The sequence below is a fragment of the Anser anser genome (assembly GCF_964211835.1).
Source record: "Anser anser genome assembly, chromosome: 3".
In the NCBI taxonomy this organism is placed as follows: domain Eukaryota; kingdom Metazoa; phylum Chordata; class Aves; order Anseriformes; family Anatidae; genus Anser; species Anser anser.
In genome coordinates, this window is record NC_139722.1 from 95,218,943 (window position 1) to 95,328,388 (window position 109,446).

General features: G+C 41.1%; 1 protein-coding gene across 1 annotated transcript; it reads left to right on the forward strand.

Moving 5' to 3' along the window:
• Positions 1-493: 493 nt before the first annotated feature.
• LOC310896630 (uncharacterized protein) lies at positions 494-109,065 on the forward strand. Its single transcript, XM_083829117.1, has 22 exons — positions 494-627; positions 3,504-3,656; positions 17,258-17,921; positions 21,114-21,804; positions 30,768-31,655; positions 32,124-32,878; positions 33,026-33,159; positions 33,270-33,371; positions 33,932-39,917; positions 40,556-40,640; positions 55,436-55,620; positions 57,068-61,781; positions 66,135-66,266; positions 66,803-67,047; positions 68,477-68,572; positions 71,176-71,288; positions 82,904-83,065; positions 93,156-93,237; positions 94,043-94,206; positions 102,717-102,816; positions 103,107-103,309; positions 105,565-109,065. The coding sequence occupies exons 17-21, from the start codon at positions 82,992-82,994 to the stop codon at positions 103,215-103,217; spliced, it is 531 nt and encodes a 176-aa protein (XP_083685243.1). The 5' UTR covers positions 494-627; positions 3,504-3,656; positions 17,258-17,921; positions 21,114-21,804; positions 30,768-31,655; positions 32,124-32,878; positions 33,026-33,159; positions 33,270-33,371; positions 33,932-39,917; positions 40,556-40,640; positions 55,436-55,620; positions 57,068-61,781; positions 66,135-66,266; positions 66,803-67,047; positions 68,477-68,572; positions 71,176-71,288; positions 82,904-82,991; the 3' UTR covers positions 103,218-103,309; positions 105,565-109,065.
• The last annotated feature ends 381 nt before the right edge of the window (positions 109,066-109,446 follow it).

Below are 109,446 nucleotides of genomic sequence, written 5' to 3' on the forward strand. Positions count from 1 at the left end.
CTCCTTCCACCTTGTGAAAATTATACCAGTCCAACAAGCTTCTTCACCACTCACCCTTTATTTCCTGGAAAATAAAGACACCGAACTGGGAAGGAGCTCGTGGGTTCTAGGAGTCTAGGCACTCCTGCCTTGGCAAGCATGTTGCACGATCCTTTTCTTAAATTTATTATGTCCCTTGTAAGAGCCTATGGTTTTTTTTCTGGAGCCAGAACCCTACATCTGGTGCCTAGCACCTTCCATGTAACTTGTAGCCTAAAAAGCCTATCAAGCTGGCCTCAAACATCAGCATTGTCCTGTACTTTCTGCCTGGCAGAGGTAGCCCCGCTGCCTTTCAGCCTTCACCAGGAGCTCCTCGGCCATACCCATCTGAACCTGGTGCCCGAGCGCCCCTTGCACCCTGTGCCTGCCACCAGGCTGAGCTGGCTCCCTCCCTGACCTAATTAATTTACAGCTCGCTCTGCTACCTCTGCATTCGCCGGCTGTCTGCCCCGGCAGGCTGCCACTTGACTCAGAGCAGCTCAGTGCGCAGGGTAACGATAGGCACGTAGGAAGGTGTGGAAATGTTTTTGGTAAGGAGGTTGGCAGAAGGGAGCTTCACAAAAGGAGTGGTGTTCGCAGGAGACTGAGGTACTGGAACATGGGAGTGGGAGGCGGCTTTACCTATTAGACAGGGCCTGGACAGGATGTGCAGGGAGCGACAAAAAAATAAAAAAAAAAAAAAAAAGAAAGGAAAGGAATAGAAAACCAGAGTACAAATAGAGAGAACAATGATGGAGGCGTAGTTGGATGCGACACTAAGCCTCGAGGAAGAGAGGCTGGGCTGTCATTTATCAGGAAATGGCAAGGAACACCACAGAAGGGTGGTGGAGGCAAATCGGTAGGAAAGAGTGGGATTTTGACAGTTTAACCAGCGTGTTCTTGCACTGGCAGATACATCGCTGCTGTACAGCAAACTGTGTTTGTGTTATGAGGCAGGTATGAGATGACTGTGCGCCATGCAATGCCGAAGTGTAAACTTCTCTCTCTCTTTGTATAAAAGCTCCGAGGCTATCCCAAACACAAGGCCCTGGATTTCAGATTTCTCTGTTTAGTCTGTGCACTATAATTTAATCTAATATGACAAAATATTTGTAAGCACACATTTGTTTTGTCATGTGTGTGTTTTACGTCTGACTTGAAACAGAATTAGCGTTTCATATGTGATGCTCGCTTTTTGAAAGAAAAAAAGGCCTCCTATCCTGCACTGGCCTGGTCGTTTGCTAATCTGCTGCGATCAAGTTTTATGACCCAGGGTCAGGCTAATCCCCAGTGGTCATGTAGTTACTCTAGTTTCACTGATAGAACAAGGTCTGCACGCTGTGAAGCGATGCAGCCTCTGTTTCTAGCAGGAATAATTCTGGACGTCGGCACGGAGCCTGCCCTGACCTCAGCTGCCTTCATAAATGGATGCGGTCACTCTTTGAGCCGGGCCGTGCCCCTCTGCCACTCATTCGGCTTGTTCTTCTCCACTTGTGTGCTCCTCAGGGGGTGTTATTGTGGTTCTGGACTTTAAGTGAGTTTGGAGTTTGAAGTTGTACGTAAAAAAAAGAAAGCAAGGAGGAAATGTTTGCACGGATTTTGTCTCCTGCTTCATAAAAATTTGAGATTTGTGTTGTTATTGACTTGCAGATAACTAACGTTCCTAGGATAAAGGTTACAGTAAAACAGCAAAACCATGTAACTAGCAAAGTGTGGATTCAGTAAATAGACTGTGGGTGTGGGTATCAATAGCTCTGCGCTGTCTTAAAAACTCATTTTCTGGTTTTCTTTCTTCCCAGTTAACCTCCACATACCTCAGTTTCGCTGTGTGTCAGATAGGAATAATGACAATTCTTGCTTTATAAATCATCAGTGATTCTTAGAAGAGGGAGTGACACTATATTAATTTGTTTGGGGGCAAAAATCAGGGCAAGGTGAGATAAAGCGTCAGAGATTGTTATCTTTGGGTCTTATCTTCTAACTAACAAATACTCTGTGAGTCTGTTTGTTTGTTTTATGCTCACAAAAAGGAAAACTCCAACCAAAAGTGTGATATTGCTTACATACATGCTGCTACGACTTTACTGGTGATAGACTGTTGTTTATTAGAAACCCACACAACCTCTAAAGTTGGGTTTACGTTGCATTGATTTCTTGATCCATTGCTGTAATTGCATGTAAATTTAAATTCATTGATTCAAATTGCACTGAGAAGATAAGTGTTATCAATTGGTGTGCAATTTCCTCGAGCGCCTCCACTGCAGGAGGAAGGGCAGAGGAGCTTGGTGCAGAGCGAGGCAGGTGGGACGTGATGCAGGGCAGGAATTTGGAGAGTGCACGTTCCGACCCTTGGCCCCTTCCAGGGCTCCAGCCGTGCCTCTCTCTGCTTTGTCTGCTCTGCAACCAGAGGACGTCAGTCTCTAGAAATGTCAGCCCACGTCAAGCAGCTTTCAGCAGCTCTAAGTTAACTAATGGCGTTAATTTCCTTTAAATACTTTTTGCCTTTTCAGACTCTCAGCCCTTTTTCAATGGGACAGGACCTGCCTCCTTTTGAATTTGAAATGTGGAAACCTTCCTGCTCACTTGCCAGACGGGCTCTACCTTGGATGTAGCAAATGCAGTTTGATATCTCTAGCAGACTGTCTCCTCTCTGTTGTGTATCTTATCCCTTCTCAACCTGGAGGCAAAAGCTGAAATGTCACAAAGTAGGCAGCTGCTTCTTCCTAAAACACCTGTGAGTCAATTCCCAGTGGGCATGAAGATGAAGATAACTTGGAATGCTTGCAGGGACAGGCTCCATTCATCACCTAGAAGTTCCTTGCTAATCTGTTTCAACCCTCACGGACACTTTTTTCATCAGTTTTACAAAACATTTCCAAATTCTTGTCAGCCAGGCTGGCTGTGTTGCCCATTAGATATGGGAGGAAGCTGGGGTCCAGGAACATCTGATCCGTATCTTAAACTGGCATGCATTTAAGTTGTTTGCGAGCTTCAATTTCAGTGAATAATGACAGCAATTCTTATTTCTCTTGTTATGAAAGCAGCTCCTGACACTGCACGTCAGACATCTGACAGTTCACAGGCAGAAACTGTTGTATGTTGTCACCCCTGGTGATGCAGAGTTACCTGTTAGTAATAATTATACAACACTAACTGTGAAATACAGATAATTGCTGAAACGTTTTGAATATCTTGGGAAAAGCTCTATAATTGTCCAAGATTCAACAGACTTTTATCTAAAAAGTTTATCTGTTTATCTAAAACAAGAAAGGACCTTATACAAAGAGATCCCCCCAACCATTTATTTATTTATTTATTTATTTAAATTACGGCATCTTCTGTCCTCCATGTAAACGGAAGTGATGTACTGGTTGATGGAGAAGAAACTATTGCAGGTTGTAGTATGTCTTCAGTGTGAGGTCATGTGTAGCTTTAGAGGCTATTTGCTGAGGATTAATACCATAATCGGTGTTCTTTTGTTTTAGTGTCTTGTAGCTGGGCTGCCTGCTGGAGAGAGTGAAAAGAATTTAGGCAAAAGAATGAAAAAAGGCCGGATTGCTTAATCATGAAGCAGTGCCAGGCTGATGTAGGATGCCGCTGTCTGTTATATCTCCAGGCAGCATCAGGCTGAGGGTGAGGTAAGCTTCAGTTTGCTTCACTTCATGGGGCTTGAAGGATTCTGTTTTATAGCTGTGTTATACACACGGAAAATTCTCTCACATTACTCATATTTCTCATATTTCTTCTCCCTATGTCCTTGTATTGTCGAGCCCACACAAATAATTAAATAGGAGGGAAAAAAAAGTCCTTTTTTTTTATATTTAAGGTTCATGGGGGTGCACTTTTGCTCATGTTTTTCAGTTATTTGCTGAAACCTCAAAGGCTAGACATGTATTTGTTTCGAAACAATCTCCCACATCCCCCAAATGAAAGCTGGGTGGCTCACCCCATTGTCTGCATGAAAGGTTTTAAGAAACTCCTGCAATGACAAGAAAAATCACTAAAGCAGGGTAACCAAAATGAGATTTATGCTCAAGCTCATGACAGAACACCTCTTCTTTAGTGTGAAGGTCTTGACAAGCAATAATGTCAGTGGCTTGTAAAACCTGCAAGCTGTTTTGAAAGTGTTTTTACGTGAAATTAGGTAGAAGCAGGAATATTTTTCAAACTTTTTTTTATCTCACGTTGCATTATTACCGTCTCTGAATAGCTATTGTGCACAAAAACTGAACTAAAAGCTTTGTGGTTTGTTCCAATGTCTCACTTAACTCTTTGTTAAATAGTTTTTTGTTTTTTTTTAGGTGCTCTTATAATTTGGTGTCCTTCACTAATGCACTCAGGAGGACGTGTATAAACAGAGCAAGTGCATTGTATGCCTATTCATTGTTTATTTCTAAAGAGGCCTAATTTTTTCCTCATGTTTATTTTCTGAGTAAGAACTACCGTGCTCAACAGAGTAATTGTGCGTAAAAGAAAAAAAATACCCTCAAGAACATGTAAAAGTAAAAATTGTGATATTGTTCCTCTAACTCTTCTGCTGTAGTCATAAACCCAAAGATACATTTAAGTTCTAACTTTTCTTAATGGCTTGTGTGTTTGGGCAATGTGTATAGTAAATCAATTATTCAAATGAATAAATTAAATGTCAGTGGATTGGAGCTCTGCATTCCCTAAAGTTTTTCCATTTTATAGCTCTATTTCATCTTCTTCAGCACCAGTGTCTTTGGAATGTATTGCAATGTGATGTCAGATATTTTATGAAATAAGCCACTTTTTTTAAGCTCCTACCATATAAAAGCATTGCATTCCATAATAAAATCCACTTATTTACCACAGAAAGAAATGAGTTAGATATTCAAATATCAGTACATTGTGCTAAAGGAAATTATGAAGATGTACTATCAGTTTTAGATCTCTCTATTCTATTGCATTATTATTTAAGAAAGGAACATAGTAGGATTATGCCAAAGCCACACCTGTCTATACAGAAAAAGTCATTCTTTTTTTCCTTTTTTTTAAAATTGAAGACTTATCAACAAAATAGTAAGTATTGCTACCCACTACCAAATGTTGCATAAAGATTTTTTTATTATTATTTTTTTTTCTCCATGATCTAAGTGGTTTGTGGATTGAAAGACTGGGCAGATATATTGACTAAAAAAAAAAAAGATTCTTAAACCCAGGAATGATTGCTATAGATAGTTTACCCTTCTTCTTTACATGGGAACATGGGCTGCTTTTGTAGCTCCACTAACAAAGACCTTCATGTAGGTTGTGATTTCCTAGATCAGTACAATATCAGAGTAGTTTGCCCAGTTGACAAGGCTGCAGTCCTTTTCTAATTGGTGATGATGATTTTTCCCTGGAAAATGCTCTCATTTTTCAATGGTGGGGACTGCTAAAAGGAAGAAAGGGAGACAGATTTTTGAACTGTCTAATGTATTTCTTCAGACTAAACATAGGCTTGCAGAGAATAGTGAATCTGACAGATATTCATAAATATTACCCCTACTTTCCCTCACTCCCCTGCCCCTACTTAGAGAGGGTAAATTGTCTTGGGGAAGGGCAATGGGGAAGCATGGAATATGGGAAGAAGCAAGTGAACAATGCCTGCATGTAAGTGACTTTCTGACACTGCATGTGTTTGTCTTTTCTTTTTTGTATTTTTTTAAAGAAGTATTGCATAACACATCAACAAGACATCCGTCAAAATGAGTTATAACAAATTAAACAAATGTGATAAAAGGTAATCAAAATTTTAAAAGCACCTACTGTGTGAGAGGGTGAAGGAATGAGAAAAAAAAACTGTTGGAGTTGGCTTGCAATTTATTTTGCAAGAATTAATATGGAAGAGTCTTAACCAGTTATAAAACAATGAAATTCATTAAATAACAATTGACATGAATCTACTATAATTAATCACTTACTATTGCTTTTTATCTGTATTGCCTGTGAGAGTTTTTTTTTACCAGCATATAAACTGATCTATGAGATGCAGGGATCTTTGGCTAATTAATTACTCAAAGCCACTGCTTGTGGCTTCAAATGACACATGGACAACTTCTGGAGTGCTGTGCAGTAAACTATTACTATTGCTTGCCTCTGGCCAAGCCATGCCCTGGCATTATCAATTATTTGTTCATATGCTCTGCTATGGAAACCTTCCTTTACCGTATGAGTCATGATCCGCTATTAAGATTGTCCTGAAAATTCACTTTTGTCTGCTGAGAGTGTACTGTCTGGAAGTAGCACAAAAAATATTCAGCCACACTCATCACATTAGATCAAGACCTAGTTGCTTAATGGTAAAGTTTTCCACAAAAGAATAGCAGATATTGGCAGGACAGCAGCATACTGTGTTTTGCCAGCAACATCTCACTAATCTGCACATGTGAAGTGTGGCATTGTGTACCGAAGAGCATGGTGGGACTTGAGGCAAGTTGGAGAATGGCTAAATGCTCTTTACTGTCTTGCCCTTTGCTTGGCTGCCCACAGGGCTTGGAAATGATGTTATTCACCAATTGCAATCAGATGAGGGTGGCCCCAAGGGGGTATAATGTGCTACGCATGGCTGCGTCAGCCTGCACATTTGGCAACCTACTCCCAATAAAAGGGAGTAGGTCCAGAATGTGGTACAATGGAAGTAATAAATTTAAAAGGCAGTGGTGGACCTTCACTTTAAAGTTGCAGGGTCAAAACCAACTCTGCTGGAGCCAGGATATCACCTGTCAGTTGCAGAGATCTTCTACTGCCAAGGAATTGCGTACCCAAGCAGGGAAGGAAGAGAACTTGGGAGTGGTAGGTGGTGTCTTGTGGTAAATGGTCCATCCCCAGATTTCCAGGGTACTCCTTCCATTTCATTCCAAACTTTCCTACTCTGCAGCCTCCTGCTGATTTCCCGTAATGCCATCAATCACGGTAGGTTTTCTTGTAAACAATGGTGCTTTCATGTTTCAACTCACTGGTTCTTATTAAAGTATGCAAAAGGTAAGGGAACGTATGAAGGAATTATGCAAGCTCATGAGGAAAGAGGAGAACTTCCCTCTGAAACTGCACAGCTGTGAGAAGCTCTGAGGCATGGCAGTTGTATGGCAGCCTGGGTTAGGTCATAAGTTTCTCAACCGTTCTTCTATAGTTAGACTCTGACAGTTACCATGTGAAGAAGATCAGGCCTCAGTACCTTCTTGGTTACAGATGGTCCTAAATGCATGCTTCTCTCTGTCATTCTGCCACGACTCTTGCAGAAACATAGTCAATATGTGGATACAAGCGTGGGGTGTGCTGTACTTGGCATTGCTGCATGAGCCAGACTCTGCATCTGCAGTCTGTTTGTCCTGCAGCACAATTCAAGTCTGTGATGCTTTCTGCCGAGCCCCTTGGCTCATTCCTCTTGTTTGTGTTTGCTGAAAAACTATGCAAGGAACTCCTGTGAGATGAGGTTCGTGGTGTGGATTTTGCTATCCTCCACTCCCGCTGGCTGCTCCAGAGGTTCTGATCAAATTCCAAGTTTGCTGCAGCTCAGAGTCTTTATCAAGGGAAAGCATGCTGAATGCAAAGCATGTTGAAGTGCCCCCTTATGAAGTGAGGTTTGACTTTCTGTGATATCAAAAAGAGCATTAAACCAGAATTTAATCTATCCTGGGAAATCATATTTCACAATCTAATGCCTGGAGCCCTTTTCTTTTTGATATGAGGATCAGAATTCTGATCTCTCTCATGGTTTGCCTAAACATTTTCTGTAAAATGACAGCAAGTTAATAAGTACAAAATAGTGGGTGGTTAACTACCATTTAGCAGGCCAACACTTTGTCTAAATGGGAAAGCTCTTGGTATAAGATAAGGAGTGAATTTAAAACAGTAAAATTAAATCAGTGTAGCCGCATCTTGTAGACACTCCTGTTTTGGTATTAAGCTGGGGTTATTTTAGCTTACTATTTATGAAGGCTTTTAAACTAAACAGTGAGCCTTATCCTTGAACTAAGGTATGCCCACATGAGGGAGTCGCGTTAATACGTCTCTCACTGCCCAGCCATCTTGGTAGGATTGTTCAAAGCCTTTGAGGCAAGGAGAGCGGCTGGAACCATTGCCAAGTGACTTAGTGAAAAGAAAAAAAGTCCGCGTGTGCTAAATGTGAAGTGACTCCTCTGATAACCCATGATAGCGTGGAACAATGAAGTGGGCAAGCTCGATAAGAATTTCCAGGAGCTTGGCACTGGGGAAAAGGAGCTACGATAGCTGTGTGGAAGGCGGTTTGTCACAGCCAGATGAAATAGCAACTTTTGTGAAGTGAAGGGAGGAGAGCAGACACCTTCTGCCTGAGCCAGTAACGGGCTGCTAAAGCCAAGGTGGAATTATCTCGCTGGGACACTGCTATGAAAGCTATTGCAGGCATCGTGCACTCCTCCTGCGAGAGTAGTGGTAACGATGGTAGTAAGGTAATGTCAGAAAGGGATGATGTCAGGATGAATGCTAGTATGGCTGTTCCTAAGGGCCTTTTGAAATGCCTGTAAAAGTACCCTTGTAATAGTGTTAAGGAGTTTCTACTACACTGACCCTTATGAGGAGGGTGTAGCATCTCCTGTGGTCATACAGCTTTGACTCTCCATCACCTTTTCCCCATTGTCAGATGATACAGATATACTGTAACAGAATGATCATAATTGCACATATTTATTAGGGATACAAACCATGCAACCCTGCTTGACCTAGCACTTTGAGAGAGTTAAAAGCCTTTTGAGTGGTTTCTTTAAGGAGAAATGATGGAGGATGTAGTTGGATATATCTCGGGTTCAGGCAGTTTACAAACAGCACCTACAAATCCCTGAATATATTGCATATCCATCAGCAGGAGAAAGCTTCCTGGCTCGCCGTTCTTTCTAGCTGAGCCTGTTCTGCAGAGGTCTCTGTCAGATGTTTCCCGAAGTGTTGCCACAAATCCTTCCCGCTCTGTTGTCTATTGATTACCATGCTTTGCTGGTCTTCCCTCACATGTGCAAGGCTCCAGCAGACAGCATGCAGCCTCCAGCTTTGCTCTTTTCTTCCTCCACCTGACGCACATATGTTTGCATATAAATCCCATGGAAAACTGCTCAGACTGCTTGGCTTTGTTCCTATTTGTGACTTCTTCATGGAATATTTTGCTGATAGTTCCTATTGTCTGAGTACCCCGTTTCATTAAAAGTTAACCTGCTCTGTGTATCTGTATAGCATTGTAATCGGCAGCTTCAGTGGACATACCAGCCATGCCCTAGCATAACTTAACTGTTGAAGGCAAAAAGACATGAAAAATTCAGAACATGGAAACACTTACAGGCCTTTGCCACACTATGCAGAGAAGCGTAGTGTCCTTGATTGGGGCCGGGGCAATCATGCAGGAGCTGATCTTTTACTGAGGAAAGAGGATTGCATTGCTACAGCTTGCAATCTTAAATTTTACCAGGGTGTTCTGCACTTCTTCAGCACTTACTCATCAGTGTTGTTCACTGGTAAGGAAAAGAAAGGGGCGTTTAGGATGTTTCCATGTTGTTCTGCACTGCGTTGTGAGATGGAATTAAAAGGTCTAGTGCAGCTCCATGCCTACTCCTAGGAGCTATTTCATTAGCTCGGTGGGACTCCGCTCAGAAAGTGATACCTGGATATGATGCTGCATATGTGCAGATGAATTACAGGGATTTTAATACCAGTGTGCTGCAAGGATGAATGCCTATGCTATGGTGCTGTGTCTAGGCTGACTCTGCAACTTACATCTGCAGATTAAAAAAAAAAAAGCATTATAAAAAGCAAACTAAAACATTTTCCATATTTTTTTTTTCTTTTCAAACCGCCCCAAGAAGGTCTAAATTAAATAAAGTTGGCAGGTTCAAGTGTGACTCAACTCATTGTTTTCATTCTCTCTTTTTGGCAGCCTTCAGTAATTCCAGATGTTATTTCTCTAACCACATGGAAAAAATTCTTATTAAAAAGAGGGGGGTGGGAAGGGAAAGGGGGGGAGAGAGCGAGAGAGAGAGAGAGAAATTGTTTTCCTGCATTTGGTACGTTTTTAAAGCAATGATGATATTGCGTAGACAGTGCTAATGTGCAGCAGGCACTAAAGCTAGCTGGAGGCGTGCCCAGGAGGAGACAGCCCCAAGATAAAAGCCTCAGTGTTATAGGGGAGAAATAAGAAGAAAGCCAAAAGCAGCTAGTTAGTTCAATAAAATGGTGTTCTGTCATTCTAGGACTCATTTGCTGGGAATTGTAAAGGCAGGACAAATGGGGAATTTAGGCCGAACCCCCTATATTGAGGAAGCTTGGAGAACTATAGTATCATGTCAAGGAGTGAATGACTGTTTTTCTTGCACTGTGATCACAGGGGAATATATGGTTAACTCATAAATAATGCCTTATTCTGAGTGGAAAAAGGATTCATATCTGCTTAGACAGTGTGCTTTCAGAGCACATGAATCCACTTACTTTGCTTGGCTCGCCTAGCATTGCTCAGCTTAGGGAGAAATGGAGCACTTCCTAATTTAATATAGCATATAAGGTCATGTGCATGGTGGTAGAGCTACTTTGCAAGGTGAGTCCAGCCTCCCCTTCTGCATTTTTGAAATCTCCTTCAGGATCCAAGGACTCCAGGGGTCTGAACCTATCCCTGTGCTGCTGGAGCTAAAGGGCAGCCCCTTTCTACAGTTCACAGCACAAGGTGAAAATAAAAAGTGATGGACTGAAGCATGTAGTGGTAGAGCCTCTTGGCAACATGGAATAATCCCCGACAGACATAGCTCAGTTCCCAAGCTCACATCCCACCAGAAGAAAGCGTTCGTGGTGAATTCGCAGCCCCCAGCTCTGGAGCCAAGCTGCACCTCGTACCACCATCAGTGGTTTGCCTTTCCAACTGAGCAGGACACTTGAGAGCATAAGCATGTGAGCTTAGGGCCCTTCAGATTTAGTAAAATAATAAACACTGCATAGAAGATCACCCACTGACTCAGAGCTACCATGCAGAGTACCACAAGTCTTATTAATAAAAGCTGGTCTAGTGAATACACATTTAGCAGCAGGCTCAGAACAAAGCATGCAGGAGGAAAAAGCAATGTGCTTTTGAGAACCATGAGTTTTCCCTCTTAAATGCAACTTTTACATAAAGGACCTCATTGACACCTCCATATAAGACCAAGTTTTGGAGTCTCTTACTCTTAGGGGGGAAAAAAAAAATACCCTTTCACTGTAAAAAGAAAGGCCAGCCTGCATCTAATTGATTGGCTTGCTATGGTTTGCTTTTTTTTGCTGATGCTGTTCTTTTTTCCTTCCTTTTTTTTTTTCTTTTTTTCCACAGTGCACAAAATGCAGCATGGTGTAGTGCTAGCGAAAAAATGGTGTAGTGCTAGCGAAAAAGAAGAGGGATTTTCTGTCTGTAGGTGGTTCAGTACTGAGAGCCCAGAGAGAAAAAAAAAGCTCTGTTATGTCGTTTGTTGGTAAAAGTGAGAACTGTTACTGGAAAATGTTGTTTTGAGATTAGTTGGTGGTAAGCCATGACTAATGCTCATTGTGCCACTATGTGCTTGCTTTTGGGTTACCAGGTCCCCTTCCAGCCCCCCTTGCTTGTTTTATGTAGTTGATGGAGCCTGCTGAAACTTGTACCGTAAGGTCTTTGGTGCAGGGACTGCTTTTTCAAAATTGTCTGCATATTGCTTAATTCAGTGGGGGCCCTGGCTCAGGACTGAAGGCTTTGGGCATTATGATAGCAAAAATAGTAAATTCAGTGGTGGTGCTCGGTTGCACTGACCTTTGCAGCCTCTGGGTCACTTCAGTTTTGGGACTCAGGGGACCCAAAGCTGATGTTGGTTTTCATTCAGGGAGTGGAAGCCAAGTCTCCAGCCATGTTCATTGTGAAGTTTTCAAAATGGAAAACAATTGTTGATTCATATCCAAGACATTTTCTGGCTCTGGTAATCTTGTGTTCAGCATGATCACAATTAAATACATTCAGTATTGGTTTTAGGGGCGTAGTGGGATGTATTGTGTTAGAAGCAAGGGAAAACAATACATTTGTTACTGGTTTTCGTTTTATTTTAGGCATTTACTTACTTGGGGTTCTCTGGTTTTGTGGATAACCCTGAGGATCTTCTTGCAAAGCTAGCACTGATTGCTTTACTTTTCAGTAAAAATAAAAATGAGAAGGAAGGCCACACAGCTTTTCTCTCCTGCACGTATTTCAGATGGAACTTGCCCTACGAGGCTCCTTTTGGCAAATTAACAAAAAACTCTGTCCCGCTTCCCCAGATGATCAGTGATAAGATACTATGCTGGGAAATGATGTGATGATACAATAGCTAACAGCTAAGGCGTGCTTGCTGTAACACTGACTCTTGGTGAACTACACTGGACCAGATTCAGGCAGGACTGCTGCAGACAACAGTAGCTGCAAAGTTATAACAGCATATATTTTCCAGAGCATATAAAAGCCTGCCAGAAGGATTCACCCAAAGCTAGAGGAAACATGCTTGGCAACATTGCCTCTGGTTTGGGTTGTTTCCTTCTGTGTCTTGTAGGAGCAGATACCAGAACTACACTGCTTGAAAGGAAGGTCTAAAGAATCAAGTGTCCCAAAGGAACGGATTAATTTTGTTCTGTTCCCAGGGCACTGTTTAAAAGAGGTATTTGTGTACCTTGGTGATATAAGATAAAAGAAACCATTTAACCATTTGGGTTTTCATGCTCCCATTGCAAGAGGCAAGGTAGGGAATGCACTCTGGAAGTCTATTGAAATATTGGACCAACCATCGTGGTAAAATCTGACAGAATTATTGCTGATGGTATTTTTTTTTCCTGTGCAGGTCCAAATACTTGTGATTTTTAAAAACTCTGTAGGTGTCTTGCACCATGAGATGTTAGAGAAATGTACAAGCCTTACTGAGTTCCCACCATTTTATAAGATCTTCCTTTGAGGGTAGTTTAAGGGGGAAAAAAAAATAATTTCAGAGTCCTGTTGGCTGGCTGACCAAGGATAACTGATTGTTTTACTGTGAATCATCCAGGTTCTCCATATTTGGTCTGTAGATAACTGCTTTCTTCAGTAGCAATGCAGAAGAAGAAGAAACACTCACTGATTAACCAGTGTTGCTTTTCTAAAGTAGTTGGTCTTCTTTTTTTCTGCTGCTTTTCCAAGTACTAGCAAGGTCTGATATCTCTGTCTTATATACAAAGCAAAGCAGCTGTAGGAAGCAGCTCCTCAACTAGATAAATGGTTTGAGTGCAGAACAAAGTTTCATAATTTACAGGATATTGAAAACTTTGTGTCTTTGGTTCATGGTGTAGTGATAATGAAAATGCCAACATGTCACTCATGTGACATGAGTGAAATAAGGGTAAATAAGGAATGTGCTACCTTTAGACTGTGATTTAACTTGTTATGAAACAAAAAGAAAGAAAAAATACTGTTGTTTTTTTTTTTTCAGCCATTAACTGTTTTCTAAGATTTATCTTAAGAAGCAAAAGCTGAGCACATTTGATTGTTCATCTGCAAGGAAAGTTGTCATAATTTTTAGGTGCAGAGGTAGGAGGATCAATAGTGCTAAGCACAGAAAACATATTAAATTGGGTAGAGTGGAGCCTGAAGGTCTCTGAGGCCTGTGGTGAATCCATTCGACTAACAGAACAGGACTTTCGTTTCATCCTTTCATGTGGCTCTTCTTATTTCTTGCATATATGGAATGTCAAAGTGGAAGGAACATAAGGGGTTCTGGTTTTCGTTTTTCACATGAACTTAATAAACACATACCCATAATATCTGTAATTCCACCCGTAGCTGTTGATCAAAAAGTATATGGATAATAACTGTCAAATGTTTTCTGCCATGCTTAACAGATTCAGGGTTTTTGATTTGGTGGGGTTTGCTTTTCTGTCTTGTCAGTGCAGGGTGAACTGGATGGGTTGAAGAGTCTCAGATTCTAGCCCAATAGATCTCCCAGCTTGCTAAAACTGGAAACTTTTTTTTTTTTTTCATTTGAACTGTGGTGTAGTATCGCTTTGGTCCTTCCAAACAACATTGTTTTCTGTCCATGAGTGGTTGCATTTCTGTCATGACTGAAGTGCTATCTGTGCATGAGATTGTACCCACAGAGTTATAGAGGCTCGGACCTGTTAGTGTATCTGTCTGTCATTCCCCACAAGCCCCCAAAAAACTTCACAGAATCACAGAATGGACCTCCGGAGGGTCCAACTCTCTGCTCAAGCAGGGGCAAGCTCCTCCTTGATGATGAGATTTTTTCCTGGTTTGTAAGGCCAGTGTGGGAACCTCTTAGACAAATGCATGGGTTAGTATGCATAATGTAAGCGTGCAAGAAAGAGTCATTGAGAAAGTAAATGCCGAGTACATTTTTGCAAGGGATAAGGCAGATTGTAGTATATACACAAATGCCATAGGGAGAGAGGGCTGGCCGTTTATGAGCCTCTGAAAAGTATAACTGCAACTGATTATGGAGTTAATGCTGAAACCAGTGTTATCAAATACTAAGGAGCAGGCAAGATAGATGGAGATTTCAAACATGCTTTACTTTCTGCATTCAAGAGGTGCCTGCCAGAGGTAAGATTGTCTGAAAGTAGTGTGACTATTTCTGGCAGTAGTTTTGAAATACTTGTCATTTTCAGTAGTTTTTGGTTGACTCAGGCACAGAAGTCTTTAATTATGAAAGTGTGTAATGGCAGTATGGGAAGCTCCATACAGCAGTGAATAACACTCCAGCTAACAATGGACATAATGCAGGATGTTTTTAAACATAAGGAAAAAAAAAAGAAAAAAGAGAACAACACTGAAAAGTGCTGAAGACTGCTGTAAGGCTGAAGTGTTACTTTTGTCACCCTGGGGAGCAGATGAGTCTGGTCAAAGGCAAGACTGTGACATGAGAGAGAGAATGAGAGAGAAACAGTGCATAAAGTGGAAGGTGCAGAATAATTCTCAGTAGTCAGACTGTGTGGGGCCAACAGAGATGTTGAGCAGGAGCTGAATGTGGAGACTTGCAAACTCTAGTGCATTCAGTGGCCATCATTTTGCTGCTGCTTGTTGGCAATCCTTCTCAGGGACAGCACATCTGAATTGGGGTTGTCACAGCTGTATCTGCCCCAACAGAGACAGGAGGCATATGAAGAAAGGTGGAAAGCTGAGCTTTGCATGGAAAGCTGTGCCTAATAATACCAATACAAAAACAGGTCCTGTTGTCCTGCCTCTGACAGTGGATAGTAATGAGCTAAAAGATTGGGACAGACTTAGAGTGATGCTGTTTTAGTGTCTTTGCCCAGTTGTCAGTAGTCTGTTGCACTCCTGAGCCAGAGGTGGTATCCTCAAGGTTAGTAGCCCTTTACATGGCTTTGTGCAATTGCTTTTGGATTGTTTCAGTCCTGATGTTTGCAGGATCATTTGACAATGTGTTCCATGCTCAATAATAAATAGTGCAAGAAATGGTCCTTTTCTCTCTCTTTCAGACCAATCTTCTGATAATTTTCTATAGCGTGCACTCATTTTTGTATTATTTCTCTCTGCAATAAAAACCAGTTTGTTTTCAGATAAATAACATAATGTGGGGTTGCCATGTGGCCTCCCAAAGAGATTCTAGAAAGAGATTTCCATCAGTTCTGTTGGTTTTGTTGTGAGATGTAGCATAGCATGGAGGATGGGACTTACCACTGCTGACATCTGCAGGTCCTCATGATAGAAAATTTACTTACTAGGCTCTTCAGGTCCGTCTTTAAAGCGGTTAGGCTGACCACTTAAGTATTTTTAGGTTAGGTATCATTATGTGTACCTGAGGGAGGAAGACGTGGACTTCCAAGAGGCTGTGGTGGTATGACTCAGTTGTTGTATGTGCAGTTAGGATCCGTGGACTAGATAAAACCAGCACCTCTTAGAAATCTTGGATCTGAGTAGTAAATGACCAACACAGTTTATCTAAAATCTGCAACTGGGGCTCATCTGAGTATTTGTAAGAGGAAACAACTCAACATGAGTAAGAACTTTCAAGATCAGACCCATAATACTGGTGCTACTAGTAGATGATTAAATCTATGTATGAGACTTTCTCATTTCTAGAGAACTACACTGGAATAACTGCCTCAATGATCTCCGACCGCCTAATACTATTGCTTTTTATGACAGACAATGTAGGTCTTCCTGTTTATTTTCCCAACTAACAAGTCAGTCAAGTAACCTTTTAGGAAATACTACAGGTCACTTCTGTAGCATACCTCACTGCATGGAAACCTTTATTGCCAGGATGAATGATATTCTTAGATATTCATGGGAAATAAACAGCAATAATCCTGACAGGAGGTGTTGGCGGAATGAAGTGTGAACAGGAAGTGATTAAAGATAAAAGACAATCTCAGGAGTTACCTTTAGCTCACTGTATGATTATAGGTGTGGTTAAAACAGGTCACAACAGAGCGTAACACCTGCTGACAACAAAGCTAATCGGAGATCCAAAGTTCGCTCGTCACTCAGGCTAGATTGAGATTATATAACCAGACCGATCACACTGAATAAAATTCTTGGTGCTTAACATATGCTTTTCAGCTTTAACTGTGTTTCAGTGTGGGCAGAAACATATGCTACATGTCTCATAAGCAAAGCTGCAGTGACACCTACATTAAGCTTCCAAGACATTTAGCATTAAAACATTTACCTTCATTTTCATTACAATTATGCACTGAATGAGGCAGGAGCCCAGGCAAAAACAATGTGTGATCATGTAATAAGGACGGCCTCATAATGACAAGGGAGGCAAATGATGGTTGCACCATCCACCTTCATTAGTGTATTTCCCAACCTCTGTGAGTTTTATGTTGTGTTTTTTGTTTTTTTTTTTTAAACTTGTAGTCCCATTGGCCATCTTTCCTCACATCTTTCATGTAAGTTTTCAGCTAATACTTTACTTACTCACTAAAACAGAAAACCATGCATATTATCTATATGATTATCAAGGTATTGTTGGCTAGTATCAATCTTGTATCTGTCTTAATTCGTGACGGGTTCTTGTTTATGAATAACAGGATGTGTGTGACAAATGTGGGCCATGTAGTTTGTGCATGTTATCTTGGTATCTTCTTCCATTTCTGTGCATACAAAGCCTGAATCCTTGGGCTTTGGGAAAAGAGGCAGAAAAGATGATATCATGAGCAATACTCGGTGTTTCAACAGATTTCTTTGAAGTTACTCTTCTGGTTTACAGCCTGGCATTGATACCCCTCCATACTGATTCTGTAGCTCACCTACCTTGGCCTCCAGCACCCTGACCTGTCTTCAGAGAAATCTTCTGTGACAACCTAGAAGGGAGATGTTTTCCTGTGGGGAGTGGGATGTGCAGGTCTTGCATGGAACGTACTCTACCCACAGAGGTAGACTTGTCATTTACATTTCAAATGATCAAAAGGTGAGTGGACTACCCAGTGTAATTACATCATGCATATGTAGCAGCACGGTTCACAGGTCTGAATCTGAGCATCCCTAAACTGGTGGTGGTGGTGGGAAAGGGAAATGGAGAGGGGTGATTTTAGTGCTTCATATTGTCACCTTTCCACGCTGAAGGCCCTCTCTGGTCCCTGCTCTGCTCTTCTCTATTTTTCCTACCCTTTTCTTTCCCCTTTGTGATTCCTTTGTGCTAGTGTTTGGCTTTGTTGCCAGGTCTCAGCTTGCTCAGGCTTTTCAATTGCTTGCCTAGGTTTAATCTTCTTTGAAAGGTCAGCTTTGTGCAAAAGAAGGATGAGCCCTATGTCGAGAAGTGCAGTTTGAGGCATTCTCCAGTATGGGAAGCTCACCATGTGGTGCTCCTTGTTAGCTAGAGCAACCAAACTCACCAGAAGCAGAATGCATTACTTATGCACGTCTTGTGTAAGATACTCAGCAGAACAATTTGGACACAATCATTGAGGTAAGAGGGTGGTTCCAGGATGTACCTACATAACCACTGTTCTTAAAATATTAGCTCAACAAATCAGCAGTAGGCAAGCAAAAGGAGCAGACTAGTTAGCTAAGCATTTTTTTGTTGTTGTTGATGAGTCTTTCTAAGGCACTGCCCTACCTGTGATGAAAAAAGACCAATCTCCCATCTTTCCAACTGCTGCAGAGAAATTTGCTTAGACACCAGAAATGTTGCTGCGTTCCCTCACCTGGAGAGGGAGTAATTGTTTGGGACATAAATGATTTGCTGTTCAAATTCCAGCTCCTCCCTGGGTAGGTCTGTTTACTCTAAACTCTTGGCTGGGCTTGGGTCTAAGGGCACTCACACACACAAATGGCAAACAGGTTTGACTTGACTGAGGACTTCACAGTGGGGAGGTTGGAGGCAAATTGCAAAGCCCCAGCAAATGAAAGACATGAAAAATGAAGCAGACTAGTTATGTTTAAAAAGTCTTAAGTATCTAGCCTTTTGTTTCTTTTACTCACAGCTTTGAGGGGAAACTGGCTTAAGAGGAAAAAAATAGCTAGACTGCTCCTGGTAGATGTGTATCTTCACCCAGGCTATCTCATGCAGTACTTCCCTGTGTTGTTTCACTCCTGCATTGCACAATGCTAAATGACTTTATCCTTAGAGCTGTCAACTCTGGATTGGGACCATCAGAGCAATGATTAAATTGTTCTTCAATATTTCTAGAATTAAATACAAGTTCTCAGTCATGTCTTCCAATTGCTTTATTATATAGATAATGCACATTTGTTCCTTGGAAACACAGAACAGAGTAACCACATAAGTTGTTAACTGCTCATGAACTTAAAATTTCCTTTGCTAGCACCATTCAAAAGAACCTTTCTGCACTGTTTTTAATGCTAGGGCAGGATAGTCCTTCAAGATGTAACCCAAGTGTCTGAATGTATATTGCTTAAGAAGACATCTTTCACCAGCAGGCAGATGGAAATAATTCTGATATGAAGGGAGGGGAAAGAGTTTGCAGAAAGAGGTGAGCTCTGACTCACATCTCCAGAGCTCGTAAAGGCTGTGTTTGCATTAGCCCTGCCAAGCGTGTACTGTCGAAGGCTTTGCCATGCTTCTGGTTCTGCTGGGGGCTCAGTGGCAGTGGTGCCTGTGAAGGGCTCCCACGTAGGCATCATGTTATGGAAGCTGGTCAAAACACAGCTGCGAGTTCTAACTGCTTTCGAAAAAACAGTGAACTGTTGACTCCAAGCCTCATCCTGCACCTGCTCTAACCCAGCTCAGCGCTGCTGCAGCACCTCCTGGTGCTGCCCCCAACAGCACTTACACCTGTGCCCCTCATACTAGGGTTAGGGGTCAGAGTTTTGCTAGGGAAACAATGGTTTCGCCAATTTTCTGCTCACAGATGTGAAGCAAAATGGAGATGACTTCTTCAGTTAAAGACATGAGCTGTGAAATAGAATGAGGTGTGAGACAGCAAGGGAGACAACAGCTGTGTTATTTGATGTAAATCATACAAAACAACAAAAATTTTGAAGTCCAGAAAAAAATTGGGCAATTGGAGTTGACTGAGTAGAGGCTATGTGGGGAGAAGGTATTTGGGGAAAAGCTGTGTCCCCCTGTAAGATTTCAGATTAATTTGCCTCAGGTGTGTTCAGGGTTCTGTACCAGCTTTCAGTGGATGTTCCTGAATTGAAGATATGTTGCATGCAAACTCATGACTTATGAATCCATAAATAAACTTTGGAAAAGAAATTCGAATTTTCATGCTGCAAGAATTAATTTTCAGTAAAAAGAGCTGTGCTGGGTGCAACACTTGCTATAGTTTGTTGTTGGTATTTGAAAAAAAAAAAAGAAAAAAAAGAGAGAAGGTGCGTGGGTGGTAGGACAGGAAAGTCAACAGCCAAAGTGCTTTCTAGAGATGCTGCTTTGAAGAAAGAGTGATCTTGGACTAGGGACTTGAAGTGCGAAGGTAAAGATATGTCCTGGGGCATGGTGTCATAAGGCAGAATCAGCCAGAGCAGAATAATGGTGCTATGAAAAGGGGAAGATCCTGCCCCCACGCCTGTGTTCATTCCCAGTTGTTGTGGTGCTGGCAGTCACCTTGTACTGGTTTCTGCACGTGTTGGATTGCTCTGTGCCAAGGTTCAGCTCACTAAAGTGACATAAACCTGGTGCAATATTGCTACTGCAATAAATGAAATTGGCTCTGTGAAAGGAGGAGTGAATGCTGGAGACGGTGCCCTGGGGAAGGGGCCATGGCCCACGGCTGGGACGGGATGGAGGTTGGCGCGTGCTTTCTGCAGCACTGAGCTCTTACACTGATGCTGCCCCAAGCTAGAAACCACCAGAAGGGGTGACAGCAGCTGAGGGTGCACTTCTCCCACATCCAGCTCCAGAAATGGATCTGGAAAACAAGCACTGGGAACTGGTGGTCACAGGTCATCCAGGCCTTTGCCATGTACCTCTGCTTCTCTCTGCAGTGTATGTGCTGGCCGGTCTTGTCCTCATGCTCGTTTGTGAGGCATCTGCCAGAATTTAGTGACTTCTAATGCTTTTACTTTAACCTCCGGAAGGCTCAGTGTTACAGTGAGTCCATCGTGCCGGCTAATGGCTGGTGTTTTGAGATTTGGAAACTAGCGGTAGAACTAATGTCTGAGACATTTGTAATTTTCTCTAGGGCGGGAAAAAATGAAAATATCATTTATAACTTAGGTGAGTCACTGATGATATTCTAAACAATGTCCTGTAAGTGTTTCTATTTAAGAAAAGTTTATATCTGTTCCCCAGGCGCACTGCAGGCCATCTAAAAGCAAAACCAGAATTTCCGCCGTGGAGACGGAGGCTCTCCTCCCCGAGAAGCCTTTCTTTCTCCTCCCACAGTATGCATAAAGGATATACAAAGCCAGCTGGTCAGATGGATTAGAAAGCACTGCATCACGTCAATGGGCACCCTTGTTTGTGTTCTTGAGGAGAGATTCTTAGTTCAGAAAGAAAGAAATGCCTCCTCTGTAATCGCCACTAACGAGGAGACCCCAGTGAAGTTTTTGTGTTTTAAAAGGCTTTGGCAAAAGACATTTTGGACTCTCGGATTAGTTTATGTTCCCTCCCCCTCTCCACTTGATCCTTAAGGATTTGCCTGAGTCATGGATTTTTACTGGGCTTGTTAACTCTGTTGTTATTTTTTTTCAGCCAGAGGAATAAAGAAATCCTTTAGCGAGAGGCACTCACCGGGGATTAGCTGTGAGTGGACTGAACAACTCGGTGGCTCCCCGGCGGGGTGACCTCTGACTGCCGGGTCGGATGGCGACTCATCTCGTGCCTCCTGGCTGAAGCAAGCCGAGGGCTCCCAACAAGTGTTTTCTCCGTCCTCACCGGTTTCCCTCCGCACAGCGATGGGCAGTGCCGAAGATGAGCTCTGTGTTATCACAGCTGCTATTCCAAAAAAGCGGGGGAAAATGATAAAGTATATAGAATATCAAAGGCTACAGTAACTGTTATTGGAAGGAAACCATAACCTCTTTTACCACCTAAAGGGACCTGTCTGCTTTCCTCCTCTGTAACTTCAGAGCTGCTTTTCCAGCAGGGGTTTTCCCCGCCTAGCAGCAGTGCTTCAATTCATTGCCGAGTTGAAAGGTGGCAAGAGCGGCTTTTGGAAACCTTTCTGCTATGGATGGTAACTTTACCCAGGCCTGATGGTATCACGGATGCTGTAGTGGTGGCAGAGGAAGGTTTCAAGGGAGCCGCTTGCACAAGCGCTAACTGCTATATCTGAATTGAACCCATTTACTTTAGCTAGGAAGTTACAAGCAATACGTTTGGGAGGCAAAACACAGTAAGAAGAGAAGCCAGAAATTCAACTGAAACCGTACATGTAACGGAGGTCGGATTTTGTGTGTAAGGCTAATATGTAGATGAGTATCACTGAAAAAATGAGTTATGCAGATTAACTCTGCCTTTGAGAAAATTGGTTAAATACTATGCTATGCACTGTTTTACACAGTCTTTGAAATCCTGGCTGTTTTACAAAGCAGTCAACTGCATCTTTTATCAGGTTATCAAGGGCTTGGATCAATTCATGATGAATAAGCGTCCAACCTACTCTATTGAAAGCTCTGTCAGTCATTGTAGTATACCGGTAGGTTTTCAAGAAACAGCTGTGGAAAAGGAACCTTTCCCTCTTAGCTATTGTTGGAGAAAAAGTAACGAATCGCTTTCATTGTTGGAAAGGAGTGTTGGCTCACACGAAGTCAGGTTAAGTGATGTGTGTTATTTTTTATGTGAATAAACTGGATGAAGTTAGGCAAACCTCCAGTGTATTAAAGCATTGCACCTTAAAATGAGATTTCCAAACAATTCAAAGGAATTAAGCTCCAGTGCAGTTTAGATTGATGCCCTGGCATGCAATGAATGGGGAAGGAAGAAAACAGTGATATTAAATATACTATACGTATTAAAGTAAGTATGCATTTGATACATGTTCATGTGCAAATACAAACATAATTATATAAGTGTTAGCTTTTTGCTTTTCTGACATTAATTAGTAGTTGATTTCTTTCTTGTAAACACACATGGCAGAAAAATGCTCTTGGAGGCTTAATAAAAGGAATAGGCTGGCGCAGCTGTAGAGATATTTAGGGAGGTCTCTGTGCATGAGGAGGTAGGCAAATAGGAGGAAGTTGTGTAGAAGGCTGGGAAGGAGCAGGAGTAGTCAAGGAGGGGCAGGTGATCTGCAATAGGCATAAAAAGAGGAAGACCTTTGGGATTAAGAATATGGCAAACTTTGTGCTCTTCTGTTATCTCCTTTGTCCATTGCTCTGCACAGACTTGTCTTTTTTGTTTGTTTGTTTGTTTTTTTTCAAGTTGGTTGCAGGTGATGAAATGGCTTAAACTGTTAGCCATTAGGAAACAGTCAGAAAGCTGTGATGTGCATTTCATGATCAACAGTGTCTGTTGTAGGTGCATCAACACTCACAGGAAAGCCTTGCCCTGGCTTTCCGTAGGGTATTAAATTAGGTCAAAGTCTCCCTGTTGGTTGTCAGGGTCCATAATGGCCTGGAGTAAGGGTTTGTGGACGGCTGCTGAGAGCTCGAGGAGGAGAGCTGCAACTGGTGGTTTCGCTCCTCAGCTGCCTTGAAACCTTCTTCAGTCAGGGTCAGATTGCTGAAGGTAAAGCAACGTGTAACAGCCAGTCATATCTCTGCACTGGGGACATCCTGCACCCCATCCTCATTGCTCCTCTTTTCCTCCTGGCTGCCAGCTCCCCCTGGCCTGCAGCAAGTCTAGTGCCCGTCAGGTCCTGAGCAAGACGGATTCAATTCGCTGGCCTGGAAGAAAACTAATGTGACAAAAAAAAGTGAATTGTTTGCTTCTGAGTTAATGAACTGAATCAGCTCAGTGAAGGCTCTGATGAACACTAGAGTCTGATGTAAGAGAAAGGGTGCGTTAGCATGAGTGGGACGGAGAGGAGAGGGCAGGGCTGGAGTGTAGGACACGCTACTTTTGGCGGTGATGAACTGCGAGAGTGATTCAGCCCTGACATGCAACTTCCCCAGGAGGGTCTTAATACAGGACCATGAAACAGGAACTGCTTTTAGCACAAGCTGCACCATTGCCTGTCATTATCATAAATAACCAGTCATATGTAAAACAAGAGCTTACAGTGCACACACAGGACTCCAAATTCATTCACAGGAAGAGCAAAGCACACATGATAGAGGTTGGCCACACCGCAATGCACAGCTGCAAGTCACTCTGGCACTGTAGTGGTGAAGGGCACTTCGGAACTTACTGGGGGAGGGGGCAATAAGTAATCAAGACAAAGGAGATTTATTCCTAGTCTCCCAAAAAGCATTATGAAGGCACCATCTAAGAAGACACATTGTGCCTGTAGAGTATGATGAAGAAGTGTTAATGATAGATTAATTTCCTTAGGCTGGACATTCAGGGTACTCCAGGATTCTCATTTATTTCAATTCTGAGAAGCATTTATTGTGGCTTTCTTAAAGCTCATGTGACAAGCATTTTGGAAACTCTGTTTCGCGTCAGCTAGCCAGGTGTTGTGCTGGAGGTCAGGACTGAGACCTTTGCCTCGGTGTGTCCCAGGAATCTGGGCAGAGAATTCAGTTCTAATTTCTTTAAAGTGTGAAGGGGGAAGTTTGCATTTCATGGTGTGTTCACAGCTTCAGTGAGTATGAACAATCTCTGATTAATATCAGTAGTAAAGAAAAGAAAAAAAGGTCAGAGTTTTTCACCATTAATTTTTCTGACCTTTCTGCATCTTTTTCTCTTGTCTTTTCATCCCCATCATGCATGCTTTTTTCTTGATGTCCTCTTTTGTTCAAAAGATATAGGTAAAATTAACAGAGAATGAATGTTAGAAGGTTTTCTTTGATTGCAACGTAAAGTAGTAAACTATTTTCCAAGTAGTAAACTCTGTAGATTGTGAATTGTGGAAATTCAGATGCTTCATTTACAACTCTGGTCTTTGGCAGACCAGATACAAGTGCTTTAATGCTGGGCTTGCTGCACAGAGAAGTGCAGTACTCATGCTACCCTGCCTTGAAAAGGTTCTGGTACCACACAACATGAATATGATGGGATAGTCTGTGGGCTGGGGAACGCTTTAGCTGGATAAACTGCGCCTGTTTGCACGAACTTGCCATCTAAGACTCTGAAATGGCAGTTGAAGACAATACAAGTTGCAGTGTCACACTTCAAGCAGCTGAAAGGGACATCACACAAAGGTCTCTCAGCCTGGGATGGATCAGGGAAGGTATGAACCCCACATCTTTGCATTGGTCACATGTCAAGGGATAGCCCTTACACTTCAAAAATTAAACGTGCACTTTTGTTCATTGTAATAACCCAGCCCATCTTTGTTACTCTTTCAATTTGGTTGTAACTTTTATCGTTAGACTGAATAACTGGAGCAATTAGGGTAAAGACATCAGAAAGAGCCAGATACCATACAGTTGTCCTGATATAGTAATTTGTGGCAACTTCAGGATTTAAGTGTCTCATCAGATACTGCTGTGGCTTTAGGAAACCTTTGGCTTTGCCGAAGTTGAAAGGCTTTGCCAAGCATTTGAAAAGTTCATCAAGCCTTAGAAAGTATTCTGCTCTGACCTGAGCTGGAAGTTAGTTTTCACATGTTGTTGGTATTAGCATTTTGATCTCTCCTGTCTTCAAAAGAAGCAATAGCTTTTCCTCACAGAAAGGAGCACTCTATGGAAATTATAAGACTCTGATTTCAGTTTTTTCCTCTTTTAGTTATAAATGCCCTTTGAAATAAATCTGCAAATGTAGGATATAATTCAGATCAGCTGGAGCAATACATTTAGTGGGTCATGCACAGAAAATTGTAGGTGTTCCTCATATGTCATCCAGATTTTTTTTTAAATGTTCTTGGCGAAAACATGATGTTTGTGTGTGGACAGCACTACTGATGTCCTGTTGACCGCCCCCAACCCACCGCCAACCACCTGGAATGAAGTTATTTTTATAACTGGCAGACTTTCTATAAGCAAAATGTTTCAGATTTAGCAGCTGAATGGAAATGCCTGGCATGCTTTTTGTGGTCATCCTTGTTTGCTAACATTACAAGGTAAGGCAAACGTGCTGCAGAATTGTGGTATGTTTGCATCTTTGCAAAGGGATTGATGACTAGCCTAGCTAAAATACACAGGCATAGGCCACTTGGTCTCCGCAATTAAACCCTCCCAAAAGATGGGTGTGCTCTAAAGCTGGAAATCGGGTAAATCTGTATGAAATTGGAAGTATCCACAAAATCTGAACTTAGAGCCCAATGGGACTAAGTCTAGCTGATCAGTTTTAACCAAGAATTGCTATAAAATATATGATGTAGGCTGATAATCTTTTCCAAATCCCCTGATGATGTTTTTCCTCAGCTTTGCTAGAGTGGACTTCAGAGTGACAGTCTAAATGGGGACCCTTTAGCATTTCCCTCTTTGCAGATGCCAAAATGATCTGTTCTCCTTTTCTGTTTTACACATTTCTTCCCATTTTTTTGTTTCACTTGAGCTAAGGCAAACTAAATAGAGAGCATTGTAGTTACTTAGAGTCACCTTCCCCTGGTCCTGCATGCTTTCAGTGACACTATCTAGGCTGTCACCCTTGGGTTTCTATAGGAGAGCTAATTGTGACTGACTGAAGTACAAGAAAGAAAACCTTACACATATATATATGTGTGTGTGTATGTATGTTAACAGTCCACAAAGAATAAGAGAACTTTCACTGTTTTTCCTGATACAAGAAATAAATTCTTGAAAAGAGCTAAGTGTCAACAGTATCATCAGTTGTCAGCCTTTTGCAGAGTCCTACAAGGGCTTTGAACGAGGTACAGGCCCTTGCAGACCTAACTGTCTGAGCCTCATGGCATTTTACTGGGTATTATTTATGTTAGTCTGGGCCAGGCTGAAATAGTTTTCCCTGCTTCTCTGCATACAGCCAAAATTGTGTGCACGGTCCTGTTTTTGTGAAAAGCCCTGGCAGGCCTTTGAGCATGGGTGCTGTTAATGTGACAGGGCCGGGATTTCACCCCGGGCACTTTTGCATCTGCATACGTAATCTGCTCGGAGCAGCTTCAGACAGCGCTGTGATTAAAAATGCCTGGGCAGGTCTCCACAAGCGCTGTCCCTGTGCCGTATTTCGCAGTGCTTTACTGGTGTTATACACAGGAGGCAGGGTGGGGAGAAGGGTGACTTTCAGAGCAGGTATCGAGCAGGGCCTTGGGGCCACAGGAGCAGGAGCTCCCTTCAGATCATCATTTTAAGTGGTTAAAGAGGGTGTTGCTTACTGGCCGATGCAGTAGCCACCTGCCGAAGGCTCCCAACACCTCTTTGATGCATTGCAATCCACATACAGGCAGTTTTCCCTCCAGCTATCTGCCCTCGCTGGTTCTCTAGGCTGCTTCTTTCTTTGCCTTCCCGGTTTCCCCAAGTCCTGCTGGTTGTTGTTCTGTATCAGTGCTGTGCTGCTGTATCATCCTGCTACGCTAGGAAACACCTAAGCCCTTACCTTCAAGAAATGCACATGGTAGGAATGACGTTGGTATCCAAAAAAACACAGCACAGAGATCCAGACTTGTTCATTCCTTGGGTTTGGGGCTCCGCTTTGATCCAGCCCCACAAATGTGAGGTCTGAACTTGTGCCAGTGTCTGATCTGACAATGTTTTGATTTGAAGAAACATGTCAGTGTTTCTTTGATTCTATTTTTTTTTTTCTATGGGAGAAATTAAACTTGAGGGGTTAGAGGGGGATTTTTTTAACTATTTGGAATGGGTCTCTGTAATACAAAAATTGTGTGATCGATAGCTGTTGAAATATGACTGGCGGCCAAACTCTGGGCCTCATGTCCCTGTGATCAGAAAAGGATCTGAGCCAAAGCCAGCTGGGGAATCCTCCCAGGGTTTATAAACAGCTTTGGCTAAGTTCATTATCAAGTAGAACAAATGTAAATCAGTTTAAATAGAAAGCTAGGTTAAGGTTTAAGGTAGTTCCAGAGGCACCTGGGAGAAAGCCATCACAGTCCTTTGGCACTGATCTGAGTTGGTTCCCTGTCTCCAGAGCATTCCTGCTGAACCTTGGGCTTTCTGCCTTGCATTGATGGAAAGTGCTCAGGCTACCTGGAGCAAGGAGACAAGCCACTTGTCTGTAGAGACTTATTTATTCCCTCTTGTTCTGGTTGTGGGACTTTGGAAATGTTTTGGGCAGATTTTCTAACCTCTTGAAGTGTTGGTTAGGGCCAGCTCTGTGTAGAGAAGGAATTACTTGTACTTGAGCTTTTCCTTAAATAGCTCCATGTGTTTTGGTGAATATAAATTGTAGCCCGGTATTACTTACAGCTTTTCATTACCATCTACTCTTGATGGCCATTTCTGTTGAGAGGTACATTTTGAGAATGAAAGAGTTTTATGTATATCTGAAAAATGAAAAGCTTCTCTGAGCAGAGGAGCCTATCAGTAAAATTATAAGCAATTTTCTTTTTGGGCAGCTGGTATGCTTGGGCCATGTGAAGGCTTTGCAGACAAGAGAGTTGTACTTGGAGCCTGGAGTAGCAGCAAACTGAGTTGCTGAAGATGTCTGAGATCAATCTATTTCCCTTGGTTTCTTGCTGATCAGTTTTGTATGCAACGGGAACCTCTGAAGATGGGGGGGTTGTCTGAGACCTCTCAACTATAATTTGTTTTTAGGGGCCAAACATAGGTGTTTGGAAGGACTCCTCTTGTGCATAGCAGTTAATTTCTGGCAGTTTTGTTGCTTTGTAATTGCCTGGGATTGTCACAGTCTGCCAAGTATATGCCCACTGGAGGTCTCTGATCTGCTTGTCTCTCCACAGCCTGGTTCTGCAATTTTTTTCTATGATTTTTTTTTGCAGAGGAATTCAGTATGAGCGTCTCTGAGGCTGGGGCTGTGCAATTCTGTGGTTTAGAAAACCCCCTTTGGTTCACAATGACCACAGCCTTCTCTTTTGATCAAGCTTTAGGACACGCTCCGTGTCAGGTCTCATCCTTTCTTTACTTCCCCTCTGCAGTAATTCACGATTATCACTTCTTTTGCACCAGCACCAATGCTCGTGTGACTATTGCACTGTTTCAGGGAGATGATCCAGCCAAAAAGTAACCTGAAAAAGAAGTGCTGAGCTCTGTGAACCTGCTCCCTAGGATCATGTAAGTGATTGTGGGAGAGGGTGAGAACACACGTGCCAGGGTGAGGAAGAGTGCTATAGTTTTTTGTCAAAACAGTTTATACTACCACGCAACCTCAGTGATTTGGATGGGGAATTTATATCTGTGAGAGCCTTATCTGAGTCACTGACTAATTGTTAATATTACCATGTTTGCCCTGCAGTAATATCAGGAGGCTGCAATCATGATAGGAGCACTGCTGTGCCTAGCTCTGTGTACACACCAGAGGAAAATTGCCCAGTGTTTGCAGTCTCCATAGATGTGACAGCCAAACACAACCAATGACAATACAAATGCACTTCAGTCAGAAAAGCCATGTTATTCCTGACCAAAAGTCCATCTCACCCCTCTTAACCTTTATTTTGTCTTATGGGGGCAACAGCTTTGATGAGGGTGCAGAAGTGGTGTGCACAGTGCTGCTCTTATGCGGTACACCCTCACAGCTGCAGGAAAACAGGACTTCGGTCCTGTGGGTTGCATCCAGATGGTAGTGGTTACCAGGGGACTTATCCTACAAGGGGATTGACAAAGTCCCATCTTGAACGTCTCTGCAACAACCCATTGCAGAGGGTTTCGGTCTTATCCGGTGTTATTTTAAATGTGCTCTTTTAAAAATTAATTAGGTGTACCTTATTTCTTGTATGCAAGATAAAGCGAATGGTTGCTTCTCATTCATCTTCTCTGTAGCCTTTATAAGTTTGTGAACCAGTGCTGAGCCATATTAAATTTTTCAAGTGAGAGAGGACCCAGCCTGGGCTGTTAGTAGGGGAAGACTGCAGCTGTAGGGGTGGAAACTGTGTACACTCCTTTATAAAAGGGCTGAGTCCTCTTCACTCCAGTGGTATGAGCTGCTTTTGGCACCTCTGAAAGTTGAGATATGTTTGCAGTTGTACGCTGCAAGCTGAAGGAAGCATTCCTCTGCACAGTGCTGCGGGTTTAGCTCTATGACTGGAGGAATGCAGCATCACGTGGGAAAAAAACAGGAAGTGTTTCAGGAACTGGCAAGTTTGAGAAGGTTTAATCAGTTATGATCAGTTGGCTCCCAGGAATCATTTAAGGAACAATTCCTTTATTTCTGTACAGAGCAGAATTTGAAAGTTTATGTATGTCCAAGTCATGTTTCCTGAGTAAGTATGAGCAATATAGAATAATTTACCTTAGATCTTTTCTTGAAGACTAATTATTATTTCCTTCCCTCATTCTTTGGTAACTTTGAGGATGTAACGAGACATTAAATAAACTGGATTTGACGTGAGACAAATTCTAAGAAGTTCCCACTTTCCACTCCTGATGCTTGTTGCTGTTCCTGCACTACTCTGGTTGTGCTGATGCAGCCATTTGCGGGGCTGTGCTGAAATGATCCAGGTTAAACATCAAGCACAGAAAATCCAGCAGCAAAAACTTTGTTTTCTTATCAGCTGAAATCTGCAAATCCAATCTGTTTCATTGATACACATGAAGACGCACTGATAAAAGTGAGGCAGCACTGACTGTGGCATGGAGTAGGGGTGGGTGGCCTTGCACCTGGGGAAACGGAGTGACAGAACAGCAGACTGAAGAGAAGCGTGTTAACCAGTGATACTGGTAATTCCTGATGCGCTCTGTGGCCTGAGCCAGCTTCTGCTTTCAGTTCACATACACCCACAGTGACTCCAGATGGAAGTGGCCTTAGCTGTTGGACGACTACCTGTTGGTATGGTAACGCTCACCAAACATGACACTTAGGAGATCAACCTCCTTTTGAGATGTTTTTATACCTGCTTTATATTTAGCAAGAAAGCATTTGTGGTCTCTCACACACTTTTTAAATGGAAGCAACTGTATTATACATATAAAACCAAATGCAATGCAACTCTTTACAGTGACTGGAAGGGAAATGTGAAGTTGAAAACAGGCAGTAGCCTTCAGCTCCATTTCTTTGTATTTAGTTGACTGAATTCTCCATTTGTGCCACGGTAGTAATGCCAGCTTAGATTTTGGAAAGGACTATAGGCTCTGCAGGTAAAAGACACCACATAATATGGAATACTATTACAAGATAGGTAGAGGCAGATTCTTCTGAAGCTTTTTCCTGCCCTTTGCTTACTAGAATAGGAAAGATGGAATGATCTTAAAGCTGTAATGCTTTTTCTCCCAGGCTGTGTAGTTCCTGTCTCTAGTACAGTACGGTTTGGCTGAAGATGAGAAGCTGTAACACTGCACACTGGTCCCAGCCTCTGTTACTTTGAATTCTGTGCCGACATTTGACCACCAGACTGTCGAGGTGGGTTTGGGGTTTTAAATGCAAGTCCGTGAAAAGTTGCTAAGTGTCTGCACGTTGCTGGATTGCATCCTGGTACCTTGGGCCTGCTTGGGAGAGACTTTTACTTTTCCTCTAAACTCCACAGGATCACGTAACTCAGGATAACTCCAGATTTTGTCTCTTCTGAGCATGCCGGTTAGAATTGATATGTAAAACCTTAAACACTCTGGAGCTCAACCAATTAAGAGTGATAATTACGAACTGGGTTGTAGTGAACTCCTATTCACTTGCAGCATTCTCCAGTCTAAAGTTTCTTCAGAGGAGATTCAGGGATAACATACAGGGGTGGGAACACTTCCTTTTTAAATTACTAAGCAGCATTATTGTCTTAAATGTAAATTAGATAATTAGTGAGGTCAAGAGACCACACAAAAGATTTTATTGGTTTCAATAAAATGCAGCTTGGCATCAACTTGTATAGTAACAACCAGGTTTTCTGAGTTAGTATGAATCACCAGATTAGATGTAATTTCACCTTGAGTCTCACTCATGAATCTACTGTGTTTCCAATTTATTATAGGGCTGTAATTATTTAAATACATCTTTGCTTGCTATAGATACTGTATTACCTATCCCATTTCTACATAAGGGTTTGGTTTGGTTTTCATTTCTGCTCTGTCTTCATTCTATGCCTGATTTTTCTTTGACTTTTCTGTCCTTAGTGCTTTGTTTCTTCTTTTCTCATGGGGTTTTGCTTAGAAGTTATGCAGACTCTTAAACAATGTAAAGACATTAATTTAACAGATTGTAAATTACAAAGCTTGAGTTGCCTTTTTGGCTATCACCCATGTGTTTTGGCTTTTACTACCTGTTTGGCATGCACTACTTTTTCATTCAGATGTAAGCAGCACTACTGAAGTGAAAAGGCTGTGGCTGTGTGTTAATAGTAATGCTTCAGGTGTTCACTCACTAAATTCTTGCGGTAGCAAGCAAAAAGAAACTATTATTTTCCAGATTATATTCAGAGTAGATAAAACAAATGATGAGAGTAAAGATGATCTTGATTGTGTGCAAGGGAAGCATGGGTATTGGGAAGATGAGGTGATAATACGTGCAAAGTTTATAGTGAGTTGGAAATTGAACCCAAGTCACCTCGTTCCTGGTTCAGCACATTACAAGTCAGAATTACCTCCCATTGCCATGGCAGGTATATTCCTTCAGATTCCCCCACCCTCCATTTTGTATTGGCAGGGTTGCCGCAGACTACTTTAAATAATAGCATGTAAATTTTTACCTGAAGAGATCACGGAAAATTTTAAATAGATCCTTATTTTCTGGACAATGTGGTTAGAAAAGCATTGTCTGTCCTTTATTTACACATGGGAGACAGGGCTCCTGCCAGCCAGCCATGGGAGCAGCGCTTCTCGCAAGTGCAGTGCCCCGTGAGGTGTGTAAAGCAGCAGAGCTGGGAAAGAAGGCAGGGAGGACTGGCTCTGCCAGTCAGGGAGAGGCAGCTAAATAAACCGAGTGCTTTGCACTGTGGCGGGACTTGAATCATGTGCCAGGCAAAGCAGATAGCAGGCGCAGAGCACAGTTAGCACCCACCAGTTATTAAGAAATATCTGCCCGCAGATAGGAGGGTGGCAGAGTTGTTTTTTCTTTCATTCTTCCCAGGTCTGTGAGGTTGCAGCCGCCTGCTCTTACTTAGACCATGCCCCGCTCAGGCTAGATGTGTGGCATGAGGCTGATGTGAAGCCTCAGCTCTGTTTTCATGCCTCTCCAGAGCAGTACAGCACCTAGCTTTAGCAGGTGTGCGGGGTGTCCTTGTCACAGTGGGTGTTTGGTGCACTTGGTGAGATAGGCAAACGTTATTATCTTGCATTTTATAGACAGTTATTGCAGCACAGAGTAAACAAGCGCCAGAGCCTCCAAGGTACTTTGATGCCTGACTCTAAATGGTTTCAGGGTCATGCAGGCCCAGCATATTTCTGCGGCTTGAGGCCGAGGTGAGTCTGTGCATTGACACAGGCTGTGTAGACTGTCACAGGCAGTGCAGGGATTGCTGGTCCCTGGCTGGTGGCTTGACTGCTGGACCAGGCTGCCTTTCCTAATCTTTTGTTCAGATCTCTGCTTCCAACCTATCTGTTCTGCAGGATGAAAACCACTGTGGTTTTACGCTGAAGCAGTGCCTCCAAGCTTGAAAAGACTCAGTGCTCCTTGGGTACGGGAGGTCTGCCTTGTTGAACTTCTGCCTTGTGGGAACATGAAGCCCGAGTTACAGTGCTAGGTGAGCAATATTCAGCACACAGCCACCCCAAACCACTTCACTGCCTAAATACTGTGCTGTGGGATCACTGTGTAAATAGCACAAATAACCAGCAAACGTGGCATTTTCAGGTGGTGTTTAGCAGGAAGATCTTCAGGAAAGGACTGACACATTAAACAAACACTGAAGTAAAGAGAGAAGTGTTTCTACGAACTGTTTCATCATTAATACATGTATGTATTACATATGCATATATATATGTATGTGTGTGTATGTATGTGTGTAAAACCAGAGTTTAATAAGGGCAAAGATGAATTCTAGGTAATTAGCAGACCACATTTTGCCTGGGTTAGAGAATTCTTATGAAGACGTGTGCTAAATTTTCTGCTTGTTGCCACATGATTGACTTTAAAAAGTGAGCAAAGTTATCCTTCCCTCACTTTGAATCCGCCTGTGAATTAGAAAAGACAAATGGTAGATATTTTTGTTGGGGATTTAGGAAAAAAAAAAAAAAGCCAACAGGGCACAGAGTATCTCTGTTCCCTCCCACTGCAAGGTTTATTGATGCTGTCTGCAGATTTGTGTTTGCTTTACTGCTGGTAGTTAGAGCTGGTGATCAAAGGCTAGTATAGCCGAAACCATGAAGGGACATAATTGGTTGGACTCTTTGAGTCCTCTGTAACAATACTCAGTTTTGTTGTGTTAGGCAGGGCTCCACAAATTATAAAACATTGTATGATTGCTGGGGCAGTCGCTCAAATGTTTTCTTCTCGTCTCAATTCCTTTTATACAGGAAACCAATATAGCTGGGAGCCCAGGGATGAAAGCTTTAAACCTGGAGGGTGCCTGGTGCTTCCTGAGAATCTCACGGGGGAAACATCCAGTCCCAAAACAGCTTCGCTGACAGATATATTTTTATAGCCTATTATTTTCTCTCCTCATTCTTTGTTTCATTTGAATATAATAGGCTCTTTATTTTTAACTGCTCGTCTGTTCCTGCCGTTTATATCCTCACCCAAAAATCATAATTCTCTGTTTCATTTCTTTCTTTCTTTTTTTTTGTTTTGTTTTAGACATCACATTTGGTTACTGTTAAACATATGTGCTACAATGCCTGTATAGAAGGGACATTGTTTATTTTTCTGAGTAATAAATTTTCCATTTTCCTCTCTGTCTTTTCAAAAGAATCCCATATTTCAATTTGAACCAAAAGGATATAGCCCTATTTATAGGTTTTGAATTTTGGCAGTGATGTAAGTGTGTTATGTGGTTGTATGACTTCATGAGAGGGGAAAAAAAAGGAGTTGCAGATAAATATATCAAAGTGTCATTTTCCTTTTTACTTCTCTAATACACGAGATGGAGAAAATACTTCTGATGCTGCTTCTCCTGGGTGTAGTTGGTGTGTTCTCAGGGGACTGCTCCAGGGTCCCAGCAAAGAAGCTGCCCATGTCCTTGAGCTACTGATGCAATTTTACAGTGGATTCAAACATGAGCAGATTCAAATGCTAATTAAACAAAATGTACAGAGTGTTTTTGCTGTTTGGAAGTGGATAAATGCATAATATGAGGCCCATGCTCGTAAGGTTACTTTTTTCTTTTATACTTTCCAAAATCATGTTTTGTTTGGTCGTTTAAAAAGAATAGATGCACAACTTTCTGGCATGATAGATTTTAATTTGGACAAATAAGCATGATAAGGTACTTGCTTTCATCTTACACTTGCATTCATCTTATAAAATCCATGTTAGGGTGCTGTCTGTGAGAGCCAGTCTCCACGTCTCCCCCCTTCTTACTACCCCTGCACAAACCCACGTCCGCCAGCCACAGGGGACGAAGCAGCAGTGTTTGCTCAAACAGCCTGTGCACGCAGGCGGCTCTGCACAATGCCAGGTCAGCACGACATGAATGCACCACCTCTGACACTTCGCAGCAGACCTTGTTACGAGTTCCTGCCCTGTTGAAGCAAAGCAAGTTGGAGAGCCAGTCAGGCTTTGCTCTCTGTGCTGCCACTGACTCTCAGACAAGTTCTTAAATCTGGGTCTCAGTTTACCCGTCTGTAAGTTAACAACTGCAGTGCTTGTCTCTGGGAGTGTCTGAGAATAGAACTGGTGGTAAAAACGATTTTTGTCCCAGAAAACCTGTAGAGATTAGAATGTTATACATATGTTAATATAATTATTTAATAGAGAATGTAACTGTAGATGTATGTAAACATGTAATTTTAGCCTCCAATTTAATGATAATGAAAAATCAAATAATTAAAATTTTCATTACAGAATATTTCCTCTTCTACAGATCTTTTAAAGTTCAGTCATAACACATCTTATGTATTATGTAAAATGCTTCATTTGGGGTTTTGCTCTTCTGTGAAAAAAAAAAAAAAGTTTTGCTGAAATGGGATTTGCTGCTGAAAAGCTGTTTCAAGAATGCCTTTCAGTTGCACAACTTAATGTAGTACCTGGAAATGATTTTAAGCTCCTTGCAAAAGAACAGCCAGGGATCTATTACATTATAATTATTAATTATAATGCAATTAATAATTACTGTTATGATTACTTAACTCTTTTAAGTATGATGTTCTTTTTATGTGCTTTCCTTCTTGCAGATTGATCACCTTAATTACGGTATGTCTGTTTGCATGTACTTAGCACCTATTAAAATGAAGCCTAAAGTGCATTCTCAAACAAATTAGAAACTGCTTTATATGTTTCCAGGCCATCTCAGTGGGAATGAACTAGCATTTTTCATCTCCCTGAGTTAATGGGGCTTGGACTTTGCATCTATGTTATTTTCCCAGACCTTTGACAGAAAATACTGGCTCTCTTCTTGGTATTTTGACCATTACTGGTAATGGTCTAATGATTAACTCTTGGAGCAATGGGGAAGCGAGTGTATGCCATCAACCCAATATACTGAATTCTGCCAGCTCCTGAAAGAAAGACGCCTCTAGAAGTTTGCAGAATGACATGTTTTGTAACTGGATAACATGATTTGTTTTTCATGTTTCAGTCAATATTAAGGGTTGTAGACTCCTCTTTGCTGTTTGCAACCCCCTTGGCAGTTAGAGAATCCTAAAATCCTCAGTGGACAAAGGTCTGCACGCAAGTCCCCACAGGAAATGTCTGCAAGACTGAGTAAATTACAGATATGGTTTTAGAGATACCTAAAAATGATTATTCTCCAAATTAAGTAATAACTTAAAAGGATAAAACCATCTACGTGAGTGGTCTCCAAAATATGGTGAGATTAGGCCTGAGTATGAACCTCACTTTGCTGAAGCCCTGCATTACTTGCAAAGTCTTCTATATACAAGAAAGATGAGCTGAGTATTGTGTTTTTTGGTTTCTTTTCCTTCCCTGGCTGTAGCAGGGTCATCTGAGGCAGTCACTACCCACGCTCACACAGATGAGCTGTGCAGCAGTCGTGTCTCTCGCTCTGTCAGCGTTTTGGGCAGAGTGTGCATCTCTGCAGAAGTGGCTCAGGTCTGTTGAGCTGCCCAGCCGGTATGGCTCTGCCAGGAGAGTCGTGGGTCTGAACCGTCGTGCAGCTCTTCCTCTCCATCACGTAAGGCAGGGGCTTAGCCAGCTCTGTTTACGCTGGCATCTCCTGGGCAGTTTTCCCATTCTGCTTCAGCCGCTTCCCTCAGCACAGCCTATTATGGGTAGGTCTCAACACTTTTCCTCTCGGATTCAGATCTACATTACTGGGGAAGGACAGCAAAGGCTTTGGGATTCAGATGACCAGAGTGTTTTTTTTTTTCTAGGCTTACTTCTGCACTGAAGTAAAGTATAAAGAGGAATGATAACATTTGGCTCCCTCACTGGTTCATGTGTTGGTGTTCACAACAGCTTTTGAGGTACCTGGGGGAGAGTGTCTTTAGAAAGTAAAATGCTGTTGGTGGTGGTAGTGTGATATTATAATCATGTCTGAATCTTCAATCATCTAAACACAAGCTTTTTAAGTTTTCTGCACCTCAGAAGTGGAATCACTTCTAATATTATCATTGGGTCTCTCTGTAAACCAGTTACCTACCGGTTATTTGTGCCTCTCATAGGCTGAAGAACAACAAATAAAAGCAACAGATGAAGGTTTCTGTCCTGGATCAGGGCTGATATTGACCAGGAATTGCTTTCCTCCCTTCACTTTGATAAGCTTTTCCAGTTTCTTCAGTCTGGTTGCTTTTATGTGGCCATATCTATCATTATATGGTTGTTTTTTTATTGCTGATAATAGCTTATTGAGACTTAAGGAACTTTATTTGCTTAACCTTGGATCTCTGGGAGAGAAGCTCGTTACTTTGAACCTTTCAGCCTCCTGCTATTAAAAGTGTTGAAAGAAGCAACTCTAAATTAGGGCTTTTATTGCAATTTTAAACACACAAATAGATGCCTTCGTTCTTACAATCAACATCAAAAGGCCAGAGAGTCTGGAGTGTATCAACCATATTGGTCATTCACCATTGATCAACTTACACGTGCCTATCTCTCCATCAGGATCCCTTCTCCTTCAAATGTGTTCACTCAGTCATGCTGTTGGAGAATTATGAAGCTGGGAGCAATCTCAGTAGTCCCCAGTTGTTACATGCTGTAAAGATGGACAACTTGGCCTACTGGCATTCTTTGGTATGAACATTGTGTTTTGTGGCATGGATGAGTCTCTATGTTTATTATATGCATGTCATTATACTCCGACTGTGGAGTTTGAATTTTCTGTTCTGCACTTCTCATGAGGATTGCTTAAAATAACAGATGCTAACTGTTGCAGACAGATTAGTTAATTTTATAGCTGATAAAAACAATAAACTAATAAACATCAAAGTGCTTAGGTCCAAGGTCCAAGAATGTAAAGAAGGAACAAATATCTAAATGTCTGACAATTAATTTCTAGACCCTTTGTGTATTTGTATGCTATGACCCTTCCCTTTTGTGTAGTACAGTCTGTGCGTCATCACTGCTTAACTCCAATATGTGTGTTGTGCAATTTGTTTGGGCTTGCATCTTACAAGTCAATATATTGGTTTTTGTCAGTGCTGTGGTTCCGTGAAGTTAATTCTTTCTTTGGATGGGAAATACATCAAAAGAACAGATGTGTTGCTTTAGAGGGACAATGTTCTTATTTTATGCATAGGTATAATTTAACATAGGTGTATATTGGACTTTGTTTGCTTGCCTTTTTTGTGTTTGCTAAAATATGATTTGATTGCATGTGTAAAACATGTGAGAACTATTTTAAAAGTATGTCTCCACATAAAGCAATGGAGTTAAAACATACTTTCCTCTTCCCATTCTGATGTTTCCTCCCAGCCCAGCTATTTTTTGCATTATAGATGAGCCCACTACAGATGAACCCAACTACTTTTATGCACTACAGATGAGCCCCCTCCCCATATAAATCTACTGATAAGCAAACTCTGCCCTGAAAAGCTTATGTTAATGTACAAGAGATCGTATTCTCTCTAGACAAGCCAAATATGTATAAAAGAAAAAAATATTAGATCACATGTGATCTGCAGTCATACAGGATGCAAGAAAGAAACACAGAGAATAGCCCAGATCTCCCAAATACCAATCAGTACTTTAATCAAAGAGCATCTTCCGTCTGTTCTTCCAACTCTCTTGCTCTTCCTCATCTCAGATATACGCTTTGTTGTGATAGTCCCCCCAGAAATGCATGGCATCAAGTTAATATATGGAATATCTGGTGAGAAAATGTAAACTCTGTTGTTGTTGTTATTGTTCTGCCAGCAGTCTGTATGGTGGCAGAGGGGCAGAAGCTGCTGGGTGCTTTGGCTCAGGAGTGTAACTGAGTGCATCTAGTGGCTTAGCTTTGAGAAATTGGTCCTATCCCTCCCTTTCCCTGCTGCTGGCTGTGTTGTACACAGGACACTGTCTTACAGTCATTCAGTTGACTGGTATGGCAGAAGATGAGTCCTTTTTTGGCAGATTACTGAACCAAACCATTAAGGTGATGGGGTCTACAAGTGCCAAGACAAGCCTAGGGAATTTCCTTTCTGATCCACTTTTCTGATTTGCTGCCTTAATTTGTCTCTGGAAACAACCAGGAACAATTTGTGAGAAATCATTCCATGGTGATAAACGTGGAACAAATGTTCTGTAATTTTGCTGTTTTCCACTAGATACAGATCACTGTTTTTCTTGTCTCCTGAAGTCTCCTTTATGTTGTGGGATTGTCTAATGACAAGGTCTTCAAAGGAGAGAAACAATATTCTTACGCACATAGAAGACTTCCATTGTTTCCCCTGCTGCTCCTTTGGCTTGATGCTGTATTCAAGGAGTAATTGTAGGAAATCAGTGCTCCTCTTCCTAAACATAAACTAAGTTGAACTGCATTCTTCCTGTCTGCTATTGTTAGCAAGAACATTAGAAAATTGCTGTGCAGCAAGTCAGTCATGAAGGAGAAAAAGTGGGACAATTTGCATTTTTTTTCACAGATGGATGCAATATGTACCTTTTCACCTGCTGTAAATAGGATTGTTTGTGGTATGAATTATGTCATATAATCTTCACGAGAAGGGCCATTTCATTATCTTCAATGAAATTATATGGTGAAATAAAGCAAACAAGTTTAGATTCTTTTTTTTTTTTTTCTTTCAGCAGTGACATTCTCTTTCTTTTTACAGATCAGTGTAAGCCAATGAAGGGAGCAGTTGTATATTGGCTCAGTAAGCAGGGTAAGAACTTTTTCAAACCTTTATATTCCCATTGGCTAAGATGATTATTTATGTGTCAGTGAAATACAGTCAAATTTAGAACCAGGTAAGTATCTAGTTCCTCTTTGCCTCAGCATATTTTATGTTTCATATTGAGATTGTTAGGTGAAAGTCTGAGCAAGGAAAAAGGAAAATCTGAGTATTTCTGAGTATATTTATTTGCAACAGTTAGTACAGAATGTATGTCAGGGGAATGCATTACATGGTTGCATACTAGTAAGAAGAATCTTACTTAAATTTGTTCTCCTCAAGCCTGGATAGTTGTTATGAAGGTCTCTCTGCTGTAAAAGTTTCTCCGTTCATGTGTCCTGTGGATTTTGTTATTCACAATCTTTTTACCAATTCAAGGAATTTTCACTGAGGTCATAAAAAGTATTGTTTAGGGCAAGTGTGAAATATTGTATGGAAATCCCTAATATGGATGAAATAATTAATTCTGAGTTTGGAATTGAGTCTAAGCTTCTGTTTTAGTTTAAAAGATGCTTCAAGAGCAATAGTAATTTTCAGAGCAACATGCCTAGTTGCCAAATGTTTTGAAGACTGTCAACTTCTAAGGCATTTATCTTGTGACAGAGTAGTAACATTTTAAAGTCTTAGATAAGGCTGATTTGTGCCCAACAGACTAGTCAATCCAACTTAAAAGTTTTATTCTTTTTTTTTTTTTTTCTGCTTCTAATAAGGAAGAAGACTTTTAAGGCATCCTTATAAGGTGGAGGCATGTATCATGTAATAAAATGATTCAGAGGAGCATTTCATCACTTTGATTAGGGTAAGAAAACTTTCCTTTAAAGCACAAAGGCAGTGTATGATGATAAGTATGCTGGTAGGATTTTTAGGTTAATGAGGCATGAGTAAGTGTAAGCTTTCCATGATGAAATGAATAAGTGATTGTATTTACTGTGGCTAAACATTGTATTTATTAATATCTAGTACTGCTATTCAAAAGTGATCTTTTAATAAGCTTTTTGTGCAGGTGACCTGAGACCCATGTGAATATCACAGCCAAAAGTAAGGAGACCTTTTCTGCATAGAAATGCCCAGTGTTAGAACCAGGTTTGAAACTGCAAGTCTTCTGCAAAAGAAAGGGAAGACAAGGGTTCGTTTGGCAGAGAAGTGAAAAAGTGTAGTTCTTTAAATGTGAAATGTGAATTAAAGGCTTGTGCTACAATAAAATTTACTGACCTACATGCTCAGTTGATAAGTCTGAATGGATTTGGGATAGACGTCCATCTTAAGAATGTATACTTTCATGTCCTTGTATTCCAGAAAAGTCATTGTTCTGAGATGAAAAATGGTTTAAAAAGTGAAATAAAAATGTGAAATTAGATTGAATTTACTAAGGGCTAGTACTAGCAAAACCTGTTACAATTTTCTGTCAAGGCAGGTTTCGATCTAGAGAAATCAAGGCTTCATTCAAACTGAAGCATTTAAATTCAGTAAAAGTTTTTGAAGCAGAGTCACTCTAAAATACTCTGGCCACTGTGTATGAGGTCAGCAATGTGTTACAGTTATGCTTGAGAGTCCAGGTTTCATTTGAATCATTTGAAATATTCTAATAACAAAACACCAGTCTCTTTCTTATCACTTGTGCTCTGGGGATGCCATTTGGTTTTGCCTATCAGTATCACCAAAGGTATGATAGGACCTAAAATGAATATTCAGTGGTTCTGTAGGGGTAAGGAGCAAAATCCTAGCCAAGCTGAAGTCAAAAGTTATATGTCATATATACAATCCATATGTATTGGTGGCATAAAGAATTGCTACACTCTTTCCAAGGTGGTTAAAATGTCTATAAACTGAGCTGGAAAAGCATTTCTTGGCATGGGATGAAGTGCCATCTAGATTTCCTGGCCAAATTGCAAGAAACACGCCATGATAAGCTCTTTGTGGCAAATGTGGTGCTTCCTGTGGTGCTAAAGTAACACCACTTTTACAGCTATGGGACACATGGGATTACTTGTGAAATTTCCTGTCATTGGAAGATTTCAACATTATGTAGGTCAAATTTGCATGAGAGCATGGTTTATGTATGATGCCTGTTGTTTTAAAGCACAGGGTAATGAGTCGCCCATTGCCCAGCTGAGGGCTCTTTTTTAATGTTAAACACCCATGCAACTACGGTGGAAGCAGCCTCAGTTGGTCACATTTTTGTGAAAAGTGCATTACAATAGGACATTAGTCATCCTTGCTTGATAAAAACAAGAAGTATGAATGAAAAAACATAGCACAATGTAGTGCTCTCAAGAGCAGCTTATATTGGAAGACCTTTAAACCTTTTTTTTTTTTTTTTTTGAAGTGTGTTGAGGGGGAAAGACACTGCTGCTACTTGAAAGCCTCTTTGGGATTGCAGGTCTTGTGTAGCAGCGGTTGACTCAACCCTTTATTTTTTGGAAGAAGAGAAACAAAGTTCTGGGTTCTGCTGTGGCATGGGGCATTCTGATGAGTCCTTGAGAACAGGAAAAATAGAAAAGGTCTGCCTGCTCTCTCTGTAAACACTCAGGATCATATAGCATTTTCTGGATGAGCTGGTTTTTACACTGGGTCACTACATTTTTCCTTCTCCACAATTGTGCAGTTAGCTGCTGCCTTCCAGCACAGTACACAGCACAGTTGCACTGCATATGAACAGTGTTCGGAGCACATGAAAGACTCTTTAAGTAACAGTGACCATTGGCACTATATTGCACAAGTGCTGTTAGGCTTTCTCTGTTTCAGGGTTCAATAAAGGACACTTTGCACCATTTAATCAATTCCTGAAATGCCAGACTTTAGGATCTGTTTGGGTTGTAGGTAGATGTCAGGAAATAGCAGATTTTCTGATTTATGTGAATACTTTTGCTCATAAAAGAAAAACAGAAGTGGTTTTATAGTCTTATAGTTTTTGGCAGAACAAATAGAAGGAACCGTAGGATGATTTGAACACTGTGTATGTTAGCTGGGCCATCAGGTTGAAAATGTTATATTATTTTACAAGCAGAAACAGAAGTCGCTCAGATGTTAGCCAGCACTGCAGGATAGTGGCAAGAATGTGGTGGGGAAGACAAGAGACCCCAGTCTACCTACCAGGTGATGCTTAAAACATGAAAGGCACCATACTCACACCTGTAAATTCAAGGGCCTAACACTTGGTCCTTCTTTCCCACACTGTTCATACAGCCTCTTTGGTTCAGTGGGCAAAGTTTCGTGGTGGTAGTCACTTAAAACTGCCTCATGAATTCATTAGGATATCAGGAGTTTGTTAAGAATACGAAACATTTTTGCATGTAATATGATTTATAAATTTGCTTTTTTCTTTATGACAACTTCATTATAATTTCAAGCTGTGATGTTTCACAACAGAGAGAATCACCCTCTGCTGTTATAGTCCCTTTAATTCTCTGCCTCTCATTTGGTTTGCCGTTGAAACTTTGGGACAAATGCCCCAAGAAATGGTGCAATAGCCTCTCTATGGCTTTAGGCCTGGACAAAGCAATGGAGAGAAAATGCAACATGCAACTTATGCACTAGGGAATCATGAAGAAGACATTCAGTTATTGTTTTTTGTTTTCTGAGTAAAAATATGATTGTAATTAAGTTAAACTGCTGAACTGAGGCTTATGAGGTGTTCACCACCCTCTTCTCCTTCTGACAGCAGTAGGTCTGAAGAATGGCAGTTCAGATTTTTTTTCCCCCCCTCCCATGACTTTACACCACAGTGAAGTTTGTTCCAAGCCTGAGGTTGCATTTAGATTAAACTTTTGGGATCTAAGACTCTAACTCTTCTTAAAAGACTAACTCCAGTAAAGATAATAAGGGTATGAGGATAAGTTGCTGCTTGAAATGAGTGGAAATGTTGTTTTAAAGACCTTTGTGTGTGTCACAGGGAATCAGGACTAGATTTGGAGGTTTTTTAATCCTAGTTTTACTATTGCTGGATCTATTGGGCATGGTCTGTGTTTGTGTTACACTTATATATAATGGACTATAAATGAATTTTGACACATCATTCTTTTTAGGAGGTCACTCCTCTTTAAAGAAAAACATTATTCAGTAAGTTACAAATGATGTGTCCTAAAATATAAATTCCCAAGTATGGATTAGACTTTATGTTATAAAATAATTTGGTTTTTGCTCAAGCAAATAAGAAGTTCAGTTGCCTAATGTTAGGCATTAAAGTAGGATTAACTTAAGGTGTCTTTAAAAAAAGGAAAAAAAATAGAAAAAGGAGTTCTTGAATATAACTTCAGAGGGACAAGGTTTTATACTTTGTGTATGCTTTCTATAGATTGGACTTTAGATGAGTGACAGTGCAAGAGCAGATTTTGAGAATGTTCAGAGGAAAATGTCAAAATTCTGTTCACTTAATTTTGAGAATGCGCAAGTCTTAGTTACGTGTCTTCAGTATTTTAAAATTAGAATGCAATTGGCTCTGGAATGAAGTTGACTACAAAGAGAGCAATTAGGCAGTATCAGTGACCAATTCTTTATGCATCTCACCTTAAAAGTCTATAAGGAGCAAGATAGCCCCACCAAGAGTCTGGTCTGAGGCACCCTCTTACAAGAAATGTCATGAATGCAATTTCTTTTTCAGAGGAATTGAAGGTGAGCCTGGTGCTAACTGAACAATAGTATCACTGGAGGCACCTCTTTACTCCTTTTAATACCTCTAGCACTGAAAGTGAAAAAGAAAACCGGAAAAAAAACTTTTGTGTCTCACTGCTCTTTGTACTACATTACCTTTCAATCCTGATGCTCAGGAAGTTGCAGAAAGACACCAAAACACCATTGCTCAAACTGGTTTTGTTCTTGGATTCTTACCCTACTTGGAAACAGCTTTCAGATGTAGAAGAAAACAACTTCCACTAAAAGTTAGTAGGATGGAGTTAACTGATGATGCAGGCAAAACGACAGAAATCTACTTAATGGAATGTATCTGGGTTTCTATGTCCTGTTCAGAAATGAAAACCAACCAACCAAAAAACCAAAAACAAACAAACAAAAAAAAGTGGGTGTCAAAATATAGTGATTAGAATATAGGAAATTAGTTCCAAAGAATGACTGGCGTTTGGGGGAAGGAAGATGGGTTTTTATATTATTTTTTAACCTGAATTAAAATATGAGCACACTTGCAAAGTAATCTTAAATGTAATGAAACAAAATATGGGACCAAAATCTGGTGGTCAACAATAGAAAGAGCAACAATTTATGGCACAAGTACCCTCTGTTGAAAGACCTAAGCATGGTAGATGGATCTTCTCTTGTTTGAAAGGGTAGGCTTTTATATGCCTCTGCAAAATGCACAAAAATGGGCTCACAGAATTTCAGTACTTTGACAAAGCCTTAAAAAGGCTTAAAAAGAGGGAGTCCTCGCTCTAAACGTCAGTGACTTGGCAAGGCTGGGGACAGTTGGCTTTAACATCAATGCTAGTATTCAGCTGACATCCTTGTTCAATGTATCTTTCTCACTGCAACTGGCAAGGAACAAGAGCTATTGTGACTGAAACTTTGAAAGTAATATTTAATTAAGTAAATTGATGTGCCCATTGGGAAACTGCACATCATTTTTATGTGGCCTTTTTTCTTTATTAAGGCTTTTGAAGGGATGTTCTTTGCATTCAACAAAGTTGTATCTTTACAGTAAGTACTTAGTGATATGAATGCTTAAGCTTTCTGCTCAGTGGTATCAATGGTGGAGCTTTGCTCTTAATTCTCTGCATTCTCCATACTTTCAGGAAAAATACAGCATTAGGTGGTGTTTGGCTTGTGCTCTAGGTATAAATCATCCTTATTGAAGTCTGAAACATTGATCAGTTCTGCCTGAGGAAAAAATTAAGTTTCAGTGGATTGCTTCCCCCCTGTTTCTAAAAATACTTCTACTGTGCTTGTGGAAATGAAATGGAGAAAAATACTAACATTTTGGAGGGAAAGCAATTAGCTGCTTGTGCAGGGAGGGAAATGTAATTAATCATTATCCTCTGCTTGGGGCTCACAAAGAAGAGGGAGAAACCAAAATATGAACTCTGAAGGGTTAACCACAACACTGAGGGCAATTTGTCTATTGTTTCTCTATTAATATCATTCACCAACTTACCACTCATCACCTTTTCCAAGTAGTCTCCCTATAGCAACAAATGGCGCCATAGGCAAGCCAGATGCAATCTCGTCTCCGTTTTCTTTCATAAACATTTGAAAATTTGTTTAAAAGAAAAGAAAAGGAAAGTGGGAGGAAAATGTTTATTTTGTAGAAGCTGCATTTAGAACAGGGGACCCTGTTTTTTCTATAACTCTCACTGCTATCTGAAAGGCCTCCACATTTCTTCAATATGATTTCATTTCCTTAACAGAGCTGTTCTGTGCCATTGAAGCAATCCTAGATTCCCTTCACAGCAATCTTGATGATCCTGAGACTGTATTCTGAGATTTGAAAGCATGCTGTCAGAGCCCTACATACAAAATTGGCTTCAGTTCCTCCCCACCTTTAGTTGGTGGCTAATTTTCATTTCTCTATTTAATTCTATAACAGTTTTTCTCAGTGACATATCTGCACAGAACTGCTAAATGTATGATGTTTATCTGTCTGCAGTATAATGGAATGAATAGGTGAATAGTTTATTATCTGGAAATAATTGCTCAAAGTCCTTAAATTTTAATTATTCATTTACTAGGTAAAGCCATTATTTTTCCTTAAAAAGAAATCCATTGCTTTTCTCCTTTTTTGGTCTCTAAGCTCCTTTCAGTTCTAGCTGACTTTAAGAGATGGAAAGCATTGCTCTTTCTTTACATGGAAAACAATCGTGATTAATTTGTATGTAGCTTATTTCGGTAAAAACAAACAAACAAAAAACTTTCCCAAAACCCAAACTCAGGAAAACACAGTCTCCACAAGAGTATTTTGTATCTTTTTATACAGTTCAACCTAAGATGAGCATAAAATACCAACTGTCCTTATTATAATAGCAGACTTCTAGGTTTTTACAGGCTTGAACAATTGCTTTATTTATGAGTTACTTATTTTTCCTTTAATGCTTTTTTTTTTTTTTTTTTTGATTTGTGAAATATTTAATGAGCTGCTCAGACCAGCCTGTCATACTGTGGGTGAGTGCTCAGTGGCAGACCAGGTAGGAGTCTGGAGTCTGGTAACATGAAGAAGTCATCCTCCTCCATTCAGCCACTGAACTGTGGTAAAGGTTAGCCAAAATGGATGCAAAATGGTTTTTCTTTGCAGGAGCAATTGCTGAAGTTGTTACAAAGAAAGTTATATGGTCACAAATGGGGAAAAGATAAGTTCAGCGACTGAGAATCTTTGCTGTCAATCATTTCTCAGTGTGGAGCCTTGCGTGAATGGAATTAACTTGAATTTCTTTAGAAAAGAAATATGGGGCAATATTTTACATTTGCCACCAAGATGCAGCAAAACTTGTTAGTAAAAAAAAAATCAGCATTGGTTCCTTCCTATCAATTGCAAAACAATTATATTGAAGTTTTTGCCATCTCATTTGATGATTTGAATATATGCACAGGCATATAGTCTGCTTCACCTACGTAAGTAGTAATGGCGAGACCTGAAGAGCTGATGGCACAATGTGTCAGATTTTTGGAGAAATGCTGTTATCTCTTTGAGCAGTGGGGAGCTTTGCCATTGGTGCTAGTATACCGAGAGTTCGTCTTGTGTCGCGAGCCCCTAGCCCTGCAAATCTTCCAAAAACACAGCCTTGTTTCCTGGCTAAAGTTGTGTTTGAGGTATCTGTGGCTCTTGGTGTTGAACAGGAGGGAAAAGTTACGCTTGGATGGATTTTTCTGACTTTTGAAGAGCATCTTGTCTCCTTATCTGTGGCAGACTGCACTGTAAACACTTCTTTAACTACTTCCAGAGCTTGCTTCCACAGGCACAACATTTGGCCATGCCATCTGATTACCACCAAAACAGAGGAAAACAGCCTTCCACCGCCACTTTGTAGCTGGCGTTACACTCTGTTATCGTCCAGCCAGTGTTTACAGAATGCCACAGTTAACGTTGCCCAGATGCTCTATCTGTGGGAAACCCAGAGACCAGGCATCAGTGACCGCCCGTGTTTTCCAAATTCAACCGTCTTATCCGAGGCCTAGCCTGCTTGTGCAGGCTGGGGTCACCCCACAGCCCGGCTGTGCTGCCAGTTAGCCTGACGGCAGCTAGCGCTGCTGGAGATGGTGATGTTCCTCTTGTTTAGGCCACTTACAGCTTTTCAGCGAGCGTTTTAGAGCAAAGTGATGTGGTTTTGCTGGTGGCTTGTGTACCTAAGAGAATTTTTTAATGTTAGAATGTGATAGGACTACTGCCTCAAACTACAGCAATGTTTTATGCAGTTACCAGCAAACCGTATGGATATTGCAAGAGCTGCGTGGTTTCCAGGAGCTGGAATATCAACGGTATTTTGCCTGTATTTTACTTTGGTCATCACTTAGTGTGTTGGCATACATTTTTTTCCTTTTTAATGTTTGACACACAAGCTGACGATTATTAAAACCCCTCATGTCAGCTTTTTGAGGGTATGTCAATTTCTGAGAAATGTACATAGCTCTCCTAGGGTAGCTTGCTCTTGAGGAAAACACAAAGTAACATTTTCTTGTGACATCTTTTTTAGTGTCTATGGCATACTCCCATAGCCACTGATCTAAAGAACTGAAGAAGTAAAACCATTTTCGGCTGTGCTTAGGGAATATTTGAGATAACATATACAATCAAACTCTGTAGTGTCATTATAGAATCACGTCCAAGATATGTTAGTGAAAAGAAATACTATTTTTCATAAAATAAACACTTCAAAAGTGATCATGTTCCACCAAGCACACATCTGTAGCACCGCCATTCATTTCCCACAAACTGTGTAAAAGGTACGGAAATTTCTGGCCTAGACAACTTTTAAAAATTGTATAAGTGCTGCTTCTTTTTTTTTTTTCTTTAATATGCAATTAAACTTCATGATCTTTTTTTTTTTTTTTTTGAAACTTTATTATTATTTTTTTTTAAACCACAATTTTGGAGTTCTGTATTTATTTTTAAGACAGTTTTCGTTTTCTGAGGAATTCATATTTCAGTTCCTATGTATTTTGCCCTTCCCATACAAGGAACTTTTGTGTAAACCACACAAACGGCCCCACTACCTGAGGTACTACTATGCTGTTAAAAGCATGAATAGACATTTCTTCTTTAAGGGCTGGAGGTGAGGTTCTTTTAACTGCTTCATATCCACATTCCTAAGCCTATTTAAAACCTGAGCCCAAAGTCCAGCTGACAATGAACTCTATTTTCAGCTAAAATCCCCTCCTCCCCTGCTTCACCACACGTTGTTTCTGCTGCTGGTCCACTTGTGATAAAGACCAAAACTGTTGTTTGGCTGACATGCAGAAGGAGTTGTTTATCAAAAGGAGGCTATTCTAGGAGGATATGCTCTTTAAACAGAACAATGGGGATTTTGAAGATAACCAAATCAGTACTACATAGGTGTTAGATCTGTTTTAAATTGTTTCTGTGTTGGAAAGTAGGAGGGGGCCCGGGTTTTGTCTTTGAATCCCTGGCTTGCAAGTGTGAAATGGTTAAGTCCAAATTAGCTGCCAGCTGTGCTTTGTGCTGCAGCTCCAGAGGATCTGTAGGGCATGAGCTACAGATGCTACTGTGGGGCACAGCCCTGGGTGTAAGGGGAAAGGGGCCACACAAAATCCAATTTCACTTTATCCAGCCATCCAGCTATCTTTGTGCTTCACCCTGGTCTTTTTTTTTTTTTTTTTAATCCATCCGTCCTTGGTGCTGGCGAACTGAACTGCACTTCCTAAAAGCAGATCTACAGAGTCCTCTTTTACTAGTTAGACCAGGTTACAGACATGGACCCGCTCTACTGATACAAATCACTTGGCTTTTAGACATGTAGAAAAGTACCAATAGCTGTTTGATAGGTGGGAGGAAAACTGGGAAACCTTATGGAAGAGTTAGTTCCATACATGTGTTCAACAGATGTATGTGATGTGTTTTTCGTTGTTTGTGCCTTCTGCAGAGGGAGAACCTCACCAAGTAGAGAGGTGACCTTCCAAGGGAAGGGAGGAACATTATATTTTCTGTCTAACCCTTAGATGGCTGCTTCTCTTCTTTCTGGGCTATGACAATCACTTATATCCTGTAATGAATGCTTTTTCTTTTTACTTGTGTTATTTTGGTGTAACACCCTAATACCTGTCACTATAGGTCCAAGCGAAAGTTCCCCTTTCTCATTTACTTGTAGTGACCTTTTGTGATACAGTGATCTTATTTAAAACTCTTTCTTTCAAGACTAGGAAAATGAAGTTTCCCTATAAATAACCAACTTTTTTTTTCCTTCCTCCTGGCTAGCAGCCAATATTTCTGCCTGTTTTCATATAATGCCTCTATACATGAAAAGAAAAGGAACAGAAAACCCTTTTCCCCTCTAGTGCTGATCACATGTAAGTGATTTATTTAAGGCCACACAGTGAATTGCTTGCAGGGTGATTCTGCCAGCCATGTGGTTAAAGCTCAGCCTAAACATGCTTGGATATTTGCAGGTTGTTCAGGAGAACATCTGGAGGTGCCCACTTTTCCTGGAATGCCTGTTTTGATTGTTTAAGGAAGGGGGGGGAAAGAAGTCTTTCCTTTTCAGCTGGTAGATATCTCCTGGCCTCAAAATTCAGGAACAATCTGTTTTCATCTGTAATATTCCTACCTTCTGGGAGCCTTCTTCCTCCTCCAGTGCAAATACAAACTTAAATTCTTCTGAGCATGGAAGGAGCATCTCAGTGACCTACGCCTAACACCACTGACACAGTTCGGCATCTTGACATGAAGCCTGGATTTGTTTTCTTAAAGACTCCCACTAGGTAAACCCCACGGAAAAACCAACCCTTGACAGCTATTGCTGTTTGGCCATCACCTTTTACAGCAAAGTGTGATGGTGTGGAGACTAGGAGGGGCACTTCTTTTGTTTGTGCTGGAGCCAGCCTTGCTGCCTTTTTTTTTTGGTTTTAATTATTTTATTTATTTATTTATTTTTGTTTTGTTCTGTTTTGTTTTTTGTTCTTGTCCTGAAGTGATATATTTTCAGAAACTGTATCACACAAATGGGAAGAAAAAGTGACTCCATGGTTATTCAGACAGATGTAGAGATCCACTTTACACAGCAAAGTAGGCAGTGTAGGCTGATTATTGCAGTAAGATTCGCCAGAGGCAGCCCTGGCAAGAGTGGTAAAGAATGAACCCTTTTCACAGGGTGATTGTGTTGCAAAGGGACCCGGCTATAGCTCAGCCAACAGTGAGAGCCCTGTCACTTACTGCGGTGTGCAGTCCTGGTGGAACTATGTGCTGTGCTCTGCTCTCGGAGGGTAGCAGACTGCTTCATAGTTGTGTTCCTGGGATTTAAGCAAAATAGACCTTCTGAAACCAAAATGATCCTCTTTAACTGAAATAGATTCCTAATGAGGGACTGGTCTTCAATTAGCGTGTCCAAATACAGATTTAGGGGCCTATTGTTTGCCCTTTTGTTTGAAAATGATGCCCTTTACTTTTTTATCTTATCCAAGTCCAGAAACCATACTTACATTTGGCTGTGCGTTTTCCGTCTTTGTTCTAACAATGCTTGACCTGCCCACGTAATTTAACTGACTGGGTATAAGGGTTGTGCCTAGTCATCGCAATAACTCACATGCATTGACAAAGGTGACAGAAACAAGTTTTAATGACAATGTAAAGGGTAGAAACCCTATTCAAGAGGAAATATGTTTCCATATGTCAAATACCAAGCAATTTAACAAAGGAAGCAATTATACCTCGCAGTGCTGCTGGAGTCCGGAGCACTTCTCTGTTTTGTGGGTACCCACACACCGACGTTCGCCGGCGTATGAACTCGGCGCATTGATTGCTGCCGCTTGAACTCTGGACTTGCCTTTCTCATTGGTTGTTTGCTTTAACCGCAGCGCTGAATGGAGCCTTTGGAGACTATCACAATGTAAATAAATACATGTGTGTTTGTTTCTAGCCTGCTTAAAAAAAAAAAAAAAAAAAAGTGTGTGTCAAAGAAGGGGGAAAAGCTGGCAAGCGTGCATTTGCATGCCTTTGAGATGCAGGAGGTACAGGAAGCGATGGGTTTAAGGGAGGGCTAGGAAAATCATTCAGTAGGGGTATAACAATAGGGAAACAGAGAGTGGTTAGGTGTTGTTAGATTAGATTAGGGCAGATTTATTTAGAAAGTGCTATTCATTTTGCTATTAATCATGTAGAGGTACTTAAAGCTTACAAAAAAAAAAAGTCTTATTCTGCAAATGAGCATGGTTACTTTTTTTTTGTTGTTGTTGTTATCATCCATTGGAAGAGGTTACATTTATTTATTTAATTATTTTAATTTTCTTTTTGGAAAAAGGCTAGACTGGATAGAAAATGAAAGGTGGCAGTAAAGTAGTTCAGGCATACTAGATTGCTCTGCTGCCATGATTGTCCCTAGGCTGGATTTTTGTTCATCTTTTGCATTAGCAATATTTTTCTTTGTGCTTTTACCCTTGTTGTTATAATTTTAAATGTGATGAAATATGCTGACTCTACAAAGTTTTATGTTTCAGCAAAGGAGAGACTGCAAATAGAAAAGAACAAATGAATTCACAGTTGGCAGGGGCTAATTTTGTGTAGTTACTAGCTTACATCATGGGTTTCTCTGCCAGTTATCTGTTCGAAAGTAAAATAGGAGGCATGGCATGGCCTGAAACTGAGGGAAAGGTTGGAGTTTCAGAGAGACAGCCTCTTCACACCATTGCCAAATCACCTCTCATTTACATTACATTTGCAGGCATAAAATAGAACACAAGTCTGATGGCTGCAAACAATCCTTATTGATACTTGTGCATTCCCTTCAAAGATTTTACTTACTGTAAACTTCTTGAAATTTGCTGTGAGGGAGAAACCTGGCATAAGATGCGGCTGTGGAGCATCACAAAATCTGACGAAACGTTCTGTGATGAAAGCTCCCCACCTGTCTAATGCACCTACAGCTGCTCACAGTGCTCCCCGAGGGAGCCTGGCTCTGAAAAGCCACGCTGTAGGGTGGTGGTGCTGCCATAGCCAGCAGACACCCTTCCCCTACTTGCTTCTGGTACCTCTCTTTTATTCTAATTTTCTCCTGGGTTAGCTATTCCCTCCTGTCTGAGCACTAAACAGATGCATGATTGCATCTTGCTTACAATCTGTTAATCCAGCTGTGTGTGAGGACTTCTTTTTTCCTCCCTTGTACTGCAACTAAAGCCACCATCAGCATCATCTGAAGGAAGGAGGTGGCTCGTCATCAGAGCTTCTCCTAGTCTCTAGCCTGATCTGGCCCTGCACACTGTCAGTCACCTCTCTTTAACCTGCACCTTTAGTGGACAAACAGAAGAGCGGCTCCTGCATTTCTCAAAACAGGTCTTGCTGGAAATGGACCTATTATGATCTTTGGTAAATAGAAGTGTTTGTCACTATATTATTTTATTAACATAGCTTTTTCTTGAGTCCTAAATGCTGGCCTATTAATCCACATTAGACGACTGTTCTGCTTTCTGATGACTGTTTCTTTTTTCTGAGATGTTCTGCTTTCTGTCTATTGATTTCTAAACCAAATTTGAGCCATCTATTAAGTACTATAAAACTGTGTGAAGTCTAGTACTTACTGGCTTAAGTTAAACTTCAGGATGGATTCATGCTTCCCAGCATTTCCTTTGTCCCACTTCGCTGAATCAGTTGCCAGCTTCCCTGAAAAAGAATGTCTTGTCTCCCTTCTGGTTTTGCTATTTCCTTTTGTTGGCTGAAATATTTAATAAAAATGTTACAGCAAGTGAGAGCCATACACAAAAGTGTAAGTGGAGGGAGTTTCTCTGGCTGAACAATACAGAAGGTCAGATTTGGCAACTTTCATTTCTGAATGTATTTTCAGATCTGCCTCAGTTCTTAGCAGAATACAATCATCAAGATTTTTTTTTCCCCTTCATTTGATTGAATAACTTATTTTAGGCAAGATGAAGAAAAATCCTTTTTGTATTTTTTTTTCTTTCTTGATTCTTGTGGTGATGTCATCGTATTTGCTCTTTGGTCACCCACAGAGTATTTTGTGGTAGAAACATGGTCGCATGGTAACAAACCAGTGGACGCCCTGTCCCTGGATTGCTTTTCAAGAGCAGAAAAAGGCAGTTCTCCCATCATCATTGTGCACTCCGCCTCGCTTTAAAGACGGAAGAAGGGAAAATGAGACAAATGCTCTCCCTGCCCTTCACAGTCATCTCTAAGCATGCGGTGCTGGCCTGAGAAAGTTGCTGGCCCGAGAAAGTTGCTGGCCCAGCAGGGCTGCAGCATGCATGGAGCTGCTGCTCCTCCTCGCCTGTGCTTGCAGTAGTTCTGAGTCATTTCGGTGGGATAGTCCTGAAAATGTGGCATGGTCAGGTACCAGGTCCTGCTCTCCTGAAGGACTCGCCCGTGCTGGTGGGATGGGTGCATGAGAAGGGCGCAGGAGGTGGCTGTGTCAGGGTTTGTTCTCTTTGGGCTTGCTGGAGCCGTGTCAGCGCAAGCTGTGTGTAGGAGGCTAGGACAAGTGTGGTGAAAGCCACAACAGAGGGTTCCTCTCATCTCAGCACGAGGCACCTCTACCAGGGCTTTGTGGTATTGCAGCTACGTAAGTGTGGTTCAAGCACCATGAAGCAAAACCCTTTCAGATATCACAGATCATCCTCCTTTTGAAAGTTCCTCATCGTTTCAGTCCTCCCCCACCTCCCAGCCTCAAACTCCTCAGCATCATGCTCAAGACTAAGCACGACAAATCTTGCCCTCATTTTTACTCTTATTGCACGCACGTCCCACGCTATGGAGGCTGTGGCACTCCTGTTGTACCATTTTCCTGCTTTCAAGGTATGGCCACTGTTTAGTGCTCCCCTCATTCACATAGTTACTCGAAAACTGCATCTTTCTCTATTTCGCATGAATTTGACCAAGTGTGAAATGTGTGCCTCAGAAACCTAACTGTAACCACCTGCCGTTTTCTCCATAGTTACGTGTAAGCAAACCCATTACAAGTATTTGTGTCTCTGCTTTGGGTGCCAAGGAGACATTGAGCCTTTCTGAGCCAATCCTCTGTTATTCTAGCACTAAAAAAGCCGCATTGATGTAGGAACCCTGCCCTCTTGTCTTTCTACTGTATCAAGAATTCATATTGTAGCTGTGACAGTTTGTAAATCGCACCGTTGTTGGTAGAGATAGATACCCAAATTTGTCCTAGTTCTAGGTCTGGAAGGGGCTTAATTTCATAGACTTAGCAGCTGTAGCTATTTTTGAAAATGTTTAAAGTCTGCATGTACCTGGATAAACTTTAAAGGACCTTTTTTAGCCCTTATTTGAGCTGTGTGTTTCAATGGTTATGCTAGTGACCTTTTCCATTACAAGAATTCATGTTAATTCATGGCAAGCCAGAACATTATTATAAACCTCTTGACTGTTCCGTTTTTTAGGGCTTTGAAATGTAATCAGAGGTGGATTTATCTGATACTAGGAGATGAAACAGTTACCAGCCTTAGGTTTCCTCCCTTTTATTTTTCTAGGAGGTTACTGCCAGAGTAAACTGAAATTGGAGGTGGTTTATGTTAATGCTGCAGCCTGCAGACTGCACTTGCTCAGGAGTTTATCCAGCAGGATCAGCTGATCCCGCTACAGGATGGTGACCTCTGGCAGAGACACAGGACAGAGACAGCTGCTTCAGCTCTCCCAGCTAAACCTGCTTAAGGCGGTGAGTGGGAGTTGTTAATACCACTATTTGTTTAATTGTAGGGCTGATAGAATTTTTGTGTGTTTTATTACAATAAAATGCATGAAGTAAAAACAGAGGTAAAATTGAGTGTGCTACTTGGGAGCTGGTTCTCAATTGTTATTCCTCTTTGTTAACCAGGCCCTAAAATGAAAAGTAACCAGAAGCATGTCTGGCTTCAAATTTTGCAGTTGTGTAACAAGGCAGCCCACCCTGAAAGGTCTGGTGCCACTGGGGTGCACAGTGCTTTTAGTAATACAGGGCAAGGGTGAGTTTTTTATGAGCTTAGTCTTCTTATTTTCCTCCAGATAGGCACTTCTCAGCTTTAGTACTTGAGAAGAGGCAGCCAAGTGTGCCCTGGAAGCTATTTGCTGGGGAAGTCTGTTAGAAAAATGGGAATCCAGAAGACACTTCTACTTTAATAAAGAGAGGATAAAGTTTTTAATGATGATAGCTTTATGGAATTGGAGACCCTTCCCTTCCTCCCTCTTCCTCGATAGGTCCCTTTATAAACAAAACAGAGATAAACCAAATACTCGCTTCAAAAGCTACTGCAGGGATCCCATTGGTGTCATGTGTGGACATGTGAAGTGCTGTATCCTTGTTTCAATGCGCCCAAGCCCTGAAACTCCTAGGGACAAACACGTGCTGTGGGAGCTCCATCCTGTGCTCAGGCTCACTGCAAATCTGCAAGTAATGGTCCTCCTGATAGAGAAGCTGGGGGCACTTGGCAGTGGAAAGTACCTTGCCCATACTGGAGATGGTGATAGAATTGGCAATGAAGAGGTGACTAGTCATTCTGTGAGCCCTGGTCTGGGGCCAGTTTTCATTTTCGTCTTGTCCTCTTTCTGTTTTTCTTTCTCTCTCACTTTTGTTATTTATACCAATGAGCAAATGTTGCTTATTTTTAGCAGCCTTTCCATTTTGCTCAGGCACTGATCCTCGGTAATGGAATGCCTGTGGCCCTCCCCAGGGCACCATCCCATGTCTAATAAGAGCAGACAAATGCAAGCTTTGGTGTAGGGAGTTATTGATTTGCTTCCAGGCAAGTGGGTGTGTGTGATACATGTAAAAGGTGCCCATGAATACTTTATATTAGCAGTCTAACATCTTAGTAAATAGCCTCGCATGATCTGCCTTGGGCTGTTGATGAGAAATTATTTCTTTATGTTATATATTTCCATAAAGCAAGCAGACTTGCAACTTGCTTATTTTAGAGTGTGTAAAACCAATAATAAAAAAACAAACACCCAAATACCCACACCTATTTCCACAACCAGAGCAAAAGCAAAGTCTCCCTCAAATGTGGACAGTTTCAGTTCTGGGAGGAGAAGAGGAGATGGAGCAATTCATCAAAGCAGATGTAAGTTATTTAGACAGGGGTATGTGATGTAAGTCCTCCCTTTATTTTTCTGCTTTTCTCTTCTAGATCTTGTGTCACAGAGTTATTGCAGAGATGCTGACACGAAGGGCTAAAGAGGAAGCAGTTACGGGAGGACTTCCTCTGAGGTGTGGATGCCCAAGGAACCCTTGCCTCACAGATCAGCAGCTGACCAGCAGCATCTTTCAGTTTCCACTGAATGGCCTAGCAGCTTATGTCTACTTTTCTACTGTGCTCTGGCTCCCGCCTATTGCAGTTCCGGCTGGAAAGAAACCACGTGGAGAGGTTGTCCCATGCCCTCATGTCACTGGGATCCCACCCAGCCTGCAGGCATGGCTGCACAAGTGCTTGAATCTCTCAGTAGGGCTTAGACTAAATACTTTCCATAGGTTTTTTTATTCCTCATTTTCAGGCCTGACTCATTTTCATAGGCTTAGAGTCCTACTTCATGTGTGCTTATGCTGGCAGAAGAAACTAATTTGCTGCTGACAGAGGAAGATGAGGATAGAGGGACATTGCTCAGGTACAGCCGGATCAGCGGATGGCCCAGTGCTTAAATTGCTAACGCTGTGTCTACACGACTGCTCTCACTTTTGCCACTGCTAGGGAATTACCATAGAGTGCAACTGAAATATATTGCAGACAGCCGGAGGAGACCAAAGCTTGTTCAGGGAAAAAGATATGCTGCCTTTGAGAGGGACCTGAATACCTTTTCTGCTGTAGGTCTTTGTGGTCTTTCCTCCTTTTGCCTTGCTCCAGTTGCTGCTGGTTTTAGCCTCACTCTGGTGGATCTTTGTGGCCTAGCAGCTCTGCTCTCTGCCTACCCCCTGTCTTGTTGCTGTCATTCAGGATCCAGCTCTTATTAATTGTGCTGAACCTGGTGGAAGGGGGAAGGTATCTATTCTGAAGTTAATCTTTTTAAAATTCAGCCCTATTTGTATGCTATGATGTGCACGTCTCTCTGCCCCCAAATTACTAAAATTGCAGCAGAGTTGTCCAAGGTTTATTTTTCAGTAAATGACTCTTATAACTGGCATTCAGATTAACTACCATCTTAATCTGAAATGCAGCAAGACATTTAACATGTGTGGGATATGATACCCATCTCAAATACATTCAATACTGCGTCAGGAGATGTTTTCATATTTTCAGGTAAGCTGGCTGGTGTTGGGGAAGAAGGTTAGTCTATTAACACCTCTGCTCAAAGCAAGCCAACTTCCTTTCTACATGGAATAATTATTTTTTCACATAAGCCCTGTAGTGCCTCTGCTGTGTTTGCACTTGTAAGTCTCAAACATTGCAATACAGATTGCCCTTTGTGAGCAGAGTCTGAGGTCATGTGTCTGCATTTTAAATTCACTTTGCGTGGGATATCAAGCACTGGCCTGTGGATTTTGTAGGTGCAGGGGCTACAGGAGCCTGTATTTCAGGTGTGAAGAAAGCAGAGCCCTTTTTAGTATTTAAAGCACCCATGTGCGCAACTCACAGCTATGCATACCTTTGGCAAAGCGTTACAAATTCTGTTGATTCATAGCTGCCATCTCGCTGCCTCTAAGGGAAGGATTATATGTAAGTATAGATGACCTGTACATAACAGGACCATTTAGAGCATCACTAGAGCATAAAGGGAAAGTGAACTTGGGCACAAAAGTCATTATGCCTCTGTGGAAGAGAGGAAGGCTTGTTGGCAAGAATATTGAAAGGCTTTTTGTGTGCTGTAGCCTAGGGCTCACAAGTGATTTTAGGTGTCTGGTGATCCATGCTGCTGTTTATTCTGTTCCAGCAAGGATTATGAACCCTAAGGTGGTTCAGAAATAGGCGATGGTGGGAGAAGTGGTTGTAACCAGCATGCCAAAGAAATATCAGAGATAGGAAGGCTTCTATCCTGGATTATGAATCCTGGGGCTTTCATGGATAAAAAGTTGCAGCTGGAGCTGGAGAGGGTATAGTGATACACAGATCTTTGGTCTAATAATTTTCTAAAGATTTAGCCAGGTTGGCTTGCAGAAAGATGAAAAAAAGCTAATGAACCCTGAGGAGGACTGGTCTGCAGCCATCCTCGGTAGCCTTCCTGAGGGAGGTATATTTTTTTCATTGCATATGTAACTGCTGCATGTCACTGGTTTGAGCAGCTGTGTCGTGGCTACTCCAATACGTTCATTGCTGGAACTATCTCTTAAAACACCGTGCAGCACCTGAAGAAGTATTATTTAAGATGCCATTAGCAGCTAGGCTCCAGCCACAGTTTTGTGCAGGGCACACTACAGTGGAGATGTGAGAGCCCATATCCTAGAAAGCTTTTTTTCTGTCTGCAGACACTTAACTTTGAAAGAGGAAATGGGTAAAGGTAATCTAGCATTTTTCATCCCATATGACCTGGCTAGACCAGTGATATTCTTAACAGGTGTGAGATTGCAATAAGATTGGAGCAGCCCAGCAGAGCTACAGGAAAATGTCATTAAACAGGAAAATTTGATTAAAAAAAAAAAGTGTTGTCAATCTACACTCAGTAGCTGGGCTAAGAGAAGGACCTCAGGAACAAAGGGTAAGACTGAATTTCAGTTTTTCTTACTATCTTTGCCTCCAAATTCTTGTGTACTGATATACAAAACCTTTCACTGCGGTGTTAGAGCCAGAATTTACACGTCGTGCTGCTGCGTGCCAGAATCCGTTAATCTTGCACTGGTAGCACAATTGACAAGGGACAAGCCCAAGGGTAATAGAGTGACTGTACGGTGCTGGTGCAAGAAGTTCCCGTATAAGATGAGTTCTGAGTCATGCAGAGTATGGATCTGTAGGAGCAGATTGTTATCACAACCTCCTGAAGAGAAGGAAAAAAAAAGAATAACTTAAGGTAATACATCCAGTGGTACAGCAAGGCAAAAAGCAAATGGCTGTTCTGCAGTAAGGAAGGCAATCCACTAGCTTCTGAAATATAACAAGGTCTGAAAGGTGCCTGTCTTTGCTCAGAGTATTTTTTTTTTTTGGTTCCCCAACATTTTTCCAGCATTTTAAAATCAGGAATGTTTACTATGGGAAACTATTAATGAAGCCCAGTGGAATGGTGACAGGAGAGGTAAGTGCATATAAATTCAGGAATTGAACAGGCATATTCACTAGGAAGAAATGTGCATTACCAACATCTGTTAACTAAAATATGGTAACGAGTTGGAGGTAAGAGTTTAAGGCTGTCCTCTGTGCTAACAGGCCCATGTGGGGAAACTGGGAGAGCCCTGGGGTGAAATTGCAAGCTGTTTGAATGCGGTGCTTAATACTATGGCTGTGTTTTTAAAGTACTATAAGAAAGATGCCTTTTTGTCCTAGCAAGGATAAAGCATTAAATGAGATGCTTTGCAAATGTTTAAATGTGGGCTTTTTTTAATGTATTATTGGCCAGTTAATATTTTGAATAAAATTAATCATTGTGAAAGCTGTAAAACTTAACTCTTTGCAACCGATAATTTAATTGTAATTAAAAGGCAGCAAAGGAAACCTGAAACGTTTGGTAGTTTCACCTGAAAAGCTGAAGAAGCTATCTACCGAAACTCTCTTTCTGATGCAAGAAGAGAGGCAAGGACTTTTATTTTAAGAAATTACTTTTGGAAAAAACATCTTTGCTACTCATTTCCTCTTTCATTCAAGGGACACCCAAAAGAGGAGAAACTCTGTGTGCTTGTGTGGAAACAAACAACAGAACTGTGTCTCCCTGTAAAGGCGTAAACACGATGCTACTGAGCTGTGGCCTTTCTAAGGAGTAGCTGGCAGCGCTAGCACCCATCTGTGCCGAGTGGGATGTGCAGGCAGAAGCCAGGGCTGAAAAGCCCTCCACCTGTTTTTGGAAAGTGCGTGCGCGCAGCCTGAAGTTACTCAGCGTATTCGTTTCGTCTTCGGCGGTCGGGGTGATGTTGTTACTACGACTTTTCTGCTGTCTCATATCTCCCGCGACATGTGCCAGCTGATATGGGAGCTGTGACATACCACACCCCCACGGCCGCGCCGGGGCTCACGTGGTCGGGGCTCATCCAGAGCACTTTAAAGAAACTGATAAGCTCTATCTCGTTTAACTTGGCCTTTGGAAGATGTTTGTGGAAATTTCTGCAAAGGAGGTGACATCAGTTGTTGTCACAGCTGCTGTGCAAGTCTGCAGGTCTGCGTCTGCTCAGTATCTGGCCAGGGTGTGTATGTGTGTGCAAGCAGATATTGTTAATAGATTGTGTTCAAATCAAAAGCCAATTCATGTTGAGTAGGTGAGGAGGTTCGATTGCTCAGAATAGGTGCATTATCATCCAAACTTGATGGAGAACGTAAATTTAACGAAGCTGAAAGAGGACCAGATTTGGAGGGCCGACATTGCATTTGAAACAAACCTTCTCCCGGGGGAATTCCAAGTGTTAGCATGTGGGACATGCTCCAGCTGCTAGCTGCTCAGACTTAAAATAAACCGGGCAAAATCCCACATTCAGCCTCTACCAACTGAGGCAAGCTGCTGTTGCAAACTTTTCATCTCCCTTTTTCCTCCGGTTGGGTCAGAATGACAATAAATATTTTCTGAAGGAGCATTTGAACATTAGTGTTTTGCACAGCTTTATTTGTGCTTCCCTGAAGTGACGTGTTTCTGAATGCAGTTATGAATTTAGCAAAAAATCTGCTTTATATAGGTTGAAACACTGTCCCAGGAAGTCTGGGCTTAAAAAATGTTTAGAAATACTATTTCTACCTTCTGTAACAACGACATTGCTACCAATACTACTGCTTTCTCAAGGTAGGTAGTTTTGAAATTGCAGCATGACTTTGTAAACGAAGGGATATTCTCCTTATTTATTTGAACCGTTTCTTAAAGGGAAACACATTTGCCTTTTTTCTGAACATATTGAAGAGAAAATAATCTGTCTGTGGAACACACCATAGCAATATTTCAAGGTAGAAGATGGCTGGGAGGTATATGGTAGTTTGTCTGACAACTGGAGTGTGAATACCTTTGGGGAGCTCTGAAAAAATGACTACAACAATGTTTGCTTTGTTCTGTGGTTTGAGATTGAATTTTTTTTTTATTTTTTTTTTTTTAGATTTTAATAACCCTCTGACTATAATTTATTTCTGAGGTACTCAGATGCTTGGGAGGGGTGGGAAACAAGCAACTCAGTGCAATCTATGCAAATACTGTCTAAGTTTTTTTTAACATTTTCCTATGTGAAACTTCATTCATCAAGACTACTCAGTTTTTCTGTGATAAAACCTGTTGAGCAACGTAGTACACAGCATTTAGGAATTTAATGCTCTTACTAGTGTCAAAGCATAGATATCAAACTATAACAGTCAGCTTGAAAAGTGTGCAAGTGGCTGCCAGAACCTACCTGCCTGCTTCAGACAAACACACACAAAAATTTGTGTTCAAATCAGCAAGCTTATCTAGAATTTATTTATAAGAGTGAACTCTGCCATGCTATGGTTAATCACATACAGTGCTAGGGATATCTTCTGAAGGTATCCTGAGTACTGTGACAGAAATATTTGTCACTCAAACTATTTATAATTCTATGAGTTTGGAAGGCAGACATATGTTTATTTTTTTATATGAAATACCAGCTCTTTCTGTGTACAAAAAAAAAAAAAAAAAAAAAAAGCTATATCTGTATGGACGTGCCAGGCAGATTTTAAGGACTCTGTTTTCAAAAATGCCATATTTTCACCTTAGCTGCACTGCTGCTTGCCCCGTTAGCCTCCTTGTCTCACAAATGACTTTGTAGCTTCATGGTACTCAGCCTGTTGCATGCTGAACTGCTATTTTCTGTGGGCTCTTGGAAGAGGTCCGTCCAGGGTGACTCAAGAAATGTAAAGCTGTTGTCCATAGACTTCAGTTTTCCATGTAGCATCTCCACAGAAATATTTTAAGGGCTTCCAAATTGAAACATGCTGTAAGCCTCTGTTCTACTGTTAACCACATTTTTTCCCCAGAAGGTGTGCAAAACTATACTAAGCCCAATCGGTCTTTGAGAATTGGGAAAAATATTGCCATGGTTGTCAGTCTTATCTTCCTAGCCACCTCAAGCACTTGGTTCTGAGGACTTTTTACTGGGGTTGACATCCAGCTCATCTTTCCCTCCTGTTCCTTGTTCCATATCTTGAATTATTCTTAACTCCGTTTCTGGGAATCGTGGGCAATGTATAGACACTGCGCCTTCAGCACGCACGCAAGGAATGTTATGAGGGTAGCAAGCTTCCCGTTTCCCTGGTCACTCAGAAGATTTGTGTGCCAGTATAATGAGAATAAATGATGAGCTGCTGTTCACTGACAGGGACCTTATGGGCCGGCCTGTGCTGAAGAGGTTCTGGAAGTTGATAACCTTTGTGCGTCAGGTTTCGTTCTGTATAGATAGAAGAGGGGAAAAGAGTTGTTGGTAGATGTGAAAGTAGATGGACAAAGTAAAGAGTGTTAGCCAAGCTCGGGCAGTAAAGCTGAAAATCTGAGCTATTTATACAGTTGGAAAGAGAGTTGGGGTATTTTCGTTATTTTGGCACACATTATTGACATTTATAGAGCCAGGAGATGCTCCTGCTTAGAATTTGTCTCCTATTTTTTAGGTCTCTGTGAGACGATGTGATGTATTACAGATTTGGTCTGAGCACCGGCTAAGTATAACTGAAGGGGCAGATGTCAAACAGAAACTGAAAAGTCTCTAGGTCACTCTAAACTTGCTTGAAGACAAGGCATGTTAAAGGTTTTTTTTTAATTATTATTTTTTTTATTTTTTATTTTTCCAGTTCAAGAGCAAGATAAAATGTCCATAGGCAGAACCACTACTACTACTATATAAGTTATTCACTTCAACACCTTTCTCATATCATATCAGGTTAATGACTATTTTGTGCATCTGGTATACATCCAGAACCCCTGTTGTAAAGTCAAAGTTGTGTGAGATATCCCAGTTTGCATTAGTAAATGCTATAGCACAGTATTTTATTTTGGCAAGTATCATAAAGCTACATAAACAGAAACCATACTTTTAAGATTTTTTTTCCTAAAAGATATGAAGTAAAGATTAAATACTGTGCTTAAATTTTTCAGATATATTACCTCTTTCCCCTTCCCCAACCTCCATATTCTACATAGTAAATTCTTGGGTACCTAAAAGATAACGGAGCCTGATTTTATTTTTACTTTTATACACCTAAAATGTAGACATCTTGAACAGAAGTCTAAGTGTTATATCTACTGGAACTACATTAATTCCAGAAGAAATCTCTGTCTCCTCTAATATTTATAATTTCATATATCCCCTCTAAAAATGTTGATCGTCTCAAATGTTCCAGCAGTTCCACGTTATAAGCTCTTAAGGCTGATTTAAAATTTCGCTGTGTATTTTTGCAGAGAACTGAAGCCAGGACTTAAGGGCTTAGTTCCTATTCAGAGGTTACCCATGTGCAAAAACATTTTTCTGAAACATATGGGAAAGAACTGGGTGCTCTTCGGCACATGCCTGGAAGATAATTGGAAATCACTGTGATCCATTTTTCATAAGCAAGTGCCGTAAAAACAAAAACAAAAAACTCCTGGAATGATACGAAGCATGCACATTTTCCCTTTGAAAGTCATTAGCGCAATGTTTCTACGTGTGTCTATGCTGTGGTGGTTGGGATGGAATTTGGACACGCTGCTCAGCAGCTGGCCCATCGCTGTCCTCGTGCTTGTGCCTGCTGCGGTGGAGGCAGGCTGCTATTTGCCCATGCGTTGTCCTGAAGCAACCAGGGAAGTTAGAGGCACAACTGCCTACATTGCTTCGCATTAGCAGCTTCTCCAGGCCAGATAATGGCAGCGGTGGGGAGAGCCTCCTGTATTCTGTGCAAAGGTATGGGCAGGGACCTTTGTGGGGGCAGAAGGATTGTTCAGAGTGGCCCCGCTCTCCTTCGTGGAACAACTAGGGGAGAAGGAATGGGACAACGCTGCTGTCTCAGGAGCTCCATCCTTCCTAGGTGCCAGCCTGTGCTTAAGTGATTTCATTCAGCCCTGAGCTCGTAATGGAAAATCTTGCAAGATTACAACTTAATATACCACGGTCTGTATTTATGGCTGAGTTGGCTTGAGTTAACAGTACCTGTAGAGATACACTGCTTGCAAAATGCTCCCCACTAGCCAAAGCATGCCTTTTATCAAGATGGGTTAGGAATATCCAGTGCTTCCCTACAGGCGTGTTGCTACCTGTAGCTGTATTTAATAATACGTATATTACGAGATTATTGCAGTGTGGTTTACGCTGGCTTTTTTCTTCATTCTTTTGAATCTATTTATTTACCCATTTTTCCTACCATGAAGAATATGAATACTCACAATAGCAGGGTCAGATTGTGAGACTGGACTGAAAGGAGATATTTAAGTTCTGAGGACAACTTTCAGAAAAGACCTGTGGGTTCAGCTATGCTACACAGCCATGCATGCTATAGAGCTAACACTGCGATCCAATCGGAAGCTCTGTAAATGTATTTGTGTTCTCCCTGGGCTAATTAACAGGGGTGCCTCTCAGCATACCTAATTAGCCCCATTTCTGCAGCATCCTCAGGGGCCGGGCTAATTAGCGTGGGTGCTTTGCTATACAGACACAGCTATATTGCCTCTGGGATCTAAGCTAGCATCAGTGCATGGCATTGCAATGTGCCGTGTAGACAAGCCAGTTTCCTCAAAGCTACCTCAGGATCTCTAACAGCCCTTTGCTGTGCAGACTTGCCCGGTGTGCTAATGAGACCCCAAAAGTTTATGCAGGGAGAAGGATAACAACTTGGGATATGGGCCAGAGGGTAACATTTTGAGAGACAGATGTTTTAGGGTGAGTCCAGAATTCGTTTGCATTTACTTTACCTCTGCATCTACTTGTTACCTTTGGATTAAAGATGGTATTAAAAGTAAGCAGCAGCTACAGTGAGACAAAAAAAAATAGGCCTGTATTGAGGTGTATGAAGTCTGAACCTGCTTCCTTGCATCTTGCTGGTTTTTACTTTAAGGTTCTCAGCTAAATTTGTAGCTGCTAAAAGGTAGTCATGAACTGAAGCATTTTAAAAGGATATTTTCCCATTGCTGTGGTCAAATAATAATGGTAACGAATCATCCTTTATGATTTTACAGACCCTGCTGTCTCTGATCTTGAAGCGCTTTGCAAGCATGAGTAAGCACAGCTCCACATGAGCCCTGTGATGAGGCAATACAGCGGTTCCCATAGTACGAGCGGTAAATCTGAGATGCAAAGACCTGCCAAAAGTCAGTTGCATTTATTAGAAGGAACATGTCCTCTCTGGTTTAACTTATTCTTGCACTGTGCTCCTTAGAATTTTCTTGTACTGACATTTTCTTATCAGCACTGTTTTAACTTACTGATATCAGGTGATTGCAGGTTCGGTTTAGCTGAGCTGAGCTGAAAACGTTGCACTGCACTATACAAGAGCTGCAGAAAGGTGGCTTATTATTCACAAAGGGGCTGTACACTGCGGGGAGCTGATAAACAAAAGATCCACTGTTTCTGTCTTCTTTTACGGTATCAGTAGCAACAGGCTGCACCGATACCTTCCCTGATAGCTCAGCCTTGCACAAAAACACAGCACCATTTGTGGCAGCAAATACCAGCCTCAGCATGGAGTCCCCAGCAGCTCAGTGGGAAAGTCTTCCCGCTGAGTGGAAAAGATCCATCCAAAATGTCCTGATACACCTCTTAATCTTGCTTCACTTTATTCTCATCGTGCTAACAACCCCACAGATACATAACATGCAGCTATCCAATTTTCTCTCCTTCCCACAAGGAAAGCCTGTGGCTACACCTGCATCATATCTGAACTGATCTTGGGAGCGGTCTGAAGCCTGCAGTGCTCATCGTGGCTTTGCTGCACTGAGTTCAGGTTGCCCGTGAGTTCTACCTCCTCCTGCAAGCAATGGTGATAACAGTTTATGAAAGACCCTTCCTTTGCTGTGAGGACAGACGGGATACGTGGAAAAGAACACACCAGGCGATGGGAGGCCATGGCTGCTAGAGGGAGTCCCTCTGCAGGTATGTATGCTTTGCAGTGCCCTGACATGCACAGGTCAGCCCAGAGCCAGTCCAGAATGCTTACCAGCAGGTAAAATAAAATCTAGGCAGTCCCTGAATACATCCTTAATTGCAGGCTCAAGTATGAATGCTACCTAAAACAGAGAGCAGAGGTAGCTTCTGCTGCTTTTCCCTGTTGGAAGTAAGGGTACTGTGAGCAATGCTGAGCCTTTGCAGCATTTCTCGAGTGGTGCAGGCAGGGTAGGGGCTCTTGTAACCAAGTCACCTTGTGGCTGGTTCCACATCCACCTGCTGAAAGTAGCAACCTACCAAACCATTCTGTGGCGTGAAAGGGGCCTGTCTTCCTACCTTCCTGCTTTGATTATTTATAATTAGGCATAGCAGGCGAGCTCTCAAACAAGAGGTAAGACCTCCTACTTAGAGGTCTTTACAATACCTGCCTCAAACAAAAGATTTCTGGTTTTGATACGTGATCACGTGCAGCACGAAAACAGCATTGTTTGCATGTGTGAATCCTCCTTCATTGAAATCCAAGAACCATTCCTGCTTGAACTACGTGCAAAAGAAATCGGGGATTAAAAAAGTCATCAAGAGCAAAGAGGAACAAGGGACAATGAGAGATGTACATCTCAGCAAGGCTTCCACAGAGAAGCCTCAACATGTGTGAAAGGTGAAAAAATAACAGGATGACTTCAGCATTGGCTTGTGATGGGCAAGGGAGGGCCCTTTTCATCATAGTCTGGCAGAGAAACCTGTAGCCTCAGAACAGAGAGGAACTATAGAGCTTACTTCAGAAATATAAGTCCTTTTCTAATAAATGACTGAAAATGTAGGAGTTCCTAAAGAAAGTCAGCATGCCCAATCCGTGTATCTTTAACTCTTTTCCTGACTGACAGAGTGCTGCTATTGCTTTCACTCTGCTGCTTTACTCAACCTCCTGTATATTTCGGGGAGGGGGAGAGTAAGCAGTGTTACCTTACACAGAAAGGTCAAAAACCAACTTCATGACCTGCACCAGCAATAGCTGGAAGCTAGGGAAGTTGCAGAGCTTTCTGTTGCTGGACCCCAGTCTGAGAGAAGAGCAGGGTAGGGCTACTGGTGTTAAAGGCACACGCATTCTGACTGAAGGAGTTTTTTTTACTGAGGCTTGGTTCCAGTAACAGATGTATCTTGCCTATCTTGAGCAATGCATCTAGTCACCTAAGCCCTGTTTATAGTCAGCGAGGATAAATAAGCGTGTCTGGAGGGCAGTTCATCCCACCTGTGCTAATTTGGGGGAGGTGGGGGTGGAGGTGGTGGAAATAAGTGCCCCTGAGAAGGGCCTGCCTGCTGCTGCTGACCACACAGGGAGTCCAGGCAACTTTCTGGGGCTGCTTTTTGTCCATGGGAGAAGTCTGAGTAATGTAGTGCTCTCTATGTTTTTGATTAGGTTGAAACAAGGAAGTACTGGAAAAAACATGAAAGAAGCTGATGCCTTGTTGTTCTCAGGCTGAAGCCCTGAACATTAACCAGGTATTGCAAAAGTGTAAGTACCCGTCCATACCTTTGAATGAAGGATGCATGTATAAAGAGAAACACTTAAAACTTACATGTGCTTTTACCGGAATGATTGCTAGCAGGGTCTGAACTCAGAAAATGAAGTCAGTAATTGCATGCTGATTTTGTTCTGGTGCAAGCTGTGATCAGGTTTTAGAAGCTGTAATAATTTACAGAGGCTGTGATACCCCTGAAAGTGATTTTGCAGCATAGATAAATATAATGAATCGCCTTGTACCGTAATACAAAATTTCCCCTCCCCTCCTTACGTTCTATTCAGATATCTGCAATCCACTAGTTTAAACAAAACAAATTGCTTTTGATTTACTTTGCAAAGTCAAGGCTAATTTTTGCAGAAACATTTAATTTTTTTATCAAGATAAGAGCAGCTAGCCCAGATTCTGACAGACAATTTTATCAGCCTAGCCTAACGTATAACTTTTGTTGCAGTGATGCTTACCCTGAATAAAAGCAGGTATGCTAGCAGGGATGAGAGCTTTCCCATTCTAATGTATCCCAGATGATTCTTGTCTGGGCGTATTGTGTATCTCTATAATCTGAGTGAGGCTGGCAGCTGCATCTTGCTCTCCACTGCAAGTTCTCTGCTTCTTTTGTCAGAGCTAGTGGCCAGCTGAGGTGCTCAGCACCCCCATGAGATAGAGTCTGCTGGGCTCTGGGGCGGTGCAGAATTTGGCTGAAAATTGAAAAACAAACAAACAAAAAACACACGAGAGTGACTTGGTTCTGTGCTTTTCCATCAGGGGATTGCTATGCTGATTTTAGCAAAACTGTCCTTAGCAGGTGTGTGTGGGAGGGCAGGCAGTTCCTCTTTAAATCCCTCTACTCTGTATAAAGCCACATCCAGAGCAGTGATTTCTCTATCCCTTCTCTCTTTTCTAAGGTCTGGTGCCCCATGGGGGAAAAAGTAATACTTAAAGAAATCTGGGGCTTATGTGAAGGAGCAAATTTAAATAGGAAACAAGTTAGCAGAAAGTTTCTTGCTGAAACTTGAAACTATACTGAAACATTAGGTCTAATGTCCCAGAGCTGTTGTCTTGCTGTCCTCTTTGTGACCCAATTTGTGAATTTACATGTGCCTAACAGGTATAGCCCAGGCCTGGGACATGTATTTTGATTCAGACACTAAATCCTTCCTGTCCCCTCTCCCACTGCTCCTGCTCCCCATGGCCCAGAAAAATTAGGACATGTTTGTAAAGGTGCTGTTTTCTTCCTTGGCCCATGTGCTGGCTGGATGATTCATAAACCAAACATTGATAGTATCAGTTGGCAGTTACTTATACCTGAGGTTTCAGGTTAAGGAGCAACAATGAATGCAAATATAGCTGGCGAGAGACTGTAATGCAAGTGCTAGAGCTTGAAACTTTTTAAGGATTGGTATCAGAAAGCCTTGTAAGACAAAATCTTAAGATGCTCTGCAGAGAGTCCATTCCAGGGTGTCTGTCTGTTTTGATGATGTGGAAGTGTACCTACTTCTCAGGTACCTCGCTCCTAAAACTGCAGCCTTTCCCTGGGCTCAGCAGAGAGGACTCCTATCGTTTTCCTTGTAGATATCACTTGCTAACAGCAGAGGACTGCTGGTCACTTGTGACTGCCTCATAAGGCTCCGCGTGTGGATGTAAAGTAGAATATGCCCCAGAGAGTAAAGTATTTGTATAGTAGTTTAAAAAGACAGTGCTGCACATGTACGATGAGTTAATTCCCATTGCCTGGGAATGTTCCCATGTGGTGGGATGTTGTCATCTCCGACCGTGGCCCATTAGAGCACTCCCTCGAGGTAGGGCATCCCGTAGACTATCTTCAGGAGACAGGTTGCACACAGCCACCCAGTTTCACAGGCTGAGAGGTTACTGACGTAGGCACGGACCATTTGGAGGACAGTTGGCCGCAGTTCTCAGAAATGTCCACTGACAGATTTCATTCACCGATACAGATGTAGTCTAACAGCTGGTCTCATAGTTAATATTGCTGTGTTGAAGCAATGATTTGGTCAGAAGTATATTAACTTAGACAATGCCCTACATATTCTGTTAGGGGGAAATGGCCACTGGCCCCTCACACTGATTTTTTTGCTGTGTATGGGTAGGTGTCTTGAGATTTTCTGGCACCCGTTCCTTTTCCTTTTCTCCCCTGCTGAAAGAACTGCCTTGCTGCTGGTGATTTATCTCTTTGTGGTGTTAACTGATAATAACCAATATGGAGTCCTGAGCAGGAAAGCTCTTACTGAGCCCTATGCTGAAGTAATGAAACATCAGTGAATGCACAAAGTAAGCCAGCAGCAGACAGGAGCTGTCTTACTTCTTGTCCTTTCCTAAAGTGGTGGCAGGAAATGGAAGAGCCTCTGGGATGCATCCATACCCTTCCTCTTCTTACGTTTATGGCAAAATCTCGTTTCTGTTTCCAAAAGTTGTTCATACCCCCTGGTCCCAGAAATTTAGAAATACTTTTTTTTTTTTTCCAGAGAAACCTGAAAGAATATAGCCTAGATAGTATTAAAACTGGTAGCAAGAGAGCTTAATTTAAATACTGAAATACTTTTCTTTGATGCTTTCTGGTGAGTGTTTTTATTTCTAGAAGATTCATCTGTAATATTGATGCTAATAATGCTACTGTGGACAAGAAAAAAATGAAAAACAAACAAAGAAACAGAGACCTAATATGAAGTGGGATTCTGCTTATGTAGTCTGGTAGGTGAATTAATGGTAGATGATTATATTCACGTTATACTTTTATAATGGTTTTTGACTTTTTTTGGCTTTTGGACAAACGAGGGGCTGGGGATTATTTTTTAGTTTGGGAAATTATGGTCAGAAGTGTGGGATGATATTGGGAAGAACAGCTGGGTCTTCTACCTGTGGACCTTCTCTTGGGTTTGTAATTTGTTGGCTTACACTGCTTGACAGAGCTGATTTCGTTGTGTTAGTTATATAGCACTGAGTTGTATATTCATTCAGGAAGAGAGCCTTTTTATCACATCAACATGTATTGCCTTTAGGCTCAGTCTTTACTGGGGATATTAAACTACTTAAAATCCTGGAAATGTTTGTGAACAAAGCACATAAACACATTAAAACATCCTAGAACAATTTACAAATAGTTTAATTAGTGTTTAGAATAGCTTACCTTTAGCAGATTTAATGGCCAGCTGAAACTTTAGTGTTTGATACTGAGCTAGTTAATTGCCAGACTGGACAAAGGAATTAATTTTGATCACCTATTCTCTCACTGTGTGCTCACAGTTCCTCAGAAGCCTCATGGAAGATTCATGATTCCCAGGAACTGGAATTTCTTAGAAAAAGATGCAGCTGAATATTGGAAGTTATATGACAAAACTTAAATTTCATCATGTCTTGTTTATACAAGGCCAGTTCAGCTGATTCAATTACAAACCATTCATTCCTGTTGTGTAAGCGTGACCCACCTCAGATATGAGAGTGGAGTTATTTTTCTGAAACCCCATCCCACTGTACATCACAGCTGCATCTTTTTATCTTTCTATGTGGTATTGGACAACCATAAATAGAAAGCATACAGACCTCCATCTCTGCTTGCTAGCTGCAACCTAGCAAAGGCTGTAAAGGGGTGCAAAACCTGTGTGCAGCTGAATCTGAGTTCCTCCATATTATCTACTTTACATTGTGTTTTCACAATGTTTTCAAGTTTTTTTTTCTTTTTTTTTTTTTTTTCCTGAAACTGATTCTGCTAGTGTCACCTTGCAGGAGAAAAAAGCCACAACACCTGAAACCGGGGGGGGGGGGGGGGGGGAGATGCAAAGTCTCTCATGAAAGGTCATTTAAAACTCGTGAGGAAAAGCTCTTCCCAAGGACTTAATAAAATTCTGCAGTTCTCAGTCTGCATAATGATCGATAGAAGGGGGGTAGCTTTATTGACCTGGAGGTCATCAAAGTTCTTTATCCAAATAAAGATCAGCTGGCTGAGTTGTTACATGGAATAAAAGATAAGAATAGTGTGTTCAGCCTAGGTGCTTTGAACAAGCGAAATTAAGCCTTCTGCCCCCTGCAGCATCAAACAGTTATGCTGTAATCCTTGCTTCCTCTTCCAAAGTGCTGTTTTTGTGTGCTGTGCAATTAATTGGTAGGGCATTCTGTCTCCGTGGTGGGAAGGAAATTTTTTGTATAACTCATGCTTTCTTCACAGGAGTTACGGATATGTGTAAAGTCTCAGTGTGTTCTATGAGACTGTGGCAGCAACACACAGTACTAGTAGAGTATTCATACTGGATTTCAGAGACTCTGTGTAAATGTGTCTAGATAGAGAAGGATTTACTCAATCTTCAAAAGATTTAAAAAAAAAAAAAAAATTTCCATTCATATACAGCCTAGCACTCAAATACAGAAAACGAGGTGGAGGAGTCTAGATAGGGTGAGAAAGTTCAGTGCTTATGTCTGGCTTGACAGATGCAATATGTTCTTGTAAGCCTAATTTCTAAGCCGAAGGAAACTGCAGATATTTGGATAAACAACTGATGATATCTGAAGCTTCATTAAGCCTGTTCATTAATATGTTTCTGTACCTCTGATGCAAATACCTCTGCATGCTCTTCTAAAATATGTCTACTGTCTCCTTTTCAAGAGCTACTTCTTCAGAAATGCCCTTAAGAAGTGAGTCAGTAAAGTATTTACCAAAACACCCCTAAACAGCTATCATTTCATGGTGTGTAAATACCATTGCTCAATGTCCATGCAATGTTACTGATGATAACTTGTTTTATTTCACTGTTTCAAACTTTTTCTTGTCTTTTTATTGCATTCTTTGGGAGTCAGATTATGAAGCCTTCCTAACAAGATCCATGTGTGAGTTCCCGGTGATATCAGAAAGTAACGGTCATGATACTTGAAGCAAAACTTTGAAATACTTTAGTATTTCATGATATTATTTATTACTAGATTTTTTAAGCTGCTTTTTCCTGCAAGTAAGACACTGTCATTTCTGCATTTACTGCCGTGTGTCACGAACTTGGTTCTGGATCCAATGATGTTGCTGCAAGGATTGCTCTTTTTCATTATTCCAGTTCTTGGATGGGGAGTCCTTCTGTGTGGCTTTGAGCCTCTTAAGTCCTTTTTGTTTTCTTCATTGAAGGCCATTCCTGGAAAGCTTTCTGTTTGTTCTGCCCTGGCTAGCAGGGATGCTAAAACCGGGGCGCAACTGCTCATATGTTTAAATGGGAAAAAAGAAAGTTTAATTTTTAATAATAATAAAAAAATCTCCTCAAAGACTGCTACTTCTCTGCCTAGCCAATGTGTTACCAAAGTGGTAGGCTTTCTCCAGAAATGGTAGCGCTTCCAAGGTAATGGTAGGGTTATTGTGATAATGTGAGGCTGGATTCAGAGTAGACTCTGGACAGAATCCTGCTGGTGCTAGCGAAACCAGCTCCTTTTTCTGCATGGGAGGCAAGGAGGAGAAGGAAAGGGCATGGGATCAAGGACAAAGCAGGAGGAGTCAAGTAGCATGTAACAGAACTGAACTTGGCCCAGAAACAGAAATGTGAACCAGGACTCTCCTAAACACTCTGTCAATATTGTTTACATGTGTAGGAGCTCAGGTACAGGAGCAGTGTCCTTTCTGTACGGGGGGCTAGAATACACCTCCTATAACAGTTGAAGTAGAAATGAAAGTGTAGTTTGCCCATACTAGTGCTAAAATAACTCTGCAATCAAAGAGTCAGGTGGGCAAGGAGGACCTGAATGAAAAATGAGCTGGTTGTTGATTAGGACATAAGTAGTGGGATGTGAATAAACCAGAATGCTGCATAAAACAGTGAACGCCACCAAGCGCACAAGAAAGACTGCAGCGTTGATGGCACAACACAACTGCATTGTGTTTAGCAGATGCCTGCTATAGTATTTATCCTACCACCTTCAAATTTGCCACCGATGTAAAATCTGAGAAGAGATGAAAGGATGGTATCAGTAAGTGATCTTTTCAGGAAAGTAAGACTAATTCTGAGTTATTTACATCTATTTAATGTAGTTTCCAAAATGTATTGTGTGTCTTGTAAGAAGATACGAGACAAAAGAATAAATGCAGCTTTTAAGCCTAAAAGATTAAAATGCTGCTTCTTCTGACCTTTTCTAGCTCTTCAACATGCATGTTACATCACTGAACACCAGGACTTGACCAAATCCTGTTCATGTCAGTGGGGGTGACTTCTGTAGACTTGATTTGAAGTTTCTATAGGAGTGTGCCTTGCACCTGATAGGAATCAGGACATTACCCACCAGCTTTTAAACATTCATGTATCAACCTGAAGTTTGATCATTGTTTCTATCCTTTCATGTCACCTAAAATAATGCTGAGTGACTACTGCATGTCCCATCTGCAAGTGCTGTAGTTTGTTCTTAATGGTTCTTCTAGTCTGTGGAATGATTTATTAAGATATGTTCCACACTGGAGAGGTTACAGATCAGAAGTAGTCTGATTAAAATATTTGGCAGGCCATGTTTGCTTGAAGATATATTAAGAGAATGATATAAAAAAACAAAAATCACAACTCACTGTAATGAGTAAAATAGTTTTTCTTCTGAAGTTTCTAAGAACTTTGTCTAAGTTATCCGTTTAACATCTTCAAAGATTTAAGGAATTACATAAACTCCTGGGTATTTTCCCTTACAGCAAATTCTACGGTAAATGAATTCCAAATAAATTCTTCCTGTTTTTCCATACTTCATCGTGTGTTAAGATAATAGCTAGCATACAGTGATGCATAGTTTACTCTCTGGCTCGTTTACCTCTAAGAGATAAGCTGGCATGAAGTTAAAACTGCATCAAAACCTGATAACCTAGATGCAAAATACCGCTCTTCAAAAAATTATAAAAGATGCTAATAACTCAGTCTGTATCTGTACGTGTGTCTGTACATGTATCCACACCCACCTGAATTTAGGTGGCATCAAGGCCACCTAAAATTATAAAGGGCTCTGAGTTGACTGAAGATATTTACCCAAGTGTCCTTAAACTTGCGTTGCCTAGATTCAGTGCAACAAACCTTGGAGCGTATGGTCATAGTTTAAAAGACTTCTGCAGTTCATCAAGAAGCCAAAGCTTTGGCCATGTGTCCTCAGATGACTGATTAGTTATATTTGTACACCTCTACAGAAAAAATGAGTTTGCACAGAGAAGTATGTAAATATTAAGTTTTATGGTTATTATCTTTTCCTGACCAAAGTAATCTGTTAAATTGTTAAATTTACTGTTGAATGTATTTAGCAGGCACTCTAGATCTATACTTGGCGGGTCTGCTCCCCTGCAGCATCTGAGGTCTTCATGTTGCTTTAGAGATCCTTCAAAGCTGGAACACGGTATGGTCCCTGTTTAAGGGGAAGAGCTGAGACTCAGTGTGCATGCTAACCCAGCATTAGTGCTGCTGTTTTATGCTTTGCATCAGGTGCCTGGAGCTGCCCCGGGGTCCCTGTGCTGCACCCTGGTCTCCTACAGGGCTGGCTGTAGGTGAATTGCACATGGTTGCACAGGGGCACTGGGTTTTCTAATGCTTGTGGAGAAGCTTTGATCTTCTCTCCTGAAGTACAGCATGGACTGACCCCACTGGGCATCCACCAAGCCTGGGGGAGAGTCTGCCAGGTTAAACAAGGCTTACAAAACTTGGTTTTGTTTGGGCTGGTAGCAAAGTTGGGATGTTGTGGGCTGCCTGCTCGCATGGGCTGAGAGGGCCTGGGGTGTCTGCTGGCCACGTGCCTCCTCCCTGACTGCTGGGGGCTTTTCAGGGAGTAATGCTCCCACCAGGGCCACTCTCACACCTGCCTTGCCCTGCAACCAGACATTTCTGTCCTGTCTCAATAGGCCTCAGTTTAATTTGTTTGGCGAGTGTTTACAGATTATACCCTCTACTTAATAAGGCTTTTGTGACAGCTGTTTTGTCCAGCTATCATCCTGATGTAAATGTTTTCATGCAATGATCCTTGGATACCTACTAATATACTACACTTTCTCTTGTGTTTGATGATTGCTGTTTATCTGCCTGAGAAACTTGCTGGATTCATAAACCATATTTTTTCCACTCTGCTTCTGTTTCAGGGTAATGTTTAATCCATTACCTGAAACAGCTTTTTCATTCTCTTCACTATAATAAATTACTAAATGGAAAGAAATGGATCTAAGCTCTGTTAGCTTAAACTCGGTGAGCTTTTGTTTCGAGGCTGAACAGTGAATCTTAGAAAGCTTGTTTTTCGCTTGTCCTGAAACCTTTCCCTCCTGCCTCCCCCCTTTCATGCCAATAAAAGGTAACCAGAGACAGCTGGGGGCTCGCGCTCTGCCTCCTTTGAATGGGAGCGTCTTCTCAGTGCCTCTTTCATGTACCTGCAGAGACCCCGCTCCGCTCCCTGCAGTGGCCGAGGTTCTCCGAGGTTGAATAGGTTTTCATTGCCTGCATTTCTGGTCTGAAGCAGACTGAGAGAAATGAGTGCTAAGTAAACGCGGTGGCAGCCGTGCCAGTGTCAGCATTCCTGCCCGCCGCCTGCTCGTGCCGGCAGCGTAGCTCTGGAGCGGGGCACCGCCGGCATGGGCTTCTGCAAAGCCAGCTGCGGGGTGTTTCATGTGCCAGCAGCTGAGGAGGGGTGTGAAGCAAAGCAAAGCGTGGAGAGTCTAATTTTTATGAGGCTGTTTATTCTTTCTGTAACAAGTGTGTGGTGCCTGACCGATGTTGAATGGGAATTTAATGCAGTGATAAAGTAAAACTGTAAACTTACCGAGTCTGTTTTCAGCCGCCTTTGTTCTGTACCTCTAAGCGTTTGCAAAAAATGTGTTCAACAGCACTCAGACACTTCTGTGAAAGTACATGCGATCATATTCAACACCTCTACAGAGAACTGATCATCCTGCTGCAGCTGATTGAAGTCAATGAAAATGAATGTCTCTCTCTCTTACCAGGCCTTTCTCATATGAAGTCAGCGTCTGCAGGCTTTTAGGTTTCTTTCATTTTTTCTATCATGAGTATTTTACAAATATTCTGTTGTGGTTTAAAGACTGAGATTCAGGAAATGTTAATGTTTGATAACAGAATTTTGCATTTGGTGTTTTTATTAGTCAGGACAAATTCCTAGCACCCTAAACGCCCAGCTTGCAGTGGAAGTTCCACGTGGAAGGATTGTGCATTCATAACTTGCTAATAACAGCATCAGAGCATTGTCTGTTGTAGCAGGCAAAATAACCTGAATGGCATGAATTAGGGCTTTGTTTTCACAAACACCTAGGCATTGTGTAGACAGGAAAGTTTCCCCTTTCTACCAGAATAACCCTATTCCGTACCACACGTAGGCACTCTTATACCAATTCAAGACCTTCCTCAGCAAAGACAGCTTTATTCAGGCATGAAAATTGTATGATCAAGGATTTATCTTCTGTGAATATAGCATGGGTATATGCTATATGTAAATATATGCTATATATGCAAATATAGCTGATCCTTCTAGTTTGCTTTCTTCTATTTGCCACTTCCTGAACTAGAGGTGTTACTCCCATCCCAGCTGCTTGTTTAAGGTCTTTTGCTGATGATACTATTCATTTAAACTATTGAGTGATACTATTCCCTTATCTCTGCCATGTAGCTAACTTGGGAGATATTCCCCTTCCCATTTAAGTCCCGGTGAGCTGGTGGCTATAACCATGTTTAGGGCTTCTTGTGACATCCCAGCATTATTTGGTTAAGGTACCTAGTGTGGGTGCACTCATGATGGCCAGAGTAGTGCTGCTGTGATGTTAGTGTTGACTTCTCAACCTTAACATGTGTGATGTCAGGAAGAAAATGACAAAAAGAGGCTTATGGCTGGATCATCAATGTAGAGTCATAGAATATTCTAGGTTGGAAAGGCCTTTGAGGTCATCAAGTCCAACCATCAGCCTGGCCTACCCAGTCCCATCACTAAACCATGTTCCTCAGTGCCCCATGTAGATGTAACTGAAGAAGGAGGAGTTGGGAAGAGTTGCTAAGCCTTTACAGGGACCATGTATTGCTTGTGCAGCAAGCTGCCAGGTTCTGTGCAGCCCACGAGCTCTGGCAGACACGTGGGTCGCTGTGAAAGGTCCTGTAGCAGAGGTGGGTGCGAGGGCTAGCTGAGCAGAGCTGGCATGCAGCTGCAGGGGACCTCACCAGGCTTGGCCAACTGCAGAGCCACTGCTTCTGGGACCTGGAGTCCAGCTTCATGCCGCTGGGCTTTTGGATGCTCAGAAACATGAGCTGGAGTAACTCGCCCTGATTATTTTCAACTATGAGATCCTATAAGCACCTGAAATCAAGTTTGCAGAAATGTGCCGTGAGAGCTGCTAGTCTTCAGTTGTTAGTCCCAGAGGAAAATTCACGTGCTGGCTTAAAAGTGACTATTGACACAGAATGCTTCAACTTCTTTCCTGGAAATTGGGTGTAAAACATCTTCAGAAGGGCAGTTTGTCTGTGTGCTCAGAATCAGGCCTGATGCACCTTAGATTTAAGGTAATGTCAGCTACAAGTTCTTAGAAATGAAGATCCTTGCCTTCTCTCTCCCTCCTCCCCCCCCCCCCCCCCTTCTGTTGTTACAAATACATGTTACCACTGTCATTAGTTTATTTTTAATCGTGATTGATAATGCTGTGTAACTTCAATAGTGATTATTCTCAGGAGTTTTGTAGGTAGCGGTTTGTCAATTTATTGAAATGAAGGGCCATCCATGCACCCTGTTCAAAGCAAAAAGCATGAAATCCCATGTGTTGCACTTTTGAGAGCATCAACAATGAAGCCAACCTTTCACCCTTGACTTTCTTTTAACCCTAAGTTTGAAAGACAGTAGCAAACAATTCAGCTACCTTCTTAAGTGCAAGAATATTCAAGCTAGCTCGATTGTAATGCGGTGTCCTTTTCAAGTGAGTGGGAGCGCTTGGAGTGATGCATACAAATCCAGAGGCTGGTAAGTTCATTACTTCAGAGTTTCTGGTGTGGCAACAGCAGTGAACTGGTTAAAAGGTTGGCTTTAAAGTGGTCACAATTAGGCTTCAAAGTTAACACCCCACCCCACTGAGATGAATGGGAGCAGTTGACATTTCTTAGTGCTATTGTTTCAGTCTGGCTTGCTACAGCTTCTAAAATAAGACAACAGTACATCTGTTTACATTCTGCTTCCGCAAACCCAGATGGGCTAGAAACTTCATTGTTTTTTAAGTGGAAGCTCAGATTCTGGAGAATACAGCAATATCCACGGGGTATCTGTAGGAAGAAGAGCTGAAAGCCTTCTTAATCACAGACATCTCTCCCTTCCCTGTAAACTTCTATTGTCCTGGGACAAATCTGTAAGCCACTGGGGTGAAAAATAAAGCTACGTATATTTGAAATACTTTTTACTTACTACATGACATGCACACCATAGCTGCTCAGCAAGTCCCTAACGTGCAGATTTTCATAAATGGGTGTGGGGTTTTGAACTTTTTTCTTTTCATAAATAGTATGTGCTGTAAAGGTCTTGGTTTAGCTGAACACTGGTAGCTTGGCTTAACTTCTCCTAGCTAAAGAACTTGTCTGTCTCCAGAGAAGCCAGGGCTTCACCCCAGAGCTTTTGGGACCATGTGATACTCTATGTTCACATGAGTAGAATTTACCTCTGAGAGTGATGCAAAAAGACATAAGATTCTTGGAAGGTATGTTTTGCGTTTTCCTGGTACTCTAACAGGGCAGTTACATTAACTTCAGCAAGATCTTAGGAGTTGGGGTGGATTAATAAAGGTGCAAGAGGGGCCAGAATTTGTAGCAGATGGTCTCTATTACCCCATGCCTCAGTTAATGTTGTGAGTACACAGTGTCCTCTCTGACTTTTGTTGAGGGGTCTGCACGGTGGCAAACTGCCCTCAGTAGCAGCCAGAACCCTATGAGAGCTTCTCTGATAAAGGCAGCCCATTAGATATGCTTAGGCTGTGGATTGAAACCAGCTGTGAATCTGTCGGAAAGATTTTCCTCATTGTGCTTTCATCAGGATAGAAAGTTTGTTGCTCCTTCTGCATATATGTATTTTGGGCTTCGTTGCTCTGACTTTGCAAGTCCTAGAGTCTGCCAGTGATAAGGGCTCTCATGCATGCAGGCTCCTTTTGTACAATGGCAATCAGAGACCCTGTCTGCCTGCCATTTGCCCACGGACAACACAGTTTGTACTTCGGAAGGGACACTGTTGGCTCTTCCAACTGGGCTCTCCCAGATTTCAACCGTATCATGAAGGCAAGCATGCCATCTGTGCTTTGGGCTTGTGAAGCTCCCTGCCTGTCATACAGGAAAATTAAAAATTTCCGTTTGTTAGGAGGAGCAAGTACATATGGGAACAAGTTTGCATGGTGCATATGCCATAGGCAAGTTAAATGAAATTTTCCTTCTTCTGCTGTTTGTGACAGAGGAGCATGCTGCCTGCAAATGCTGTGGGGAAGTGTTGAGTGAAAGGAAGGGCTGTTCCACTGCCATAACCGTGATTTTTGGGGTGATGCTAGGGAACAGGATGCTAGTTATACCCATCCATGCCTGCTCACTTAGTTTTCCCTAATACAAAATGCAAAGCTGGAGCACATCTAGCATGCTTCCTGCCCAGCTTCATGCAGCATTTTCATCTGACTAAAAAACAGAGCAGCCCTGAGCCTCAACAGGCCTGCAGATTGTTTGAAACAACCGTGGGCATTTCAGTGGTGTAAGCTGGCTCCTCTCACGTCCATCACTTCAGTTCCTGTGCTGAGTGGGGGCGTGCAGCAATCTGGTCCCTCTGAAGAAAACAACAAGAAAACCCAAGAGGAATATTTATTTTGAAATCTTCCCTCATGAGTTTGTTTTGTCTTTGTATTTAAAAACATTGCTTTACAACTGAAATAATGTTAAAATATGCTGGAGAATAGCAAGTCAAATGTGATGGAACTGCTACAGTGTGCAGCAAGAGTCACTTAATACAGTTGCAGGAGGAAGGGCATGCTATTTAATAAAACAGAGGGTTAAAGAACGGGATCAAATATGCGTTTGTTATATATGCTTCCATTTTCCATTTCCCTTGGCCATTTCTGACTCTAACGAGGATCTGAAGTATTATGCAGACATAAGTTACACTTCTTGTTCAAGGGAGCAGATATCCTATTACACCTTTCAAAGACAGTCAAAATGACTTCTGCAAAGCTGCAGTGGGTCAGTGGCAGAGTTTGGCAAAGAAGTTAGGAGACCTGTTGGCCAGTTCTGTACATTAATTAGCAAACTCCTCTGTTTCCCTGCATTGCAGCAGCATTGTGATAACTGTTCAGGAGCCCAAGCTCCATATTTTTCCCTACTGCAGAGTCTCCTGAATAAGGTATTCAGTTATCTGAAGAAAATATTACTAGATCTTTTCTGCAATGGTGTCCTAACCTTTATGCCTCATATTAAAGGGTGATTTTGATAATTGTATTGTCTTTTATAGTATATAAATCACTGGGGATTCAAAGATCTCTAGTCAGGACAGGAATCTGCCATTAAGATGATGTTATAATGCAACTTCTGGAAAAATTAATATGTTATGAAAAAGAAGGAAAAAGTTGTCTTAATTTTTCAACATTGTGGGCTTTTTGTTTTTTGAGAAAAGAAAATGGAGCCTTCTGTTTTGGGGCTGTTTAGTTTTTGTGTCAATTCTGCATTTCCAGTTTGTGGTGTATTTTCTTAGACAATGTATAGTTTGTGCTTGCTGCTCCCAGTCTCCTTGCTGGTCTGAGCTTGCTTGCTAACTGGTATTTTGCCACTAAGTAGCAGAGCCTTAGTTCTCTTTGAGCAGCTTGGTACATTATGGCTGTCATTATCCCCTAGAAGAGGATGAGGGATGCAGACAGTCCCTCATGACAACTGGCCTGCAATACAGAGAGAGCCCAGCAAATAGAAACAAAATTTTTCAATTAATGGATAGTAAAAAATGTATTTTCTTCCCAAAATACTCTCAAAGCTTTATTTTTTTTAAATCTGAAAAAATTACTTATTTCCAGTTTATGAAAAAAATGGTTGAATACTGAAGTATTATGTAGGATTAAATTCCCATCTTTATTCACCATCTTCTATGATAATAGCATCCAAGGAATTTCTTTTTCTTTTTTTTTTCTCCTTCCTTTTTCCACCCTAGACAATGAAAATAGATTAATCTAACAGCTTTTACATTGTGTTCTGTGGACCAGAGCTTGCTTGTAAAACTTTTTCTTTCAGCAGTTTTATTGTTCAAGAACTGACACTTCCTGCTACTTCTGGCCATGCTTTTTGGTTTTGTGAACAAGTACACTTAAAGAAAAGAAGAATACTAATCGAGTGTATACCTTTTGTGTACAGCTTTACATTCGCATTAGAACAAAAATGATGCCAAAACTGCAAAGGTAGCAACTCCTCTGGAAGGTGAAGTCACTCGAGAAAGACAGAAATGGCAGCAGTCAGTGAAAGAAATCTGGGATTTCTACGCTTCAGGGATTCGGTAAGGACAAGGAAGCAGCCCAGGTAAAATGTAACACAGAATATTACCTCTGACTGCACATATTTTAAACTCAGTGGCATGGGAACTGTGTTTTGGTTTGCTGTTCAAGTTGCTGGGGTTCTGGTTCGTAACAGGGGCTAACAAACCAAGTAATGAACAATTATGATTGAAGTAGATAAGCGAGAGCTACATGATCTTAGCTACTTCATCATGCTGAACTTTTTGTTTCCATATTGTCTGTCGTGGTTTTACTGTTTTAATGCTTCATTTTTGTGTAGCTTGAAGGTGGTTGTGTACGTGACTAGATTCACTCCCTACTGGGATATAGGCCAAGATTTTCAAAATGATTGTTTATTTTGAGTGCCTCCATTTTTTTAAAACTAAGAAATTTTAGAGAAGGGTGGCTTTAAAGGAGCACAGAGCATGTATTTCTAAAACTTGGCTGTCTGTGGTGTGTCAATATGGGAAGGAAAAAATTGAAGGAAAAAAAGGAGGCAATGAAAATCTTCATTCACTCTCCATAATTTCAATGCCTGGCCTTCGTTTTGCAGAACTGAGGCCAGCAGATTTGGGCACAGTGATGTGGGAGCCCTGAGCACGTACCGTGCTGTGGAGCAGGCTGCGGGTAGCAGCAAAGTGACTTCTCTGCTGTTACCTCCCCCTGGTTTCGTGGCTTTATCTAAGTTTTGTGTGGTCTTACAATGGTGGCAAGTTGAGTGCTGGCTGCATTAGATGGGAATAGATATGACAGATATAAAATATGTATTATAATACATACTCTACGTATTCCATCTTTCTGTCCATCGAGCAGGTGAATCAGGCCAATGCAGGGTAACAAGAGGACAGGTTTTTTACAAGGGCAGCATGAGCATGGGTGCTGTCAGGACAGCTGGCTTAGACTTACCTTTTTCCCTCACATTCTTTCTTGCTAGTACAGAGCAGTGCTGTTTGTGTTGCAGAATAAAGTGCATTTAAAAGAAGTACTGGTGTTGAATTAAAAAAAAAAAGTCCTGGAAGCATGCCTATAGGTTTTAGCTTTTTGAATGCCTATTTTTAAGACTAGATGTCAGCTGACATGTCTCCTTTAAAAATGTACTTTAGATTCAAGGAAAGAAAATAATGAAGTGTAAGCTGTGAAGTCTTAATTGTTAAAAGTGCAACAATAGCTTAAAAACAGGCTGCAAAGCCTGCTCTCACAGCTGGAGGAAGGGACACTTTATTAATAGTTGCAAGGAGCGGGTGGATAGGGCCTGAAAGAGGCAGCAGGGGATATAAAAAGAAGCCCTGTAACATGAAACCATTGCCAAAAACCCCCTTACTGAACAACTTCGGGCAGAGCCTGCCTCACAGGAGCATCATGGTACCCCAGGATGAGCAGAGCAGGCCTCACCAGAAGCTGAGGTGCGCCAGTGCCGCTCCCCAGCCCTGCTGCCATTGATGGCCGAGCAGGCCGGGGAGGAGCACATGAGGCTCGCTGGGCAGCAGCCCTGCTCTGCAGGCCTCGCAGTTTCTGCTATGTCCCCCAGACATCCTCAGCAGCTGGTAGGCAAACTGCTCTGCTGGTGAGACCAGGGACAAATAACTCCTGATACCTGTTACCCGGTGGTGGGCAGGATGCCTCTCTGTAGAGATTTCACTTAGTGGTAACTCCCCCACCCCACAGCCCAATTTAGGCATCACTGTATGCTTTCTGTGGCCAGGAGCTGACTGCATGGGAGGGAAGGGGACTGTAAAACCCCTCCTGTTTCTCCATCCCCCAGCAGGGCAGTGTCCCGAGTTTGACAGTGACCGGTTGTTTGTGACAGATCCAGGCTGCGGTAATTTTCAAGTTACCCTTTGAAAGATGTCCTTAGACAACAGCCAACAACCCCCAGAAGCTGTGAGAGCCTTGGGAGCTGCAGAAAGACTGCAACACTGGGGACGTTTTGATTTCATTTGAAAGCATATGTCCATAAAATCGATTTAGCACTGACTCTCCTTCTTGTGCTGTGCTGGCTCTCCTCTCTGCGTGAGATCTGACATTGTTCTCAACTCTTTAATAATGAGAGCTCTGCTGGGGAGGGGGAGGAAGTATAAGCAAAAATCCAAGCTTGATTTTTTTTTTTTAATTTTTTACTCTTCATACAGGTTTAATCCAATCAGCCTGTGCCAGTCATAATGCCTCCTTTCAGGTTTGTCCTTTCCATGTGGGTCAATGGCAACTCAATGCCTGATGCATCAAATCCACAAACTTGCTGAGGCTGCCAGAATCCCTGGCAGTGTCGCAGAGTGCAGATGACACTTATTTTGACTGTGGTACGTGGCAGTCTATTCTCAGGGCAGGTCTTTGCAGCGGGCATGTATTGGTGTGTCTTCTCTGCTTCACTACTGCTCCCCTCTGTTGTAGGTGTTACACAAGTAGAAAGCACGTTTGCCTTCACCTAAGTTTTAACCATGTTATCAAGTTGATTTGTTTGCTGTTTTGCTTTTCCTAAGAAAGATGGTTTCCTTTTTCATTTACCAGTGATCTTAGTCAGCTTCACTGGAGTTGATGGGAATCTCTGTTCCTACTATGCTGCAGCAATTGTCCCTTCTAAAATGTATATATATATGTATTTCTTTCTGTGTACTGGACAAATCATGTATAACCTTTAATAGCTACTGTTTGTTTGCAAGGGAAACTAACAAGGTAGGTATTTCCTTACAGCTTTCCCTGTACATAATATATTTTCTCCATCATTATTGCCCTCTCTGGGCAGCACCAGAGAGCAACAGAGGAAGAGCGAGGACAAAAGCTGCCCTGTTGTTTAGATCTGTTTTGGGACACATAAGCAGTTAGCTAGTTAGAAGACCAGTCCTCCATTCACATGGGTATTTCTGGGGTTATATGTGAAGTAAAAACACAAAGGTGGTGTTGCTTGTGGCACTGCTGAGGGGAGTCGGTGTTGCTAAGGTGGGAGAGGAGTTGTGTTCCCTGAAAATGCTTTTCAGGTTTTTGTCTGCTGCGTTCTTAACTTTTCCTGCGCTGTGCCAGAGAAATGTTTAAGGGATTACCCTTTTACACACCATGTAGGAACTTGTCCAGTCTAGTCATAAAAAGGTGGGTGATTGCAACTACGTTAATAATTTCCAGGTTAAGAATCCATTGTGTTGGACTTTGAAGAACATGATCAGAAGGAAAGACAAATGCTTTTTGTTGCAACCACTGATAGGATGAATACCTATGGTTTTCTTGTCAAAGCCAAGCTGGCATGTGGCAGAAGGAGGGTGAACCCCACTCTTCTTCCTGTCCAAAAGGTTATGCATGATTTTTTTTTCTATTAGCACAGTCTGGAGTGTGGTTAGGTTGACTCCCTCTGCTCAGGTATGCTTTTGGAAAGAAAGAGCTCCCTTTCTTTTGTACATCCTACCTGTAACAGCAAAATCAGGATCTGGTTCCATGTTTCATCTGCTACATACTCAAATATGCCCATCAGAAGTTTCAGTTCAGTCCCAAGGAAGACTTCTTTCTAGTTTTCTAAGTGATTGAAAACTGATATTAGAAATACTGCTAGTCATGCATCCAAATCACAGAAAATGTCATTTATGTTAAAGGAAATCACACAAACTCATTTGTTCTTTGTGTTCTCTCGGCTTGAGGTGCATCGAGCATCCTAGCTATATTAGAACACGTTATTTGCCATTGTATCTCATTAATGTTCTATTGCAGGGGAAATGCATTGCTTCAGGACCTACTCCTTATTAGATAATCTCTAGGGACAAAAAAGGCTGCTGGGGTTGAAAATTGTAGCCCAGCTGTTGGGAGACTGCTTGCTGCTATGGGAGAGGCATGGTGATGCTGTGCTTCCTGAAACAGCAAGGCTATTTCTTCCAGTGGCTGAGGCATGTTCCCAGTGTGTAGGGGCCCACACCATCATTTCTGAGGTAGGCAGCTCTGGAAGTAAGTTTATCTCTCTGCCTTTACTGGCTTCCTTTACTGCCTTTTTATCCCCGTACAGGCATCAGTTGCCTTCATGAACCTTTTTTTGTGATAACAGTTACTAAAAAATGTAACTAGTTTGGGTTCCCCACCTAAATACCTTAACAGAGATCCTGTGATACTTGTCTCCCTCTTCTGCAAAGCTTTCCTGTGTTTAATGAAAAGTTCAAGCGGTTTGTTTAATGACTATTATTTTTGTCTGAGATTCTTTTCTCTTCACCTTCTCAGCGTGTGTGACCTATGTAGATTCCTTGTGCTTTGTTTCTTCAGACATTCTTCAGAATAAAAACTAACTTTGCTCCTGACTTGGACTTTGAACCCTTTACAATGAAATCAAGTTAGTTTGCCTGTACTTAACTAGTTGGGATCTTAGGAGCTTCTACTGTTTTCTGTGTAGGACATACCATAGCTGATTAAAATAGATTTGATATTTTTTGGGGGGGTCTAATCCTTGAGATCAGCAGTTTGATTTTGATCTCTGATCTACAGCAGTATCACAAAGTTGTAAGGTGTCAGTGCAGTCTGACACTCACAGGAAAAATTGTAACTACACTGGGGGGTTTAGCAGGGGTTTATAAATCACTATGATTTATATAAAAATATATCTGAACTTAGAGTCTATGAATGCAGCTAAGCTATTCACTCTCCTCAGTTTTTCAAAAAGGGAGAAGATAGAAAAACACAACTTAATGATATTCCGTCACTGTTTCCAGAACCAGGACTAAACATGATCACACACACGCACACAACTATATATATGGCACATACATATATATTTATGCAATTCTGTACATGTTCTCTGGCCTCAATTCATTAAGTTATTAATATGCATGCCATATACTGCATATCTATACACGCACCTATTTAACATATGATAAAAATTAGACACGGGCAAAAATGCCTTGCACAAGTTGTGGTCTGAATTACAAGATTTATGCCATGTGAATGTCTACAGTATGGTAATTTAAGTTTCTCCATTCCTCTGCTGTCCTAGTAAGAGGTGGCTGCTCTAGAAAGCCCTCTTAGCTTTTCACAGCGAGACATGCCTCTAGTAATCTCCCCAAAATGTGATGTCAATGGAGCTGCAGCTGGTTAAAGGGCTACACAGGGCAAAAAGTGGTATTAGTGGCTAATAAAAGCTAATTCTTTTGCAAGCAAAATTAGCTCGCTTCACTTGCTTGTTATGACTCGAAGTGTCTGGCCATTGAACTATGCATCTGGCTCATTTGTTGCTCTCAAAGAGTTAGCACCCTGACTGACAGCTGTACTGGACTGGAAGAAAGTATCCCAAATGAATAAGAACAAGAGGACTTCAGTATGTGTGACTTTAGGACAGTAGCAACCCATGCAAACAGCCTTAATAAGCAAAAGAGATGAACCTGACAAGGACTGTGTGTGATATGGATTCTGGCTCAGGGCAGCAATTTTCCTTAAATGACTTGTTCCTGATGCTTAACTTTGTTGCCCGCAGATCCTGCATCCCACTCCCAGTATACACAACTACCACAAAGACACAAACGTCCAGTAGCTGGTCAGAGCAACCCTAAATATTTTCCAGAAGACTAATTTCAAGCAAGTCCCAGATCTTTTTGTGATGCTCTGAAGTGATTTAAGCTGCACCAGAATAGCCTAAGCTCTGTGGATGTGTGTGTATTTTTACTCACTGATGTTTTGGGGTAAACGCCACATCAGAGTTTTTATTATCAAGTTCCTGTTCCTGCACAATGCAGCTGTACCTATTCTAAACTCCTTCATCAAAGGGGATAATTTCCCTTTTTTTTTTTTCCCTCAATCTCAGATCAGTTTATCCAGAGCAGTTGTCCCTGACTTCCTTAACCCTGCCCTGCATCAAAGCTTTTAAAAAGTCTTCCATGTATCCTTTCTTTCCTTAGCACTTACTTAAAAATGTGTGAGTACACATACACACACACACGTGTCCATGCATATTTTAATCAGTTTCTGCTTCAGTCCTGCAGTCTTGTGCCTGATCAGACTGGCAAAAGACCCATGGAAAAGATTGTTGCCAGCAAGCAGCGAAGCATGTGTTCCCCCATGTACTTTGAGTGCTTCAGAATGGTTTTAATGCTTTATGTGTGAGAAAATTGTTCAGACTTCAAAACTGTCTGATAATACCACACAGACAAATGTGCATTAAGATCAGGACTGATTACTTTTTCACCATGATATTGTTTTTGCAGGTGATTTGAGACTCAGTGTTAACACAGGTCATCGAGAGTGAGAGGTTGGTGATGTTGCCTTTTATGCTGTTAAACCCTTGAATGTTGTTCCTGGATTACAAGAGTATAGAAACCACATGGAAATATTGGTTTATGTTCTTAAGTAAATTCTGGTCACAAACTTCTCTTCATCATCGAACATTATTGGAGGTAAAAGGAGACCTTGGACTAATGAACGAAATTGGCTCCTGTGCAAAATGTTTCATTACTTTCTGTAGCCTGTGATGTTTCTTTCTTTGGACTGCAGACCCCTGTGGAGTGCTGCCACCAACGCTTTGGCAGAGGCTGGAACAAGAAAGGAAATCTCCCAAGAGGAGGCTCATAGGCCCAACTCATTACCCCCAAAATGACATAGGAAAGAACTACCAACACGTATAGAAATACGATGCCTGCAGTTGGGCTTTTACATCTGCATTGTTTTGTTCCCTTGTGAAATTTTTTAGGATTAGCAATGGTTGGGTACAGCCTTGACGCCCAGCCCTGTGAAAGGCTGAGATGGTGAGACAAAGGTATGAATGCTCTTTGCTTACCGAGGATCTCAGGAAATCATGCAAGATGAAACTCCCGATATTTTCTTCTCACACCAGAAGAGACTTTTCTCACAGAGAGAAGAATGTAAAGGCTTTTTGATCCAATGCTAGACATAAAGCTATACTTAAGTAACATGGAGAGGAGTTGAACTTAGTCTTTATAAACTACAACTTTGCACATTTAAATAATAAGAATTGCAAAAAAAGATCTTGTAACAACCAGGGTAGTAGAGATGAGAACTGGAGCTAATGTTAGATCCAGAACAAAACTAACCAAGCAAGAAAGCATTTAAGGAGTGAGTTGCTTGCCAAGTTACAAGAAAAGCTCCTGCTGAAGAGCCCCCCTCTGTTTAGGTGCTGCTACAGTTACAATGGCAGAAATGGATCAACACTGCTGGCCATGCTGAGGTTGCAGGCAACAGCTGCATCTGCTCTGAATATTGAGTATGGAAGTATGAAGACCACGTATTACCAGCAAAGACTGGTGGAGAACTTCTGAAGATATTTTGACCTCACTAAAAAGTCGTAATAGTCTGTTTCTTGTTGAATCAGATAGTTTCTCTGAAAGGAATCAAAAATACTGAAATAATGTAGGTGTTCACCTGTTCCTGTGTCTGCTCCCATTAGCTTTTACCATTCATCCTTCTTCTCAATTTGTGTCACCTAGTAAACTAAATTTTGAGTCCAGTACAGGATGTTAGAAGTTGGAATCCTGTTCATCTTTTTCTCCTTATGGGGTATACTGTAGCCAGTGTTATTACCTTTCCCTCTACTTTACCTGCTGAAGAAATTCAGCTCTATACAAATACTCTTGATTGTGTTCTGCTCTTACCACTGTACCTCACTGCTCTCAGTTCTTCTTGGTACCTCCTTATGAAAGGCAAAAGCCATGCTCAAACCCTTCTTGCTTCTACAATATCCACGCTTTCTCCTGCTGTAACTCTACACCTGAACCTTTTTTTTTCCCCTAGCTTTTCAGTCCTTGGTCAGGGGGGAACATACCCACCACCACCATGCACACCAAAACCAAACCACCATGCTACACCAACAGCTGGCAGTGGTGCAGTTGTCCCAGTGCTCAGCTGATAAAGCCAACAATGCTGAAGCATTTCTGGTTTTGCTCTTTGAACTCCTTCTCAGAGATGGTTTCCTCATTTGTCTCATCAGCACTGGTTTGCTTTGTGCTCCAAGCACAATTGCTTGGTTGGTGAGAGTTATGACAGCTAGATCTCCATTTTTACCTAGCATAGGCAAGGCAGCAATGATGACCGCCTCTCCCTGTTTTTTTTTTTTTTCTTGGCAAACTTCCCAGAAGCATGTGTACCTAATTGTAATTTACTCTCTGTGGTCAGCAGCAATATCTCAGCTTTTAGTATCTCAACAGCGTCTCTGTATTTAACTCTGTATGTGTCTAAGGCCTCACCTGCTCTCATACAGAGCAATTCACTCTTACAATTAGGTCGAATATATGCAGCAGCAATGATGGCACTTAGTGTACATGCAGCTAATTCCCCCCTCATTTGCTGCTTCACCTGCATGATGTGACTTAAGAAGAAGAAGAAAAAAAAGCCAAAGCCAAAAACAAACCAACAAAACCCCAATCACCTTGTTTTAGTAAAATAGTATTACTTTCTGGGTAAGGCTTTCTTTCCTTCCTTGTGAAGAACCATGATGCCTGTACATCTAGTATATCACATTAGAGCTATTATTGAGTTTTAGGCAGAGAAGTGGTTGTCTGTCAAAATGCTTCAAAAGAAACCACAAAATGAGCAGGTTATAAATCCAGGAGCAGCACAAGAGTGGGAATATGAGACCTGCAATATGTAATATGAGTCTTTTAGTCCAACCTCCCCTATTTCCACCCTGGTGCTAAATATTCTGCTGATGTCCTTGCGAGAAAACAAATGCACTGAGCTTGGAAGGGCAGTGGGCACCGTTAGTTTAGGACTTGTTTAATTTCTGCAAATTTCCTTGATGATACATTAAAAAGAGAGAGGCCAAATTCTTGTAATTGTCTGCTTGGTGACTGTGGTGGTGAAATTTCGCAAATATCAGATCATCTTATTCAAATGTCTAATTTTTAATCTAGCATTTCATTTTAAAAATGCATTTTCAATTAAAAAAGAATGACGACTTTTAATCCACGTATATGTCTTGCTCTTCAGGAATTTCAATTTTAGATTAAGATAAGTAAAATCTGCATTTGAAGTGCATGAATAACTGTTGTAAAGTAGGAAGGTTATTTCAAAATGTTTAACTTGCCTGCAGCATTTGTTTTAGATAAGTCAGCAGTACTTTGCTAGCCACTGTTGTATTGTATTTTACACAGGAGAGAGATAACCATCCTTGTGAGTCCTGGAAGGAGCCTTTCCCTACTGTTGGTTAGGTGGTGGTTTGAGCTTTCTTACTTCTAACTTCAGAGGAAAGTGTTGAAAAATACAGATTCAGATCAACTTGAAATTAATTTTAAAAAATCACTGTGAATTCTTTTTGTGTGGATGTAAAAATAGTAGGTCAACTTTGAAATATAATTACCAGCTTTCATGTTTTTCACCCATCACCATTTTTTTTGTCCAGTTTAATCATTTTGCTTAGGAAAAAGTGTGATTTGCCGCTTTGTACCCTCAGCACTACTGATGCAGAACAAAAAGCCCATCCAGGGTTGTGATCAGCACCTCTTTAGGATTTTTCAGCTTCTTCTGACTGATGACAGCAACTTGTTTTAAACTTTCATATGAAACTCTCACTTGCTGCATAATAGCTAAGCTGGAATGGTTTCCCTTACACACTTTGATATAGCTTTGCCACAAGCTTTTCAAGACCTCTCTCTCACCACTCAATTCATAGTTCAAGTCTCTTCTTACAGCTTTTATCTCAGAATTTTCTAGTTAATCCATTGGTAAATGAAGTACTTAATGGCTTCTAAAATATTAAATGTTGCATACAAGTTGCTTATGAAATCAGGTAGATTTTATTAATGTGATGTATTTCAATGTGTTTTGTATAAACAGTAAGTTTCCCTAAATAATCATGATTGTCTCATAGACGATTAATATTTTTTGTAGTGTGTTAATAAGAGACTTAGCACCCCATCCCAGAGCATGTGGATTCCTGATGTCTGAATTTGATGCAAATCACAGGGTGAGGACTTGCTCGTGCCACATGCTTGTCGTGGCTTGTGTGCAGGAGCACCCACGCCAGGTTGTGCCTCGCTGTGCCCCTTCTTCTCCAGGGCCACAGTGTCAAGTGACAGTGGAAGGACCATGGTGTCCATCTCCAGTGGAGCATCCCTCTCCCTGGCCACTGTGGGGGACGAGTTTCGTTTATGAAACCAGATAGGCTCTACAAAGTTTGAGGTGTTTTGCTTTTTGCTGATTTTCCATTCTAGGCCCTACAGCAAGCTTACTGCTGGCCGAATCCAGTCTCCTTATATTTCTGAGTTGCAGTTTCTGCATCTACAAAACTGGGAGGTAAGGATCAAATTATTTTGAGATATTGGGATGGAAAGAACCATGGCTATTATGATTGTACAGCTTGCTGTTAATATCAGAAAGGGAGATGCTATGTTCTGGGAACAAAATCAAATGCTGTGAAACTAGTGGAATTGTAACAATAGCATAAGGAATGTTGGTAAAATACCACCATGGCATGGCTTGAATTAGAAATATTATATATTTGCCACATGTTAGGAACCACTAACTCCAGTGGCTACTGTAACTGATTAAGAATTGTATGGGAATCTGTTTTCAATATCTGTGCTTTAAAAATATCTTGGAATGTAACATTGGAAGAGAAAATATATTTCCTGAAATCTGCCTCAACACCATTTTGTCACTGTCTATTTTCTGTTCCTATTCTTTAAAAAAAAAATATTGTTTTTAATGCAGATTCTTCATTTGTCCAAAAAACTGACATTTATCAGAGGTCAGAACTGACATTTGTCAGAGGTCACATGCTGAAAATCAGCTGTGTAGTTTTAAATACACTGTTTTTTTTCAGAGCAAATGTAAGCATTTAAGGAAGAAGAATCTATTTGCCTTTTTGATTTCTACAGCATAAAATAGAAAGCAAACATGAAGCGGTTTTGGTCCACTTCTATTGTGTCCATTGATTTTTGCCTTAAATATTTAACCATGACAGTTGAAAAGGATGTGATGAAACATGTTTGTTTGTTTTTTTACATTTCCTGTAGTCTCTACTTGAAGTGCATTGAGAACTAAAACTGACTAAGCCTGAATGGATCCTTTAAATCATTATCTTCTGTTTTGTGTTAAGGAAATGAAATCCGTAGACCTACAAGTATTATCATGGACGCTTTCCTTCAGTAAGGACTCGAACAGCTTTAACTCACTGATAGTGTCATTTCTGCCCCGTGAGCTTGAAAGCTCAATGAGAAGACTTTCCCATGCCACAGAGAAGAACAGAATAGCAACAGTTCTGTGAGTACAAATTCTAGCTCTGACAGATTTCTTCTGTGGTGTGGAACAAATTATTTCTTCCCCATATGCTTTAGCTTACTCGCCAGCTATATAAAACCTCTAAGGTGTATATGTTTGCAAAATGCTTTAAAGCAGTGAGGTGAAAGCTTAAAGATTCTTAAAAAAAATTAAAAAAAAATCTGTGAGGCCTCAGCCTGCCTCTGCAATTGTCAGTAGTTTTACCATAGACTTAAATGGTTTGGAGTTAGGTTTAGACTAAGTCCTGTTAAAATCCCAGCTATAAAGAGCTTTGTAATTCAAAGTACTGTTGTCAATGATTGCTTTCACTTAAATTTCTGACTTTATATATTCACATTAACAAGTTTTCTATTCTCCGTGACACTTCATTCAAATCAGAACTTGATCCTCCAGAGATGTATTAGGAAGTATTTGGACAATTTAGTTGGTCTGATTCCTCATCTACCTAAAAAACATACCTTCCATCATTCTTAAAGCCACATCAAAAAAGCAGCTGATGCCTGAAATATTACTATATTTAACTGTTTTGGTCTTGAGGTGGCAAGGTCCATAGTCCTTGAACCTCAAAAAACATTTTAATAGTCTCCCATATTTTCTTCAATAAACGATTCTGGCTTCAGAGTCCTGACTGTCCTGAAATGTGGTATAGAAGTAAGAGTGAGTGCTCTTTAGATACCAATCACAGGATATAAGATTAATGGTCTCAAGTTGCATCAGGGGAGGTTTATAGTGGATGTCAGAAATTAATTTCTTCACAGAGAAGGTTGTTAAGCATGGGAATGGGCTGACAAGGGAAGTGGTACACTCCTCATTGCTGGAGCTGTTTAAGAGACACAGGCATGTGGCACTAAGGGACATCGTTTAGTGAGGGGTCTCTGTAGGTCAAATTGATGATTGGACTTGATGATCTTGAAAGTTTCTTCCAACCTAGGTGATTCTATGATTCTGAGTAAACAAGTAAGAATTGAGGATTGTCTGTTCCAGCTCCAGAGCACTATAATCCTCCCTGCAAGGTGTCCTGGTCAGTAAGTGAAGAGCAGCATTGCATGCTAGCACCCATATCTTCTGCTGAGGTTAGTATTGCCAGGTTGTTCCAGGACCTGTAGCTCATTCAACATCTATACATCTGTATACAGACCAGTGATGAGCTGATTATAGAATCATAGAATATCCTGAGTTGGAAGGGACCCGTAAGGATCATCGAGTCCAACTCCTGGCACCACACAGGTCTACCCAAAAATTCAGACCACGTGACTAAGTGCACAGTCCAAACGCTTCTTAAACTCCGACAGACTTGGTGCAGTGACTACGTCCCTGGGGAACCTGTTCCAGTGTGCGACAACCCTCTCAGTGAAGAATCTCTTCCTGATGTCCAGCCAGACCTCCCCTGTCGCAGCTTGACACCATTCCCTTGGGTCCTATCACTGGTGACTAAAGCGAATAGATTGGCGCCTGTCCCTCCACTCCCCCTTGTGAGGATGGTGTAGACTGCCAGGAGGTCTCCCCTCAACCTCCTCTTTTCCAGGCTGAACAGGCCAAGTGACCTCAGCTGCTCCTCATGCATCTTCCCCTCTAGGCCCTTCGCCATCTTTGTAGCCCTTCTCTGGACACTCTCCAATAGTTAAATGATTGCGCACCGACGAGGATGGGATTCGAACCCATGCGTGCAGAGCACAATGGATTAGCAGTCCATCGCCTTAACCACTCGGCCACCTCGTCCCATTATCTCCTCTTGCTAATTGATTATGGATCTCCCATACATCTGTTGGTTTCCTAAGGGGCGTAGTAGAACTTTTCTCTAAGTCAGATTAAATCTAGCGGCTCTTCAACTTGGAAGCTGTGCTGCCAAAGGGTTTGTATAGAATATGAACATTGCAATATAGTAGTAATGCTTAGTAGCAAATTAGTGGCTTGATTGCCTACAAACTTTGATTTTAATGAAGTTATTTTGGATGTCAGAGCTGCAAAAGCTGAAATGATGTAAGTTGTTGGAATAAATGTGTATGTAGATTTTAGCCTTCGTGGCTTTACAGAATTACTCAGACTTCCTTTATTTAAAAAAGGAACCACATTTCCCACGTACTAAAAGCGACAGTCCTATGGTAAAAAGAAGAACTTGGTAATCCACAGCTTGATGATAGGAGACAGTGTGATGCAGAAATGAGCACCACTTGAACATGCTGATCCAGATGCATGTGCACGGGTTGAAGGGTTCACAGCTCAGAGGAAATGATGTAGTGGCTAAAAGCTACCTGGCAAATGAGGTCAGACCTGAGCCTTTTGGGAGTTATCTACTCAGTGGCCACAACATTCCTACTTTAAAACAACTTATTTAATTATCACTACAAGTAGCAGATGCCCAGATGAAGCAGTTTTTTAATAATTTGAGTTGTCTGAGTTACTTTTTATGGTTGGAACTTAGCTAGCAAAATAGTCAAAAGCATTTGAATGGCCACGGCACATTTCATACTATGTAACTACTGACAAAATATAAATGATTACATGGTACCTAGAAACATGCATGCCAGGTTAGTAGTGTGAGAATGTCTTGGGAAATGAGATTACTGTCTACATGGGAGATGCTCTGGTAAAGCTCTCATTAGTTATATGAGCATGTTTGATGAAGATGAGATGTGTCCGGAAGCTTGAGCAAACACTGAACCAAGTGGTCATCCTGTTAATAGAAAAGACTCCCAGAGTCATACTGTCGTGATCCATCTCTCTGTGTGCATTCATGCATCCTGTTGTTTGATCCTTGAAGCTGTAATGGCCAATTGGGGCACTTGAAGCCAGCTGTTCAAAGACACAAATAGGAGTCTGATGGGATTGCCAGAGTGATAAGGTACTTACTTCTTTTGATTTATGGTGATTTTGTTAAACTCTGAGGGCTAGGTCCACCAAGAGTTGTGCGTTCTAATGCACATAATAGAATTTGTCCAGGAAAGATGAACAGGATTCTATAATGCACCTAGGAACAAGCCTGGGTTCCTTGGGAGGGAATGCACAAAACTCAGGCACATATTGAGGAAAAAACTGCTAGCAGGTACGAAATGTTCAGAGGAAAGACAGGACTTGGCTTACTGCACCTTTCTCTGCATTCATGACACAGTTCAACCCCCTTCCTCCCAGGATCCGCAGCCGTGAGCTGCTGTTGAGTGACGCTGCTTTGCATGGCATGGTTAACATAATCTTCCATGGCTTTCCAATGTAAAAACAGGTCCCCAAAACTTTTTAGCCAGTTTCTAGGCCCTTCTTCAGCTCCTAAAAGCGTCTCCTGCAGCTTTTCATTGTGCTAATTCATAGTCCACTGTTCCTTTTCTCACATTGTCTTTACTCCCTCTAAAAACAAATCTCTCCTTCTCTGGCCTTGCTTAACTGTCTTGCAGCGGTTACAGAGACAGCAGCCTCCCAATTTGGTGGCATTAACACTGATACTGACCTACTGTTTTATTTATTTTCTAATGAGATTTAGTTTCTCCAACTGTTGTCTCAACTATGAGCATCATTCTTTTTGCAGCATTGATATTTTTCAGCTCTAGAAACTTGTACATTTTCTGTATGAGTCCACAGAATCAGCTAGTCTAACCTTTTATATGAGAATAATCCATGAAAAAATATATATCTAATGAGAAGGGAGAACTTCAGTGTTGCTTATGGTCATTTATGGTCATGAGCTGAAGAGCTGTAGGTGGTTTTAGATATTTTTTGTAACAAAAAATGGACGAATCTTGAGATATGGAAGAATAGTGATGGTAGTCTTGCAAAATAAGACCCACAGTATGATGTTTAGAGAATTAATCACATTAATTCCAGGAAGTTTAAAGGGACGTCTTTTATTGTTCACAATAGAAAGGAAACTAAAGAGAGGCAATGTTCAATTATTCTCATTAATTAATAACAAAGAAGGAAAGAAAGGAAAGTAGCCCTAAGCATTGTGAGGGTAAAATTAGGATTATATATCAGGGAAAATTTATAAATATAAGGACTCCTAGCCAAGGAAAGCAGCTGCCAACTGAAGCTTTGGAATCAGTACCACTGAAGATATTCAGGGATAGGCTAGATGTCCATCTATCAAAAAATGATAAAGAAATCAGTCCAAACACAATGCAGGAATAATCTAGCAGAGTTCCATGCCAAATTTCTACCCCAAATAGTGTACGATTTAGTTGGAATAGAAAAGGAAGGCACTTTGGCCTGCTAAATCTTTCACTGTTGTAATCTTAAAAGCATAAATCCTTTAAAAAAACAAACAACAACAACAAAAAACAACCACAACATATCATTAGTAACTATTTTATTCTTTAATTTGTTTATTGTAACTGGAGCGTGTAAACTTTGCTGTAGTTTCCAGACACATCGATCCAAGCTTAGACTGCTGTTGCATTTTCTTGAAATTAGTGAATTTGTGTGTGTGTGTGTAATCAAAAATAGCTCTTAGAATGAAAAATTGTTTCACAACATCTTTTCATAGCAGTTTTCTGGACATTCTCAGATCACTCATAACAAGCCTGAGGAAAGACTGTCAGGAAAACATTTATTTTTTTGTGCATTTAATTAGAGGTACGCAGGATAGTAAGAATGGAGGGCTAGGATGGTTATAATGGTATGGGTAGCTGTTCAGACTATGTCACAGGTTCAAACAGAGGCCAAGAGGGATATTTCTCATTCATTACTACTGAGTTAATTTTCAGATGGATGGTGATGGCCTACTCCTAGTGTGTAGGTAGGCAACGATGCAGTGTTCAAGACTGAAGTGAGCTGGTAGACTAACATTATTGATCATCAAGAACTAGTGTCCAGATTTTTTGGGGTATGTAATCCTTTAGCATGCAAGTAGCTGCCTATTGCAGTTCTGAGGAGTGTGAGAGTGCTCACCTTAAGCTGAAGTGGAGTTCAGGTACTTAAGTTCTGTACAGAAAGCTAAGTAGACCTTTATCTGTAACACTGAACACCTTTAAAATTACAGCCTAGTGTCCTCAACACATTTTCAATGAAATTCTGATTCACTTTGCAATGCAGCCTCAATAAGCCCCTGGTTTCCCCATTGTTTATCCCAGCGCATACTGTATATCGAAGATGGATGACAGTTTATTAGCTTTCAAGTGCACTGCTGTAAGCGTAGTCTCCTTTCACAGCAATGTCTTCCAAAGCATCAGTCATATCAGAGAGAGCAGGCTAGCACAGAGATGAAGCAGATAACACAGTTTTAAAGAGGCTGTTTCAGACATGAATTATCCTCAGACTGAGTGAATACCAATTTTCTGCAGAAATGTAACACACAGAATTTAATATTTGCACCGTCTGCACCTTGCATTCCCTAATTTATACTGTAAAAATTAATGCTAGCTTCTAAAAATACCATAGAGTAGATCAAGGATAATTCTTTGCAAAAGTAAGCCTGCCATGTTGTCGCTCTGCATTATGAAAATGTGTCATACGATGGGAGGGAAGTACAAATATCTGCTATCTGATGTATACAATTGAAAAGGGAAAACACAGAGTGAAATCATCAAGCCACATTAGCCAAAGTGAACAGATAAGAGAGGGTATAACACTGGAATTGTAAACAATCAAGAAAAGATTACACCTCCACGTGGAATACTGCATGTCTTTAGATGTGAAAACTGAAATGTTAATAGTACTGTTGTATCACAGAAAATGTTCAAAATGCTGTATGGATGGGGCTATATTAGTTATTGCGTAAAAAACCCTGCTACTTTTGTATATTGTTTGAGATTGTTCTGCAAGTGACACGTGCAGGGAAATTAAATGCCTCTGACCGCTATTTGGTCTCATACACGTATGTGCCCCCCTACCCTGCTTCATGCTACCACTTCCCTGCCATCAGCACCCCACGTCACCTCTGGTGGGTCACAGCTCTGCCTGCTGCCCCACCGGCCAGGCCCGGCATCCAGCACCCCCTGCTCAGCCACCGTAGGGAACAGGCCGTGCTTGGGCCCCTCACAGCAGCTGTCTTCCCCTCTGAACGTTTATTTGGAACCACATGTGCTCGAGTTTGTAAATATGGATGTCAGATAAAGTGCAAGAAGGCCTCGGTGCTGGAAGCATTTGCTTTTGAATGCGGCAGGCTCTGTTTCCCTCGTTGCTTCCCCTCCACCACCGAGAGAGGAAACCGCGATGGCAGGAAGAGTGCACCATTTCCTCTCGAAGAGACTCATTGCTGCTGTCAGTAGCTCACGTTTACCAGATTTTGCTCTTTTGGTGTTGATCCACATTCAGCTGCACAAAAGGCAAGACTTACCTGTACGTTTTATATCACTTAAATAGGACATTTTGGTAGAGAAAACAGTCAAGTCAGGCTACCACAGTTGACCATTCAGGCAGTGCTGCTGGCTTCTAGTAAGAATGTGCAAGTTGTGCTCCTTCTGTGCTATTTTTGTGCTATTTTTGTGCTATTTTTTACCTTTTTGGAGTAACTTATTTATATATAGGTATATATCACATGACAAGAATCTGGGGGGATTTTCTGGAGCTAATAGTATTCTCACAAGACTTCCATTGAGGAGGCAGAGGGAAAACTTCACCAAAAGAAGTTCTGAAGGAACTTTAGAAAAAAGGTCCAAACGCATTTGATGTTCCTCTCGAAACATGTTTCTGCCTGTGGTGAGCACACTTCATTACCCTTGTTATGCCACTTCATAACTTCTTGTTAACTTTTTATATTTTACCTGCTAGTCCAGCTCAGTGTTTTTTATTCCCTAGTTTTCAGCCACTACCCTTCTCCAGTTTTCACTCTTTCTAGCTTGCATGCAGACACCATCTGCTTTACCCCCGGGGTTTCCTAGACAAGGGCAATCTAGTTAGCCTTGTGAAATCCAAACCCCAGGCAAAACAAAAACTGCACAAAATCTCACAAGATAGGTTTTCTCACTTCTGTGTGAGAAGCATTCACATTACCCAGACCAACTGTAAGAACAGAAATCACATCTTTAACAGTGAGTTATCTTCTCAACCAACCTACTCTTTTCCCCAAGTTTTTTCTTTCAATTTACTGGAGTTAGTACAACCCTTTTCCAGTCAAGAGAAAGTTTGACCAGCGTGTGTGTAATTACAGAGCGTCACAGTAGAATATCTTGTAAGGAACTGTCTATAAAGATGCTTGGAATAAAGTAGATTGAGAACAGATTTAGTAAAGAAATCAGGAAGTCATTCCAGTGTTCTTTTCTTTTCTAAATAACATATTGCAAATAAAATCTCAGAGGCAAGATTCTGGACAAAGACATTCCTTTGAAAAGAGACCACAAGATTCCTGGTCTTCTTAATGGATAAAACAGAAAGAATTGGTCTCAGTCTGGGACACTCAAAATGCTGATCCTTTTGAACAATGGGGACAAGTACAGAATATTGTCCAATGTATTCATCCTTGAGCAGAAATAAACTAAATTTCTCTGTGCTCTGCCTGTCTCATAGGAGCAGAAAAGAACCCCTCCCTTTCTTTTTTATGTTTGCATGTTTCCAAAGTTTCCAGAGGAATTCACTTGGGCAAGGCATTTCAAGCTGTATATCTGATTTTCCCTGAGAAATGATGATCTGGTTGCAAAGTGTAGAGGTTTGGAGCCAGAGATTCTTTTATTTATAGCTTTAGGAATCTAAAGTCAGTAAGGAACTGTGTACCTACATAGGTGTAATTCCCTAGTGTTGGTCACAGAGTGAGGACTGAGGCGAGTTCTCTGCAACAATGCAGGCTTCCCAGCTTCTGAACTATAAATACTTGACTTTTATTTTTCATCAGATTTGTTGTATTTTGCTGTCTCTTCTGACTTCATAGTTATTCTTGTTTGTTTTCACAAGAATGACAAATATCATGACCCTCCTCTAACAGCATAGGCACAGTGAAATGAGGATGAGCAAGTTTTCTTCTGGTGTACACTATGAAAAGGTAAACTATAATCATCCACTTCCTCTTGTCACGAGTCTGTGAAAAGGGGGTGTGTGTAGCAATAGTCGGGGACCATGGATGAAGACAGCAAATTTCAATGTTGTTATATGTCCTCTGAGAAGCAGTATATATTGCTGCTTGTTCCCAATATGACTGAGGGTGTATGACATTTAGATGACAAAAGCAGCTCTTATAGGAAGTAGGTGACATATCAGATGTGCTATCTTTGCTTTGCAGTGTTCCCCAGTGAAAACCATAATTTCGCTTTGGTTTAATAAGTCTGCCCTGATGACTTTGGTAGGTTTATATTTTGACATGAACAGGAGAGTAGAAGTAGACAAGCTAATGTTAGCAGGGGAGGCATTGTCTGAAATTAATTACACAGCTAGAATTTTGCAGTGTGGAACTGAGCTTTTGTTGCTCTGTGAGCCTTCTTCTAAAGTGGTGGCCTTTTCAGTGGTGTACAGAGACATATCTTGCTGGTTTAAGTTCTTGTGTCATTCAACAGACTCAGTTATTTAGCAACAGTCTCAGAATGGTGACTTTAAAAGGGTGTGAGATGTAAATCAGCAATCTCTGTTTTTAATTACAGTACTTGCATGGGTTCCTTTTCAGTCCTAATGAAGGAGTTTGGAGCTGGAGACCACAACATGTTTGAATTAATTTTGATGTTCCTTTTGCACATTTCCAAGGTATCTAAGATGTGGCTAATAATAATAGCAGGTGTTGTCTATTTCTCTCAGCATGTGGCATGAAAGTAGTGTGGCCACAGAGCTATGTATTATTTACATGGTGTCAACATGTCAGCAAGTGGGATGGCAGAAAGCCAGATTAAATCACTTCTGATTTTAAATACAGGACACTGAATAATAACGCTGTGTCACACTTGAGGACACTGGAATCTGGCAAATCAGCAGTAGCTCAGTGTGCCAAGTTCATTTGAGTGGCTTGCTTTTTTTTTTTTTTTTTTTCTTTCCAACAGAATGATGAAGGAATCAAAATTGAGCCAAGGAAACTGTGTAAAATCGGCTTCCCCCGCCCCAATCAGAAAATTGTATCCAGCAAAAGGGCATTCTTTGATTGCTTAATATGAAGATGCACAGATGTGTGCCCTCATCCAGCAGTGTCTACTCCTGAGAATGCATAACCACCCTATGGTGCATCTGTTGGCCCTTTGTTATCTCTGTAAGTGGCAAATCTGTTTGGTATGATTAATTTCTTCCATTAGCTTTTTGCAGAAGCTAGTGCAACAGGTCCGCAACCTCCAGTGGGTCCTCTAAGTGTATATGTAGGAAGCAGTAACATTATTTAGAATGGGTGCTTTAAGGGTTTGAGGTTTCCTGGGCATATTGAGCAGATCTAGGAGGGCTGTTCTCAGCCATTTTTTTTTCTGCAGGAGCTCTGGTATCTGTGTCACCTCTAGGGCTGGTTCACCTTGCCAGCTGGTGGAAAACTAACTCAGCAAAATAAAAAAATTGGTAGTGTTGTGTTGGTTTAGTAATCCAAACGGCCTCATTGAAGGGCCACATGAAAGTCAGAGAGGGTGGAAGGGAAGCTATAGGCCTGCATGCCAGGGAAGGGAGGATGCAGGGAGAAGTGTAAGGAGCAGGACTGTTAGATGAATTCAGCCATGCTATGAAACCTCACTCTAGAATGCTTAATGCACAAGGAGGGAGCTGTTGGAAGGTTAAAAGAAGCATCCAAAATACTGGGATTCATTTTACCTCATCACCATAATATTCTTTTTATGAAACTAGAGCTATATATGCTCATAAAACCCTTTTGCTTTTCTTATTTTAACGGATAATGCAACCATTGGAATCTGTGCGCAGTTCTTTCAAGTTAAATGTTTAGTTCAACATTCCACTTCCATTTCCTGGTAGAAAAAGTTTTATATGAAAGCAACTTTAACCTTTCAAAAGGGTTCATTTACTGTTACGTTTGGTATCAGCTTTCCAAAAAATGCAGTCTGCATTTGGCATATTATAGTTTCTGGTTTTAATATTGGTTTAGAAAAAAAAAGGTCATGTGCCATAAGTCAGAAATAAAATATTGCGCCAGAATTCTCTCTGTACATGAATTCACCCCATGAGTGAGTGTTTTGAAGTAAGTCTGATCACTTAAAGCCAAGACTTGGGCTCATTCTAACCATGAACAAGCTGGTAACAAATAACACATTCAACTTTCGGCCACAGGAAACTGTTAGGTTGCCTTTTTATAGAAGACTACAGCCCTAAAGCTCCCGAGCACAAGAAGTATCGTACAGACTTGGAAAGTGTTGAACACCTACCATATGCACATAAAGAAGGGTAATAAAGATGAAAGGCCTGAACTGAGCTTTAATTCCCAATTTTCTGCTTTTGATTTATCAGCTGTTTCTGCATTGCTGTGATTTTCTTTGGCCTAAAATTAGGTAGAAGATGCTTGAATTGCTTAGTTTGATCAAATCAGTCAAACTTGAGCTTTCCTCTGTCAGTGTAACAGATGATAAATATAAAACTTGTGAGAACTTTCTTGCTTTCTTTAGAGCATTTTTCTGCATTTGTTTCTAAACTGCTGTGGACAGTTCCTGCCTGTCTGTCACTGCTGGTACTGCAGTCATGCTGAGATGGGCACTGAGTTAGTAGGTCTGGATCAGGATGACTGTGAACTTGAGCTAGGGCTGGCTTGGTTGGGTCAAGTGCCATAAAAACATGGCTGAGGTGCTCTGGGGACCTTAACAGCTTCTCTGCATAATGCTGCAGTGTGCAGTGTGACCATCTCAGCTGTCAGTTTCGGTCAGCACTGTGGTCCACTGCCATATGTGGATATATTCTGGGAATTACCCTCCACAGGACTTCTGCCATCAATAAGCACCTCCCATAGAAAAAAGGGCCTTCAGACGGGCCTGGCCATGAGTGAGACAATAAAGGCTAATCCTCTATGCTGCTGAGCCTCAGCTTCTAATAAAGGACTCAGACCTTGTAAGGGTAAAGCTTCAAAGTGAGTACAGATGTACAGGGGGAGGGCAGATAAGAGGGTTGTAGCCCACCCATTAAGACCACCTGGTCTTAATATATGGTAGCAGTCAGTCCTCGTGCGACACACTCTTTCCGTATCCTAACCCCATACCAGGGAGTGAGATTTCCAAGAATTCTGCTGGCGATGTACTTGTCAAAGTTGGGTGCACTACAGAACCTAAGTCTGTCAGTCATACATAGTAGTTTTATCACCCCTTGAACTGTGGCAGCTAAACCTGACAGTGATGGTGAAGCAGAACCTTAGAAAAATAATGTTTATGGCATTTAATATCACTAATCTTTTCGGATGATGAATGCATGCCCAATGCTTTGAAGATGTAAAGGTCTGCAAAAATGCAAACTATCAATTTATCTGGAAATGTGTTTTGTGGCATCCCAAAAAGTACTCTCATTTTTTATTCCTTTTTTGTGCATGTGCAGGAGTTCTCATGAATTTTCAGCAATGAGTCCATCTGGGAATAATTTCATTGTGAGAAGAAGGCTTCCATTCTATCAAGAAAAAAGGCTGCATGGAAATCACGGAAAGCTACAGAAGAAAGTATCGGCCATTGTTTGAAAGCATTGTGGCCTGTGAAGATGGAAACCAGAAAGGGGATTTGCCTCCAAATTTTATAAGCTTCTAGAAACTCAAATGATGAGAAACAAATGTGAAAAAAATCACAAAAGTAGTGGTTACTAAAAAATAATAATTCTTAAAGCCCTGTTGCTTTTATGATGAACAGACCTGGTTAGAAGGATATTAATTATCTGGAATACCATCATTTAAACAGGTGGAGATATTCCTAGTATTTTTTGGTTGCTTCCTAGATTAGTATTAAACTTCTCAGCTGCTAACAATGAAGTTATCAGCCACTGGAACAAATTATTAAGAGGAACAGTGAGCTTACCATTTCTTGAAGTCTTCAAACAGAGTGGATGGTATGCTTTAGCAAACAATGGAGACACAGCTGGGTGAAATTATATGGTTGTACTAAAGAGCAGGGAACATGAGATATTCCATGTGGTCCTTTCTAGCCTTAAGAGCTATGGATCTATAATTTCACAAATACCCTTACAAAGAACTCCTCAGATGTAGTGATGACCATGGCAACAATCTGAGTGCAACTCCTGATTGGGGGTAGCTTATTCTAAAGTATTTTGAGAAATTACAGACCTATAATACAGTTTCTACGTGGTACTGTCACTACATGGTCATTTTACTATCATAAGGGGGCACTGTAATTTTATAATATTAGAAACGCCTTTTTGAGGACTAAAGAGCTCATTGTACTTCAGTTCATTAACAAGCATATAAACAAGTAAGCATGTATACTGCTGCTTTCTTGATATATATTTCAGCCATTACAATGAGAAATAAGTATGCAAGATTCACTCAGTGAAATAAAAAGCAATCCACGCAGGAAATTCTAAGATATTTCTCATTAATGTAGACCATTTCTAAGCTAAACTAATTTTCTCCTCCTTGTAGTGTGATCTGGCATACAGATTAAAAAAGAACCCTTTTCTATAGCCAGTCCTCCAGTTGAGAACAGCTAAACCATTTTTTCCCCAGATTTCCAACACCTTTGGGCATTGTTCACTGTCAAAATTTAAACACAGTGGGATAGTTGGAAGTTTGGGAAAGGTATACCTGACTGAGCAGTTGGGCATGAACAGCAATAGTTCTTCAACTTTGAGAAGTATTTTATTTTCTATAAAGAAAGAAGGAGTTTAGTGACTACATGCTTAGAAAGAAGCCTGTGCCATTTCATGGTAGCTCTCGAACATCATCTTTAAAACTTCAATTTTTAACATTGTCTGATTTTAAAAGAGAAGAAAAACCAAAAAACCAGTAGCCTACACTGAAAAAGACTTCAAGTTATATGTATTGCATATTCTATTATCATCATCACCAGGACGGTCGCAAAAGGTATTCCTTCATTATGGTTAAACCATCTAACTAATCTTAAGACAAAATTACTGTGGTGCCAGTATGACTGCCACCCAGAAAGGTGGGTTTGGCAGCATAGCTATTACACTTGGGATGTCCTAACTAATGCTAGAAGATTTATCAAAACATAATGGCATAGCTTTTCAGCTACTTCAGGGAAAGGTGATAGTTTAGTGTCCAGGATGGATATGCATAATTCCAGGTACAGATTTTGGGGTTTTAGATTGTAGTTAATGGATAGGTTTTTTTTGTTTGTTTGTTTTTTCCCCTGTGAGTCTCTCAAACTCTCTTTCTTGCTCATTTCTTTTATACTTGCACATTGTGCCTAAATATCTCCACTATTCCTCAGCTGGAGGGCTGTCTCCAAGACATGCTTTAGCCAAATGCATAGTGTGTGCCTCTCAGATACTAGGAACTGAGCACAGCATGGGAGCCCAGTAAAATCTGACTGCTTGTCATATGCGGGAATTCAGATTACTTTATCAAGCAGTCTTTTCTGATCTTAAGTTCCATAAATTTATGACTTGTGCTTATTCAAATAAGTTCATTCTTTTTTCATTTTTTCATTTTTTTCTGTTTTGTACTTTGGAGAAAAGATGATTGGAAAAGCTGGATGCTGCAAAAGGGAAGTTGCCCCTGACTTTTCTTAAGCTTTTCAAATATGGTATACTTTATTTTTTATTTTTTTTATTTTTTTTATTTTTTATCTAGTTTGTCATAACAGTCTCAGCATCAACAGTGACTAATTTCTTTGTCAGGCAAAGGCCATAATAAAATATGGGTGTGTATGTTTAACACCAATTTCGTGAATCTACTAGAAGAGTTTTGTGTTGACTTGGTTGAAGGAGCGCCTCATTTTTAGTACCCTAAAGATTATCTGCGTAGCTCTCTTTTAAAAGTATAATAATATATGTTATATATATTAAAACGTGGTATAAGGAGATAATTGTACATTTGAAAGTTTGGAGGTCTAGACTATGTTTCCATTCACCAAGGTAGTTCTCAAAGGTCACTTCTGAGCCACAATGCTAGGAAACTGGGAAGAACTTGAACTGCTAATATGTTCCCTTTGTTGTGTGGATATACAGAAAACAGTTTTCTTATCCCACAAGGCTTCTGTTGATTTTGAAATTTTAGGCCTGGCATGGGGCTCAGTGAATATATGAGTGACTTAAGAAACAAGCAAACATACTTCATTTTAATGTTGACCTTTTTTTTCCTTTTTATTTTTTTTTTAAAAACTTTTAATATAAACTAAATTAAATTTCATCAGGAGAAGATGCTTTTAACCACAAAAAGGAGACTTTTTGTATTAAAAATGTTGTAATGGCACATTTCTAGAATTTCAAAACTTTTTTTCAAATTTTTTTGAGGACAGGAAGTTCTTCTGGGAATAATTTCAGTTATGATGAATTGTTGGTTGTGACCATCTCTCTTCTTCCCTTTGAAAGCCCTGTTCTCACTTCCCGCTCTAAACACAGGCTTCCAATACTTTCCAGAAATCTAATGTATGATTGCCTCAATTGCAGTGTTGATGCATTCTGGTGAAACATAGGTTCTGGGCAACTTGCTTTATCTACTGGTGCAATGACACAAAGGCAAGGGTATTGTGACAGTCTTAACTGGGTTTCTTTTTTCTCCACAAGTACTTTGGATTGCAATAGTTTTGTGTTTCGTTTTTCTACATTTCATGTACTGTTTTAATTTCAATTATTGGTTGAAACAAGTAGGTATGAGTTACATGTATGTTAGAAATTAATTTTGTTAACACACTGAACCCTTTATTATCTGTCTGGAAGGATAATATACTGTCACTAATGACAATGGTTGTGTTGATGGGACAAACTCTGATGCTTTCAACAAAGGATTATTAATGAACCTTATTTTAAAAAGTCTGCATGACCCCTATACCTGGGAAAGAATGTTGGATTTTTTCAGTTTTGATGGCAATATTTGCGCTACCCTAGAAATAAATGCATTTCATGATTTGACTGAATGGGCAATCTATTCTGCTAGGAAGAAACTAAGGCACATGTTACCTTGCAGCCAGAGACTGAGGAGGCCTCGATGGTGAAACAGAAGCACCAAGGTTGGGTAAGTTCTGCCCAAATACTGAATGAAAATCCTCATGTTTCTCTCCAGTGTGAGAAGAGGAATGCAAATCAAGATGTTCAGAGCTCTGAAAAGCAGGTTGACTGATAAATTTTGAGTAAGGAAGAATAGGAAGTTATCATATAAGTAAGATGATTTTTTTCCTTACTGAAACCAAAAAGGCCTGCGTTTCAGCAGTTTCTTCCCTTCCCTGTTCCAGCTGAGCACTGCTGTTCAAGGTCTACTGATTTAGAAAATAAATGTTACCTTATATATGAACA

What these genes read in the sequence shown, in the direction of transcription:
- LOC310896630 (XM_083829117.1), top strand. Translation starts at nt 82,992, where the DNA reads ATGGCAGCAGTCAGTGAAAGAAATCTGGGATTTCTACGCTTCAGGGAT. An exon ending in AACAGAATAGCAACAGTTCT is followed by an intron (nt 94,207 to 102,716) that starts GTGAGTACAAAT and finishes TTTTAATTACAG; the next exon opens with TACTTGCATGGGTTCCTTTT. An exon ending in TCCTTTTGCACATTTCCAAG is followed by an intron (nt 102,817 to 103,106) that starts GTATCTAAGATG and finishes TCTTTCCAACAG; the next exon opens with AATGATGAAGGAATCAAAAT.